The following is a 112,621-nucleotide window of genomic DNA, read 5'->3' on the forward strand; positions in this document are numbered from 1 at the left end:
TTCATTTCTGTAACCCTGGGTTCACCCAATGTTCTTCATCTGTTTCTTTTTTTTTTTTAAAAAAACTTTATTAACAAATTATTTTGTGTGTATGAATGTTTGCGCACCATGTACATGCTTGACCTGGTGTCTGCAGAGGCCAGAACACATCAGATCTCCTATAACTGGTGTTAAAGACGATTCTGAGCCACCGTGTGGGTGCTAGGAATTGAGCCTGGTCTCTGGAAGGCTCTTAGCCAGTGCTCTTAACTGCTAAGCCATCTCTCCAGTCCTGTTTTGTTTTGTTTTTAACTTTCTCAAACAGGGTCTCAAACTGTGGCCTAGGCTGGCCTAAAACTCAGGGCTATCCTGCCTCAGCCTCCCAAGTGCTTAGTTAGAGGCATGCTTATCACCCTGCCCACTGTAAATCCAGCTCTGGAACAGTGTTTCTCAGCCTTGCTACTAATGCTGCAACTTCCTGTTCTTCCTTTTGTAGTGACCCCAACCATAAAATTATTTTTGTTGATTCATCATAACTGCAATTTTGCTAGAACTATGAATTGGAATTATGAATCATAATGTAAATATTTTTGAAGATAGGATTGCCAAAGGGGTCATGGCCCACAGGTTGAGAACCTCTGCTTGAGCATGACTCTCATGTGTGCCGCTGTAACCAAGACCTTGTGCATGCTGGGCAAGTACCCTATCTCCATGCTCTATCTTCAGTCCTCAGCTCTTTTGGCCTAAGAAGTCCCTGAGAATCACCTTGAAACTTTCTTCCCGCCTGTATGTTTGCAATGCACCTCAGCTGGTCTGACTACGCCTTGGTGATTGTTCCCATTTACCTTGGTCCAACCACACTGCTGGAGAGCTCTGTGTACCGTGTCTCTCTCCATGTGCATGCAACACTGTCCAAGGGTCTACCACTAGATAGCATACTGCATACTTCTATGCTGGCCACACCCAGGCTCATGCCCTACTGGAAGCCAGGGCCAAACCATATTCCTTCCCATTAACTTGAGATTAAATTTCTTTGTATATCTACTTGCCATCTTCTCTCCTGAGTCTGGAAGAATAAGGCTTTCTTGGCTTGACCCTTAGCTTTCAGGCCAAAGAATAGTGTTAAGAACCATGTATGTCACCAATTTGAAGAGTGTGCGGCTGGACTCGCTTCTCATCTATTTTGCTATTTTCTTTCTCCCTGAAGTTTATGAAACTCCAAGAGCTATCACTTCCTGGCCTTTCTTCACATCCAGGTCTTCCTGGATGCCTTTATGGGCTGACAGTGCTTTGCCAGAGTAGAAATTCTGACTTGCTTTCTTCCACACATGCTTTCTAGACCTCCATGATTTGTCAAAAGCCTGTCCTCAGCTCACACTGTAGTACAGGACAGAGTGGAAAGCAGGCTGATACAAACAACTTAACTGGATGGTGCCCTTTGGGGCAGTAAAATGGCTATTGCCTAGCTCTTGGCCATGTCAGTTCTTTAAGTGTTTAGAAACACACCAGCAGACGACAGCAAACACAGAAACACACCAGCAGACGACAGCAAACACAGAAACACACCAACAGACGACAGCAAACACAGAAACACACCAGCGGACAACAGCAAACACAGAAACACACCAACAGACAACAGCAAACACAGAAACAAGTCAACAGACAACAGCAAACACAGAAACACACCAACAGACGACAGCAAACACAGAAACACACCAGCAGACGACAGCAAACACAGAAACACACCAGCGGACAACCGCAAACACAGAAACACACCAGCAGACAACCGCAAAAACAGACACACCAGCAGACGACAGCAAACACAGAAACACACCAACAGACGACAGCAAACACAGAAACACACCAGCGGACGACAGCAAACACAGTAACACACCAACAGACAACAGCAAACACAGAAACACACCAGCGGACGACAGCAAACACAGAAACACACCAGCAGACGACAGCAAACACAGAAACACACCAACAGACGACCACAAACACAGAAACACACCAGCGGACGACAGTAAACACAGAAACACACCAACAGACAACAGCAAACACAGAAACACACCAACAGACAACAGCAAACACAGAAACACACCAGCGGACGACAGCAAACACAGAAACACACCAGCAGACGACAGCAAACACAGAAACACACCAGCGGACGACCGCAAACACAGAAACACACCAACAGACAACAGCAAACACAGAAACACACCAGCGGACGACAGCAAACACAGAAACACACCAACAGACAACAGCAAACACAGAAACACACCAGCGGACGACCGCAAACACAGAAACATACCAACAGACGACAGCAAACACAGAAACACACCAACGGACGACAGCAAACACAGAAACACACCAGCGAACGACCGCAAACACAGAAACACACCAACAGACGACAGCAAACACAGAAACACACCAACAGACGACAGCAAACACAGAAACACACCAACAGACGACAGCAAACACAGAAACACACCAACAGACGACAGCAAACACAGAAACACACCAACAGACGACAGCAAACACAGAAACACACCAACAGACGACAGCAAACACAGAAACATACCAACAGACGATCGCAAACACAGAAACACACCAACAGACAACAGCAAACACAGAAACACACCAGCAGACGACAGCAAACACAGAAACACACCAGCGGACGACAGCAAACACAGAAACACACCAGCGGACGACAGCAAACACAGAAACACACAACAGACGACCGCAAACACAGAAACACACCAACAGACGACAGCAAACTGCTCTGCCATCACAATTCGGTGAGGAGTGCTGACTCTTGCCAAGACATTTCAGATGCCTCAAAAGAAATTAATGAGACATGATAAATACCTTTTTCCCGACAGGGTCTCACTGTATATCCCTGACTGGTCTGAAACTCACTATGCATTTCAGACTGTCCTCATACTCAGAGATCCCCCTGCCTCCGACTCTGGGACACTGGAGCTATAAAGGTCAAATACAATTCCTATCTTTGGATGGAAAATAAGGTACCCATAAAGACCACAGTTGATAGAATTAGGGAAATATCAACCCTATGTATCAAGCAACATTACCATTGTTAAAATTGAGTGTGAGCATTGTAGAGTGTTACCACTAGATTACTCCCATCACACCACACACACACACACACACACACACACACACACACAGTGGTATAGATTATATCTTATTTCAAAATCTTCTGTGTGATGTTTTATAATGTAATTCACTCTCAAATGATTCAGAAAGTGATGTAAACAGTCTCTCTCTGTCTCTGTCTCTCTCACACATACACCCCCAGAGAGAGAGAGAGAGAGAGAGAGAGAGAGAGAGAGAGAGAGAGAGAGAGAGAGAGAAACGGGTTCATGCCACAAAATATGTCTAGGTAACAGGAATATACATGTTCATTGTATTATTCCTGCATTTTCCCCCTGTACCTGTAAAATTTTTTAATAAAAAAGGCTGGCAGAAAGCAGGCAGTTGTAAGAAAAAAAATACTTTAAACTACCCAAAAATGTTCTGGGCAGAGAAACCAAGAGGACAAGGAACCCAAAAATCAGTTCTGAAACCAAACACAAATATCTGTTTATTTATGGGATATCGTTTTACATCAATTCCATTAGAACCTAAACCAGTTTGCTGTGCTCGTTAGGTGGCATAACAGTGTTTGAGTTAAGCTGGGAGTCACAGGACTTGCACTTTCATGAATGTAATGCAAATACTGACGACACAAGGCATTCACAGTTATAGGCTGGCTACTGTGCATTTCACAGCAACGCCCAAGAGAAATTATTTGATGAAAAAAAAAAGCAACCCACATTTTGGTCTCATTTACAGATACCCAACGTTATCAGTTGGTCAATGAATTCTATACAATTTTATACAACATATGAAAGGATAAACGATAAGGCTTACAGAGGTATTTTAGCAGTTGTAAAAAATAAAAACCAAGGGCACAAATTAAACTCTTAAAGCTTTCTGTATAGACTTCAAAAATATGGTTAGGTGGAGACTCAGAGGCAACAGAAATTTGTTAAACCAGATTCTAGAGGTCTAGTTAGACTTATAAATACTGAACTCAGAGTTCATGCTTCAAAGGGGGCACGTCTAAGGCTACCAGGGTACCTGGGAAATCTAGCCGGCTGACTTCTACCTAGTGCTGTGTAAACGTCTACAAGCCGTATTCCCTAGCAGAGGGCACTGCAGTGCGCTGGAACACAAGTGAAGACAGGGAAGGCGGGTGGAGCTCAGGGACTGGCGACCCCAAGGCCCCCCGACTTCTTCCAGCGCCGGCCCTAAGTGCTCTTGGTGACCGTTCAACTTGCATAACTTGGCAATTCTTCAAGAGAAGGTGTCTTATGACTTGGTCTGCCTCCCCTTAAAAACAGCTCCGCAAAATCGAGAAAACCAAGGGCAAGCAGCAGTCACAGAGGTTCGGTTCTCGCGGCAGTTCAGAGAGTATTTGGAGTTCCAAATATTGATTATCCCCTCCGGAATGCTGGCTTCCATGCCATATACCATGAGGGTTGTTACTTGAGTCTCTATCGTCAAAATGTTCACTGTGGATGAAATATAATTTTTCACCCTGGTAACAACCCTTTATTCCCAGAATCGCTGTGCTTAGTGTTTAAAACATTCTCCAGATTCTCGCGCAACATCTAAAATAATTCCATCTATGATCCGTCTTTGCACTGAGGCAATCGACAGCTGATCCAACTCAAGAGTGATTCTTTCGCCTCGGGTGCACCTGAAAAGGAATCACCCTGCACAGGGCCACGCCTGCCTTGAGCCGGCCCCCACTGTCACATACCTGCATGCACTGGAACCCTGTCACGTAGCGGTCTCAATATCTGTGGTTTCCTGTGAAGCTGACATTGTGTGCAGATACTAATTTGTGAGACTGCAGACAAGGGATGATGAAGGAAGCTAAAGCAATATTGAGTTTTTTGTTTTTTTTTTTTAAAAAACTTCTGGTTTATTTCACAGCAAACTAAGCCTCATTATTTGGTAGAAAAAGGCAAGTAGTTGCATTCTACCACATCCCGGTTTTGTATATGCACGCACACGATATATACATACAACATCTCTGTCTTTGGTGGTTCAATCGGGGAACGAACTAAGATGAAAACCGCAACACTTTGGAAAGAAACTGAAACAGTGATCGAGGGTAGCATTGTCTGTGTGCGTCGCTCATTTAACGCCATTTAAAGGTTCACATTTAATGGAGACGACTTTTTTTTTTTTTGGCCAATAATCCCAACATCTTCTGGTCATCGCTTGCCTGGGCAGGCACAGATCTTACCCCACTACACCATTCACCCGGCAAACAAGTCATTAGCTCTTTACTGGGTTAAATCTTCAGATGGGTTTTCACAAACTTCGGGGACTGAGTGAATCATAGCACCAAATAATTGGGGGAAAGCCTGTTAACTACACACTTCCTCAAGAGGGGCAAGGCAAACAAACAAAAGAAAGACATAAAATACAAACCTAGAAACACCGTTGGGATTGCTCTGGTTTTCTTATCCACATAATGGCTATCACCCTTCTGAACACGTGACTCAGGGAATGACAAGTGGCCCCTCTGGGAAAGGTCCCAGTGTGAACAGGGTTAGCGCAATGCTGGTGGTTTTGGGTCCACTGCCTGCAATGGACATGCTGCCAGGAAATGCCTAACACAGAAGAACAAAGACAGAAAACAAAACAGCTCTCACTTGTGGTCTTTAAAAAAAACAAAAACAAAAACAAACAAACAAACAAAAACAAAAACAAAAACAAAAACCCTGGAAGGTTACAGACACGGTGAAAGAGTAACAGGACACTCAAGACACAGTTAAAAGTGCTTTGCAGCTACAAACGGCTCACGGGGTGGCGAAGGACGTCTTACAGTGGCATGGAGAGCTCCAGCAGACCAAACACTGCGAGAGGAGCGCAGAGGGAGAAACAGCAAGAGGTTTAGGGAAACTTAAGCTTCAATTTGAAATTTAAAAGGAGCAATTTTAATTTGTCCACTTGTACCTATGGTCAAGCTACCAACAGTGTTAACATTTAAAAAATGAAGAAAATAATAATTTAAGAAACCCATAAACCTATAGCTTTGCTTTAGAAATGCTTTGTAGCATGTTATATGTCTGTGTGCTCAAATAGTTATAACTTTTTATCACTTTAAAATACCAAAGTTGTCATGGAAACCAAGTCAGGTTTGGCATGTGCCACTGTAAGTCATGACTCCCACTTCTTCCACAAGTTGGGCCTCTTAAGCAATGAGGTTAATTCTGGCAATATTTGCTCATGGGGACAGTTATAACATTTTCTGAAATGCTACATTTGAGACCAAATAAAGTATAATTGGCTCATTTGAAAAAAAAAAGGGGGGGGGACTAGAAATATGCCACAAAATTATTTTTACAATACGTTTTTGCAGAAATAATCTCTAGGTGAAGCTTTTCATTTTATACACATATACAAAATTGAAACAGCAAATGTACACATAATCACAGTGAGGACGTTGGCCGATTCACCAATCTGTAGTGTGAAGTGGACTGCAGAGCAGCCTCCAAGAGAACAATGCTACACAGCAAGCAGAGAGGCCCATTCAATAGCAGACACCAAACACCCCTGCAGGAGGGAGACTGTGCAAGAAAAGCAGCATGCGCTTCGATACAAACAGCAGTTTATGGCTAATGGGTGACGTAACCGTGGTAACAGTGACTCTCTCGCTGCTATGCATACAGTCCTAGGACATCTGTTTGTCTTTATACCATTCCACAAATTCGTCCAACAAAACTGGCCCTGGAGAGAGAGAAGAGGCAGCAGTGTGAGGGCTGGAGGTGTGGAGGTACAACACTTACCTAACACGCATGGGGCACCGGGTTCAACTGCAAAGGGGGGGGGAGAGGGAGAGCGGGAGGGAGGGGAAGCTCTTCCCAGGGAGGAAGGAGGGGTTGCCCAGCAGCGAGTACTCACACGCTCCATCTTCATCATAGTTGCTGAGGTCCAGACTAATGGTTCTGCTGAACTCCAGCACGTTGCACCACTGGTCTTTGTTTATCACTTTATATTTTGATTGCTGATGGGGGAAAGCAACATGGTTAACGACACAAAATGAACAAGTGGGATGGTTCCAGTATCTGTATGAACCAACATAAGAAAGGTCATGCAGGGTTAACTCAACTGAAGCAGCAGTCTAGGAAACAGTGACACAGAGCAGGAGGAGACTTTAAAGTGGCAATACCGTTATGAGGACACAACCTAAGCTAGCAGCAGCAACGCTGCGGAGATTCAATGAGAGGAGCACATAGTTGATATAAAGCACTTCATCCAGCACTTGGCACAAAGTAAGTGCTAAACGAGGCGTAGGTCCCACTGGCAACCTGACACGACAGTCCTGCCCACTGCCAAGCTGTTTACTTCAAGGGCAAGCCTCAGGCAGTCACTGCTGAGAGCTATGCACATGCCGGCTGCCGGTCTCATCATGGACGAAACTGGGATAGCCATGTAGGGGTAACTCTATCACTCCTAAACAAGAAATCTTCTACAGGGAGATTAATATAGTATCCTAAAAACTTAAAATCCAGAGCTAACATTTTAAAAATCCTTGTGGAAAAAATAAAATAAAAAGAGCAAAATAATATAAATCTTAAAAGGGCAAAGAGTCAAGTTAATGGTTTTGAGGGTGCAGGCAAGAGGAAGACTGAGATGGGAGGTTTGCTTTCACCCTCTAAAAGGAAAACACAATCTTATGTAAGAGCAAAGCACCAACTTTAACTTCTGAAGCACGAAAGTGAACATCAGTCTCAAAACAGCCAGTTAGGTTCCTGGGACTGAGTAATGTGAAACTTACTCAGAGCCACGTCTTTCAGTCAAAGGACCCTTCACCTGAAGGTTCAAATCCTACTAGACTCACTGCGTACAAGATCCACTCCTACTCCTGTTCTGACAGTGAGGGCTTAGTCTCAGCGATGGACAGAGAAGCTGGGACAGATCCCGGGGAGAGCACCCTCGCACCAATGTTACTTATATTAACGAGTCCCAGTCAGTAGTTACAAGTGGTTTCTAGTGACAGTCTTCAAAAATCACATCAGATGCTCAGCTTTCTGGACCACTACAGAAAGCAAGTTGTAAAGGGAGATTATTTCAAGAGGGAGTTGGAACTGGGCAAGACACTGGATTTTCTCAAAGATCCTACATCATTCTTAAAAGCAAAGGTCACGTTTAAGGGGCTCGCGTGGCGGGGAAGCATAAGCAGATGCCACACGGCACAGCTGGCCCGCCTAATCCAGTGTTCACAGCTACCCAAGAACTCCGCCAGTCACTTGGAGATGAAACTCATTTTAGTGAGAGGCTAGTGGCTGATATTTACTGCTGGCTTAAAACTGGAAATTCATCTGAAAGAAAGTAAATCTCAATTTCTGTTGTTACAAAGAGCTGGGAGTCTAACACTAGTGGGATCTCTACATGGGGCAGAGAGAGGAACGCTTGGCTATTCAGATACACACAACTTCACACACAGACACATGCACACGGGTGCACGCATGTATGCACACACAGATGTGCACACACGGACACACACGCATGTACGCACGCACACGTGCATACACTCCAAGACACGCAGCTGCTGACTGACAGCAATCAGCAACCTTAATTCCTATGAGCAGAAAGTTAGTACAAAGAAAAATCACATAAAATGGTCAGGAGAAACATGTGGTAGTCCTAAGAAAGCACATATACATTTCATAAAGTAATAAATTTGGTACCTCTAAGAACTGGTGAAAAACTGGAAAAAGGGGCCAGATTTTCCCTAGTAACAGTCCCAACATGCACTTGGCAGTGTTTATGTCTAGGCTGCGCTGGTCCTTTTCCTGTTTAACAAACAAAAACAAGAGTAAGCCAGATGCTTCTAAATCACAAACTCTGATAACTCAAACATGCATTTCACTCCCGTAAGAAATTGGCAAACAAACAGCTCATTTATTACACAGCATAAAACCCTGAAGGGGACTGAGGAAACAGTAGCCAAACACAATGGGAAGCCTGACATTTGAATGTCACATGTACGTTTATTTTGAGAAAGACTGATGTGAGTAACTTTACCCTAATGCCAAATCCATTATGTAGTAGTATCCACAATCATTTCCTCAGCAAATAAAACCATAGCCTGCTTGCTCTACATTATGATAATTACCAGAGTTTTAACTGCTGATCCAAAAGCCCTCAGGTGGACTCAGGGGAGTGCAAGTGAATTGTTTTTAAGAGCTTAGAAGTGACTTTCCTCAGTTTTCCTACAGCTTTACTTCACGTGGTAAATACTTTTCTTCTTCCTAAATATACTGGAACTATATTCAGCTCCTCGGAAGGGTTGGAGCCCTGGAGCATCTCTCCCAATCAGAAGCCATGCCCATGCACCTGCTCTAGGGCACCAGGGTCTGCAGTTCCACAGAACTTACCTAGCAGGGTCACATGTGACTCCTAAGACAGTGGCTAGTGACTATGGGAAGCTGGAGACAGACCGCAAGCACACACAAAGTAAGCTCACTCCACTTTTACTTCTAAGTAAAGACTCTGCTTCTCATTACATTTTTCTTACACATTTCCACTCTAAAACTTAAGCAGTCAGTTCCTACAGGGGAAAATGTGTTCTCAAACCCAGGAGGCAATCTCACACACCCACGGCGCTCCTTCATGTGGCCCATCAACTGGAGGGGAAGTCTGCAAGAGGACAGACGTGTCTACGACAGGGAGAGGTGCTTGGTTCTCCCACTGCAGCAGAAGGTCAGTGCTCACCTCACCACGTCAGGGAACCACGCTACAACCACCCTTGGCCGTGTAAGCCTTCTGACACAAGGGCTGTTTAGTACATGGTCAGTTTCCTATCCACGCCACTGATTTCCAGGGGAATTAAAGCCAAACAGCTATGCGAGGCTCAACAAGCCAACGAGGGGAAACTTGCCACTTAGGAAAGACAGTCAAGGGGACTTCTGGACACAGCCGCTAAGCACAACAGCTGTTCACGAACAAGCCAGGTCGAACAGCACTGCACCACCCTTCCCTGTTAACGGCTACACAACTTAAGCCTGGTGACGGGGAAGACATCCCAGTGGCAGCTCTTTGTGCACGGGGGTGGCATGCTCCTTTCTACAGCGCCCTCTGCCCATCCTTTGGTGAAGCAGATGGCCCACCAGGCCCTGGCAGCACTAGCTCTGTCAGGGACGAGGACAGCAGAGGTGACCTAAAGACCGGCAGTCTTCCACCGGCCCGGTAGGTGGGCTGTGTTTCTGCTTCTATGAAGCACTGCAGAAGTGAATACAAAACATCACTTAGCCTGAGAAGTGGGTGTGGCAGACAGCAACAGCGCGCTGTGCTGTGAAGTGAGCCACAAGAAAACTAGTAGATTACTGACAAACACACGTGGGACCACAAGATCTAGTCAAAGTCCATTTAGCAAAATAGTGTTCGGCACCGACTGACCACACTGGCACCGTACAAAGTTCCCTTTCGCTGAAGTTTATAACCATTCGTTTGCCCCCCGTGTCTCATCTGGCCTTGAACTACCTTGTGATTTCTTTCACCATCAATAGCCTTGTCATACAGGAGACGCACGAAAATAAAAAAGGTACAGAAGACTTGGACAGACTCTGCAACGTTGTGATCGCCTGACAAACTTTACTCAGGTAGGAAAGGGAGGCAGGAAGGCAGGAGACTCACAAGAGGGCAGCGGAACAGCACTTGCTCACTCCTGCTGTGCAGGGTGCAGCCAGCAGCTCCCAATCACTAACACCATCTTCCGCCTAGCAAACAAGAGAGAGATAGTATGGATGCGCTCACCACCTGAACAGTTCCCACTGACCACCAACAGTGCGCATGCTGGCCATGTGGCCAAATGCAGTAACCAAAGTGGTAAACACCACAAATTCCGGGGAAACGCCACGGTGAAGGGCCACAGCAAAAGCCTTCTCATGCACTGAAACAGAGACACTCCTGGGGGTCTCGTGACAGACAGCAATGATCCCTGAAGTCACACTCTGTATGGGAGCTCCTGATTCAAATGAAATGGTTCTGCCAGGATGCCACCAGGTAGTCATCAGCATAAACGGGCTTTTTCTTTTTTTCCTATTTCTTTTTTAAATCACCTTTCAAGTTCAAGGGACACAGCAGGGACATCCAAGAGCTCTTGGCAAGGGAATAAAGTACAGTAGCCATGGGTCTGCGTGACTGCTCCTGGACAGACAGAAGCAGGGCGGACAGGTCAGGACAGAGATGACAGCTCTGAGATGGCCCTCGGTCACATCCCAGGAGGCACAACAGGGCTGAAGGAGAAGGAAGCACACTCTCCTCTCTCCCCACCCACCTCCAGACCCAAATGCTTTGTGAATGCTAACTTTTTAATACAAGAGAGTAAATTTTCAAGTAACAGAAGCACAGCAGGTCTGAATGCCCCTCCCCACGCTCATACTCTAACAGGATCCCATCTTCCTCAGAGAATAAACCAGCGGCCGCACAGCGCCAAGCTCTCCAGCAGCCCTCAACCTCAGAACCTTAGTCCAAGACGCTATCTACCTGGAAGGAACGCACTCCAGAAGCCGAACACTGATGGCAGAGGCCAGGAATAATCGGGCTTTGCTGAGGTGGGATTGTTAAGTGCCTTTGATTGTGTAGAGCATCTCTGGGCAGACCCTCTTGTTAGGTGTAATAATTATTTTTTTCTCAAGTGGCACAAAGGCCTTACCACAAACTGAAACAAAGAATTTCTTAAGGAAGTAAAAGTAACTCTGATGTTACAATGTTACAAAAATCGCTTTAAAGCTCGACGCGTTCCATACTGCTTTATCAGAGGACTCCAACCGCTCCTGGCTGCCTTTTGCCAGGTTTCACATTTTAATGGCTTGAGATTTAGATGGGGGAAAAAAAAAGTCCTGGGTTATTAAACTTACAATGAAAGGATAAAAATCATCAATGGAAAAAAAAAAGTCCAAAGTTTTTTAAGAGGCTTATTGGACTCAAAAAACCATAGAAGCAGCCACGACTCCTAAGATGAGTGGCGGAAATCAGGCTACAAATTGGCATATGAAATCAAAGGCCAAAAGTAAAGACCAATCCGGTATATCCTGGCCTGAGGGCAGGGTGGGGGTAGAGGAGACAGCTCAACTTATTATACAGCCAAGAAATAAATGTAAGGTGAAGACAGAGGTCTCGGTAGACCTCAAAAACATCTTCACTAATGTGACTCAGTTTATGAAACTTGAAGATATGACAACTCAGTTTTGTTTTTGAGTGGAATGTTTTTTAAAAGGCACACACACACAAGTCACAAAACCTGAAAAAAATAAACTAAAAAGAACTTTGCTTAGAACTGAGCCAATAACATTAGCATACAGATCACAATGTTTGCAAGGCTTTAAGTAAGCTCAGCTTTCGCCTCCAGCAGGCACTACCTTCCTCCCTTACCACTGAGTTTAGTCAAACAGACCCTACTACTGTGAGCACTGCCCTCGGCAAACAATGATGCTTTCCTGAGGCCTGTGTCAGAGAAGGACCCACAGCTACTTCCACTTCTGTGAATGTATTTCCAACCTTTACAATCAAACTCATTCAACTCACGACCGCGGTCAGGATAGACACCGGGTCAGGATAGACACCGCTCTCAACCCCGAGACTCTCACCCCAGGACGGGGAGCGGCCGCTGGGGGTGGCAGAACCCGGAGGTCACACTCAAGGTCTGTCCTGGTTCCAGGCCTGAGTCCGTCACTCTTGGGTGCCTGCACTGCTTCTCGGGGCCTCACGAGGAGAGCTTGGAGTACGAAGATACTCACAAGCCAAACGGTTGGATGAGCAACTGCTGAGCAAGCTGGGTACCCAGAGAAGAGTCCAAAGCCGAAACCAACCTGGTTCTGGGGCTTACGGAGCAGAGAGTAGACAACGGTGTCGTACTATCCCCATCCTGTCTCTCACCCAGCCAGGCCTAACTTCTGTTTTCCCTGAAATTATAGTGAAGTACGAGGGAAAACTCTGGGGGTTGGGGCAGCTGTCACGTCTGTGCTGGAGTTTGTGCAGAAGCTAGGCGAATACATTGGTTAGTGAAGTCAGTGGAGATTAGAGAAGGAAATCTTCATGTTCGCAGCAGATTCTGCTTAGGGTGAACAATAACTCTGTAAAACACAAGACCTAGCGTAGCCTATGGCATCCATAATCAGCTGCAGTGTGTTCTCCTTGGAGGGAGAAGGTACTGCTGATTGTGAGGAAACTCTTCAACTTCCCAAGTCACTTGAGCAGAGCTGCTAAGCAGCACTGACTGACAGCGACTGCGAACAGGGAGCAGACACCAAGGCCCTGACCAGTCCGATCCTTTCCCATCAAACATGTATGTATCTTCTGCCCACAAAAATCCTCCATTCAAATGCTACGGCCTATGTCAAGAAGGAAAACAGACACCTCCCCACAGGCCCAGCACTCATTCCTCTGCCAGCTGGCTTGCTCTCGGCCTTCCTCATCTTGAAGGCCTACTTCTCTCCACAGACCAGCTCTGCCCCAAGCCTACTCCCTCCAAGTGTCCCCTCAGGCCCACCACTAACTCCTGGGCTCCAAGTCAGACACATTTCTTTCTTGAGGCCGTGGCTGGAGGAAGCCCTGCCTTGGGGGACGCTGAACCCCAGCCACATTGCAAACTCATGGACTCTGCTCTTACCTGGCCTTGCCACTGCTGCTAACAGCAGCCAGATTCTACTTAGTACTCACAATGCCAACCCTCCCGACTCTGATCGCAGCAGCCTGCCTCCACTGAGGGAGAACATAAAAAGAGCCAAATATACCTGGACTGACTAGTCTCACATCAAAATGAAAAATTACTCTACTTAGCTTTTTATCTCATTTTCTTCATCTGATAGCAAGTTGTTTTCACCAGGTCCTTTTCAAAAGGAACCAAAGCCATCTGCAGTGGCATAGGCAATTGCCGCTCCTTGGGAGGCTAAGGCAAGAGGACCAGTTGTTTGGGATCAGTCTGTAAGATGCCATCTTAAAAAGCCCAAGGGAACTGAGGGAGAACACTGTCAACTGGGAGGAGGCCACATGATGCCAGTTATATAAGAAACACAACTTACACCAAGGAGGAAATCTTATGCAGGAAATACTAAGAAAAAATTCCAGTTACGGAAGAGAACTGTTGCAGACTTTGTGTTTTTTATTCCTTTATTTTTCCCTTTATAAGACGTCAGAGGAGGGCTGGAAATATGGCTCAGCCGTTAAGAGCACTGACTGATCTTCCAGAGGACCCAGGTTCAAGTCCCAGCACTCTTTCAGCGGCTCACAACTGTCTGCAACTCCAGGCCCGGGGATCTGGTGTCCTCACACAGACACACAAGCAGGCAAACTTGGTCAAAGCACAGCGGGTCAGGAAAGGCAGCACGGCACTATGGGAAGGACTGGCAGGGCAAAGGCTCCCAGCTGCCCCTCTAGTCTGGCACTACTTCATCACCAAGTACTGACAAGACTGGACCAGGCGACCTCTGAAGTACCATAATTGAGTGACATCTACAAAACTACAGTAAAGTGAGACTCAGAGGGAAGTAATACAAACTTATAGCTGGATTCATTTCTAGTTGGCTGCAAATTTTTTATTTTATTTTTAAACATTTTATGTCTATTAGTGTTTGCACGCATGTACATGTGTACCACATGTGTGCAAGTGGCCTCAGAGGACAGAAGAGGACATCAGAACCCACAGAATGGGAGTCATAGGTAGCTGTGAGCTGCCGTGTGGGTTCTGGGAACCAAACCCAGATCCTGGGCAAGAATAAGCATTCTTAACAGATGGACTATCTCTTCAGAGCCAAGTTTTAAAAGTGAGAGAAATGATTCCCCTGGGACTCCAATTTTGGTGAAGAGATGTCAAAAGAACCATTTTATTATTTTCTAATATTATAGTAATGGTTTTCAACCTTCCTAACAGTGCAACCCTTTAATACAGTTCTTCATGTTGTGGTGAACCCCAACCATAAAATTATTTTTGCTGCTACTTCATAACTGTAATTTTGCTACTGTTATGAATCATAATGTAAACATTTGTGTTTTCCAATGGTCTTAGGCGACCCCTGTGAAAAGGTTGCTTGCAAATCCCAAAGAGGTCACGACCCACAGGTTGAGAGCCACCGTATTATAGTTCCTTTCTAATATATTAAAATATCACTCAGAATACTTAATGTACAGTTGTTTATCAATATTTAAGATACTATTAAAACTGTTGAGTATTTCAATTTTCATTGAAACTGCAATAAAAAAAGATCTGCTGTGTTAATTATAACTTATTACTCCTAGGAGTTATTTTTCTAGCAGGAAAAAAAAAAGATAGTAGGAGAAAGAGGTTTGCTGTTATGGGATATTAGTTTAACTAGGCAAAGATGTGTTACATTTGTTTATGCTGCATTTGTTTAATTTTATAAAATGTGTTGCCTCACCTTGCCTGACTAAGGCACCTGGTTGTTTTAACAAAAAGCTGAATGGCCAATAGCTAGGCAGGGCTGGTGGGCAGAGACTAAGTAGGAGGAAGAGACAGAGAATAAGAGAAGGGAAAAAGAGGAGGAGATGCCCAGCGCCAGCCAGTCAGACATGGAACAAGACATACAGAGTGAAAGAAAGGTTAAAAGCCCTGAGGCAAAACGTAAATGAAGAAAACCAGGTGATAAGAGCTGGTGGGACAAGCACCAAGCTAAAGTGGAACATTCATAACAAACAGCAACTATCAGTGCCGTGGCTGGGAGCTGGGGGTCTGAGGAAGCCTGCTGCAGCTTGCATTCTGCTTTCAGCCAAGACCAGACTTTACTTTCACTTAGAAACAACCCTGGTTGTTTTCTGAAACTGAAAGAAGTGCCTGCTCTCCCATTCTGAAAACAGACCCTAACCCCCCTGTGAGGAAACAAGGGAAGCCCTACACAACACCTTCACCATGGAGGTGGTTTCCAGGCCGCAGCAAAGGAAAAGGAAACTCAATCAGAGCCCAAGGGTTTTCCTGAGTTAGAGAAAAATCTGGAGGCTGAAGAGGGAAAGGAGCTGAGAGGCTCAACACAAAGCCTGGAAGTCTATGAGCCATCTCCTCTGGTCTTTGCCCACACACTTCTTGGTGCGCAGACAGAGTCTCCAGAAGGACGATGGGAACTAAGTAGAGAATGAGTGGACAGAGGAGTGAAGATGGGGGCGCGTGTTTCCACGGCCAGCCTGGGAAGTGCTCATGCTGGGGGGGGGGGGGGGGGAGGCGTGTGTTTCCATGGTCAGCCTGGGAAGTGTTCATGCTGGGTACTGAGCAGGTTCTGCCTTGACACACCAAGTCACCGCTAGGACAAAGACTGCTCTGAACCACCCCTTCGGAGCCACACCGACTCGAAGCAGAGAGGCAAGGAAAGGCAAGCCCAGCAGCCAACACAGAACTCACATCACACTCCAAGGCAACTACCAGGGCAGTGACCACACTCCACAGCAAGAGTCGTCATTAAGAGAATCGTGCCCAACACAGCACCCAGAAACGAAGACACTGGAAAAAGCAGACAAAGTTGTCAAGTGTTCCTAGTAAACAAGCTCTAGATGCTTGAGGAGGCACAAGGACGCCATCCTGAGGAAGAGAAAAATGGAAGGCTTAAAAAAAAATGGAACTTCTGAAATGAAAAGTAGTCTGCAATGAAAGATGTTAACAGGACATTGGACAATGTAAAAGGAAAGATAAACAATGGAAGACATAGCAATAAAACTTTAAAATGAGCAGAATGTGCTATCAGTGGCCACGGAACAGTATCAAGAAATAACAAACATCTTGTAGTTGAAGAAAGATACAGAACATAAAATACATTAAAGGGGTAACACTTAGAAGATTTTCAGTTTAATATAAACTATGAACCCCCATATTCAAAAAAACCCAACAAAACCCAATCAGAACAATAACCAGGAGGACCATGCCAGGAGCATCATGGACTACTTGCTGGAAAGCAGAGGAAAGAGAAAACTATCTCAGTCAACAGACAATATGCTCAAAACATAAAGATGGGAATGACACCAGAAGCTACAGTGCTGAAGATGACAGAAAGACATACAGGAAGGGCAAAGTGTCAGTCTCCGAGTCTGTACTAAGAGAAGCATGTTAGTGAAATCCTCTTCCTCTGCTTCCTCCGCAGCAGCTCTGGCCTGAAAGGACTGTTAAAAAAGTCTGGTTCGGCAAAAGGAAAATGGTATTAGAGACTGGTCTGCATAAGAGGAACGAGCTCAGAAGCAGCGTCAACCTGGGTACCGACAACAGACACACTTGCCTGTTAAAATGATAGGAAGCCTCACAGTGTGAGTCAAAGTATGGCGGGGAAAGTGAGAGTGCATCTTTGTAAGGTTCCCACAGCTTTACACACAAACAACACCGAAAACTGCAAACCTTCAAAAGCCTAAGGCAAGGCCTGGGGTGAGCAGGACTCAATAATACAACAATACAGTAGAGATATGGGTAATAAAGAATGGGAGAAATAAGACTCACAACAAACAGAAAACCCCACCTCAGTCCTAAAGGAGGCACGGGAAGAGGACAAGGTATAACAATGACAATATTTTTTCCTTTGAAGAACAGGTCAGACGAACGGTGAACAACTTTAGTAACACTCACATCAGATACAGCATCAGCATCTTTAGGGCATGCCCTGCCATACCCACATGCACACCATCTTTCAGAAACCCACTCTGAATACAAAGATGCCACAGGTTAAAGGAAGGGGAAGGACCAACTTGCCATGCAGATTGTAATCGAAGGAATGCTGGTGGGGCTGCGTTTCTCACGAAGTTAAGTTCAGAATAAGGAACAGGCACACTTCACAATGCAAAGTGGTCAGTTCATGGAGAACACAGTAATGTTTAAATCTAACATCAGAGCTTCAAAATATATGAGGGAAGAAGGGAGGGAGAGAGAGAGAAGAGGTGACAGAGTATGTTAAAATTGAGGGATTTATGGAAGCAACTGACAGCAATCAGTAAAGACCTGAACACCATCAACCAAATTGACCTAACTAACAGTCACCAGGCAATAGGGACACACGTGGCAAACACTACCAGAGCAGGTCATATACTGGACCATATATCAAACAGACTGAAACTGTACTTCTCTAACCAACAGAATTAAACTAGGTATCCATAAAACAAAGATTAGCTGGGAAACCCCAAACATCTGAAAAATAATCAACATATTTTCAAATGGTCACTGTGTCAAAAAGAAATCACAAGGGAGAGAGGCTGAGATGGAGGAGGATTACAAGATGCCAGGCTACATAACAAGAGCCCATCAAAACAGAACTTAGAAATATTCTAACCAAATGCAGATGAGAATGAAACTTCCCAAAACTCGTAGAATATAGCTAAACACAATAAAGGCTTATTAAAAAGTTCGCCTTAGTGTATATTCAGGCTGGACTGCATGGCTTTGGTTGTTAAGTGATAAAATATGAGTAGTTGGTATTCATCATCACATAAAAAGGAAAGTTTACCAGTATCTACTGAGATGTTCCTTAAAAGCAAAGAACTCTACTGAACACACATAAAATTCATGGCCCTCAATCTACTGGGAGCACGAAGAGCCTGAACCCAAACCCCAATGTCACAACAAGCAATCACTGGGGTTGTGTAAGTGACTGGGACACAAATCCTGCAGGACAAACTGGCCCAGAAGGCTGCCAAGTGGCTGGGCCGATGCCCTGGAGATGTGCAGAAATGTAAGAGCACAAACAGACTGTGAGAACGGCCCTCAGTGAGCAGACCAGCCCACCGTGAGAATGGCCCTCAGCAAGCAGACCAGCCCACCTCGAGGAAAACGGCCCACTGCGAACAGAACAGCCCACCGCAAGCAGAACGGCTGACCACAAGCAGAAGCAGAAAGCAGACAGGCTGGATGGTCAGGCAACATCACGACATCACAGCGACATCACAAGGCGAGCAGCTTGGGACATGGTTATTTGGGGCTGGAGGAAGTCACAGACTCAAGTTCTCTGTTAACTCTGTTGTTTAGTGCGATCTACTGTCTATTAACAACACAACAGAGGTTAATTTCTCCATTTCCCTCTGACTAACCTCCTGTATAACATGGATAAAACACCTGGTTGTCATGGGGCAACAGAATACACATACTAACATACACCATGTATACAGACCATGACACTGACCATGAGAGGTGGTCTGGAGGCACCAAGAAAGAGGAGACCCAAAGAGCTCCTGCAAGGTGGGTCGCAGGGACTGATCCAGAATGGACGAAGCCAGGAAGAAGAAGTGAGACATGAATCTAAAGCACAGAGGGCAGCTAAGAGAATTCTAACACCTAAGCAGGAAGCCAGAAAGAGTTAACTTGTGTGCAGAAAGTTAGGATATTCCTGAAGAGACCTTGACACGTATTATAAAAATCCAGGGGAACCAGGGGAACCGGGTGGTGGTGGTGTGCACCTTTAATCCCAGCACTCAGGTGGCAGAGGCAGGCAGATTTCTGTGAGTTCAAGACTAGCCTGGTCTACAACACTAGTTCAAGGACAATCAAGATTCCTGGCCTCCACCTCCTACATATAATTACATAAACGCAAACATTACATGTAACTCTCATCTATTTCTAGCGCCAATTCTGTGCACACGGTGACTTCATTAGATGGCAGTACCAGTATGACAAGAACTAGGGCTCCACAGAGCAGTACTAATGTACCACTGCAGACAAACTATAATTTACCGTGGAATACATTTTTGGTGCTAAACTGGTAGAGCCAAAGAGTGAAGAACAAAAAAGAGCACAGAGAAGGGAAGAAGCCCTCCTCACTCTACTAAAAAACAAACAGAACTATTAAGAAAGCAGCCGAGTGAAGTCTAGCCATCTGAACCCAACAAACACACAAACACACAGAAAACACAAGTCTGGAATAAAGCACAGTTATTAGGGATGTGGCCGGGTCTCCGGGAACATACAGCAGACTTTCCACCCCAACCCCCACCCCGGGGAACTGCCACAAACTTGGACTTGAATCACTAAAGAAACAAACAGGAAATCAGCCTTGGTTTGAATTCACATTCTTTCCAAATACAGTAACAGTTTCCAAGCGAGACTGGATTAGGTTGATCAGTACTCTAGTCCCTCAAGGGACAAGGGTCTGTCCTGTGAGAATGAACAGCCTTTCAAACCTATCTGACTGTTCTGATATCACGTGCTCCTATACAGCTGTGCCTCAGGCAGGCACAGGAGCTGGATTTTGGAACGGCTGCCACTGAAATTTTTAGCGAACACACACCTTTGCCCAGAATCAGTTTTTCAAAGCATTAGAAACCTATTCATGCCCTGGGAGTAACTTTTCAATGTCTTTGTAAAAATCAAATCTCCAAAGGCAATAAAAGAGGGGTGGGGAGGGGGGACATCTGGACAGGTTCCAGAGAACTCACCCGTGCAAAGTCAAACGCGTATCTGTAAATGAGCTTAAAGTTTGTTGTATCGTTTAATAATGATCTTAAGTAATCCAAAGTAGCTCTGAGTTTTTCTGTTGTGTCACATCTAGGAAACAGAATAAAGGCAAATTACAACCTGAGTGGGCGTTTGCTTGCTTTTTTTTCAACTGGAGTAATATAAAATCAAAAGAATAAAAACGCCAGAAGCTGGACTGTGTCCATCATGACCAGCTGCTTTCTGCGCTTTTAGTGAGTGACAAAGGCACAGGAAAGTGGATACACAGCACCCAAGCACACATGGACACACACCCTTCACATTTACGCCCCTCACATGCGTGCACCTTGTGCTGTGCCACCTGAAAGCCTCAATGCCGCTTCCCATCAACCCTCATGCCATCTCGGTGTCCTGCCAACGTTTCTCAGCTAGCAAGCACACAAGCTGGATCATCGCCAGCTGCTTGACAAAGTGCCCTTGTTGCTGCTTTAGCGACCAGTCTAGCTGTCTTTGTAGCCTGTCACTCTGTCAGGTAATTTCCCTGTGGTTATGCGTGCTGCTGATGGGAACATGGCACTGTGTTCCATGTCCTTCCAGGGCATACCATGAGGAAGCTTGCCACATCAAGCTGTTCCCTATTGCTGAATTAATTTGTATGGCTTGGGAAGGAGTAAGCACCAGATTCCCCACTTAGTATTTATTTGTGTGTTCATATGTATAAGCATGTAGGAGCCAGCGGTTGGCTTCAGACATCATTTCTCAGGTGTCCCCCTTGCTTTTGGAGACAGGGTCTCTCACTAGCCAGAAATCTACCGAGTAAGCTAGACTGACTTATCGGGGAGCCCCATGGAACCCCAGGGAACTCACTTGTCTTCATCTCCCCTGTGCCGGACTTCCAAGTACATGCCACTGTGCTTGACTTTTTATATGGGGAGTGAGGAGCAACTCAACCCTACTGCAATGTGCAGCAAATCAACCGAGCCTTCTCCCCAGCCCCCGAGTGTCCATCTCAAAGTCCTTTCTGAGCTTTGAAGTACAAAATGGTCTGTGTGATGACTCAAGACTGCTGACACCCAGTTCATCATCTTTTTTCCAACTTGCTGTTTTTCTGATGCCTCACCATCCCCATAAGTAGGCTGTAAATCCACTTCCAGATCAGAAAGACGGACTAGCGTGGTGACACTAGTGATCTAGACTGCAAATCAGTGACATTCAGGCACATCAGTGACGGTCCCCCATGCCTTCGACTGGTGCTCTCCTACAGCCCCTAATGAATGCACCTGGTAGCCACTCCAAGTTCCTCCCCTGTGCTTCACCCCTGTGCCCCACCCCAGCCTCTGTCACCTCTCAAGCCTCTCCCAGGGCAGCACGGGCAGCGGTGCTGCATGGCCACTCCACACCCCAACTCATCCACACACAGCGGTTTTATAGCCTTGCTAGGGCCACACCCAAAGGTGCAGAGCAACAGCTCCTGACCTGCGACCCTGTGAGGAGCTCTGGGCTACACCACCCTCTCTGTCTCTCTGTGGACTTAGCAGTTTCTTTTCACTGAGCAGATTCCATCTGCTGCTGTCTTATTCTCTGCAATGCACAAGCAGCCCCAGTTTGGACGGGGGGTCACTGACCCTGTCTGCATCCTCCTGACATGCCTCTACCAATCTCTGAGCACTTCTTGCTCTCTGGCACAGAATGTTCCAGCCCCAGACTTGAAAACAGCTGTTTCTCCAGGGAGCCCTGACGACAACAACGTGTTTTTACCAGTGAGCGACAGTGTTTATACTTTTGATAAGGAAGCACACTAATTAGTTATTTTTACATAATAACTAATATATAATAAGCCTTAAAGATGAGAACCAGGCCAACAAGATGGCTGGCGGGGTGTGGGGGTGGACCACTTGTGGCACAAATCTGGTGACCCAGGTCCTATCCCTAGAACTCACTTAGCACCAAGAATCGACTACAAAGTCCTCCTCTGACCTTGTGTTCTACTGGTGAGCTGTCCTGCACTGTTTGAACTCACCGAGAAGCTGGTTCTGGAAGAGGGGTTGACTGTCTTCTGGTCCCAGCCCTCACTCAAACAGACTTTATGTCAAGCGCCATGCTTGTCGGGGCATGGATGCGCCTGCCCTACCCCAACTGTGACAGGGACTAAGGAGAACAACAGAACAGGTCAAGAATAAAAATGAGGCACCCTTAAAAAGTGCCAGAAGGCAAAAAGCACATCCTTCCACCAGGGGTCACCCACGGGTTACCCTATAATATAAAAGGGCCTGAAGTGAGGGAAAGGAGGTGGCCAGGGAGAGGCTGAAAGTTCAGGACAGGACACAACTCAAGGTGGTTGGGTACTCCAGCTGACCTCCTCAGTTCTCCAATCCAGTCTGTTTCCAGAGGATCTGATGAGGTCTCTGCTTGCTCTTTTACTTGGCAGTCCACCGGAGGGACACTGCTCTGCCTGGACCACCCAATCAGGAACTCTAGCGATGCTGCTGGGTTGTCGCAAGCCCCTGACTTAACTTTCCTGCTGTTTTTGTTTATGGAAGTGTCATCCAAGGGGACTTCTCTATCAGGAATTCCGCAGGCTGCTAAAAATGGCTTTCCCAGTCAATCCCGCCGGATGGTCTGCACACCCAATTAGGTGATGTTTGTTACTATAGACTTATTTTTTTACTTAAATCTGCTATGATATACTTAATAAACTCACTCATTATTCAAAACCCAAAAGGATGGCTACCACGGCTAATTCTCCTGACCATCTAGATTAGACCTCTACATGCACAGTGACCCGTGTGCCTGCACACACCAGCTCCCTTTCTCCAGCAACACTAAAACTGTCCGATGTAGAGGGTGGCTTCTTGTGTTTCTCGGCAGAGCCTTTATTTATTTGCTAGAATAGATACTATATAATCTATTACTATCATATGAATGCTTACTTTAAAAACTATAATATAGTTCAAAATACAGCACACTACTTTGTTTTTAGTGAAATCTGCAAAAGCTCCTTTTTGGTGCAAAGTACAAATACAAGTGAGTCTTGCATCTCTCTCCTAAAATAATACTGTCTAGAATCCCAAAACTAGAGGATTTACTTCTCAAGAACTGAACAATCTAGAATGCCTTGTATTTCTTCCTGATGTCAAAAAATAAAATATTAAAATTAGATTATTTTAGAAGTGAGAAAAAAGTTTCTTCAAGGGACTAACATGAAAGCTGAGAAATACCCAAGAACTAGAGCATGTTTTTGGAGAAGTGGGGTTCTCCAGATGTCAGGGATGGCATGTGCAAAGGACCAGTGGCAAACGGAAGAGGGCAAGTCTTACAGCTTTAAAAACAATGCATCGCGGCTAGAGAAGACAAACAGAGGGAAAGTGCACACGGAGAGGAGGAGGTAGGGTCAGACCTTTAAGTCTCCCATGGCCACCACGGAGAGTCCTCCCACCATGAAGAGTCCTTTCACCACGGAGAGTCCTCCCACTATGGAGAGTCCTCCCACCATGGGAGAGGTCAGGCTTGCACTTTCCACAGCTCTGGGAACCTCTCAAGAATGTGGGGGCAGGAGGAGTCAAGATGCTGAGAGTCTAACCATAGACCTAGCGTCAGAACCCAAACGAGGATGGCAGAGATGAGAAAAACACCCAAGGCAGCATAGGGGCAGGAATGTCTGGGATGCAGGAGTGGCAGCTGGCTTAGTTGGCATTGGATATACTACTGTAGAACCAAGATCTTACTAAAGAAAAAATTAATAGCATTATTAAAAACGGCAGTGGCTTACAGAGGAGGAAGCCAGTACATCTAAAACAAGTTTGCTCTTCGCTGGAAAGGAAACCCAAGGGCCAGACTGAAATGGACTGTTTAGTTTAGTCCCAGGCGATAGCGTTTTCACAAACTCAGGCACAAGAACCAGAAAACAAAGTAGCCCTGGGTGCTCGGCAGAGCAGCAGTGAAACCAAACACAGGATCTGCGCCCAGCCTGGATGTGACCTTTGCATCCCTAAAGAAAGATGTCCCTATGTTTGAAAGACACCTAGAACTTACATCCAGTTGTGAGAAATGAACAAATCTCTTAGTTTAAATGAGATAAATATCAAATGCACATACAGAATTCCACCTCATGTATCCATGTATTCTGCCACACAGGCGCTTCCCTATAAACTCAGAACACATGCCACAAGGAGAGAAGCTCACCCTGCCTGGAACAATAGGTTGCCATCTAGTGGCCACTCAACAAGGACCCTTTCTGAGGATAAGATTATACAGGTAAGGGAGAGCGAAGAACCAGGTTTGGGATGCTCAACCCAGAGAGCTTTCTAGAAGTGGCCATATTTCCACCTTAACTTTATACAGGATAAAAGTCACAAAATTCAGGGAATGAAACACACTTCTAAGTACAGACTGCTCTCCCTACAGCCCCTCCAAACCTGAATCCCTTCACTTAGTCCAAGCTATTTTTCTAGGCCACCTTTTTAGTTTACACAAACTGGCCACTGATCTAACCCCTCCCCAAGCTCCAGGCACTTCCAGTTCTAACGCAGTCCCACTGTGGGCAATAGTCTCCCAAGAGCCCGCCATTTTTACCCAAGACATCACTACTGTCTCTCCCTGGTTTCCCCTCCTTTCCCATTCACACAGCTGTGTGCTGAATCTTAACTCCCAAGGCAATCGTATAAAAATGTGGGTCATCCTGCTCAGTGGGTGGCCTCACATCCAGGCACAAAGGGAAGAATTAATAACCAAAAAATAATAGTAAAAAGGGAGGGTGTGAAGCTAGGAGGGAGACGGGGGGAGGGCACCAAGGGACGGTGGGAACTCTAGTGGGTGGCAGTGATCAGAATATACTGAATAAATGATTCATAGGACTTTGAACAAGTAAATAAAACCATTATTTTTAAAATTTTGGAGGTGATTGAGTCATGAAGGCAAAACCTTTATGAAGGGGATTAATGTCCTTAACAAAGCAGCCTAAAGCAGCTTGTTTGGGCTAACCACCCTGTGAGCACAGAGCAGCAGTAAGGCACCCCACAATACACACAACTAGCCAAATCCAAGCTGTTGCTAGGTGCCAGAGCTGCGGGAGCCTTGGCCCGCACTTCCCTCCAGAACTGTAAGAAATAAACCTCCATTGCTTATAAGCAGCTCTGTGTCTGGTGCTCTGTTATAGGGATTTAAGTGAAGTAAAATGTGTATCACTGCATATAAGTACAGGTTTGTATCATACGTACATGAGCTGCAGTTTCAGTCTAAAGCATTTCATGGCACAGATTTAACAAAATGAAAATGACCAGCCAGGCAGTGGTGGCGCACGCCTTTAATCCCAGTACTTAGGAGGCAGAGGCAAGCAGATCTCTGAGTTCGAGACCAGCCTGGTCTACAGAGCTAGTTCTGTGACAGCTGTGGCTACACAAAGAAACCCTGTCTAGAAAAACAAACAAAGAAGAAAACGACTAAAACCAGGAGGAGAAATTTAAGACAGATTTCTTAAAAAACAATTTCTAAACAGAAATCTGAGACATGACAAAAGCGGTAACAGATAAAAGACAGACCGCGTTCCATCGGGTAATGCTGCGTTTTCCTGTGGCCTTGGTAAAGCTATGGTATAAATAGGATTTAGCTGACTCACCTAGCAGAGTGACTATTACTTCTGAACCTCTAAGTGTTATTTCCAGGCCCTGCCCCTGATGGACTTTGTCTTGGGGACGGTTCCCTTTGCGGTCACCCTGGCTGCACTTAGGATCACCCAGGAAGCATTTCAGGGCCTGGGAAGTTATTTCCAGAGTGCACTGACTCAGGGACGAACCCCCACCCCGCCCCATGTGCTGGAGTCCTGAACTGAACCAAAAGGAAGATGGACAAAGCTGAGCACCTGACACTGTGGATCAGATGTCTCTGGATGGGTTTACTAGAGGAGTGTAGAAGGGTTTACAGCCAAGGGTTAGGAAAAGTCCTAGATGCCATAGATGGCCCTTAGTGGGCAATCCTGACCCAAAGCATAGAAGACTAAAGTGCCAACAGCAAAGTCTGTACTTGCCAGCTCTTGGGGGTGGGGTGGGGGATGGACACAGACAGCTCTGGGAACTGGACTCAGGACAATCATCTATATTTGCCAAGGAAACATCCTAAAAACCCGAGTGGATGGTCTACGCTGTCTAACAGAGGAAGCGTAAAGGCAGCCTGATGTTCAAGTTGTGGCATAATTACTGTTCACTGTGTTTGCCCACATTTACAGCAAAGGGAGCAGAAAGAAAGGAGTGGGAATATGGCTAGCACTGAAGACAGAACCAAGCCAGTCTGGTCAGAAAGGAACTTGAACTCTGTTAACACTGAGGTTAACTAGAAGCAAGGCAGGGCTATAAAATCTCAAAGCTTACCCCAGTGACATATTTCCTCCAGCAAGGCCATACCTCCTAAATGTCCTTAAACAGTGCCACCAGTCTGGGGACAAAGTATTCAAATATCCAGGCTGTGGGGGCATGTTCTCATTTAAACCACCACCTGTCAGATCACGGCAATGCAATAGAGCGGTGGCCCTCAACCTTCTAGAGCTGCGGCCCTTCAGTACAGTTCCTCATATTGTGGTGACTCCAACCATAAAATTATTCTCATTGCCTCTTCATAACTGCAATTTTGCTACTGTGATAAAACCGTAGTGCAAATATCTGTGTTTTCTGATGGTCTTAGGTGACCCTTGTGAAAGGGTCACTCAACCTGCCCTCCAAAAGGACTGTGGCCCACAGGTTGAGAACCACTGAGACAGCCTCTTGCTCCTGTCCATGGCTTTCCTTTGCCCAGGATATGGGACTCGGCATGTTAGTGTCACTCAAATGTTTCCTGCATAGAAGGTTCTTAAAAACCTGAGATTGCAGTAATTCTATCCTAAATGATTACCTCCATCTTGGATAAGGAAACCAGTCCGAAATTTTAAACCACAAAAGAGAGAGAGCAGATTCCTCCACTCTCACAGTGAGTCATACCACTGAACCTGAATTTCTACGATTATGTCACCGCCACCTTCGAGAATCCACTTGTTGTCACCAAGGGCACCGCACCACGGACCAGAGCTCACAGCTAAGAGCTTTGTGGGCTCCCTGTCACCTTAGGGTGGAGACACCGGCCTCTTCCAGGAAGTCCAGCACTCAAACACACAGGCAAGGCCTGGCGTGAATAAGAATTTTTATAAAGACAAACGTCTGAGAGAATCTTATAGATATATGAGGGCATGTTATCCACCGAGTACAAGAAAAACTAGACCGGAAAGACACCTCTGCTGCCTCTGAAGCCTTGAAGCCGAATCGTGACACGGCCATGCTTTCGCATCACAGACAGCTGGGAGATAATCTTCTCAAAAGGCAGCAAGGAAAAAGACGAGCCAGCAGGCCTCAAAATCCTGCGGCGGCCTTCTCCACCGTGACAGACAGCACTACCCAGGGGATCCAGAGGCCAGCACCCCAAAACCGTAGTGCACACTGGCAAGGACTACGTATCTGTACAAGGACGCTAACTTCCGCCTAATAGTCCTCTGCCATGGGCCATGGAGAGCAAGGTTATGTGTTACGAACCAAACGTCCTGGCTTTTCTTCCCAGCTCTACCTCCACGAGTTGTACATAGTTTTCCTTAAGTCCTTGGCTTCCTCATCTGTGCCACAGTCAAAATAAAGCCAGGCATGTCTTACACTGTGAGGTTCAGAGGGGAAAACAGCAGAGAGGGCATGAGTTATGGAGGCGGAATACGCAGAGCAGGCTGGTTTCAACACAGCAGAGATAGTAAAGCCGACAAACCCACCACGGTTTAAATAAAACCATGAAATCATTTCAATTACAAGTTTAATCCAGCAAAAGTCAAGTCTATTATTCCTAGTTAGGGGGAAAGAAAAAAAAAATATTCCTGGTTCTTAGGTCAAAGCCAGCGCTTCATCTTCAACACCATCTGAATTGGGGTCCCCCACAACTCTCTCCCTCCTAGTTAGTAGAATGATGTGTCTTTTTGAATGAAACTCTAAGCAAGTGTGCACCTACACCACACACACACACACACACACACACACACACACACACCAAGTAAATACATAAAGCTACTGACTATTTTTTCTTAATCTAGACTAAGGGGTCCAACATAATTAATAAGACTGACTGGATGGACTGAAAATATAAAATACACACTAAATTTTAAAAATTTAAAGAGAAAGAAAATAGCTTAATTTTTTAAGCATGATATATATTAGAATAATAATGTTTGTGGTATCATTAATGAAATAAAAAGGTTGAAACTGTCATTATTTATTTATTTATTTTTAGGGGCAGGGTTTCTCTGTGAAAACTATCAATTTTTTAAAATTTGGCTATTATAAAATTTTATATTACATACATGGCTCACATGCATGGGGAAGGCAGACCTATCTCTTCCCAGAGATATTCCAGGAAAATACTAATGCTTGCTTTGCCACATAACCAATACACAAACACTTCAGTTACTTAAAGGCACCCATCGTTGTCCTCAGGATAGGGGTCTTCCATCTCTGGCCAAGGGGAGGCTTGCCACACTAGTAGGCTTCTCTTCTCTCAGACTCTACCACATGCTGAGTTCCCAGGGGTGAGGTAAGCACCAGAGGGGACCAGGAGAGCCCTTTCCTTTATCCCAGCCATCTTCTTACCCCCCCACTGCTAACCCCCGTGACCCGTGCAGCCCTGGGACTTACTGGAGAGCAGTCATTCCTTTCAGCCACTCCTGCAGAGTAAAATAGCCCATGTTCTGTGCATCCAATTTCCAAGCGAGGACAAGCATGACCACCTGTTAAAACACAGAGACACAGTGACAAAGCAGACCTCAGCCACTAACCACTCCAGCGTCCTACAAGAGCCTCTGCTCACAGCAGTCCAGTCACTAACGTATGAACGGTGGCTTCAAAACCGAGTTAGTCTGGGTTTGACAAACACCTACAAAATGTCAGATGATGTAGTAAGAAACTAGTGATAAAATTATCTTTATTTTAAAACATTAAATTTAAAGAAGTCAGTAGGGTTTTTTGATTTAAAGAGGTCAAAACATGATTGCTAAGTAACAGTAAAAAACAAAATGTGATTTACAGATTAGCAGGCTACTAAGAAAACATCCCTCCCAAAGGGATGTTCTTCAGATTACACATAGCAGATTTTCTCCACAGCTCAGGTGTCCTGCAATTCTGGCATGTTAACTTCAATTTCCTCAGGTGAACCAATCCATTCTTATGTAAACTACACATATTATCAAGCTAGGCCTCTATTTAGCCCAAAACTCCAGCACAAAGTAAAACAAACATGAGCAGAGCATGGATGGCACCAATGGACATGCTAACATGGATAGGGAATGAGCAGAACATGGATGGTACCAATGAACATGCTAACGCAGATAGGGAATGAGCAGAACATGGATGGCACCAATGAACATGCTAACGTGGATAACATAGATAGGAAATGAGCAGATCATGGACGACACCAATGGACATGCTAACGTGGATAGGGAATGAGCAGAACATGGATGGCACCAATGAACATGCTAATGTGGATAACACGGATCGGGCATGAGCAGATCATGGACGACAACAGTGGACATGCTAACATGTAATATAGATATAAATAATTTGCATTGGTATAAATCTTGGTTTATTGATATAAATTTAAGGTCAATCTTGTATGTATATGTATTTCTGCTCTTGATTAAGGTATTGTGATTGTGTAGTTCATTTAAAAATGTAATGTATAATTAGAAAATATAGGTTGTTAATGGATAATCATTGATAATAATCAAGTTTGTAGTCATGTTAGATTTTCTAGATAATATAGAGATATATTTCAGTTAGATAGGTATTCTTCATATCTTTCAAAGACTACAAAATATGGCATTTAATGTTTTAATAACTTAGTGTTTTTCATGATAATGAGACACATCTGCTCCTGGCAGCACCAGCTATTTCAAGAGGAAGATGGGCATTGAAGAGGCTCCTTATGGAGTTGGTTAGCCATCTGGGCAAGAAACTGTTCTTGCCTGGACTGTTGCATAAACTGAACACAGAGAACCCGCAGAGAGAGGACTGCTGAACTTGCCTAAAGGTGAGATGGTTCTTAGGGGTTCCTGATTCATGAAAGAGTCTGCGAGACATTCTGCAGGACACAGCAGATAATGACTGAACTGCCTTTGAAATTTCCTGCTTCATGGAAAAGTCTGCTGAATACTATGGGCCTGAAGGCCAAAGATGGATGCCCCAAATGGTATGGAAGAACTTTGGGTGACTATACAGGCAGAGAGGTGTCTCTGTCATTTCTAGAGTTTTGAAAGTTGTTTACTTCTCGTTTACTTAGGTAGTATTATAGCCTTCTGGAGTCTTTGATGGAGTTAAAGAATAGAAATATAGTTATAGTTTTCCTTTGTTATGATAAAAGATAAAATAGATCTAAATATTGTAACTGTAATTCTTGTTTGATAACTGTTTTGTTATATGTAATTTTACTATGTTAAAGTTAAAGCCTTCCTTTTTTTGTTTAAACAAAAAAGGGAAACTGGTGTAGGATGTGTTGCTTTCATTGGTTGAATAAAGAGACTGCCTTGGCCTTTAGATAGGGCAGAAACTTAGGTAGGCGGAAAAGACAGAACTGGATGCTGGGAGGAAGAGCAGAGTCAGAGAGAGCCGCCAGCCATAAATTTAGCATGCCAGACATGTAAATCTTTCCCAGTAAGCCATGACCTCATGGTGACATACAGATTATTAAAAATGGGTTAAATCAAGATGTGAAAGTAAGGTAAGAAGAGGCTACATATAATGGGCCAGACAGTGTTTTAATTAATACAATTTCTGTGTTGTTATTTCGGGGGCTAAGCTAGCCAGGCGGCGGGATGCGGCCACACATCCTACTACAAACATGGATACATGGATCGGGAATGAGCAGAACATGGATGGCACCAATCGACATGCTAACATGGTTAGAAAATGTACAGAAGGCCTCAACCCTATTCAAAGAACTTCAAGCAACTAAGGAATGCCAGTAAGTACCATAGAGAGTGGGAGAAATAGTCGTCCCTGCGGAAGAGTGTCTCTCACACACACACACACACAAATGTGTGCGTGAACATAACAACAACTAATGGGGAAAAAAAGGCCATGAATTTTAAAGTGTAAAGAGGAGCTATATGGATGGGTTTGGAGGAAGGAAAGAGAAGGAGGAAATGATCAATCATTTGTTTTTAACATTATACATAAAAATGTGTTTAATAAGGAGAGGGTAAAGGAACGTGAATTCACAAACATGTACACGCACACACATGCACATGAACACATACACACCAAGTTTGGCTAAACAGGCACAGGGGACAGTCACACTGGGGAAATAACCTGGCAGATGTCCTTGAGTTTTTTTGTTTGTTTGTTTGTTTTCAAAGCATGACCCACCATGTCTGGCTTGGCCCTTCTTATTATTTAAGAACTTTTTTTAAGATTTATAATTTATTATGTATAAGATGTTGTCTGCACATATGCCTGCAGGCCAGAAGAGGGCACCAGATTTTATTACAGATGGTCGTGAGCCACCATGTGGTTGCTCAGAATCAAACTCACGACCTCTGGAAGAGCAGCCAGTGCTCTTAACCTCTGAGCCATCTCTCCAGCCCGATGTCCTTGGTTTAAACCAGTAAGAAAGTTACATGTTTTTAAGGTAAAACATGTAGTAAAAGAAAGGAGACTTGAATTTTGCGGGCCTCGTAAAACTTCCTAGCTATGACTATCAGGAGATAGAGAGTTAAAATACCTTTAAAGTGCTTGCTAGTGGAGGCAAAGGGGCTACAAACATTGACCTCAACGCTTGCTTTGCGGGCTGCATCCAGGTGGTGACGGCTATTCGGCTTACTGAACACATCTTCTCTTAGGGATGTGAAACAGCACCCCTTCTGCTCTGCCGTCAGAACGGAAGCACGCTAACACATGCTTGGAAACAACCCAGTTCTGAATCTAGTCTTTTAGTTTTCGAGATAATTTCACATATCAAGACTGTCTCTATTCCTACAGAAACAGAGTTCTCAAAGGTTCCTAACCGCCAACAAGGACGGCAAGAATTGCTGCCTTTTCTTGAGAACCGCTACGGGCCAGGAGCTTTGAGCACTTTTCCTTTTCCAGTCAGAATCAGTGCCAGGACACCCCACAAAGAGACAGGCTTTCTGCCTCAGGCTAAATGTTCAGCCCATCCCTCAGAGTCCTGCAGCTTAACCCTGGCCTGCCACTCCCCTGACCTGCAGCCTGCCCCTCTTCCGTCTCTCCCTTCCACCCTTCAGCTAACACCTGGAGAAAGAACCTCCTGAATGGCAGCGGCACCATTTTACCTGTACCCGTGGATGCCAGCGCGTGAAATATCCTGTTCGTCTCTAAACTTCTACACCCAGGTGAATAATTTATCAAAATAATGGAACTAAAAAAAAAAAAAAAAAAAACCTTAATTTTGAAAAATTACAAGACAAAAACCCACATAATGGACACATCCAAAGGTACCTTAGAGCATTAACTGTTGTGTTGGTGGCACTGTGGGGGAGCAGCCAGAGGGCCACAGAAACAGCAAGGATGACAAGGGAAAAAAAGACCAAAAGGGGTAAAACCTCAATTCCTAGTTTTTACTAAAAGCACAACATTCACCGTGGGCAGCAGAAGTCTTTACACGCCTCAACAAAGGAGATGGTCCCTCGAGATCCCATCCAGACCACAGACTCCTGTAGGGTTTGCCATGCTTGTTATATTGGCAGCTACTGTAAAACTAAGCTGCACCATTTATGAAACAGGGCACATGCGTGAACCTAGTTTTTCATTTTAGTGTACTATGGTATGTGAGAACAAGAAAGAATATTTAACACTATCATGAACTCGACAAAGAACCAGGCAAAAATAGTTAAACATTTAAAAACCTCCAAATTCTAAGGGAAATATTTAGTGCTTTTAGACTAAAAATCAGTCACTTTCTGAACTAAGTTCAATTAGAAGTGAAAGACCTGTGGGAAATTTATGGTAATTACCACCTACTCAACCCTTGATGGATAATTATTTAAAATCCGGAACTCTGTATTAAGCTGAAATAGCTACTGAGGGGGATAAAGGTGCACAGCACACAGGGACTGGTGCCACTGTTCACCTGCCACTGTGGGCATGTGTACCCACACCCTTCTTACACATCGAGATTAATCACTTAACGTACTTCTTAGACACAAGAAACCAAGCCAGCAAATGACCACAATTATACCACAAGACTTAAAAGGGAAAGATTCAGGGTAGACAGTGCTGGTGAGCTGTTGTGGGATATTTGTACACTGTGTGAGGATGTGTCACTCTGATTGATTAATAAAGAGCTGAATGGCCAACAGCTGGGCAGGAAGAGGTAAGGCAGGGCTTCCAGGGACAGAGAGGACTCTGGGAGAAGGAAAGGTGGAGTTGTCACCCAGACATGCAGGAAAACAGGAGGTGCCAGATGGAAGAGAGATAACGCCATCTCTCTTGTGGCAGAATGTAGACTAATATAAATGGATTAATTTAAGTTATAAGAGCTAGTTGGAGACAAACAATCTGAAGGCCAAACTTTCATAACTAATAGGAAGTTTCCATGTCATTATTTGGGAGCTAGCAGCCACCCCCCCAAAATCTAACTATAGTGCACACCTTTAATCCCAGAACTCATGATGCAGAGGCAGGTGGATCTCTGAGTTTGAAGCCAGCCTGGTCTACACAGTGAGCGAGTTCCAGGATATCTAGGACTACACAGAGAAACTCTGCCTCAAATACACACACACACACACACACACACACACACACACACACACACACACTAAAATACAGAAACAGAAAGAAAAAGAAAAATTCACTTATGGATGGAACTAGAACCAGAATACAAGCCAACGCATAACTGCTTCTTTTATTATTGCCTTACTTGGGAAAAGACAAAGGCAAGAAAGAGCACATCACTGTCCTGGAAGGCAGACTTACATTTTCTGGTTCAACACCAATGTCTTCACAGAATTTCTCCATGCCTTCAGGACCCACCACATCATCAGTTCCTGCAGAATGCAGTGTCACATGAGTTAAATTTGGTACTGTATCAAATATAGCTGTTAACCGAAGGCCGTCACTAACTCCTTCGGGAAGAAATCAAGTACAAATTGGAAAATACTCAATTAAACCCATAAGGATTAAGTCTTTAGGGATTCTATTTTGTACTTGCAATTGAATCACCACTGTGAGGATGTCCTTTGGATAAGGCAATCAGTGCTATCTAAGGACAAGGCCATTTCAACAACTTCTTTTTATAGTAACTAAAAACTCTACATTCTTATTTGGCAATGATACCTATAATAAACATGTAAAAAAATCTTAGGATCATCACAAAGAATCACATACCAGTCTCTATAAAATGTTTTTTTCATAGAAAAAAAAAACAACCAAAATAAAGTCCCACATCTCTAAATTCAACCAATTCAAAGTATTTGAAAAGAATGTCTAATTAAATCCATACTGATTTTTTTCTTGCCATTAAATAGGACATATTATCTACTGACACAGTATATATAGCATACTGTATATTTAGTTTCATAAATAAAATCTGGAAATTATTTAAAGTAGACAGAAGATTTTTATTGGTCATATGATTCAACTACTAGCTCATTTGACTTTAGAAACCCGAGTAGTGTGGAATTTGGTTCCCTCCAGTCCTGGAGCCATGATACATGTCCCGCATGTATCATTCTGTTCTCATTTATGATTCTGTGTGTTATACACATGTGCGCATGCACGCTAGGCCCAAAGAGGGCACAGGATCCACTTGAGTTGGAATCACAGATGGTTAAGAGTAGCACAAATGGGTGCCCTGGAAACTCAGCCCATCTTTCCAGTAAGATTTTGTCCTGCTTGTCTAATGCAGATATGTACTCTTGGGGATGTTCGATCACACTGTGAGCCCTGTGACTGCATCTGCGTTGATTAAATAAAATTACAGGAGGCTGCATGAGCAACTAGCTGATAGAAGGTAATCATAGACCAACAGAGGGCATCTGGGAGAGATAGAGAGACACAGGAAGTATTAGGGCGGGGTTTGGAGGGGCTCAGCTTTTTGTGGTTTGGTGAAGCAGAAGCATGGGTTTTCCATAGATGCCAGCAAGGAGAGAGCATTAGCTAGTTGCTAGTCAGCCGCTATGAGCTCACAGATTTTCACCCCAGCCTTTGAATCCTGAGTCTTATTTATAACGAGAGATTTCGTTTAAGCTACCTTTAGCAGCAGCGAATGGTCCAGTGCCTATTGGGAGCAGAATTCTCGACAGGATGCAGCCTGAGCAGCCAGGTCATTAACTGTGGAGCTGCCATTGCTGGTTCAGATAGCAGTAGATTAAGGTGAAGCCACTGCGCCCATTAAAGAACACCCCAGCCTGCCCTGCTGCAGTTGTTTCTTTCTAGGGACTGCCTATGCATCCATTTCAGCCCATGCTTCTTCTTCAACGACTGACATTTGCTCCTTCGTACACCTATCTTTCCCTGAAATTCATGCCAGAGTCACCTCCCTCCCCAACTGTCTGATCTAATGGACACTTTCCATCTTTGTTATTTGAGCTCTGGAGGTTTGAGGCATTCATGTCAAGAAACTCTCCTCCCATGGCTTCCAGAAATATCTTCTCGTCTTTTCCTTCTTTCTCCTCTTTTGGCTTCTCTGTGGGTTCTTTTGCTCATTAAAATGGGTGCAGAGAGATCAACCTCAATTTCTAGTCTTCAGAGCAGTGGTTCTCAACCTGTGGGTCGTGACCCCCTCCGTCAAACCTCTATCCCCAGAAAGATTTACATCCACAACAGTAGCCAAATGACAGTTATGAAATAGCAATGAAAATCATTGTATGGCTGGGGTCACAACATAAGGAATTGTATTAAAGGGCTGTAGCATCAGGAAGGTTGAGAACCTCTGTTCTAGATGCTCATCCAAAATTTCCAACCACTGCAAGCTTTAGTTTTCAGCTACTACCCACCTCTCGCCCTGACCGTGGGCAGCACCCACATGACCACCCGCTCTGGATCCACAGCTGTACCTAGATAAGCCTTCTCCCCCAAGTCCACCGCCGCTACACTTCACTCTCCAGTGGCACCTCAGAGACATTGGCTCTCTCTGTGCCAAGCCTGGGAGTCACCCTTCCTTCTCCCTCTGTAGCCTACCTACTACTACAGCCCCTCCTGTACAGCCCTGGTTCAGGTACCATTCTCTGAGACCCCTGACCCAGCCTGCACACAGTCACTAAGAGATCCTCCCCAAACACCCACCCTATGCTGGCTTAGACTCCTCCAGTGGCTCTTCATTTCCTAAAGTTAAGTCTCTGGCATAACAGCTAAGACTCTCTGTGAGTTGGCAGCCTCCCTCCCACACACACACTTAATTTCAGCTTTGTATCTTCCAACTGCAAATAACGCGCCTCAGAAATACATCAAACACTAACTCTTCCTGAAGGAATTAATGTACGGAAGCTGGGGATACAGCGTAATGGCAATATTTGCCTAGCATGAGCAAGACCCTGGGTTCAATTTCTTGTAATTAACATGATGTGTACATGTGCGCGCATGCGTACACACACACACACACACACACACACACACACACACACACACAGAGTCCCATGTATGAGGGCAATATGATGGTCCAAGCCAGTAATTCCAGCACTCAGGCAGTAGTGAGGAAGATCAGGATCCTAGGGTCAGCAATACAGATGAGACCAGCATGGGTTCTGATGAGATCTCTTCTCAAAAACCAAAACAAATAGACAGATTAAATTAAGCTCCAGAAACACGTACTGGCCTGTGTGTGGCTTCACCATGCACTACATATGCTAGAAGTCATAACTTTGTGTCTTAGCCGGTCCTCCCTCTCAGTCCTTTCTTGCCCTTCCCTTTCTTTCCTGGATAACTCACTCAACCATTGAGAATAAACCAAACAATTTCTCCCAACTCCACCTGCAGGCCACAATAACCATGTCCACCATGACTCCATTCAACACTGGGAATGGTTTTCTCCACATCAGGACGCTGCATTCAAAAGTGCCAGCCATCTTTCCTTCCCGGAAGCTTGAGAGAAAGACTTATTTATCCTTCCTACAACCTCAGAGAGTTTACTCAATGAGCGAAGTAGTACTCAGGGAATCCCCACAGAATCTCCTTTTGCGCCTGGATACAGTAAGCTGCTGAGTCCAGCAGAATCTATCATCTTCCTATGTCTACGTCTGTATCAAGCAGATATTTATCAGACAAGTCACAGGATATGCACTGTGGCGATGCTTGGGACACAAAGGGGGCAGTGGTGCCTCAGCCCTGCACCTGCCAAGGCAGAACATCAGAGCAATGACTAAGCCACAGGAAAAGCACACAGTGCTGCTCTCCAAGGATGAACCTGAGCATCCGAGGAAGCACCTGCTGCAAAGTCCTCCGTCACTTCCTGCCCAAGCTCAGCCTCTTCCTCACAGTCTCAACAAAGGAAAGCATGCTCTCTGTACTGCCATCTTCTCTTTCTTCACCGATGTTCTGTTTGAAGAACAACAGATGCTCTGCTCTCCATAGTCAACTGTCATCTTCTGGGATTTTCTTTTCATTTTGTAATTAAACCTTCTCATTCATTTTACATCCTGACTCAGTTCCCCTCCCTTCCCACCACCTCCTGCCCTCCCATCCCTGAACCCACTCCTCCTCTGTTTCTGTTCAGAAAGGGGCAGGCCTCCCATGGGTGTCAACAAAGCGTGGCATAACAAGCTGGGGTAGGACTGGGCAAGGCAACCCAGTATGAGGACTAGGTTCCCAAAAGCCTGCCAAGGCGTCAGGGACAGACCCCACTTCCACAGCTGGAGTCCTATAAGTAGACCAAGCTAAACAATTGTCTCACATATATAGAGAGTCTGGGTTGGCCCCATGTGGGCTTCTTAGCTGTTAATTCAGGGTCTATGAGCTCCTATGAGTCCTCCTAGACCCAGCTATACCAATTTTGGGCATATACCCAAACGATGCTCAATTATACCACAAGGGCCCTTGCTTAGTTATGTTCATAGCAGCGTTACTCATTAATAGCCAGAACCTGGAAACAACACACATGACCCTCAGCCAAAGAATGGACAAAGAAAATACCGTATATTTACTCAGTATTTACATATGGTACATTTACTGAGTATTACTCAACTGTTAAAAACAATATCAGGAAATTTGAAGGCAAATAGATGTAATTAGAAAAAAATAATCCTGACTGAGGTAACCCAGACCCAGAAAGACAAACATGGTATGTACTCACTTATAAGTGGATATTAGATGTAAAATAAAGAATAACCGTGCTATAATCCACAGCCCCAGAGAGGCTAGGTAACAAGGAGGGCCCAAAGAAAAGAGAGCTCCTGAGTAGACTGGGGCGCAAGAAAAACTCCCATGAATCTGCAAGGATGTCCCCAGTCAAGACTCCTGGGGTCATCTTTTCTATGTTATTTTTTTCTGTATTCCTTAATTTTAACTTGACCATGAGAGAAATCAAAAGTTTAGCCAATTTGGGGAGGAGATGAGGTTATACATTAATATATAGTGCAAATATCATCTAACCATGAAGACAAAAGTTTAAAATGCAGATTTACTCTCTGTCCTCTCAACTCCCTAGACATCATCATTTATTAAAGCATTTCTCTAAGTATCCTTCCCAAATAAGTCCTTCACAAAAATGTGTATGTATGGAATATATACATACTGACATGACACTCTAACTTGGTTCAGAAAATTCTCTTTAGGCATCCAGCAATATCATAATTTACTATCATTTCACCTTTGCTGATAATCACTTGCCTATCCTTTCCAAGTAGCAACCTCCTAGCAATGTAAATAGAGCAGGGAGAATGAGCATGATTACGTCACTTGTAACTCCAACAGGAAGACATTTAGGAGTCCATGCTGACAGACCTGCAGCTCAGGCTCGAGTACACATGTCTACATGTGTGCACTCCCATAGGAATTACACATGAGTGTACTTACATGACAAAATACTCAGGTATAAAAGGTACGCAGTAAAAAACTGGAAGCTGTGTTTCCCTCTCCTTACCAGGTAGGTCATCCCCCTGGTTTTCACTGCGTGCGTGCAAATGTACAATGCAGACGATTCTAAAGCTTGTTCTCCCTTTACCTGTAACTCAGTTTTGGTCCTTGTGACCCTGACTTTATTCTTGCCAACGGAGATAGGGGCTGGAAGACTGAAGATGACCTAAGGAAACACCCATTATTCTACATTTTGCTACAAGGAACAGCTAGCTGCCTTTCTGCTATCCACAGATACTCTTGGGATCTATTGTTTCATCCTCCTCTAGTTCCTATTCTACCTGACTTTTAAAAACTTCCATTGATGCCAACCACTGAACAGACGCACCTGCCCTGTGTGTGTCTTGCTTGCTCTGGTCCTCTGGGACCTCCAAACGGACACTACCATCCACATTCTTACAAAAATGATGGTTTTCAACTTACTGCCTGCCAGCCACACTAGAAATGAGCACTGTTCAGAAATATTTGTGCAGGAGCTTATAGCTGGGTGGGGTAGCACAGGCTGGCACACTCGAGAGACAAAGGCAGGCGGCTCTATGTTGAGTTAAAGCCCACCCTGGTCTAGATAGCAAGTTCCAGGACAGCCAGGGCCAACAAAAAAGAACCCCCTACAAAAAACGTGTGCAGTGATGACATAAATGACCCCAACTCTACAAACTCTTTGCACACACGATCATTGTATTAGCTACAAACACATGTTTGTGTATTATAAACTATGATTTCATCACATAGTTTATAATGCTCTACTGTCAAAAGCATTCTAAATATTGCAAAACAGCTTCTTAATACATATTACTTAAAATATACTCATCACTCTGCCATTTCACACTACTCCTAATCTAGTTGTGAGCAGAATGCTCACTGGCAGTGTGCTGGCTAATTTTTATGTCAATTTGACGCAGCCAGGGTCATCTGGGAAATGAATGAGAAAATGTCCCCATAGGACTGGCCTAGAGGCAAGTCTACAGAACATCTTCTTTAATGAATAAATGTGTGAAAACCTATCCCCTAGGGTAAAGGTTAACAACTGAACTGTCACTTAAACCTGCTAGGAGAGGGAAAATCAGTTTTTTCCAGAGTGACACTGGGTATATGACCCACTCCACGAGAGGCCTCATGCTCAGGAGTAACTGACCAATATATAATGGACTCCACAGATTTTGGGGGTTTCTTTCTCTCTCTTTTTTTTTTTGAATGCTTTTATTTGGTTACAGTTTGGTGTTTTGTTTCTTTTGGGGTGTGGTTTTATTTTATTTTTCTTGGTTTTGAAAGATTTTGTTGTTGTATGGGTTTTTTTATTTTTGAAAAAGAACATAAAAGTTGCGGGGGTGGGGGGAAGATCTAGAAGGACTTGGGAAGGGGAAGAATATGGTCAAAATCTATTAAAATTTAAAACCTGTCTTAAATAATAAAAACTGTAATAAAGAAATATAATAAACTATATGATTAAACAAACACTAACATATTGGAATTGTACAAAACAAACAGAAGTAAAAGAGCCCAAGAAAAGGCACAAGAAATAGAGACCCACTCACTCGCAGTCAGGAACCCCATAAAAACACTAACTGGAAGCCGGAACACACACACAAAGGGTGTGGTGCAGACCCAGGCAGGCACTGTGTGCGCTACTTCAGTCTCTGTGAGCTCACATGGGCTGTCGCCATGCTGGTTTAAGAGGGCCTGGTTTTTCTGATGGTGTCCAACCCCTCTGTCTGTCTCCTCTTCCTCAGGGTTCCCTGAGACCTGAGGCCAGAGACTGGATAGACTTCCTGTTTAGGACTGGACATTCTAGGCTTCTTACTTTCTGCACATTGTCTGGCTGTGGTCTCTGCATTTGATCCTATCTACTCCAAGAGGAAACTATGAGTATAGCAGAATATCATTAGGAGCTATTTTATTGTTCCTTTAAAAAAAAAAAAAAAAACAGTAGTACTTGGTTTTACCCTAGGTGTTTAGTCTCAAGTTCTCTGGCACACCAAGCAGTGTTAGGTGCATTCCACCTCATGGAGTGGGCATTAAGTCAAATCAGATACTACTTGGTTAATCCCACAGGCCTTGTGTATCTTTACCCTAGTGTGTCTTTCAGGCAGGACATCACTGTCAGGGTATTTGTGGCTGGATGGTCTTTATGGTAACATGCAGAGTACCCTCCCATACCAAAGATGCTAGAATGTAGGAGCGAAGGCTCTATGTAGGTACCAGCTTGATTTTTCCATGTTCAACGTTAGGTGTTGTTTTGAGCAATGTGACCTTGCTACCAGTTTGTGGAAAGCAACTTAAAGTTTTGCAACAGCCTGGGTTGTTTGGGGATTTCCATGAGATCCCTGTGGCCAATAACTCAATCAGATGTAATCTAATTACTGGACTGGAAGCTTCACTTGGTGACATGAGACAGCCAATGGGGCTCTGACTCCCTCATTATTTGGCAACTTCATCTAGAGCGCCTTCATGTATGTATGTATTTTAGGAAGCGTCTCTGTGTTAGTTTCCATATTACCCCTCAAATGGCCCTGAGTCTCCATCGTTTCCCTGTGTCTCCTCCTAGCTCACTATGGGTGGTACCACTCCTGGGCAGGTAGTCCTGTGTGCGGTAAGAAAGCAGGCTGAGCAAGCTGTACTCCATGGCCTCTGCATCAGTTCCTGCCTCCAGGTTCTTGCCTTGAATGCCTAACCTGACTTCCCTCAGTGATGGAATATAACCTGGAAGTTTTAAGCTCCTCCCCAAGTTGCTTGCAGTCATGGTATGTATCAATGCAATAGAAACCCTAACAGAGGGATTTTGATGAAATTTTAGAATAAATCTATCAGTTCATTTCTAAAGTAAGGTAATAAATAACTTTTGTCAAGCAAGGTTATACCAAGAATACACCACTGGATCAGGCAGAGTACTCTGAAAGCAGAGTCTGAGGGAGACAAGACAACAAATGCATCTGTATCTGCAATAAGGAGCTATGCGGTGCCCTGGCTCACTAGGTGCAGGAGATACACTGGGAAAGACAGATTTGGAGGAAAGTCAGAAAGCTAAGTGATGCCCTGACCCTTGCCCCTTTAAACAGGGCCTCTAACTAAACATACCTAACTATTTCTGATACCCCAAGACCATCACACTGGCATTCTCATGGCCACACAGGACATACCACTGCAGCAAAAGAAGCTCTCCTTGGGTCTCTTCGGTATCTTTGAACCTATCATCCAAAACCAGATGTTAGCATTTTTATAAATGCTCATGTCTTATGTGACCATCTCTTCTGGTCTCTAATCCTGCTTTCACAGACCAAAGGACAAATACTACAGAACTTAACTCAAAATAACTTAAGGGCTTACAGTCATGGTCGACAGAAATCACATGGCCTACAAATGTGAGCTATACTGGAGTCCTGTTTAAAACAAAACAAAAACCCATGTTACTCCGACTTCTTATTTTCACACGGACTGTAATTAGAAGACACCTGATAGATTGTTGGTGTAAAATTGGCTATTTTCACTCTAATGAAAAGGTAAACATTTCCATTTTCAGATGGAATTGAAACTAAACACTGCCTCTGCCCTGGCCGATCCTATTTTGACAAAGAGAACGGTTCCAAACTAGAATGGGGAATAAACCTACAACCAGACACAGTGAAGTCCCAGAGGACAGGGCTTATTCATCCAACTTCTGGAATAGTAGCTGGGTTTACACTGGTTTGGAAAGGTGAAAACTCCACGTCAGCACGTGTTAAACCACACTGGCTTTGGGCCGTGGGTGGAACAGGGACTCTGGAAAGGACCAGAGGTCACCCCTGTGAATCGCTCTACCTGAGGCCTACCATGCTTGCCTTTACTTCAGTTCAAAGGCGGGGAGTCAGCATTTGTCCTCAGCTCAAACCCAGGCTTCTCCTACAGACCTCCCACAGCGCATACCAAAGGCCACCAGGGTGCTTCTCACAGCCTGTGCCCAACCTGCACTTCCAGTTCAGTGTTTGAGACAGTCAAAGTGAACATGGTGCCAACTGGGACTCCCGGTCATTCCCAGTCTGAAGCCATTTTTCCAACTGATAAGGCACACAAGAAGAGAACGCTAACAATGGGGAGAGAGGGCTAAGGGACTATAAATGCACACATAAACTCATCCACATGAACTCTGCAAGGATGAGTGACCCGAAGGAGCCTAAGTAAGGTGGCTTTACTTTTATTTTCAAAATGTTACCTTCTACAGTCAAAGAAAAGCAAACAAGAAGGCAATTCCATCTTGCCCTCTTAAAAAACAAAACAAAAACCAAACTCATTTGTTTTTAAAGAAAAGTACACACACACACACACACACACATCAAAATAGCTATGCTACTCTGCTAAGTTTTGTTTAAACTTCCAACTTTTATAACATATTTTCATAGAAATGAATGTTTGTTTAAACTTCCAACTTTTATAACATATTTTCATAGAAATGAATGTGAATCAATATAGGCAATCAAAAGATCTTCCTACTGTAATAAGAATGCAGAACACAAGCTGGGCGATGGTGGTGCACACCTCTAATCCCAGCAGTTGGGAGGCAGAGGCCGGCATGTGAGTTCAAGGCCAACCAGGTCTACAGAGCGAGTACCAGGACAGCCAGGGCTGTTACACAGAGACACCCTGTCTCAAAAAAAAAAAAAAACCAAACAAACAAACAAACAAACAAAAAGACACAACAGCAAAAACAAAAACAAACAAAAAGGAAATGTAGAATACCTCTTCATCTATTCAACCCTTTTCTGAGCCCATGGAAACTGTCAAATCACTTTTACATCAAATTAGACATATCTCCAAAGATTCATGTTCTAAGGAAGCTAGAAAATAGGTACGCTCCAATACCATAGCGTGTTTGCCCCAGTGTCCATGCCCTGCACACAAAATCCAGCTGGACCGAGAAAAGGAGAACTCACTACAAGTACAGAGGTACTTCATGAAGGCTCTACACAAGTGGACACTAAGAGTAGGGGCTGAAAGAATACTTTCAACCTGCCCAGTGCAGGTTCACGCCCGAAAGAAACATGCTCATCTCTCAGGGCACGTTTGTGAAGCCCAGGAGAGTCTGGTTTCCCGGGTCAATCTCTGTGGTGAGAGAAGCAGGACTCTCATGAGAGCAAGGGGAGAGCTGGAGCAAGGGACAACACAAATCCTAAATTATATACCAAAGTCCTGTGGAAGATCGTAAGGTTTTTAACATAATTCAGGAACCCCCAGCCCAGATTTCATGGTCAGCAAATATGGTAAGAAGTAAAAAGAACAGTTACTATCGGAGGGGAAAGAGAAGAACATTCCAGCAGAGGATAGCAGAGCCAGGCCTTGCATCCTGGTGGCAATGAGATTTTTTAAGCGGCAGGCAGGGGGGATAAAGTCAGAGCACAGCATACATGAGCTGATCTGCTTACTTCTAAGTAAGACAACCAGAGACACATGTCTGGAACCAAGACCCATGACGGGAAAACGGGTGAGGGCTGCTGAGACAGTCGAGGGGATCGTGCTAAAGTTCAACAGTCACGTTGGAAAGGACTAAAACATGGGGAGAAAGTTGAAAGGCCAAAAACCGTATAGCCAAAACTTTGTCTGGCCTTCTTCCTCCCCTCCGTCAGCACCAGGCAGTGACCACAAGGCCAAGGCTGCCACCGAGCTGTCCAACCGGTGACATAAACTGCAAAGAGGCAGCACGATTCGAAGACATTTTACACAGGAGCGCCAACAGTTTCTGTCAGATGATCCTTCAGAATAGAGACACTCGATGTAAGAAAATCCCAAGTTCAAAACAGCAAAGCTTACTTTAACTTCAATGCTTAAACCAAGTAATTACCCATTATCAGTATTCTAACTAGATTTTGTAGCAATCCGAAGGGTTGCTCCCAAGTGCATTTTATCTTTTCAGTTCCTATCTAGGGTTCTGAATTCTTGAGTTCAGCTGCTGGCTATAAATAGGGTATTTGGTGATTGGCTCCAACTACATCCCTTACTTCTGTTCTGCCTCGATGCCCCACCCCCACACAAAGTCTTTCTCTCTCTCTCTCTCTCTCTCTCTCTCTCTCTCTCTCTCACACACACACACACACACACACACACAATTTGAAAAGTCCATGTTCTAGAGCTCTGCAATCTCTTCTAAAACGCTTAGGTCATTACACACCTGCAGGCCATTACACACCTGCAGGCCATTACACACCTGCAGGCCATTACACACCTGCAGGCCATTACACACCTGCAGGCCATTACACACCTGCAGGCCATTACACACCTGCAGGCCATTACACACCTGCAGGCCATTACACACCTGCAGGCCATTACACACCTGCAGGCCATTACACACCTGCAGGCCATTACACACCTGCAGGCCATTACACACCTGCAGGCCATTACACACCTGCAGGCCATTACACACCTGCAGGCCATTACACACCTGCAGGCCATTACACACCTGCAGGCCATTACACACCTGCAGGTCATTACACACCTGCAGGTCATTACACACCTGCAGGCCATTACATACCTGCGTACTCATAAAACCACTCCAGACACCGCTTACTGGAGAAGGCTTCTTCGTCCGTCTTTATTCTCGTGGACTCATATTTCCTATACATGCTACAAATTGAAAAAGCAGTTTTATGTTATTGAAGACACTGAGTTTGGGTAGCAGGTACTTTCCATAGCAGATTTTGGTATAAGCCAGACGTCTACTCACCTGGGATTTTAAATACATTTTAAAGGTTCTGCTTTTTCAAGCATAAGCAGTTTCAAAACTATCTTAATATCTTAATAAAGAATTTAACAGTAAGGAATACAACTAACTTATCAACAATCAGTAAGAATTAAATATACTAGTTACTTGATAAACTTGCCTCACTAGAAGTTACTAGAGATGATTCTAGGTAAAACATGTCAAGAAATAAAGCATTCATAAGGACCCTTAAAAAAACACTAATTATTCCTATCTCTCCATTAAATTCTCCCGATTTCTGTGTCATGAAAATGGGGTTAAGCCCAGGCTCAGGCTAAGGAGGAACTTGTCAGTGGTCAGTCATTCCAGAAAACAGTAAGCAAATAAAGGTAAACATCAACTCATGTCCAAGCTTCCAGAGCAAAACTGATCCCGAGGCAAGGGAGAGGGAGAACAGCTCCCCAGCTCCTGGGGCCCCACCCTAAGCATGCTGGGCAGCCTGCGCTGGAGGCCTGGATTTCAAAGAACAGCCTTTTGCAACTCAGGAGTCCTGCATCTTGTGACAGGCCTGAGGGGAGCGTCCCACATGGAGCAGGCAGGGGCAGGAGCTTCAAGTGTGGCTACAAAACGTGTATATATTCTAACAAATCACATATATACAGATGCGTTAACATTCTTGGATAATAACTTTTATTTATATAATATAATAACATAAAGCGCATAGACAACTCTCCACTTTAGTAAATGTACTCATGAACACTGATCCGTGACCTAGACAATGACTGACTGCGGGTGCAGATCCCCGACAGGAATTCCAGCAGCTGTCAGGCTAGGATGCCATGCTGGACGGTATTGAGTTATTGAAACTACAAACCCCAAGTCTTCCTTCTCCTATGTAAATGCAGTGGATACCAACCAGGGGTTCAAAGAGAAAGGGACTGAGCATTCCTATCTTAGCTCCTAGCCTGTAATTCAACAAAAAAACTGTAGTTCTCCCGAATAGCAGCACCAGGTAAGAATTCCCTAGAAATAAAACTTACCTAAGACCATACAATGGAAAAACAATGCAGCAGCTAAAAGAAACAAAATATTGGTGCCCATTATCATACAGACGAGCCTCAGAAACATCACGCTAACTGTAAGGAGTGAAACCCAGAAGGCCCTTTAGACAAGAAGCCATCAAGGCGAATCCCATAAGGTATAAAAATGGTTGCCTGAGGCTGGGAAGGTGGAATGTCCATCACTGGATTGTACAGACAGTTTATCCAACTCCGTTAACACTAGAAACAAACTGAATTATCCACTTAAAATCTATCAACTTCATGGTATATAAACAAAGTTCTAAAAAGGTCAAGAATCAAACTCAAAAGCTTCACCTGAACTGCTGCCAGCTTTGAAACTGCTTTTTTCATAGTCCATTAGTATCATAACAAGTTATACTGAAAAAAAATTATAGCACAGAATGCTACATGAGTGTGAGAATTTATTAGTTCCCTGATGCAAGGTACTTAGCCTCCTAAACCTGAAAAGCACTGGCCAGAGACAGCTGGTGGCTGTCCTAGGACCTCCCTTCTGACAACAGTCATCCCTGCTGAGCTGGTGGCTGTCCTAGGACCTCCCTTCTGACAACAGTCATCCCTGCTGAGCTGGTGGCTGTCCTAGGACCTCCCTTCTGACAACAGCTATCCCTGCTGAGCTGGTGGCTGTCCTAGGACCTCCCTTCTGACAACAGTCATCCCTGCTGAGCTGGTGGCTGTCCTAGGACCTCCCTTCTGACAACAGTCATCCCTGCTGAGCGAGTAACCCTGGCATCGCTTTCCTTTTCACTGTTTCTGTTCCTCCAACTGAGCTGTAACAAATGAAGCGGCACAGCAAGAAAGGAAACAAAAATCATCCCAGTCCCTCTGTTTAAAGACGGAGTGCAGTCCACTCATGAAAAGATGAAATGACCCAGAGTGGGAACGGGGAAGGATTGAAAAAAGGAGAAAAGACATGTGATGTGTCATGTGATTAAAGAAAAAGTTACTTATTAAGATCAAGGCAAACAATAAAGACACCTAAGAAAAACACTGAACAGTCTTTGGCATCATCATCATGGGGAACAAGTGACTTGTCTGATGTGATTTAAGTAGCCTTGTCTTCCATTTTCATTAAATTCTCAACAATATGAGAAGAAATTCCGAGTGGCTGGTGCATTGGGTAGGTAAGGACACTCAGAATAGCTGCCTCATTCTGGTCCTGCAGCTGTGGCTAGTGAGACCCTCTCCAAAGGACAGGCTTCCCAGGCTCTGCCATCCAGGCACCAATGTAAAGAAGCTGATGCCATGCTGGTTACAGAGGATAACTGATTAAGATAAAATTAAAGGCCGCACTTTAATCCCAGCACTCAGAAGGCAGAGGCAGGCCGATCTGTGAGTTCAAGGCCAGCCTGGTCTACAGAGGCAGTTACAGGACAGTCAGGGCTACACAGAGAAATCCTGTCTTGAAAAACCAAAAAAGATGAAACTAATTTCTAAAAATTCAAATTGCCTGTTTTCTTTTTAAGTTCTACAAACCAAGACATACAATAGACACCCTTAAATAACTGCACTTTGAAGCATTACCCACAGAAGCAAAGACTACTTCGGTCTGCACTTGCATTCACTGCATGAACACCTGAAACCTCCATGCACACGGCCTGGACCTGGATCGACAGCCTCTGCACTCTACCTGTCATGCCTGCTTTTCTTGGCAGATAGGTCATCTCCAGAGGCAGGTCTTCTCTTTTTCCTTGGTGGCATCACTTTACTAAAGCAGTCTGAAGAACTGCAGGACCGCAGGCTTCCTACGGAACAAAGTCAGACAACACAAAATTAAGGCAAGACACACACTGACTCCCAAGCAATGCCACTAAGTAACAATGCCTGCCTACCCTGGGAAGTGGTTAGATGGTATCAGTCAACACCATTACAGAGAGAAAATGGCTTTTAGTCCCTCTTTGAGAAAACGTTCTATCAAGAAATAAACCTTGCCATTACATGAGTGACTACTCCCCACCACCCCAAATTGTAACAGAAATAGAAGTGAGCTTTACTGAAAAGATTGCACACAGAAGTCACCAGGCCCTGCTCACACATGTCAACGCTCCAAGACAAACTGTCTTGCCGACACATACACACACTTCATGCGGCAAGCAGACTAGCCAGCGCACCAGTACTAACACAGGCTTCAAGGGATGTTGAGATGGGGAGACTGGGAGGGTGGACAGAAATTGGACTTCAAAACAAAGTTTCATAGTAACTGGTCCTTGTTTCTGTCACTTGCAAATGACTGCCAACTTCAGAAAGGGCTTGTCAAGAAGTGTAACTGTAACTTAGAAAAAGACGTGAAAATCTGACAATATTCAGTAACAGTGGGAATATGTTCTCTCTCTCTCTCTCTCTCTCTCTCTCTCTCTCTCTCTCTCACACACACACACACACACACACACACACACACACACACGGTGCTGCTGCAGGTCCTATTTTTAACCCTTGCTTAACTCACTCCTAAAGAAAAGGACTACGAAGGAAGACATTACTGCCTCGGCAAAGAAGGAATAAGAGAAATGAAGCAAAGGGTAAAACCTGGGCAGTCTTACCACACACTGTCTTAAACCATTATTAGTTTTATTTAAATATTAAATGCCCCATTTGGGCATGAGTGCCCCCAGACATGCCAATTAGTTCTCACAAGAACCCTGTGCATGATGGGCAATTCTCTACATAACAGCTGGGAGGAACCACAGCACAGGCTTTCGGTGACTTCCCACAGTCTCTACAACGACTGTACACATTCCTCCAGCCCTCCTTCCTCACCCCTGAGTTGAAAGGCTGTGGACATCCACCTGGAAGCATGCTAGGCTTGGCAATCTGTACTCGATGGACACTCAACTGGAGTCTGGGCAAATGCTAACCTAGTTTAGGCCTCTTATTCATTCATCATTTGAAGAATGGGAAAGGTGTCCTCTCTCTTTGGCCCTCTGAGAATTTTCTTGAGAATGAAAATCCATTCAACAAACACCCGATGACACATGCTGTGTGTAGGTGTGTGCAGCTGAAGGGTAGGGAACTGGTGCTCAGTGGCACAGCCAGCTCTCAGCCACCATCAGCCTCAAGCTCTATAACTCCTAGCCCTAGGGAGTGCAGCCTTCAAAGGGCCTCTATGATGTCTCAGAAGCCAGAGCAGAGTCTGGGGTGTGCGAGTGGCTCCACAGCCACATAGGGACCATGGCGAGAGGAACAAAGGCTCAAGTATTTGGTAAAGAGCTAGGAAGATGGATCGAGGTCAGATGACAGTCAACTGGGAGGCATGAGAGACAGGGCCAGAGTGGTCAGCAGCCAAAGTCACAACCTGCTGTGAACAATGGTGGCTGGAACCAAACCTCACTTTTAGGTTTCTACCATCCCGCTACATTTCCTTGGTGATATGCTTCTAGGGTCCCAAATGGACTCAAGCCCAGAGCCGGAACTGGACAGTCTCTGGGCATCAGAGTCCACTTGCTCCCTCAGTCTAGAACCTAGGCATATCACACCCAGAATCCCTGCCTGGAACCTAACTACATCTTGTGTCCAAGAGACACAGAGTTCTCTCTACCTCTCACAATGGCAGCAGAGAAGAGGGAAAGAGCAGAGGGAGGGGTGGAGAGAGGAGTGTCTAGCACCCCACACACTCATTCACCTTCCCTACAGAGAAGTGTCCTGGTCACAAACCACACTAGTGTACTCCAGCGTTTAAACACTGCAGTGTCCTGAGCTCCTGCAGATGATCAGCATCTCTAATGATGTTATCCTAGCTCACTGATGCCTCGGGTAGGCCTGCTGAAGGAAAATGCTGGCTCTACCTAGTCATAGATCCTGAAACAGTGTCCAGAACTGAGACATGCCTGCCACTGCAAGCAGGCTTCCGCCACCCTAGATACGGACACACCAAAGAGACAGAAGGGACAGACAGTTCCTTCTAAGAGCATCTGGGCTGGCAGCAGTCTCTCCCTCCCACGGTATTTACAGAACACAGGGGAATGCACTTATCTCCTCAGTCCATGAGAAATGAGCACTTGAAAATAATGTCTCCTCCAATAAAACACAATTCACTAGCTCCTTCAGCACCGGCTTCTTTAGAAACAGCAACACAAGTCTGCTTTCACCAACAATGCATCTTGGGTAAGCACACAAACACCTTACATCAACTAATTTTCTTACCAAGGACTGCTTTCTTTCTTCTATAAGTTTCACGAATCACTATCTCCTATCTGTGTAGACCTCACTCATATTCTCAAGTCTGGAACTTTATTCAACACTGTTCTCTCCTAGTTAAGAGACAGACATGACTTTTTCCCCAATCTTTCTGTTCTAAGTATCGGCATAGTAACCACTACCGACCATTTTCCACAAATAAGCCATGTCTACCCTCTCCAATGACAATAAGTCTGCCCCTGCACAGCCGCTTCACCGCACAGGCGGGGGGTGGGGGGGACACAGACCCAGAGAGAACTTTCCAGGTTACAGGAAAAGCAGTGTTTTGCATGTTTACCTAAAAGAACAATTTCCCAACATGACCCAAGTCAGCAACATACACAGGTTTTGCTGCACACCTGCTTCCGGCCTCCTCTGCTCCTTCTCTTGCTTCTCTTGCCCGGCAGATCACAGCCAAGAGAACCTATGAGGACTTTGCAAAGCGCACAGGTACGCGTGGTCAACGCCTATCACCTCAGACTGCAACACAACACTCAGGAGGCTAAGGCAGAAAGGTTGCAAGACCAACACTAGCTATCTAAGAGAGTTCAAGGCCAATTCGAGTTGAAGATCAAGACACTGTCTCAAAACAACAACAACAACACAGGAAAGGAAAAAGGTACATCTTTCTTTGTAGTTTCTTTTTGGGTTCACTCGTATATATAATAATTTATGATAGTAAAGAGATACTTTATTGAGTTCCTCAGACAATGAAGTATTTACTGAATAAATGTGTTCCTAAATTATGCACAAATCAAGCTGCCTAAAATCAGAACTTTTCCAGACACCTGGAACACCTACAATTAAATAACGCACCATCATGTCTGATTCATCTCCCATTCGACAGCAAAGCTAACTTCACCTTTACTGGCAATACGGTGATTCTTAAAAATAAATCCTTAAGTCTAAATAAGTGGTCTACAAATCTTATTCATTTATCTCAATAAATTTAGACTCTGAAGCTTAAATATATACATCACCTCAATTTAACTACATCTTTACAGAAAAAAGTCAAAAGGAGATAATACAGTCAAGAACAATCCACCTAACAGTTCAGGTGGGGGACTCAGGGCCACAGCTCTGCGGGCTCTCACGGCCACAGAGCGCTCTGCCTGGGAGTGCTGTCTCCTGACCGCATACAAGCCAGGCAGATATTCTACTCAGACCAGCACACCAGCTCTTAAGCCTTCCAAACAGGCTCAGGTAGGCTTTGAACCCTGGATCCTTCTGCCTCAGCCTCCAGAAAGCTAAAACTACAGACACAAGTTTCTTCTAAATGGTATGGCATTAAGATAATCATTAAAGAGATAATGAAAATAAAATTGAGGGTCAGCGAGATGGTGCACCCAGCAAAGGCATCTGTCATGAAAACTCGGCAACCTGAGTCTGATTGCCCCAAATTCACACAAAGGTGGAAAACAATTTTGAACCTATTCCAGAAAGTTCTCTGGCCTCCACACATACATACACCTTACACACATACATGGACACACACACACATGGACATACTACACACCGCATATACACACCACATACATACATACACATACCACACACACACACACACACACACACACACACAAGACTTTAAAACCTAATCTTATATAAAGGTTTTTACCTGAACGTTCAGATTCATTTTGGGGGGTTTAGCATTTTAAGAGAACAAGTTATTTTTTATCTTTTCATTTAAGCCAATTAATATAGTCTTTCTTCCCGTATTAAACAGTTTAAAATACTATTGATATTTTTCAATAGGTCTATTTTAGTATTGTCCCAGAAAATCAAGTTTTAAAGGCAACTTGAAGTCACCTGGAACATCTATTCACCTTGCTGCTTTCCTAACAGTTTAAGTTGGCGTGCTGTTCAGAACTGATGCCTGAGCAGGTACTTCCCCCTTTGTGTAATCATCTTACTTGACCGGACTCAGCAAGAGTCCCTGCTAGAGTTAATCTCTTATATGATCCACCAAAGGAGGGAAAGGCTGTTTCTGACTTGTTCAAACTTAACATGTTCAAAACGCACACCTCAATCTGCCTCGTTCACGTTGGTGAGCCAGCTGTCCACGGAACTGTCTCATTTCACAACACTGCACGCAGCTCACTCTGCCCCACCAAGTGTTTCCAGGAAGTTGGCTGCACTACTCACGCAATGTTGGAGATTCCACAGTGTCAGTTGATAAATGCATAGCATTCTTAGACATCTCACCAGTACCTAGGATTTTATTTCATTTTCTTGAACATATGGGTGAATTATCTGTTCAAATAAAACTAGTAATTTTTTTTTTTTTAAGTTTTCCGAGACAGGGTTTCTCTGTAGTTTTGAAGCCTGTCCTGGAACTCGCTCTGTAGACCAGGCTAGCCTCAAACTCACAGAGATTCACACCTGCCTCTGTCTCCCAAGTGCTGGGATTAAGGGCATGTGCTCCCACTGCCTGGCAAAACTAGCAATTTTTAAAAGAACAAAATTTTCCTGCTATTTATAACAAAAGGAATTCCTTTTCTTTTATCTCTAAGGAACCCTGACTCTGGCACACAGAATCACTTTCCTGACTTGTTCCCCGCTCCGTGTTTTCCTTTTGCTAACTCAGTCCTCTGTTTTGGAGCTGCTCTTCCTCTTCCTCACCTCCCTGGCTCCCTTGTGGAGAGCAGAAGCATAGGCAGGGGATGAGGTGCCCCACCTTCTGGCAAGGTCCTGGCCCTTCCACACACCATGTTTATGGTAGGTTCTCAGACTCCTGTTGGGCCAAGACAGTCAAAGAAACAGCACACTTGCTCGTATCTGCAAGCCTCACTCATTTTCCACTGTCTAACTTTTACCATGTATGCTGGAGAGTAGGAAACACAACAGATGCCACAGCCAGATGTGGCACTGTGGCGACCGACTAGTAAACAAGCCCTGGCCCAGGGATACGGTTTGATGGGTAAAGTGCTTGTCCTACAAATATGAGGACCTGAGTTTGATTGCCAACACCCACATAAAAGATGACCATGGTGGCATGTGCCTGTAACCTTGGCCCCCGGGGAACAGATAGACAGGCAGATCTGGATGTTTGCTGGCCAACCAAGGCTAGCCCAAACCAGTGAGCTCAAGGTTCAGTGAGACACCCTATTTTAAAAAATAGAGTAGAGAGCCAGGCGGGGGTTGTGCATGCCTTTAATCCCAGCACTTGGGAGGTAGAGGCAGGAGGATCTCTGTGAGTTCGAGGTCAGCCTGGTCTACAAGAGCTAATTCCAGGGCAGGCTCCAAAACTACAAAGAAACCCTATCTCAAATAAAAAAAAAAAAAAAAAAAAAAAACAGGGTAGAGAAGCAAGTGATGACATCTTGATGTCAACCTCTGGCCCCTCCGTGCACACCCATATGGTGTACCATGTATACATCTGTACACATACATATATCATATATATACACACACTATAGCATACACATACAAGCATACACACAAACACCTATGAGTATATATATACCCCATGAGCACACATGCCCACACACAACATGAGTGTGCATGCACTCTGTGAGCACACACACATATACACATACTATGAGCACCAACCGACACTGTCCAGGTCATCAGACATTCTTTCCTCCATCGCCTTCCCCAATCAAAACCTACAGTTATTATATTGTCATTTTTAAGTTAAACGTTTAGATATGAAATTTCCATAGTAACAATTACTCATTTAAATCTAAACTCCAAAATTAACTATATAATATTCAGAAGTCAGAAATAATGTGTTGTTACCATAGCTAAGACAATCTTAGAGTCTTACTAATACAAAATCTTATTTTAAAAACTAAAACACCACCACCAACTGTTAAGTCAAAAAAATCTTCATGACCACCAACAGCTTCAAGTAGAAAGCAGTGTTTCTTTCCTTAATTATGAACTTGACCCTGGAGATATTATTCCAGTTTTACTGAAAGTAGCTGAGAGTTAAACCCAAGCACAAACGCTCATCAGGAGGCTGGAGAACATATGATACATCCATGAATTGGACAATTAAGCAGTAATTTCAAAAGAGAACATATCCTTTTATAACGTGCTACTGAAAATGTTTGCCCCTGACCACCTCAACACACCCGGCACCGTCTGTTCCCCATCCCATCCTCCCCTGCCTGGTCTAACTGGGGATGCAGAGAGAGGAAGTTGAGCAGAGAGCCCAGCTACTCTGAGATGCCCTCCTTCTCAGCAGGGCAGGAAGCCTGTCTCCATCACGGACTGGTAGCGCACAGCAGGTGTGTCAGTCTGGACCCAGGGAGGACTGAAAAGCCAGTGCATTCCAACAGACTATTTCTTCAAACTCCTTTCTATGCTTAAATTTCAATCGGCTCTGAATCAGTCTGGAAGGAGGACGTGGGTGAGGTCTACATGTCAACACTCTACCATTAAATGGAAAATTAAATACCATGGATGTTTCAAAAAACACAAACATGTATACATGCATAAAAATATCTGGGGAAAAACAACATTAAACAGAGGACTAGGGAAAGAGGTAGACTCGGAGATCAAAAGCCAACAAGTTCCACGCCATTCACTTTAGGACCACTCAAAATTTCTTCAACAAGCTCTGGCCTGAAGGTGATCCTCCAAAATTCAAATGTTGACATCCATTTCCCAGGGTACTGGGGTGGAGAGCTGGGGTCTTTGGGGCTGACTGGATCATGTGAAACCCTGACGACTGAGAATCACCTATGAGAAGGTCCTGCAAGGTGCTCTTCTCCTGAACATAGAACACAGCAAAAGGCCACCAGGGAGAACAGCGATCTGCCACCTGCCTCTACATCCTCTAGAACAGAGTCATACATGACTATGTCACTAGCTCTCCATCCTCTAGAACAGAGTCATACATGACTATAAGTCACTAGCTCTCCAGCCTCTAGAACAGAGCCATACATGACTATAAGTCACTAGCTCTCCAGCCTCTAGAACAGAGTCATACGTGACTATAAGTCACTAGCTCTCCAGCCTCTAGAACCGAGACTTATACATGACTATAAGTCACTAGCTCTCCAGTCTCTAGAACCGAGAATCACACATGACTATAAGCTCTCCAGCCTCTAGAACCAAGAGTCATAAATGATAAGTCACTAGCTCTTGGGTGTTCTGTCGCAGCAGCCTGAATCCACTAACCTAGAACTCTAGTAATTTTTCTATTTCACAATACATTTTAATCATTTTTGCCACAAATTTTGTAGCTGTAGATCAAATGCATGTTCCTGGACTTTAGAATCATGAATAGCTTAGAGAAGTGGTTCTCAGGGTGCAGGGCCCTGGTTAGTTGCATCATGGGCTGGGTGCTGATCAGATGGGCAAACACTGAGCCCATACCCTAAACTTACAGAAGAGGCTGAAGTGAGGAGAGCATGATGCTACTTCCTCCTTCAGAACCACAGGTCTAGAGAACAACTTTAAGAAGCAGGTGCTCACTTTCCCATACAGGAACCCTCAGTGTTAGGTCTCAAACCCAGGACAAAAGGCTGAGGTGCCTATTAAAGTGGCCACCGGGTTCTCCCAGCATCCCTCGGGCTCTGAATCCACTGTCTCACCCTACCCTACCCTCTCTACCCTAAACTTCTCTAGTCCAGAGGCTGGGCTGGGCTGTCCTTCCCTCAGCTGCTCTTTCCTCCACAACCTCCCTTTGTTGGCCTCTTGCCCTCTTGGCCACTGCTCCTGGTTCCCCTCTGTCCCTCTCTCCTCCCTCCTCTGCTGTTATGGCCCACTTCAGCTGGTCACTCTGGCTACGCTCTCCCTCTTATCTACAGCAAACCTTCTCCCCCACCACCCAGGAGCAGTCATTCTCTCAGGACCTCCACAGGACACAAACACCCCTGCCGAGCAACTGAAAACCTTTGGGTTTTCACGCCTTTCAGTGTGAGCAAAGGGAATGCTCCTGAAACCTACAAAAGAATCTTCAGGCCCTCTGAGGAAATGGGAGCGCTAGCACAATTCAGAGCTTCAAGACAGATTCCCTGCTGGGAAGGCACTGCTGTCACCTGGGGTCCTCAACAGTGACAACGCGTTAACCGAGGGCACTAGGTGGTCAACGCAAAGGCTCTGTGGCCACGGCTTCCCTTTCGCCATGATTCCTCCGCATCCTTACTAAAAAGTCAGTGGTGTTCGCATTTACCTGTTTGGTGATCGTCTTGGCCAACGTCTTCTGTCAGATTCTGTAAGAAACATGATCATTAACACCAAGAAACTGCATACCCTACAGCAAGCACGAAAACTCAGTATTCTCATAAGCAATTGATAGCCAGAGCGTAAATTCTTTTATCCAAAGCGTTTGCGCAAAGCGGCCACATCAAAGCTGGCAACTGTATCTGTAAAGACTGACTTACTAGCTTGTTAAGGGTATGGTAGATCTTATGAATGTTTGCCAGTGTTGAGAGATGAGAGTTCAGCTGAAAGTCTTTAAAAGAAAAGGGAGAAAAGAAATCAGTGTTAGCTGGTTCTCAGACAGTAAGAAATTTCAAAAGCTCAAAAGTAACGTAAATAGTTGTTTCGGTGCCTCAATTAGCAGGATACTTACAGGTAAACAGCAACATGCAACTACTGACTCAGTCCCCAGAACAAGCTCTGACCATATAGTCCAATCTCCAACCAAATGCTAACGGTCATGGGAGTTCATGCCAACTCTAAGGTACAAAGAAAATACTGCAGGAGCTATGAAACCCTGCCAGCTGCCAACCTGCATTTCCCTGGAAGATATAAATAATGTCAGGAACTCAAAGGAGCCATGCAAATCGAAAATGGCTCAGATCTCCAAGGAAATGGGCTCGCTTTCCCATCCTTCCCCGGATTTTTGTTATGATTAGCACACTCACAGCCAGAAAAATGACAGAATGGTGTCCCAATATTTGGCACTTTGCAACCTTACAGCATATTTCTTCTGTGGCAGATTATACAGTACTATCTATCACAGGCACCTACCCCTCCACCTCCCTTAAACACACCGATAAAAAACGGCCTTATGGGCAGGGGAGGGGGGGTGACCCAGAGCACAGGTGGTGTGCAGTGACCTGCAGGCCCTACAACAGTAGAGAACACCACAGACTGAAGTCACACTCCTGAGGAAGCATCACACACGTGCAGACAAGATTTAGAAAGTATGTCCACATAGATGCCGCCTACAGAAAGGAGCTCAAAGATTATTAATAACTTGATATTTGAAAAAGTATCAGTAAGTATTTTTATAAATAGCAGGATTAACACTAATTCCATCTTTCCAGTCACACGTGTTAGATCGAAAGTGGCCCAGAAGAGGCACTCTCAGGGTCTCACCATTCTAAGTCACTTCATCATTAGCACTGGGAACACGCACCAGCTGCACAGAGCATTCCCAGGGTCAGATGTGACCCTGTGAGCTGTCTGCTGGGTTGGACCCATGGGCTGCTACTCTCAATCTGTCAAAAAGGCTCCCTTGCCCTAGGAATCCCTTCACAGGCAGCCGGGCAGGGCTGGGAGCCTGGCAACAAGATGCCCCTGACATGCACAGGTGGGCACAGGAACAGACGACATACATGCGCACTTGCACTGCTGGAGCAGCCCCTGCCGTCTAGAACCTACAATAGATCTGAGAGACGGACTCCTAGCCGGGCACGGTGGTGCTCCCCTGAAATCCCAGTGCACTGGGGCCGGGAGGCAGGGCATGTTTGAGACCCAATCTTAGAAACACAAACAAACAAAAGCTAAGATCCCTGTTAACTGTTTGAACCTGCCAGCCATGCTTGAGGGAAATGTCACAGCGTCAATCCAGATGACCCACTTCACACACTTGCACAGGAAAGGTTCAGAAAGGCACACAGGGTAAAAACGTACATATGTGCATGTGTGTGCTCAGTACACATACCTCCTCGTGTTTATACGAAATAAAAATGGACAGGGTCTCCAAGCCGCAAACAACGGTGTTCACCTGTCCTACAAGAGGCAGTGGGGAGCTGAAATACACAACTCCCATGCCACAAGCATCTCAGCAACCTGTTTAGAAGCAGGAAAGCAGGCCTATACACTCCATTATCACTTTGCTTCCCACCCCAACTGGAAACCAAAGCTGAGACCATGGACTGTCTTGTCACTGAGGACAACAGAAGGGAAGGCAGAAAGGACATGCCAAAGGCCGGCACGCATGTAGCACACATCCCTGTGGCCACCATATGTCACCTAACTAGCCTGCTGTTCAGGCCATGCCAGATTTTGCATTAGCATACCTACACAAACTGAGGTTGTACAACCTTCCCCTTTCCTGTAGTGAAGATGGAGGCTGCATGAGAGAAGAAGCAGGTTACCCTCACAGGGAGTCCCCACTTTCATGCTAATAAACCCTGCCACGGCTTCTGAGTGTCTTTCACACCAGCCCACAAATCCTTCTCTTCCCACTTCACACCCATCTTCTCCCCTCTGCACTCAACCCAGTCCACAGGGGTGTAAGCCAAAAGCAACACTGTGCTTCATATCCTGACCATGGGATCTAGAAGTTGGTCCAAATCGCCAGTCCACCGGTTTTGGTTAAAACAAGTGACCCTGTATAGTAACAGGGTCAGGCTCCAACCACAACGCCTGGATACTCAATTAAAACTACCAGCCCCACACCAAGCCACCACAGGAAGCAGTGCCTACTTACGTAGGTAAACTCCAGAGACCTCAGAGACCCCGACGTCAGAACTCTGTGATGCGGCAAGGGGCCTGACACAGCTCAACCCTTAACAGCACTGATCCGCACAGTATAGACAATAATAGACCTACATAGCGATGTGGTGGCAGGAAATCTCCACACACTCAGAGAGACACAGGAATGCTTACAACTACAGCCTATAGAAGTGTCTCACTTCACTAAAGACAAGAAAAGGGTCCATTTCACAAGTCACGTGCCATGTCAAGTATCCATTTCCATACCCAATTCCTACCACCATCGCTAGGTTGTCACTACACTGAAAAAGGCAAAGGAAAAACAGATGTAACCAGTAACATGAACAGTCCTTTAGTCTCATAGCAGAAGTTAAGACGACATGAATTTAGCAGGAAAAAAATAGCAATAAAAGATAAATTCACAGAGGTTAAAAGATACTGGATTTATGGTTCATCTGTTCCAAGCTCAAGGCAAGTAATAGACCTTGAAATCTAAAATAGATTTCACATCCTTAAGGCAGAGATGTCAGGGTAAAGATCAAACGCTTTACAGAGAATAAATTCAGGAAAGTAGATTCATAAAAATCTCCGGCTCCTCTTTCAGTTCCAAAGGATAAATGCAAGGTTAAGTCAACTGTTCTCCGGGATCCAAAGGCTCTGCACAGTGAGCGGGATGGTCTGGCTGCAGGTGCCGGGAGCCCCTCTAGAGTCCACAGTAAGGCCACAGTCATCTCTGCACAGCACAGTCCGCCTGACTGATGAAGACCTCACCTAAATTATCTTCTGGGTATTTTCAAACCCACCAACAAACGCTGACTGGGTATAAAAATGTCGTCTGATTTAATTACTATCTGCTGTGATCTGTGCAAGATGAAAGGGAAGGGAGGGCTCAGACCACTCCACTAAACCACTGTAGATTAGAACTCTACAGCATTCGCCGACACAGCACTATCAGGGATCACGTGATTTCGGGTTAAGTTCAGACATAACCATCAAACAACACTTTAATTTCTAATATTTTATCTATCCGTAACGATGAGAAACAATTTAAATGTACAATAAACACAATCCTTCCTTTCTACCATAATGCCAATTGTAAAATAAAATTGAGATATCTCAATTATAACAGCATCAAAAAGCAATAATATACATAGGAATAAGCTTCAAAATGTGAAACAAATGCAGAAACAGTCAAGTTCAGTAAGAAACATAATTGTAGAGATGGTTATTTCTGGAAGGGAAAATGCCAACATTATGAAGCAATGGCTTCTCCCTTCAGTAAACTACAAATTAAAAGCAATCAAATTCCTATTCTGCTTGTCCTGCAGTTTTTCACCTATTCCCTCTTACCCTCTTACCCCCACAGCCATCTTTACCCCCACAGACATCCCCTACCCCCACAGTCATCCCTACCCCAACAGCCATCCCTACCCCCACAGCCATCCCTACCCCCACAGACATCCCCTACCCCCACAGCCATCTTTACCCCCACAGACATCCCCTACCCCCACCCCAACAGCCATCTTTACCCCCACAGACATCTCTACCCCCACCCCCACAACCATCTCCTACCCCTGGAAAAAAAAGTAAGTAGTAGCTAAAGGAAGACTTGGAAGCAATTCTAAGAACGAAGATGCTAGCTCTGCCAAGCAACAGCTGAAATGAACAGGGAAGAACACAAAGTCTGGAGCAGAGGCAGAGAAACTGCAGAGGTACAGATTGCATGTACCTGGGCTTTGCGGATCCCACGGGCCTGTGGTGCGAATACTCGGCCACTGCAGCTCCAAAAGAGTGAGGCTGTTTGCCAATAAAATATCATTTGTACAAACTGGGCAGTGGGTAGGACTCAGCCCTAGGTCACTGCCTGCCAATGCCTGGGGTAAAATAGCACAACAGTCACAACAGTAGACTGTGCAGGACTGCAGCAAATGGAAGGGAAGAGATAAACATGGGTCTCTATGCAGAAACATGCATATAATCAACATGATAAAAGAGCCCTTCTTTTTGATTTTTAACACCAACTTTCTACACACCATCCTAGCTGGTCTGGAGCTCACTATATAAACCAGACTGGCCTGGAACTCACAGAGATCCTCCTACCTCTGCCTCCCAAATGCTGGGATTAAAGGCACATGCTAACCAATAGAAAGAGGTTGTCTTTCAGAAGGAACAAAGAATAATCAAGGAGCATGTGGAGCAAACTAAACTCACTCCCACCTCAGCCACAGTGGAAAGGGAAGGTGTTCAAGGCCAAAGACAGCGGTTTATCTGGGCCCAGAGCACACACTCATCTTACCTGCAGCTCATCGATCCATCTCCTGACGCTCTGTGATCACACTACACCCGTCCACCAGCACGCCACACCCGTCTACAAGAATACCACATGTGCCCACCAGCACACCACACACACCCATGCACCCACAAGCACAGCACATGCATCCACAAGCACACCACAAATGTCCACGAGTATACCACACGTGCCCACCAGCACACCACACACACCCATGTGTCCACAAGCACAGCACATGCATCCATGAGCACACCACAAGTGTCCACGAGCACACCACATGCACCATGCACCCACAAGCACAGCACATGCATCTATGAGCACAGCACACACATCCATGGGCACACACGTGTCCACAAGCACAGACAGGATGTCATCTGTGCTCTGCCACCACGGACACTCTGCTCTTCCCTGCTACATGTGTCGCACATACCATACGCTGATAAACTGTCTCGACTCTACAGAGCCAGGATCTGGTCCTCTGCTGTATTCCAAATACCCAGAACACTACCTGCTCATACAAAGTGCCCAACAAAGATTCAGAACAGCAAATGAATGCAGTACAGAGTTATCAAACTGTGATATGGTTGGGGTCCTTCAAGTCATCTTCAAATGTGACAAATGACATGAGAAAGGTAAGTAATGAGCCTGTGAACCCTGCTTAAGAGTTCAGACGGAGCATCCCATGACATTGTGTTCTCAACTTTCCTGCCAGAGGGCATGCAGATGGAGCAGGTACACGTGACCTAACTCTACCCAGTGGCAACTTATCTGCCACACCTTCACATGAAAGCCAACATGAGCATGGCACAAAGCTGCACATGGTGCCACCAGGCTCCCGGCAGCTGGCATGCATGCCTACTGCACCGTCTACTGCACTCACTGTGCAGGCCAGCTGCTGCTGCGAGCTAACTCCTTCAGAGAACACACGGCCCCATGAGGCCAAAATGAAGTCTTTATTCGCCTTAGCAAGGAAATGATCTGCACATAAATCTTTTCTGGAATGCACAGGGGAAAGGGGACCACACTGAGAAGGCATTTCCTTTTAACTATCTCAAACAGTTTTAACTATCTCAGATGGTAGCACTGGCCAAGCTGGGAAGAAATCACACGTGGTTGTGGTTTGAAAGAAAATGCTCCCCAAAGGAAATGGCACTATTGGGAGGTGTGGCCTTGTTGGAGTAGGTGTGGTCTCATTGGAGAAAGTGTGCCACTGTAGAAGTGGGCTTTAAGGTCTCATGTATGCTCAAGCTACACCCAGTCAGACAGTCCACTTCCTGTTGCCTGAAAGTCAAGATATACAACACTTGACTATTTCTCCAGCACCATGCAGACATGAAGGCCTGCACGCTACCATATTACACCATGATGATAATGGACTAAATCTCTAAAAATGTAAACCAATTAAATGTTTTCCTTTAGTAGAGTTGCTGTGACCATGGTGTCTCTTCACAGCAACAGAAACCCTAAGGAAGAAGTTGGGACCAGGGACAGAGGTATTGCTGTGATAGGCTTGACTATGCTTTTGTTTGAAGGAAAATGGACCTTGGGACTGTGGGTTAGAAAAACAGCTGTATGCTTTAAGCACTGCTTAATGGGTCATATCAGTAAAAGCATGGAAGATAATGTTGTTAAGAGTGATTTGGACTGTGAGCGGCTGGCTCAAGGGGTTTCAGAGGAGACTAATTTCAGCATGCTGCCTCGAGATCATTCTTGGGATATTTTGGTGAAGGAAGTGGCTGCTGTGGCCTTGTCCGAAAAATTTGCCTGAGTGAAGAGTTTTGGATTTCCCTTAGCAGAGGAAATCTCAGAACAGCCTAGTATAGACTCTGTGGTGTGGTTATCAGTGTTAACTCTAAGGAAGATCTATAATGAAAAGGAGCAAGCTGAGCAAGGGAAAAGGAGCACCACAGAGTGGAATGGAGCCAAGGCCTGTACTCAAGGAGATAAACAGATTAGGAAACAGAATAAAGGGAGTGACAACATTAGGAGGTGTGGCTTTGTTGGAGTAGGTGTGGCCTTTTTGGAGGAAGAGTGTCACTGTGGAGGTGGGCTTCGAGGTCTCACATATGCTCAAGTCACGCCCAGAATCTCAGATAATTCCTGTTGCATGCATATCAAGACGTAGGACTCTAGGCTACAGCACCATGTCTGCCTATGCACCCCCACATCCCACCAAGATAATAAAGAACTAAACCTCTGAACTGTAAGCCAGTCCCAATTAACATTTTTCCTTTATAAGAGTAGCCACGGTCATGGTGTCTCTGCACAGCAATAGACCACTGACTAAGACTAACTGCTAGCTCAAAGCTACTTCCTCCACTCCACCTCCTTATGAAGATAAGACCACATTTCACATAAAATGTAATGCCTTAGCTATCAAGTACACAAATCATTTCAATATTAAAAATAGTAAAACTGGCTAAATCTCAAAACACTCCACCAACTTTTTAAGGGAAAAATGGACCAGAGCCATAAGAGAAAAAAAAATTTAAAAAAAAAACATAAAACAGGGGCAGGGGCGGTATCCAAGTAATCCATATGCAGACAAGAGATTTGATTGCTCAACTGATTGAACAGATAGGTCATATAGATAACTAATACCACAGTGGTTAGATCTCATAAATTCAGATGCTCCAGGGTATAAAATAGCATGCAAAGAGCAATACCTTTGTTCAACAGCAAGAACATCACTGTTCAGAAAGAACCAAGAAAGCAATAACACTTATGACAGCTACAAAGACCATAATACCTGCAAGGAAATCAACCACCATTTACACTGAAAATTACAAAATCCTGGTGAAACTGGGGAGAACATGAAACAGAAAAATACCCCACGTTCACAGGCTAGAATATTGCTAAAATATACTGCTACCCAAAGCAACCTCAAGATACAAATCAATTCCTATTAAAATATTAACACCTTTCACAAAAATAGAAGTGTTTAAAAATCTGTGTGGAATTCACAAAAGACTGAACAACAAAAAAATTCCTGAGCAAAAGGGAAAAAAAAGCTCGAGGCTCTAATACCTGACTTCAGAACATACGACAAAGCTGGGTGGTGGCACACGCCCTCCAGGCCAGTCTGGTCTACAAAGTGACCAAGGCCTCTCTCTCTCTCTCTCTCTCTCTCTCTCTCTCTGTGTGTGTGTGTGTGTGTGTGTGTGTGTGTGTGTGTGTGTGTGTGTGTCAGACAGACAGAGAGAGAGATAGAGAGAGAGAGAGTAAAAAACAAATCAAGGCCTGTGTATGCCTCCAATCCCAGTACTCTGGAGGCTGAGGGCAGTGGATCTCTGTGAGTTTGAGCTACACATGGTCTATATAATGAGTTTCAGGAGCCCAGGGCTATAAAGTGAGACCATACCTCAAAAATAAATAAATAAATGATGAACTAATTAATTAAAAATAAATTCGAAATAGGTCAAAGACTTAAACATAGACGCAAAACTATGCAACTACCATGACAGGGAAAGCGCTTCAGGGCACATGTGTGGATGTTTTTTGGTTTTGGACCCAAAAACAAACAAAAAAGGTAGCAAAAGCAAAAGTTGACAAATGGCAAATGAAAAGACAAGAAAAGGAAACAGTCAGTGGAGGAAGAAACAACCTACAGAAGAGAAGATGGTGTCTGCAAGCTTCTTCACTTGCCTGGGAATTCATTAAGACATGAACGATCTTAAACATGCCAACAGCAAAAAAAGAACAAACAAGAAAAACACTATTTAAAAATGGACAAACGACCCGCATGGAGATTGGCTCAAGAGATTTCTTAAGAGATAAGACAAATGAGTAACAAATGCATGAAAAATAAAAAAGTTCAACATCAGTAACCAGAGCAATGCCTTTCAAAGTCATAACGGGACATTAAAATGGTGTTATGGTGTAGGAGGCCCCTCTGTATTTGTGCTTTCGTTGGTTATTAAAGAAACTGCCTTGGCCTAGTTGATAGGGCAGAACTCAGGTAGGCGGGGAAGACAGATCAGAATTCTAGGAGGAAGAAAGCAGAGACAGGCAGACGCCATAGTTTTCCTGCCCGAGATGGACATAGGTTAGAATCTTTCCCGGTAAGCCACGACCTCGTGGTGCTACACAGATTATTAGAAATGGGTTAGATCAAGATGTGAGAGTTAGCCAATAAGAGGCTAGAACTAATGGGCCAGGCAGTAATTTAATTAATACAATTTGTGTGATTATTTTGGGGTTAAGCTAGCCAGGTGGCAGGACACAGCCCAGTCGCCTCATACTACAGTATTATCCAGCCAGGCAGTGGTGGTACACACCTTTAATCTTAGCACTTGGGAGGAAGAGGTAGACCCTGGTCTACAGAGTGAGTTCCAGGACAGTCAGAGCTACACAGAGAAATCATGTCTTAAAAAAAAAAAAATACTATCCAAAAGACAGCAAGCATTGCTGTGTGGGATGTGGAAAACTCTTAAATGTTCCTAGTGGAAATAAATTAGTACAGCCATTAAGAAACAGTGTGAGACTCCTCAAAAACTAGGAAATGGAGCCCCATATGATGCGCCCTCACTGCTGGGTGTACACAGAGAGGCTGAAGGGAAAAGAACACAGAGAGTCTCAGCATATTTATGGGTCACTGCTCACTAAGGCAGTCAGCCTCAGCATGCAGTACAGATGAATGCAGAAAACGTGGTGCATGTACACGGTGGTATAGTATACATCCAGGTATGCAGTGGAACACTACACAGCCACATACACGGAACACTACACAGCCACGTACACAGTGGAATACTACACAGCCATGTACCCAGTGGAACACTACACAGCCACGTACACGGTGGAACACTACACAGCCATGTACCCAGTGGAACACTACACAGCCACGTACACGGTGGAACACTACACAGCCATGTACCCAGTGGAACACTACACAGCCATGTACATGGTGGAACACTACACAGACACATACACAGTGGAACACTATACAGCCATGTATGCGGTGAAACACTGCACAGTCATGTACATGGTGGAATACTACACAGCCATGTACGCAGTGGAACAGTATACAGCCACAACAGAATGAAGCCCTGGCGTCTGCAGGAACACACAAGAAACTAGAGGGTATTTAGAGAAAAGTAAGGCACAAAGAGACAAATACTGTATTTTCACTTGGTTTTAACTGATACACAGCAACAACTGGACATGTTTTAAAGGTCCCGTATGACATCATAAAACATATACATGAATAATAATATGTGTTGATCAGATCAGGGTGACTGGTATGTCTGTCGTCTCAGACACATGCCATTTGAATGGGAATATTCATAATCTGTGTAAAAGCTAAAAATCTCTTCTCAAAGACCAAGCCAGGCATGGTGGTGTGCACCTATAATACTGGTATTTGAGGCAGAGGCAGGAGGATTGGTGGAAGTCCAGAGCCAGCCTATCCTACAGAGCACGCTCCAGGCCAGCTTAGTGAGGTATACACTGTAAGCACCAGGTCACCCGGGGCTACAGAATTAGATCCTGCTCCAAAAAGTACAGAATATTGGTTAGCAGAGCCTACCAAGGGTCTGAGGGAGGAATGAAGAGGAGATGGTTCAAGAGTCTGGGGTAGGGCCACACCGGGGGAATCATTCTTACGTTACGTAAGACACGAGGCTCAATATACTCAGCAGCAAATACATGCATATTTCAAATTACCTAGTCAAGAGGACCTTGAATAGGCCCACGGGAATGGTATGTCTGTGGTGACAGACGTGCCAATCTCTCCATGATCTGATCACCACTCAAGACACACACACACACACACACACACACACACGCGGGCGCGCACACACACATGCACTACAATGTCATGCTGGACCCTCAAAACGTACAACTACTGTGTCAGTTAAAATTAAAAATGCATTTTTAAAAACTTAATGCTTACAAATAATGTCTACTCTGTCCCCCTGTCTCTGAGAGCGCTGTCCATTATTATTCTATGCTAAGCTAGGCCAACTGTCTAGCAGGTACCTGCGGCATTTACAGGAGGAAGAGCATAACAGGAGAGGCGCACAACACCGTCGCTGACATCTCAAGTGCGCTGTGTTCTCTTGGTCGAAGACTCACAAAGGTATCTGATTGTTATCTAAACTCCAGCCTGCCAAACTGTGAGCAGTGTTCTCAGGTACAAACATTTTAAATATGCCACTGTGCTCACAATAAATGCCTTTTCTGTGACAATGAAAATCATGAGGTGACCCTGTGGGAAGGGGGAAGGGGGAGGAGCTCTGGGTAAGAGCGGAATAGCAGCCACAGTATTGCCAGAAAAGCAAAACAGAAGGAAAGTTATCAAAATCACTGCATCATAGGGACCATGCGGTGCAGGGCTGCACCTCTCCCAAGGGTTCAATGCAACACACGGAAGGACCTCCACTTTTCTAAGTGTTATGAAAGAAGGAAACTCAGTGATAGCCACTGTTAAGATTACCTGACTTCCTTCTGTCTAGAAACACAAGTCCATGCAAGACCCCATTTGACTGTCTTGTTCCTTCTGGATCATTGTTCCAACCACACTCTTCCTCGAGTACTGAAGTCATATCCTACTGCTGGGCCTTGAAATTTACTCTGCCCTCTGCCTCCCTGACCCCTGGAATTCACAGGCCCAACTGATGGGGAATCTTTGTCAACCAATTATCTTTAAGAAGTGGGACCAAGTTAGGGTGTGGCTTTCTGGGACTGGAGAAAACCGCCTCATGGACGTGGCCTAGGTGCGCTCTCTCTGTGGTTCCTGGCAGCACAGCTGAGCTTGGACTTCTCGATCCTGTTTCGTGAGTTTACTCCTTATAATAAATAAAAATACCATTGTTTTATCTTTTAGCTAGCCTGGTTATTTCTCGAATCAAGGTAATTCAACACCCAACACCTGTCTTCCCTGAGTCATCTATTAGAGCATGTCCTCCTTATATCTGACTTCCACACCCAGAGCAGACCATCCTACTGCAGGGCCATGCAATTTACTCTGCCCTCTGCCTCCCTGACACCAGAATTCACAGGCCCAGCGGATGTCCTCCCTGAGTTATCTACCGGAGCATACCCTCCTCGTATCTGACCTCCCCACCCAGAGCAGAACATCACCCTCCAGGAGGTTCAGGCATCCTCACGGGCCTCGCCACCTGTTGGGATGGTATTCTCAACAGCTCTGTTGACATGCGGTTCTCACTCCACGTCATCCACCGACAGAGGTATCCAATGCAGGGGCTTTAGCATATTCAGGGAGTTATCGGACCACAGACGAGTTTCGGGCCATTTCTAGCACACTCACCACCAGTCCTCACTTGTCCCCTCTCCCTTCAACATGAGGCCACCACCCATGTCCTTCCTGCCTCTACAGACCCGCTTATTCTGAACATCTTAGTCCACAGCCAACAGCGTCAGACAGCAGTGACAGCGGAGAGGCCAGCACCCAGCAGGCTGAGGAAGGCAGAGGCGAGCAGCGCATTCAAGATGCACAGCTCTGAAGGCAAAGCAGGCATGTATGTGGCTGAGGGTGAGGCTTGTTTAAAATGCTGCTCCCTCTCAGAACTCAGGAGGCAGAGGCAAGAGGATCCCAAGATCAAGACCAGTCTGAGCTGGCAGAAGGCAGGTCGAATCAAAAGTCATTACTGACTGGAACTTGAGCTCAGGGATACACAGGACACAGGATTTGGAAAGTACACTATGTAATTTTTTTTAAAAAAAAAAAAAAACAACAGTAAAATAAATTCATTCCAAAATGGCTTGGGATACAGTGTCTTCCAAAAATGAAGCCTATACTCTTGTGAAAGCAAAACACAAAATGTTTTAAGAGATCTAATTCCAACTTATAACTTCACACATAAATTAAGTTATTGGCTGTATGAGATGGCACAGGTCTTCCATGTTTGTATTTGAACATTCTTACTTTTAAGGCAAAATTATTAAAACACAGTAATGTGTTAGCCAGGCAGTGGCGGTGCATGTCTTTAATCCCATCACTCAAGAGGCAGAGGCAGGCAGATCTCTGTAAATTCAAGGGCAGCCTGTTCTACAGAGCAAGTTCCAGGACAGCCGGGCTACAAAGAAGGAAAAAAGGAGGGAAGGAGGGAGGGAGGGAGGGAAGGAGGGAGGGAGGGAGGGAGGGAGGGAGGGAGGGAGGAGGGAGGGAAGGAGGGAGGGAAAAATCCAGTGCTGTGAAAGGCTTTCTCACAGTGTAGAACTAGGTAGGAGACCCCAAAAGCCAGGTTACAGTCAGTTCCGCACGGCATGGCCTTCATTGCCAGAAGTGGACATTTCTTCTACCAAATGGCTAGTGGATGTTGCAACAATTAAAATGCTTGGAGAGCAGTGCATGGGGCACAGTAGGTGACAACTAGGTGCTGGCTACAAGTCAGAGGGGCAGCACCTTTTAAACCTTCTCCCATCAGAGTCAAACCAACCCCAGCTTGCTATCCACACAAGTAACACTCAAGCAGCCCAGAGGAGCAGGGTCTGACACCCAGGGAAGCAGGGTCTGACCCAGTCAATGAATGAAAATGGGAGAGTGGATTTTAATACCCAGAACCTCAACTCAGCCATCACCTGCCGGCAGCCAACACCTCTCCACTGACTAGGACTCTGCAGAGGAGACTAACCCAGCGCCCTGCGGAGAAGGGTCAAGACCCAGGGCAGGCAAACCAGGCAAGCGAGGAAAGTGTTAACTTCATCCTACCCGGCGCACACTCGCTACTGGACAAAAAGCCAAAGGAGGGGAGCTACAGAAGGAAACTGACGAGCAGTCACTGTGGGGTGTGACGCGGCATTTGCAGAGTACAAGATCCAAAATTAAATCCAGCCAAGCATCCAGTAGGCGGGCGCCTTCCCCCTCGCTCTCACAGAACCCAGGGAAGAGACTGGTAGAAGCAACCAGCCACCCCAAGAGGAGGCGTGCCACCCAGCACCCAGTGTCTGCACACGCCACTGCCATCTCAAAGGATCCGGTCACTTCAGGACATACTAGCTGGCTGTGTTCCCAATGTGGCAAGGTACAAAGGACTCCAGATTCTGTCTCCTCACCCTGCCTACCATTGAGAACACAGTTCCACGGGGTCATTCAGAGACAAAGTACCCTTCAATCTTGATAATGTTGCAGGAGCCAGGTTTAGAGGAAAGAATGTCAGGTCTGGTACACTCCAGGCCAGACTCCCAACTCCGCTGGGTCCCAGCTGAGACACCTCATATATCACCAACCTAACTCACAGTACCTCAGTGCCCCCATCTGTTGAGCCAGATTGGCAGGATCCTCTACATAGGCTCCTGGAGACATCAGTGAGCTGCTGTGAATGCACAATGGCAAAGCACTGCCCACACCGCACACCAGTTCCACTGCCCACGCCAGCTCCACTGCCCACACCGCACACCAGCTCCACTGCCCACATCAGCTCCACTGCCCACACTGCACATCAGCTCCACTGCCCACACTGCACACCAGCTCTACTGCCCACGCCAGCTCCACTGCCCACACCGCACACCAGATCCACTGCCCACACTGCACACCAGCTCCACTGCCCACACCAGCTCCACTGCCCACATCGCACACCAGCTCCACTGCCCACACCAGCTCCACTGCCCACATCGCACACCAGCTCCACTGCCCACACCAGCTCCACTGCCCACACCAGCTCCACTGCCCACACCGCACACCAGCTCCACTGCCCACACCAGCTCCACTGCCCACATCGCACACCAGCTCCACTGCCCACACCAGCTCCACTGCCCACACCAGCTCCACTGCCCACACTGCACACCAGCTCCACTGCCCACGCCAGCTCCACTGCCCACACCGCACACCAGATCCACTGCCCACACTGCACACCAGCTCCACTGCCCACACCACACACCAGCTCCACTGCCCACGCCAGCTCCACTGCCCACACCGCACACCAGATCCACTGCCCACACCAGCTCCACCTCCCCTTATCGTGATCCGGAAGAGCCCTGGCCTGGACCTGGAACGGTCAGAAAGACAAGTCAGAGGGGATAACCAGGGGATGGGTCCTTAAGGCCATTAGTAAAATATGACAACCACCCTGTCCCATTTCATTGCTCAGGACAAGAAGTCTAGGGAACGGTTTGGGGAACGGCACCTTAGAGATGTTAAAGATAAACACTTAACCAGGACCTAAGGTGAAAAGTGGGGGTGGAGCTAACTTAACTATAAAAGCTACTGGATGGCTCTGGTTTTCTGCACAGATGTTAGGTATCACCTATATTCTAAAACTCGCAAGCATATTTCCACATACACCTATTTAAGATGAAATCTCAGCAACCGAGACTGTTTCCACAGCAATTGAGAGAGTACAGAGTACTTTTCTGGGCCACAGTTCTCCAACAGGGTTCAGTTCCTGTTGCCACTTCAAGTGGCCTTGCCAAGGAAGGGGTGTAGAGGAGCTGCAAGGCCTCAGGCACCTACCCACTAAGTCACTCCAAGAGGAAGAATCTGAGGTACAGGAGGCAGGGCCAACAGGCTCTGACCTGGTCAGTCAACGGCCAGGACAGCATGCTCCCTCAGAGGTGTAACTGAAAAGCAAACAGGCGATGCTGGGGCCCACCCACCTGAGGTGTGCAGCATCCCGACCCTGGAGCCGGAAGGCCCAGCTAAAATAAGCATGCGATGCTGAGATCCGTGAACCTGCAGTGTGGAGCACCCCTGACCTGGAGCCAGAACACCCAGCTAAAGCTCAAGCCACTGTATAAAAGCTTCACGACCTTGAGGTTACCTTTCCTGTACTCTAGCTTCCTCACCTGTGAAATGTGGGCGCAGCAGATCCGCTCTGAGTGGGAGTGGAGAACACAGGAGTAAGAGACCTTAGCCCCACCCCCAAGTCCCTTTATATCTTTCCCAGTGTCCTGTCTCCCCTCCCCTCTCTTGCTTCCCGTCCACTCAGGCAATCCACAGGTCCCACTCTGCAACCTCATCTTCTGTACTCAGCTCCCGACACCCCCACCTGGCTGCCACAGGCCTGCCCGCTCCCTCTGTCCTCCCAAGCCCAGTCACTCATGAACTGATTTCCCAATGAAATCCCAAAGGCTAAGCTGACAAGGCAACTCCTCCCCTTCCTGCCCTGCTAGGAAGTCCAGCTGTGAGCCTCCTCCTGGTCCCACTAACCCAGCAGTTGCCATTCATCCCTCACCTGCCCACTGCCTCTGTCCCCTGCACACTCTCTGGAGAAGCAGGCTCCAGGGGACCTTGTCTGTTACAGCAGGGTCTGGGGACAGCTGACTGACATATCAGTCGCCCAAATAACAGAATGTCTCTTTTCCTCCTTGGTTTCTCTGATGCCACGCCTACAGAGGAAGCCAGCATCAGGAGTCAACAGCCACAGAAACACCTCAGGGGGTGCAGCTCACAGATTCCCCGGGAAGGTTTCTCTCATTCTTCTCCCTGCTTCCCAGTCTCTGTGCTGTTCCTCAGACAGGCCTGCCACACACGGAGAGCCTGTGTGCTGTGTCCCTCCCCTTCCCACTGCCCCACCCCCACACATGCTTCCTTTGCTTTATTGTTCTCTACAGAACTTAGCGCCACGCCACAAAACAGACCTGTTTTCTATCTGCCCCTCACCCACACCAGAATGAAAACTTCCAGACAAATGAAGACCTGGTGCAGAGTAGGTACCTGATATTCACACCTGGTGAACGCACCTGGTGAACACTCTGGTGACAACAGCACCAAGCCCTTGTGCAGAGTAGGTACCCGACATTCACACCTGGTGAACGCACCTGGTGAACACACCTGGTGACAACAGTGCCATGCCCTTGTGCAGAGTAGGTACTCGATATTCACACCTGGTGAATGCACCTGGTGAACACACCGGTGACAACAGTGCCAGGCCCTTGTGCAGAGTAGGTACTCGATATTCACACCTGGTGAATGCACCTAGTGAACACACCGGTGACAACAGTGCCATGCCCTTGTGCAGAGTAGGTACTCGATATTCACACCTGGTGAATGCACCTGGTGAACACACCTGGTGACAACAGTGCCATGCCCTTGTGCAGAGTAGGTACCCGATATTCACACCTGGTGAATGCACCTGGTGAACACACCGGTGACAACAGTGCCATGCCCTTGTGTAGAGTAGGTACTCGATATTCACACCTGGTGAATGCACCTGGTGAACACACCTGGTGACAACAGTGCCATGCCCTTGTGCAGAGTAGGTACCCGATATTCACACCTGGTGAATGCACCTGGTGAACACACCGGTGACAACAGTGCCATGCCCTTGTGTAGAGTAGGTACCCGATATTCACACCTGGTGAACGCACCTGGTGACAACAGCACCAAGCCCTTGTGCAGAGTAGGTACCCGATATTCACACCTGGTGAACGCACCTGGTGACAACAGCACCAAGCCCTTGTGCAGAGTAGGTACCCGATATTCACACCTGGTGAACGCACCTGGTGAACACACCTGGTGACAACAGTGCCATGCCCTTGTGCAGAGTAGGTACTCGATATTCACACCTGGTGAATGCACCTGGTGAACACACCGGTGACAACAGTGCCATGCCCTTGTATAGAGTAGGTACTCGATATTCACACCTGGTGAATGCACCTGGTAAACACACCTGACGACAACAGCGCCATGCCCCCAAGAAGGCTTTTTTTTTAGGTTTTTAAGACAGGGTTTCTCTCTGTAGCTTTGGCTGTTCTGGAACTCACTCTGTACACAAGGTTAGTCTTGAGCTCAGTTCTGGCACTCTGTGCACAAGGCTAGTCTTGCACTCACAGATATCCTCCTGCCTCTGCCTCCTGAGTGTTGGGCTTAAAGGCGTGCACCACCGCCGCCTCGATGGGAAGGCAGTTTCTAAGTGTGAACTCTCTGAGCACAAAGAGCGGGGTAACTCGCCCACAAACTTACAAATAGTAAGTGCCACAGCAAGAGCGTGAGTCCAGAGAGTCTGACTTGAGGGTTGGCACCTGCCAAGCCCTTCCCCACTTCCCAGACTGCCTTCCGCAAAGCAACGGGAAGACACCAAGACATCCAAGAGGGAACAGTGGCGTGGCATGGCATGGCATGACATGTCACTGGGCTACAGAAAAGTAACCCGCTGGGCAACCTTTGGAGGAGTCATTCCTGCGGTAAAAGCACCAATCCTGACCCTCATGGTTCACACAGCATGCACACTTTCCTTTAACTCGGAGTGTGTGATGCTGTAATATGTCCATGAAAAGAAAAATAACTAAGCATCAACATGAAGGAGACCACAGACACATTTGAAGGGCCAAGTATCTGGGGTGGGGTCTAGGTGAAGTGCTGACTGGTCGGCGCGACATAGAGAGGCTCTTGGAGTGATGAATATGTTCTGTATCTTGGTTTACTAGTTGCTCTGCCAGAGTCTTTGTTTACTTGTCTACCCAACTATATACTTACATAGCTGTAATTTAATAATATGCAAATTATAACCTCAATAAAGTTGACCAGGAACACTTCAGAACTACTAGATTATTTCTGACTAAACAAAATACCACACCCAAGAAAAACCCACAAATAGTACCAGTTAGAATTCTCGAATCAGAACATGCACAAGGAATTAAGGGCCAGCTTCTGCGTGTCCCACCTTCTGAACTGGTTTTCTCAGAGACAAAAGTGGCTGGCCGTCATTGGGGACAGAAGTACACAGCTCCAGATGACACTCAGAGATTTGAACACCGCAATGCTGGCTCCCACACCTACAACTGACATTACATGAACCCTTCGGTCAGTCTTTGGTCATCTCTAAGTAGAGCTTGCGGGTCGATCCACTGAAAGGAGACCACCGCTCTTCTTCAGAGCCTCTGCCAGATTAACTGACCAGCAACAGGGCTATGTCTGAGTTCTTAGTTGCCAGCATTGGAAATCAACTGTGGAGAGTTTAAACAGAAAAGTGTTCATTTTGTTTGGATTCGGGCTTTAAATATAGCACTAGATTCACTAGAAAAACTAGAAAGCCAGGCTTGCCAACCAACCACACAACCAAAAGAACCCACACAGGCACATGGCGAGATTCCTCAGGCAGGCCCAGGGCTGGGCCCAGCCTCTGAAACCAACAGAGCCCTTGGTGGAGCACCCACCACAATGGTTCTCCCCAGGCTACAACTTCCTTTCCTTTGCTGACCACCGCCTTCAGGTTGTAGAGAGGAGGGAGGGGTACTTCCATCAGTTCACAGCTAAGGTAAGGCTCCCTCACCAGAGCCAGAGTCCTCTAGAAGAGACAGTGCTGTCCCTGTCAGGATGCATGGCTCCCTGCCCTGCAAGCCTTGCAGATATAAGCAGCAGGTAGGGAAAGCTTTGCTAGACACTCTTGAAAAAAAGAATCCACAAAGAACAACCCACCTCCCTCACCACACATCAAGAAGTAGTGCTACCCAGTAGTGCCACCCAGGGGGAGGGGTCTTTTTCTTATCATCTTGTGTTTTATTCTAAACAGTCACTAGTTTCAAAAACAACTTTCTAAGTGACAATACTCGTTTCTAATTAAAAGAAAAGCAATCCAAACCTCTGGCACTCTGCAGAACCATGGACACTCCAGAAACAAACAAACAAACAAGCAAACAAATAAATAAATAAGAAGTCCTTGGTTCTAAAACTGCCATGTGGCAGACACTAAAGCACACAATCCCATTTAAAATTCATTTCAGTGGTTTTCTTCCTAAGACACATTTTTTTTAAATGCATTCTTAAAATAATAATTCTCAAGAGTACTTGTAACCTGAATTTCACAGTAAGAACAAACTGCAGGAAGCGATTAACACCAACTCAGGCCCTCGAGCGGAGTCCTTGCCTGTCACCTCTAGCTTTAGTCTACACGCTGGACCACAGGAAGGGAGAATGTACTGACAATCTCACCGCACTGTTCTGTTTTTATGTGCATGTGTGTGCCTGATGTCCTCAGAAGCCAAAGAGGGTGTCAGATCCTCTGGAACTGGAATTACAGACTGTGATTAGCCACTATGAGGGTGCTGGGAACCAAACCCAGGTCCTCTGTAAGAGCAGCCAGTGCTCTTAACCACTGAGCCCTCCAGCCCCTGGCTCACTATTTCGCGTTATTTCATGAAGAAATAAAGCCTTAATACCAGGGTATGGTCATAAGACAGAAAAAAAGAAAATCAAAATAACACCAACCTATCTCCCAAACAAACCTGGTGACAGTTCCAACCTTCTGTCCCAAACAGACTTTCCCTAGTCCCTTACACATACCAACATGTCAATCTCTCCAGACTAGACACTCTTCAATCAAAATTAAGTGTTACATATAGCTGTATTATGGTTTGAATATGAAATGCCCCCAAAAGGTTCATATTGCAAATGCTTGGTGCCCAGGTAATGGTACTGTTTGGTAAGTTGTAAAACCTATGGAACCCCTGGAGGAAGTAGGTCATTAGCAATGGTCTCAGGGACTTTAATACTGTCCCGGCCCATTACTGTCATGGCTCTGAGGGCAGGCAGGGAGGAGGAGCCAGACTTCAACTGCAAAAGCCACGTTATACCACTAGGCACCTTTCAATCACATTGTGCTGTTTTCGAGACAGGGTTTCTCTGTGTAGCCCCAGCTGTCCTGACACTCACTCTATAGACCAGGCTAGCCTTGAACTCAGAGAGATTCATCTGCCTTTCCTGAACTCTCCTGAGTTCTTGTTCTGAGGAGGCCATACTTAACTGAGTACCTGGAAGCCCTCGAAGTTTTTGAGCAGGAAAGCAAAATTAAAAGTCAAGATGATTCATGCTTGCTTCTGCAGCACATATACTAAAAGCCAAGATGATTCAACTGGTGAGAGACCAATGTAGCACAGGCTAAGTCTTACACAGGACCACTGGGTACCAGAAAAAAAGACTGGATCAGACCCAAGACATTGGTAAAGAGTTGAGAAGAGAGGACAACTGTAGAGGATAGAAAGAGATACCGCCCATGGCCATTTATCTTCTCGCCAGCTTCCCTGTATTTGACATCACCTAAGGGACACACTGTGGAATCTCTGTGAGGGCATTTTCAGAGGGTTTAACAGAAGAAGGAAGACCCACTATGATTGCGGGCAGCACCTTCCCATAGGCTGGGTCCATGAATGAACTGCAAAAAAAAAGAAGAAAAGTGACCACTGTAATGGCTATCATCTCTCCTCGCTATAGATAACAATGGCGAGTCATCTCTCCTCCCTATAGATACAATGGCGAGTCATCTCTCCTCCCTATAGATACAATAGTGAGCCATCTCTCCTCGCTATAGATACAATGGCGAGTCATCTCTCCTCCCTATAGATACAATGGCGAGTCATCTCTCCTCCCTATAGATACAATGGTGAGCCATCTCTCCTCCCTATAGATACAATGGAGAGTCATCTCTCCTCGCTATAGATACAATGGCAAGTCATCTCTCCTCGCTATAGATACAATGGTGAGCCATCTCTCCTCCCTATAGATACAATGACGAGTCATCTCTCCTCCCTATAGATACAATGGTGAGCCATCTCTCCTCCCTATAGATAAAATGGTGAGCCATCTCTCCTCTCTATAGATACAATGGTGAGCCATCTCTCCTCGCTATAGATACAATGGTGAGCCATCTCTCCTCGCTATAGATACAATGGCGAGTCATCTCTCCTCCCTATAGATACAATGGTGAGCCATCTCTCCTCGCTATAGATACAATCAAACCGTGAGCCAGAAAAAAACCTTCCTTCCTCAAGTTGCTTTTCTCAAAAATGTGGTCACAGCAACAAAATCAGTATTGAAAACACAGACTCTCCCTTCTACTACCAAACAGGAAAAAAGATGAGAAGTATCTAAGGCTCCAACTAGGGTGGCTAAAATTACTGTGGCTTCATGAACCAAATGTACAAAATCAACCGGTGCTGGTTTCCTCCTGCCTGGCCTAACTACAGAACTAGGCCAAATAAACAGCCTCTATCTGATATATGGATGCACCTTGGCCCAACTCGAAGTCTAGATGTCCCTGGAGTCAGTGCTTATCGAAGGCACACTGACAGGCCAGCAAGAACCAGGTTACTGACAGACAGCGGTTTGCTGCTGTGTCAGCAGGATTACTGGCTATTAATTATTAGCTACAATTATAAAGATGCCCATGATGGTGACTAAGATGAAACTAAAAAACAAGAAGAAGGAAGTAAGTTACAGTAGCTCAAGATAACAACAAAGGAGATATGGTAAGTTTGAAGAAAAATCAGATGCTATCAAGCACCAAGTAGGGCCCCTCTGTGAGCCAGGAATGGAGAAAGAAGCGGCAATGTCCACAAAAGGATGGGAGAGCTTTGTTCTTTGCCACAGTGGTAGAAAGACTGCTGGGATGGCTACTCTTGGTTGTCAACTTGACGGCATCTGGAATTAACTAAAATCCAAAATGGAGGGGCACGCCTATGAGGGATTTTGCTTAATTTGAAGTGGGAAGATCCACATCTAATCTGGATCTTTGAAGTGGGAAGACACTTCTGGGCTGAAGATTTCATCTGGGCATGACTTCTGCTGGAAGCCTATATAAGGATATAGAAGGAAGAAACTTTGTGGCCTTCATCTGCTTTTTCTTGCCCCACTAGAAAGTCCGTTCCTTCACCATCATTAGCGCCTACTTCTTCAGGACTCCGGTAGATACCGAAGACCAGCTGAGACTTCCAGCCTCAGCGACTGAGCAGTTACTAGATTCTGGGACCTTCTGCACATAAAGAGTCCTGTTGTTGGATTAGCTGGACCACAGCCTGTAAGTCACTCTAATAAATTTCCTTGAGATTTATTCTGTAAGTTCTGTTACTCTAGAACCCCGATTAAAACAACTACCTCCCCCTCCCCAACCCCCAAAAAATCCTTTCTGATACAAAAGACAAAAAAAAAAATTGATAAAACATTTTTAACTGTTTTAAAGCATAGCAAAATCCAAAAGAAAAATTAGGACCCAGCCAAGGGCCAAAAACCAAAGGTCCCCCAAAACTAGAGTGGACAGTGCAGGCTCGATACTGCCTAGGGCTTTGGGCTTGTGGACTGGATGAAGAAAATGTGTGGAAAGAGCGTTTGTCTTTCAGGATACGATGGAACAAACGAAAATAAAAGAAATGCAGACTAATACTTTCTTTAAATTTTGAAGACGGTTATAGACCTCATGTATTTTTTTTTTTTTTTGGCCTTATGATTTGGCAAGAGCAAATCCCAGGATTAAATACTTTTTGGAAAAAATTTCCATACACATACATATTACAAGAATTTTCTGAGAGATTTTTGCCAATATAATCAAAACGGGAGAGACTTAAATTGCTTCCTCAAAGCATCACACACTAACCAGTCTCTCAGACTTTATTTTAAAAGCCATCCTGGAAGGGCTGGAGAGACAGCTCAGCGGTAAGGAGTGCTTACTGCCCTTGCAGAGGGCCTGAGTTCCGTTCCCAGCACTCATGCTGGGCAGCTCACAACCGCCTGGAGCTCCAGTTCTAAAGAATCGCACGTCCTCTTTTGATCTCCATTGCATCTGCATCCACATGCACACATACCCACACACATAAACATAGTTTAAAATAATAACAACAAAATTTTACAAACATTGTGAAATACATAGCAAGTTTAGGACTGTCTTAACCATGTTTAGTAACCATGTTAAGTGATTTCTAAATCTTAAAACTTGTCTGCAAGATGTATATCATTCGGTCATTTAAAAGACCCCTTTGTTAACTATTATCAATAGTTTCATAATATCTGATTCACCATACAAAAATAAGTGGTTACTTTTGAGCCAATCTTATAGCCCCTACATTAGATTTGGGAGTGATCACTAAAAAGAACTGGCAAAAAATGTGATGTGGGATGTCCTTCCATACTTGTGTTGCTTTTATTGGTTAATGAATAAAGTTGCTTTGGTCTATGGCAGGGTAGAATATAGCCAGGCTGGAAGAGATACAGAGAGAAAGTAGGCGGAGTCGGAGAGGTGCCATATAGCTGTCAGAGAAGACAGACGCCAGAACAGAACCTTACCCAGAAAGCCACAGCGTTGTGGCGATAGACAGATTAATGGAAATGGGTTAATTTAAGATGTAAGAGCTAGCTAGAAATACGCCTGAGTCATCAGTCAAACAATGTTGTGATTATTATAGTCTCTGTGGGATTACTTGGGTCTGGGCAGTCAGGAATGAGTAGTCTCCTTTTACAAGGATGCGGTGGCTTTAAGTCCACAAACTCAGAGACCTGTAACAGTCAAGAGGTAAAGTCTTTACAATCTGGCAGTTAAGAAGCAAACAATTGCCTCATTTGCTTTGCACTTACATAAAAGCGGAAGACATCATACTTTCCCTTTGTTCACCTTTGGGAGTTCATTTCAGGTTCGGGCATGAGACTATTTCAACCCCAAATTCCATTAAGCTGTTCTTCTCAATTCACTTTAAAAAAAAAAAAAAAAACAAAAAAAAACACTCCTAATTCTTGGGCAAACCAAACAGCCCACGAAATACCAGTACAGTTTTCGGTATTTTCTTCTCAAAGGATATACATGTCTCTACTTAGTTCCCATACTTATGTAAGGCTGGACACTTCACCCTAGGCTTCCATACGCTGAATCCACTCTAAATGCTCCACGCTAAACCCTGCGTTAGAACGAAGTGTGTGCAGGATGGTTCAAGACTAAGCACTCACTCCGCAAGGCTACCAGATGCAGGGAAAAATAATTAACTCAGAAAAGGGCCAGGGTCTGGCCTAGGTTCTCCCTCTGCGACGGACACTGTCCCAAGGAACCCCGGAGAGAACGCATAGGATCTCCGCGGCACAAAGCACGAGTTAGCCAAGCAGGGAGGCTCCAAGGGACGCGCTGCATTCTGGGACTCGTTTCCACAGTTACCCACGTGCACCCAACCCAACCGCGGCCCGGCGCGGCTGGGACTACAAGTCCCAGAATTCCGCGAGCCTGCCTTTCCTTCACACCGGCTCCAGGAGCCAGACCCTAAAGGAAACCCCTAAAGCGCCCTCCAGGTGCTTCGGGTCGAGGTGGCTTCCTGCAGGCTTGGTGTTGTGCCTCCGAAGCCGCCCTTCGTACAGGGTAGCGGGTCCTGACTCATCAGCCTCCACACCTGATGGCCAGAAATTAAACAACTGCGTCACATACTGCCAAACCTACGGACCGCCGGGGACCCAGACACCCCCTTATGCTCATCCCTCCACCACCACGCCTCCAGGACCCCACCGGGCTGGGTCAGCTTGCAGACGGCGTCCCTGCCCCGCCTCCCGGTCCCGCAACCCCAGCCCGCGCTGACCTCGCTCGCCGCCGCTTCTCAAGCGCGGTGGCCACTGCCAGCCTCGGGACACCTCCCGGGTACCCGGCCCCGCCCCCTCCCCTCCGCGCACCCCCAGGCTCAGGGCGGTCCCCTCCTAAGCAGGACCTGGCCCCTCCCGGGAGGAAGCACCTCCCCCAGTGCACAGTCCAACGCCCCCCACTCCGCCCCGTGAGCACCGAACCCGGAATGACAGCCCTCCTAGTCCCCGCTACCCCCTCCCCGCACCCCACCTCCTTTTCCTCCTAACTCACTCCACACACCTCCCTGCCCCCGGTTCCAGTCCCTAAACTGCATGGCAACGCTATCCGCCATCCTCTTCTCCAGGGACCCCAATGTCCCAACACCTGCCCCCAAGCCCTCTCGCCACCCCCGGCCGCCGTTCGGTGTACGGGACTCCTCAACTATCCCATCCCACCGTGGTGCCTCCACTCCGTGCCCCCCCTCCCCGTTACATGAGCTTGCAGCCCCTCACCGGCCTGGCCGCGGCCCCCGCTCCCCACCCATTGTTCCCGCCCCCGCCCCCAGCCCTCCTTCCCATTGTCCCCGCCCCCGCTCCCCTCGCACTCCCCCGCCTTCCCCGGCCGACCGCACCGCTTGGGCCCCGCAAGCCTCACCCTGCACCCAGACCATAGGCCCGCTCCCTACCCGCCCGTGCCACCCCCGGCCCCAGCTGCCAGCGCCGCCACCGTCTCCACCTCCATGCACCACAGACTCTCGGCCCCCGGCCTTCAGAGCATGTCCCCCCCCCCTTCCCCCACCGCGGAAAGCCAGCCAATCCCCACCCCCTCCCCGCCGCCCCTGCCCCCGCCCCAGCCGCCCGCGGCGTCACGGCCCTCGGGCTCCAGGAGGGAATCAGCCCGCTCCTGGACCAGGGACTCAGCGCGATCGGGACCCAAGAAGCGGAGAGGGGAGGACGGGAGCGGACGGGGTATGCGGGCCCGCATCCGGCCCGCTGGCGCTGCGCTACTCACTGACAGCTGCAGCATCCGAGTGCATTTTCGGGCAGCTCACACCCGCTCGCCGCCCGGGCTCCCGCGCTCCACTCGCGGTCCCCCCACCGACTCTCCAAACCTTAGCTCGCAGCAGAGGACCGGCGGCTGCCACTCCGGCCCGCCCATCCCGCCTTCCTCATTGGCTGGACCCCAACCGGGGGGCCGCCCCTCTTCGGTTCTCATTTGACCGAAGGAGTGCTGGTTGCGCCCGCCTGGAGCTGGCAAGAAGGCCCCGCCCCCTAGTCTGCAACGCGATTGGCCCCGGCGCCTCGTCTCCGACCGCCCCTGGCGGAGACCACGCTTTGGAGTCACTGGTTGGACCCAGAAGCTGTCAGTCATCCCGGGGTCCGAAAGCGCGTGGAGGGGCGAGGCTGGGGAATTGGTCCACCTTGACCCTGAAGCCCCGCCCTGTGGCGGGCGGATCCTTGGAGCGGGAGACCAACCGAGAGCCCTGTAAAGAGTCCGAAACAAAGCAGGCGGAGTGACCTGGAGCCACACTTGGGACCACCGGGACCTGTTCTCCCTAGAAGACCGGCCAGATCCTGCTACTGCCAGCGTCCAGCTAGCACCGGTTCTCATCAATCATTTCCCATTGTAGGAAATTAGAAAAAAGAAAAATCTCCGCTTCTTCATTTCGAACTAAATCCTCCCTTTTATTCCACAAGCTTTCTATCCCCCAACTTTGGAAATAACGCTTCTTTTTTAGAGTCACGCGTTGCTTGCGCCAAAGGTTTGGTGCTCCAGGCATTGTCCGTCAGACACCTCTGCGGTCCCCCACAGAGAGAAAAACCCAGTGCCACATTAGGCTCTGGGATCAGCCTGGCACCCGGGCAAGCCAGGTTCCCAGATTGTTAGTCTAAGAAACCTAAGTCGAGCCTGGCCGGAAAGTGAACCGCTGTTGTTTGGCAGAAGGAAGCGTTAATGGGGTTCTAATCCTTAAGAGTCCTAAAGCAAAATTCTGTATATTTTTTTTTAAGTTCCGTTCTGCGTGTTTCAGTACTTGAAAATCAGTTCTTCACAATCACTATGGTAATGTAATAACGTTTAGATATGTCCATGGAAGGCTGCCCCACCCCTACCCTAAACACTCCACTTTCACACCTTCCATAACCCTTACCCCACCATAGCCTAGACATTCTGTAGATCGAGCCACGGAGACTGGTTGACATGACCAAGGATAACAAAGGGGTCGGGCGTTAGGATTCGGAATTCTACAACCTAGACTTTTGAGCTGCAGAGTTCTGAAATCAGGACAGACCTTACAAGGGCAAGTCAGCTGGGACTCCTTGTCCTCCTCATCACTCTAGTTGTGACAAACTCCATCTTCATCCCCAACTTCTTTGTAATAGATGGAATTCCTATAATCTTATCTCTCATATTTATCACTCAATGCATAAAAGCCACTTCATCAAATTGCCGAATCTCAGAACTACAGAATCCTTCATAGAGCATCCTTTAGGGTCCCGTTAACAAGACAGCCTCACAGACAAAGGAAAGTGTCTGTGGAGCCCTATGTAGGGGACCTCTGTAATAAAAAAAAAAAAAAGTACTGACTCTCAGCGATGTTCCTGTGTCGTTATTCCATTTCTGACTTCAACCTAATCTGGAGAATCAAGAATTAGAGTTTACTCAGGCTTCTGAAATTTTGTGTGTATAATATTTGTACGCATTTGAGTTTTGTTTCCCATATTATTTCGCACAGAAGAGGGTTTGCTTCCTGGTACTTCTAAATTAAAATAGGCCCTTGACTTATTTTAGCTATTAATTTTCTATCTTGATTTATCTGCAGCAAACTTTATTGTGTGATCAGCTCTAAAAGGTCTACCAGTTTGCTTTCTCCCTAGCTCTCAGCTCTTCCCTGACTCATGCATATGATCCAGGGGGAGAAAAACGTGTAGGACTCACAACCTTTGTTGTTTTTCAGCTTTCATTCTAGTAGGGTTAGTCTAATTATTTTCAAGTATAATGCAGATTTAATTTACTCAGATGACGGTAGTGAGTCAGCTAGAGCCTGAGAACTGAGAAGCAACACTCTTAGTCAGCTGGGCCTCACTGCTCCGTAAGACTCACGAATAATACAACTACATGGCGCTCTGTGACATATGCCCCAGACAATTCAACCACCCACAAGGTGATAACTCTCCACGGTCAGGGAGCTTGTTAGAGCTACGTTTGCAGTTCTCCCACACTTAGTTCAGTAGCTTCCAAGACTGGACACTACTCGCTGTCCCTACGAGTTAAGTAGATGGCGACAAATGAGGAAATTGATATCAGAACTGTGGAGATTACCAAGTCCAACTTCCTCTTTATAAGAATATGAGACTTGAATTTGAAAGGGATTAAGTATCTAATCCTAGTCATCTCGTCCGGCTGGACAAGAACAAAGCAGTATTTAAAAGTTTCCTGGCCGGGCAGTGGCGGCACATGCCTTTAATCCCAGCGCTCGGGAAGCAGAGGCAGGTAGATCTCTGTGAGTTTGGAGGCCAGCCTGGTCTACAAGAGCTAGTTCCAGGACAGGCTCCAAAGCTACAGAGAAACCCTGTCTCAAAAACAAAACAAAAACCAAACAAAAACAAAACAAAAAAACCTCAAGCTTCCAGCTCCTTGTCTACCTACTGCTCCAAAGAGAGAACGTCTCAGATTTCCAAGAGGTTACTGTCCCCTCTTACTTGAAAGTTCTACCAGGCTAATCCAAACTCTATTCTTCATATTTGGAATATGACCTTCTCATGATATCCAGTGAGGAATCTTTCAATATAGTATGTTATTTTAATTTTTTCTCATTCAGTAACATTCCCAAATAACAAGGTCCCTGTAGAGATGTTTACTGAAATAATATCTTTTAAATTCAAATCCCAGGGGAAAATAATTGAGTGTCTTGGGGACTGGGATAGAAAGACTTGGGAGTGCAACATGTCACTTCATTGCGCTTGGTTACAGATTTAAAACAATATGAACAAGTTACTGAGTGTTTAATCGGCAACTTCCTATTTTGTTAGTTTATATAACTATATGCATTGATTTCCATAATATCCATTTGGATCTGAAGCCTAGATGAGAATTTGACATGGAGGTCCAGCGAGAGCAAGAATAGCACAAGTTTTTGGCTTTAAACTTTGCTCTCAGTATCACAAATCCCAATAGATATGCTTGTCCCATGTGTGCTAGGTTTGGGCTATGGGATGGAAAACAGCTTAGCCCTGGAGACGGGAATAGAATGGGGCCTGCTCAGATTAGTCGGTAGACAAATGTGTCCCTGGTAAGGTTTGGAGGAAGAAAGGAAGCATAGCATGCAGGAATTAATGTAACCTTTGATTCCAGAGAAAGTATGCGAACTCCGCAAGTTATCAAAAATAGGTTAAGTGAGTATTAAAGATATGGAAATGAAACTGAATAAAAACTTAAATGTATTCATAGAGGACAGGATACTTGATTTCCTCAAAGTCACAAGTAGGTAACACATAGAACTGATGTTTGCGGAACACCAGCTTAAAATACGCTTTAATTGATGCTTCCCTTTTTCTCATGAGCCACCATTGTATCTATAATACATCATCACAATGAAATGCTGGAGAGGTGCCTCGGTGGTTAAGAAAGAGTATTATTTTGCAAAAAAACTAAGTTCAGTTCCTAGCACTCATGTCAGGCCGCTCATAATAGCCTCTTAACTCAGATCTGGGGATCCTCTGCCCCTCCCAGGGGTGGGAGCATGCATACACACAGTCACACACAGACACAGAATAAAAATAAAAGGTAAGTATTTATAACATATTTTCTAAAGACTTTTTTAAAATTAACACACAGAATTGTTAAGACCCCTCTTGAATCCGCTCCTCACTAGATATTTTTGCCTGGGGATCACTTTTGTCATTTTCTCCAGATAGTGCAAACACGCCGGACGGTGGTGGTGCTCGCCTTTAATCCCGACACTTGGGGAGCAGAGACAGGCAGATGTCTGTGAATTCAAGGCCAGCCTGGCCTGCAGAGTGAGTTCCAGGACAGGCTCCAAAGATAACCAGAGAAACCATCTCAAAAAACAAAACGGTGAAAATAATTGACTTTGTAGTGGTTTAGAAGACTTGGCAAAGCGTGGTCCAATCTTGTAATAATGGTTGACACTTTAAGTTTGACTCTGGGTCTTAGAACACATGTCCAGTGAAGGTCCCCTAAGAAATGGTGAGGTTGCTGATACGGCGGCAACACCCGTCACATTCTGTCACATGCTGATTCTCTCGCCGTCTTTTTCTTTCCCCCTTAGCTAGACAGTCCCTCGCTGGGTAGTCACTATATTTAATTATTTGCTGTGGTGGTTGGTTTTTGGCAACATGACACACACTAAAGTTACTTGAGAAAGGGGAAATGTCTTTGAGGGCTTACCTCCATCAGATTGGCCTATGGACATGTCTTTGGGCATCTTCTTGATTAATGATTGATGAAGCAGAACCCAGCCCACTGGGGTGATGCCATTCCTGGAACCATGTTTTTGGGTTGTATAAGAATGCAAGCTTGCTCCTTGGGGAGGATGCCAGTAATCATCATGACTCTAAGATATCTGGGTTCAGAGCCCACCTCAAAGTTCCTGCCTTGCGTTTCCTAGATGATAGGCTGAAATATGAACGCCAAATAAACCTTTTTCTTCCCAAGATGTTTTTGGTCCGTTCTTTATGACAGCAACAAAAACTTAACTGGGATACTTGCTTCTTTACTCTCTAGCTTCTAAACTGCACAGTGAAGGTAGAGATGGGGACGCAAGAGTATGCTCACTGAGACAAGTCACCAGCACAGCCTACTGTGACAGAAGATGCAAAAGTTTGCCTAATCAAGAAAAAGTTGGGTTCATATTGGGAATTCACACAAAAGTATAGAAAGTAGGCATCCAAAAAACCCAATTGTAATACATTCTAGAAAATTTTCTTTGACTAGAGACTCATATTGTGTTCCCATAATTTCTCTTCTTTGTACTTTGAAATAATTACTCTTCCTTGAGAGCCACCATTACTAACATCACTCTGTGTGTGTGTGTGTGTGTGTGTGTGTGTGTGTGTGTGTAAAAGCATGCGCTTGACTGCACATGTGTAGAAACCAGAGGGTGCTATCAAGTGCCTTCCTTAACTGTTCTTCACAATATTTTTTTTTTGAAATAGTATGTCATACTGAACCTGTTGGTCACCTAGAAAGGCTGAGTCACAGGGATTCACCTGACTCCACCTTCCCAGTGTGGAGATTACAACCACACACTAAAGCATGTAGCTTTTTCCTGGCCTTGGGCATCCTCCCCCGTCCTGCTTTAGACCCCCATAATTGGTAAGCTGGAAGTGGAAGCAGACGATTTTGAGTACTGCCCACGAGCCAAGCTGGATTTAGACAGACCCTACCATTTACTAGCATCAAATGACCACATTCAGCTTAGCTGAGAGCCAAGTACGATGGCAGTCAGAACACTGAGGCAGGAGGATGATAAGGCCAGCATGGGCTACATAACAAGGGCTTGTCTAAAAGGAAAATCAATATGCCAGATTGGCTGGGTTTCAGTTCCTTCGTCTATAAAAGCAGGACTATTTTCATCAAGGAGTAGTTAAGGGTAACAGGGTCATGCCTATAAAATTAACTTCCAGGACTAGGAGAGTGAAGCAAAAAGAAGGATATGAGCTCCCACTGCTTGGGACCTCTTTCTGTGGCTTCCTGCTAACCCAAGAGCATGGCTAGGAGGTACAGTCGGCTACTTCCCAGCTCAAGGATAATTCCAACTAAAATCTTTCTAGATGAAGCAGGCATTTCAAGGATCCTTTAACAGCACTAAGAACCTTCCAATTAGACTGAACATCCAGGTTCCATTGGGTTTCATTTAGCAATGAATTTGTTTTAGCAATAAAGGGATTTTCATTTATTTTTTTAAAAATATTTCTAACTTCCAAGATTTCTTGTCACACAGCTATCGGGTTGCATTCATAGACCTTTTTAACTAACTGGCTTTTTTTTTCTAAAGCAGATATGAGGTGCTTAAGCTGGCTGCTTCCTTTCTACCCAGGGCCTTTTACTTTGAGGAGATTACACCTGCCTAGGGAATTAACAGGGTTTGAATAAAAAACGTATTCATTCCTTACCACATAGTCTCTGAATTGGATTTTCTCTCCTTATTCCACATCGAGCTAATCAAGTCCTAATGATGTTGCATTTAATTCAATCTCAGAAGGAATAATTTTCCAATTCAGTCTAAACAATGCCTGACCCTTGTGGTGACTTCCATGAATATAGCATGTCTTCAATTACTGCAGCTAGCAGGAGATGGGCAGAAAGAATAACCATTTTCCTTGGACAATGGCTTCTGTGTGCTGTCAGAATCCCCATCCCTCTGCCTCCTCGAGCCTGCTTTCATGAATACAATGTCTTTTTAATATCCCTCTCAGGGCAGTACAGGGGACCCCATCCATCTCCAGATCTCAGTGGCTGTGCGGCAGCCGAGCATCTCATTATGGCAGAGTGAAGCATTCTGGGAGACTGGACGGAGAAGGCAGACTGCAGGAGGAAAGGGGGGAGGTAGAGAGGAGGGCAGGAGCTTTGAAAATTACTGCTCACTCTACGGGGTAAGAACTTCCTGTTCTAGAAAGCTCTGGCAAGCAGGATGCCCAACCCCTGACTCAGCAGATTCCAATCTCACAGACAACCAGGATGAAGCTGCCTTAGTCTCTTCGCACCTCCAACCACACACGCCCCCACAATGGATGCTGCTACCTACAAACCACCATGGGGGCCATGTTGCGAGGAGGAAAACCAAGTTTCTATACTCCAGAAAAATTAGTGGTTCCAAACTTGGAACAGAACCCACAAACATGCCTGTGTAGTACAAATGCAGGCCTGCTCACCTACAACAGAACTCATTGATCTCCCTGAAGGCTATTTCCTTCAATGAGCCCAGATATTTACCTGCTACTTTATTTTCTTGCCTTAGCCAAGATAGGTTGGGGCAATGTCCTTAGCATTTGGGGATTCTCAGGCCCTTTTCAGAATCATTGATAATTCTCTATCAAAGGTATAAAACCCAGCCATAATCACCCCATCACCCTCTTCCATTTAGAATACCTACATCACTAGAAAACATTATTTTGAGTGAGGTAACCCAGACACAGAAAGACAATTATCACATGTACTCACTCATAGGTGGTTTTTAAACATAAACCAAAGAAAGCTAGCCTACAAACCACAATCCCAGAGAACTTAGACAACAATGTGGACACTAAGAGAGACTTACATAGATCTAATCTACATGGGAAGTAGAAAGTATAAAAAGACAATATCTCCTGAGTAAATCGAGAGCATGGGGACCTTGGGGGAGGATTGAAGTGGGGAGGGGAGCAGAGAAAAACGTAGAGCTCAATAAATACCAATAAAAAAATTTTAAAAAGAATAGCTATATCAAGCAAAGCATAGTGGTGCACACTTTCAATTCCAGCACCAGGGAGGCAGAGGTGGGTGGATCTCTTTGAGTTCAAGGCCAGCTTGGTCGGCAGAAGGAATTCAAGAACAACCAGAGGGAGACAACATCTCAGGAAGAAGAAGAAAAAGAAGAAGAAGAGAATGCCTAGATTAGACATTTGTTCCGGCTGGCAGGTGTTACCTTCTTGAAGTCCAGGAGCTTCAGGCTATCTGTAATTTTGTCAGGGTGGGGTTAATTCCTTTCTGTTACCTTTCCTCCTGAGCACTGCAGACACTGATTCCTGTGCTCGAGGAAAAAGAATTTTGCTGGGGAGTCAGTAGGTAAAGGCAGCAGCTTGCAGACTGGGGAGCAAGGCTGAGGAACAAGGCTGGGGAGCAAGGCTGAAGAACAAGGCTGGGGACAAGGCTGGGGGGCAAGGCTGGGGGCAAGGGTAGGGAGCAAGGCTGGGAGACAAGGCTGAAGGCAAGGGTGAAGGGCTCTTGCTAGCACCTTCAGTGGGAAGATCCTGGGCACCGGGTAAGAGGAGACTTGCTCTTTGAGACAGAAATGCCAAGAATAGACTTCATCTCATTCCAGCTCTTTCTTGATGTGGGATTCCCCTCTGTATGCCGTGAATATCATTGGTTAATAAAGGAATTGCGTTGGGCCCCAGCCAGTGTTACTTTGTCTGAAGCCACCTTGCCCAGGCTCTGTGTCCTCCATCTACAGTTCTCTTGCCTTCTGTGGCTTCCGATGGCTTCTTCTCCGCCTGTTGGCTCCGGGACCCCAGGTCAACTCCTGGCCCCTCCCGCAAAGCCAGTAGCACAAGAACGCCTCGTTGGCCCGTCCCTACCAGTGATAGCCATTTGCCCTGAATCCAGCCCTGAGCCCACATGGGTCCATGTTGTCACTGTATCCTTCCACCACCTCATTACTTGTTCTGACTCCGAAGCTCTAACACCACAAACTCTACCTTCTATAACTTCAGCTTTGCAGAGCTTCCCAAGATGCCACAGATAACAGATAACAGGTTTGGGGACAGCAATATTACTAAACAGCTCACTGCTCACTTTGTGCCAGGTGCTGTTCTGAACCCCCCCCTCCCAACCCCGTGTTGACTCGATGACTCCCGCAAACAGTCCTAACAAGGAAGTCCTTTCCTACAAGCCATTTCACAAACGAGGAGACTAAAGCACAGAGAGGTAAAGTAACTTGCCCAAAGGCACACAGCAAGGCAGTGTGGTGCTGGGAGAAGCAAACTCAGCAGGCTTGCCTCTGGTGATCTTTTTCCACCACCATTACTGTATCTTTTCTCTCCACAATATTTTAGGTAGGGAATGCTTGTTCACCCTTAAAACCTACTCTGTGCCCTGGAATATGGATGTGGTGTGAGATTCCCCTCTGTATGCTATAAATATGCTTTATTTTTTTTTTTACCATTGATTAGTAAAGAAGCTGTGTCAGCCTGTAGCAGGGCAGAATATAGCCAGGCTGAAAGAGATAGAGAGAGAGTAGGCGGAGTCAGAGAGATACCATGTAGCTGCTGAAGGAGAAGGACCTGGAAACTTTTCAGTAAGCCCCAGCCTTGTGGCAATACAAAGATTAATAGAAATGGGTTAATTTAAGATATTAGAGTTAGTTAATAAGAAACCTGAGCTAATAGGTCAAGTAGTGTTGTAACTAATATAGTTTCTGTGTGATTATTCGGGTCTGAGCAGTTGGTCTCTTTCTACAAAATGGATAGATCTGAGTCTGTTCTTCTAGCCCTGGTAGACAGACACACTGAGCACAGTCCTTGGGGGAAAACCCATTCTCTGCCCCCAATCAAGTGTTGACAAGAATCACAGATACATCTCTGGTCCAGGACAGAAGCCTTTCCTACCATCCTTGTCAAGCAGTTGAGCAGATCTAAAGTGGGACCCAAAGCAGTACTGTTGTCTCAGCAGGGGCATGGGCAGACCTGTGCCCCATCCTCCTACCTGTGAGCTTCTGCCCTTCCCAGGTCCCTTTTCAGGTGCCCAGGGTACCTGGCGAATGGCTTTCCCAGCCGTATTGCTGATCCACCCTCAGTGAGTGAAGGCAAGCTTCAGGGTTCCCTATCATTACCTCATTACAATGAGCTTGAACAACAGCCTGGAGGAGAGTCAAGGAGGGGGGTGGAGAATTGGAACATGATCAGACAAGATCCAAGGCGGTCCAATTTTAATGATTCTAGGAAGATGCTGGGGCTGGTTACAGGAGCAAAGAGTCTCTTGCAGCTTAACATCGCAAGGAGGAGACACTTCCTTTCCGCTACCCTCCTCCCCCTGCTTTTCCTCTGAATCTGGAATGCATCTCTACCCCCAAAGCCAATGATGTAAAGGCTAAGTCCTCAGTTTGGGTCCTGGAGGGGCTGGCATGGCCTTGAAAAGGGCTGTGGGACTCCATTTCCTCCTTTACTTCGTGTGTTCCCTGCAATGTGAGTGTTTGCGACTAGCTAGGAGCTCCTACCATGGTGTGCAGCCTTACCACAGGCCAGCCAAAACAAGCCAACCAATCGCGGACCAGAACTGAGGGGCCAGGCATCAAATAAACCTTGACTCTTCATTCTCTCTGCTATTTCACTTCCGATTAGAAGGCTTCCTCACACAGAACCTGGGTTCCGGCTACTTTAACGCCATCCACTCCCAGCAGAGTACAGATCTACAGCGAGTCAGTTAGATTGAGCACTGAAGGGGCAATGGATGGATGTTTCCACCAACTAACGCCTGTCAGACCTTACCTTTCCAATGTCTCATTTCCTCAGCCCCTTGTGGATGACAGGCTTGCTGTTCTTGGGTAAACTGGGTTGGGGGGAAAGCAGGGATCAGGTAAGAAATCTGTACTTCCTCCCGCACTGCCCTCTCCACACGCACACCCCTTGTTGTTCTTCTCCCTGCTCTCACCTCCATTAAGCCTCGCTTGACCAACGCTGCCCACAGTCATGATTATATCCACGGATCGCCTATAAACACTGGAACAGAATGTTGCCTCAGAACAGAACCAGGACAAAGGGGATGGAACGAGGGGCCTGAGTCACGTTGGACTTGAGCTCAGACAGCTCTCTTCCCCACCACGTGCGGGTGGAAACAAGGACCCAGAAGCTTCCAGTGCCGCCTGCAGAGGCGTAGATGGGGGGACACCAGCAGCTGCTGTATAGAACACCCCATCTTTCACTCGGAAGGACTCTTCTTTGCAGGAATTGCAGCACTCTAAACAAAGCCACGGAGGGGGGGTGGGGGTCAAACCAAGAAGCCCCGCCCCAACTCCAGGGAGCTTGTGACCTCAGCTGGGCCAATCAGCTTTCTTCCCTGGGATTTTAAAAATAGGCGAAGCATTAATTCCTTCTGTGGGCTCCCAGCAACCAACCACTAGAACTCCAGCTTTAGGGAAAGACCACCACTCTCTGAGTGCTGGGATTGAAGGTATGAGCCACTAACTCTACTAACTCTAGCAGATCTACCCCCCCCCCCCCCGCCCCACCTTTAAAAAAAAAAATCTGGACATTTGTTCTAGAAAAGCAATTATGACTCTCCTCCTTTTTTTTTTCTTTTTCCACTTATGTATTCCAAAACAGGTTCCCGTGAGCAACTTGTTTCCTGCATTTACTAGGATTAAGAAGGAAGGAATTACAGGGGCTGGAGAGCGGGCTTAGTGAGTAAGAGTGCTGGCTGCTCTTCTGGGTTCAATTCCGAGCACCCACATGGCAGCTCACAACTGTCTATAACTCCAGTTCCAGGGGATTTGGCACCTTCACACAGACACATGCAGGCAAAACACCAGCACACATAAAAAAAAATTTTAAAGGAGGAAATTATAACTTCAGCCAGTTCGTCCACCAGAATGTGCAGCTATGATCAGAATGCATTGCCCGTGTGTATGAAATTCTCAAAGAACAGACAGATACAGTTAAATTGAACAAATAACAAAGAATATCAGAATGCAACAGAGTGAGTCTGTTGATAGAATAAGGATGATTTTAAATCTATCTAAAATAATTAGAATGACTCACAGATTGAATGAAAATATATACAGATCATATCTGTCAAAGGCCTGGCATCCAGACTATTTAAAGACTCTTATATCAGGCCTGGTGCAACAGCTGGCCTGTAATCAGGCTACTGGGGAGGCTGAAGCAGAAGGAACACAAATTCAAGGACAGCCTGGACACTAATATTGAGTTCCTGTAGTGAGGAGGCAAGCAGGCCTGCTTTTTGTTCTACCCGGCTCCCACACGGCTAGCTTTACACCCGAAATAACAACACACAAATTGTATTCATTTAAACACTGCCTGGCCCATTAGCTCTAGCCTCTTACTGGCTAACTCTCACATCATTTTATTTATTTATTTATTAAAATTTTTCACCTCCTCCCCGCCTCCCTTTTCCCACCCCTTCCCCACCTCCCCCTCCCTCTCTAGTCCTTGATTAACCCATTTCTATTAATGTGTGTAGCACCACAAGGTGGTGGCTTACCAGGAAGATTCTAACCTACGTCCATCTTGGTCTGGAGGCAAGATGGCGTCTGCCTGCCTCTTCTTTCTTTCTCCCACAATTCTGTTCTGTCTTCCCCGCCTACTATGTTCTGACCTATCAGGCCAAGCAGTTTTCTTTATTAATTAACCAATGAAAGCAACAGATAGATAGAAGACGCTCCTACATCAAGCTCCTACTTCAAAATTAAAAGGAGAGAGAAAGAATGTACTCAATGCTTCTATCCACAGCAACACCACACACACACACACACACACAACTTTTGCAACGGAACCACATCAAAACAAAACCCACACATTTTAAAATGGACAAAAGTCTCAAATAAACATTTCCCCAAATAATATATACAAATTATCAACAAGCAAATAAAATACTGGCCATTAGCTTTTAGGGAGAGGTAAATCAAAACCACAAGGAACTGCACATTCCTCAGAGGATGACTGTAGCTAAAAGCTAATAAATAACAGCTGTCAGGTGTGGGAAAATTTAAATCTTCCTCTACTTCCGAGATAGCATAAAATGTTTCAGCCACTCTGGGAAATAATTTGACATTTCTTTTAAAAAAAAAATTATACACAGACTTACCATCAGACCCAGCAACTCTAGCCTGAGGTATACTCAAAAAAAAAAAAAGAAAGAAAGAAAAAAGAAAAAGGAAAAAACTCTCAACAGGTACTTGCACACAAACAACACACAGTTCAAAATAGCCAAAAAGTCCCAAAAGTTTTCAGATGGGTAAATAAAAACAAACAAACAAACAAATCAATCAATCAATTTTAAAAAAGGGTCTGCCATTAAATAGGACATCACTAGCATAAAAGGGAATGAATTGTGCATGGGTCCATGCTGGACTGAGGAAAACCTCGGAAACACCTGCTAAGTGAAAGAAGCCAGGCAGACAAGCTCACACGTGGTATAATGGACCTCTGGGGAGATATTCAGAATGGGAAACCCATGGAGGCAGAGGCTGTGGTGGCTGGAAGGACCCACAGAGAGAAAGTACTGGAAGGAGCTGTTTTCATCACAGTGCTGAAATACTTCTGAGCTAGAAGTTGGTGGTAACGGCACAACCTCAGGGAACACCTAATGTTTGTTTTAAAACAGCTTGTTTAGTGTTATGTGAATTTCACCTCAATAAAAATACTTGATAAAGCAGTCCAATTTAGAATATACTGACAGCATTTGCTGTGACCAGATGCAATCCAGAGTGTCTTCCTATGACAATATTGCTTCAGTTTCTTTCCCTCCGTTCTCCCCTTTACCCGCACACGCTCACAACTGTGCTCTGTGGGCAGATGCATGGTTTGCCGAGTGGTCATGCACTCTGAGATACACAATTCATTCTGCTTTCTTCCCGTCAGTCAGTTTGATGTAAAGGAGATGGCGCTCTTAGATCACCTGGGATCATTTATCAAGCCTTTCTCTCCAAGCGTTAAAAGATAGTTCTGAGGTCTTGTCTTTTCCCTCATAGCAACACTGAAAGTCTTTGTGTGTGTGAGGGGCGGTAGGGTTTCAAGACAGGGTTTCTTTGTGTAACCCTGTCTGGAACTCATTCTGTAGACCAGGGTGGCCTTGAACTCAGAAATCTACCTGCGTCTGCCTTCCTCCCAAGTGCTGGGATTAGAGGTATGTGCCACTACCATTCAACAACACTAAAGTACATGCTTCTCGGGCTGGAGAGATGGCTCAGTGGTTAAGAGCATTGCCTGTTCTTCCAAAGGTCCTGAGTTCACTTCCCAGCAACCACATGCGCGCGTGTGTATGTATGTGTGTGTGTGTCTTTGTTTTATGTTTGTCTATATCTCCCTTTTTAAGTAATAAATGTCTAGCTTTATGTATAGCCTTATGTCCATTTACTCTGCCGTTCACCATATCCAGCCACCTGACTCTGCCGCTCGCCCAGGGACCCTGTACTGCTCCGGCGGCAGCTTCTGCCTGGCTTGCAGGCTGCCTGGGCCATTATATCATATTCTTTTTAAAAGAACAAAATTGGTGCCGCGGACTCGAGAGATTCACCCACCAAAGGCCAGAGTTCCACGGGACCCTGACCACCAACTTCCGGGACTGAATCGAAACCGAGGTCTCAACACCGACCCACCTGCTACAACCAACACCGTCTTCACTTGGTGAGTCGTTCCTCATTCTGCTACAGAAGGTTGCTTTCCTTTGCTGGAATAGTGTTTGGACGACCCCGGGGGTTGGTCCGCCTGCGTTAGCACTGCATTCCCGTGCTGTGCATTCGACATTCGTCTGGGGACCGGGTCCTCAGTTTCTCTATCTTTTTTCATTTTCACTTCTTTTCTTTACTTTTTCTCTCCTCTCGTTGTACTGCCGCTCCAGGAGCGGCCTGGCCTCTGGTTTATCCAGCTAGGCCCATAGCTCCCCACCTGTGAATCAAGGACGCTTGTTCACGTGGTCTTGGGCACGTTCGTTGCGCGGGTTTTCACGATTCAGACTCTGGATAACAATCGTCCATGGCAGACAGTCGCGGGCTTTTCCATCCCAGCCGTGACCTGGTGCAGTTTTTTTTTTTTCGGTTCTAGACTTTTGCTCCCCTCTGCGGCTTATGGTTGGCTCAACAACAAACTGTAACTTTTCCCTTGCAACATGTGGCCGCCACCATGTTCATTGGAGTCAGGTGACTTTATCGCTAGATTCACTGAGAGCCAGATCATGCGACCAGGCCCTCCCACTGTTATGTATGTCCCGCTTTCCCCTCCCCCTCCTCAGTGTTCACTGAAATCTCTCCTTAGCTGTAATTACAGGTGTTTTGCATAGTGACGTGCTTTCTGATAGGGCCCATCAGGAACATACACTTTGCCTAATTCCTGTTCTCTGTGTATAATGATTGTTCGTTTCATCTCGTTTCAGACTACAAAATCATAAACTGGTCTGGACTTTTAAGCTGTTTTCTACCATTGTCAGTTCTGCCACTACAAACAGGTTTTTTTTTTCTTTCTGCCTGTCTTTTTACAAATATGGATCTCACCTATTACTCAAACCCAATCTTCCAGACAGATTCTATACTACAATATACCTAATAATCAGCCCTCAACTGCTCAGAGATCTGGGGAATGCGATATTTAAATGTTTAATTATTTAAAAAACTTTTCATAACCAAAAGAGACAGGTTGGCTCCTAGTAAGCACTCTGTTTCCTCCAAGAAGACAAAAGACAGACGGTCACGTCACTGACCAGCATCCATCTGCAGTTTGCTTCGACTGCCAAGCGCTGACCATTGGGCAAAAACTGCCTATCACCTAAACTGGAGACCTCCAAACGTGGACAGGACCACTGGAATCGACAGTCTAGCTGCGCAGGTAAGGTAGACCTGTCTTCCTAAAAATTTCTTGGTCCACAGAGTCTTCAAAAGCCTGGCAGCTCTACATTAAACAACAAAGGTCAAATGCAACCGTCAGCGACCAGGGAGGACCAAAGAGTAGCTCTGGGTGCCAACCAGGTAAGTTCTCTGTCATTTTTTAATCAGTAACTCAAGTAAAATCTTATCCTTCTCAAAGATCTCTGACAGTCTGATAGCTGAGAGGTTTTGCCAGGTTGTCTCACCAAATAAAAATACTTTTCATTATAATTTCTGTTTTTACAAACCCAAGGAGTTCTTAATACAATGTATATGTCTAAAACTTCTGTTTTTCTTATGAGTTCCAGGGAGCCAAATTTAAAAAACCACCGTAAACAGGTCAGATACAAACCTCTCAATTCCCTGGTCCTAAAATTTTTTCTCAATTTAACTTTGTCCTCTGTTCTGCCAACACCCTAACCAGGTCCAAGGGACACCAGACATTTCCATGCCACAGACACCTGTCCTGTCGGGAACAGAGACCAGCTATGCGAAGACGTGACCAGCACCCAGCTTCTCTCGGATCTTTCTCACCCCCACACCCCCCCAAAGACGACGCCCACAAATCAGCTGGACGCAGTCTTGAGAATTCGCCGCCCCAATTCCTTCAACCTGTAATGTCTAACCTTCTACTTTTTATTATAAAAAGGATCCAGGAATGTTATTCTTTGCTATCACTTTAAGAACTAACCACGCCCACCTCAGCCACTTCGGCCCTCCCTCGCCGCTATCTTCTCTCTCTCTCTCTCTCTTTCTCGCGCGCGCACATGCGCGCGCGTATGTGTATGTGTGTGTGTGTGTCTTTGTTTTATGTTTGTCTATATCTCCCTTTTTAAGTAATAAATGTCTAGCTTTATGTATAGCCTTATGTCCATTTACTCTGCCGTTCACCGTATCCAGCCGCCTGACTCTGCCGCTCGCCCAGGGACCCTGTACTGCTCCGGCGGCAGCTTCTGCCTGGCTTGCAGGCTGCCCGGGCCATCATAACATATTCATTTTAAAAGAACAAAAGCCACAGCCCTACTCTTACAAGTGCAGGCATGTGAGACTCCTTGTTTCTCTGTAATAGCTAACTTACTACTAGTTCAGTTCAGTGTCTATGGAGTACCCACACAAACACTGCGTGTGCTACAGGCTGCAATGGGAACATAAGTGGAAGCCATAATTTGTAAACAAGCTTTGCAGAACAGACAAATCCCATCAGGCCACGTTATGCAACATAAACTGCCTAAACTTGCATAATTTTAATAACAACTCATTCAAACCCATCCACTCTAGTCTAAAACCTCCTTGAATTGGGGGTGTAGCTCAGTTGGTAGGGTGAACAAAAGTGCTTGTCTGGCTTGCATGATGCTCTGAGTTTGATTTACGGAGCCCCATAAACCAGGTAGGGCAGCACGCACTTAGAAGGAACAGAAATTCAAGGTTATGGGGGAGTTACACAGGGACGTTCCAGGCCGGTCACTTATCAGTTTTACAAACTCTGTCAGTCTTTGCCCTCAAACTACCCTCTGACTGTCTCTCACACTCCAGACCCCACGAGCGCCCTTTCCTAGCTTCCTTTTTAGAGACCCTACTAGATCCTGACAAGGTGAGAGTTCTCCTTAATAAGGACTTCCACCAAGACACTTGCGTAAGCGTCAGGCTTCCCTGGTCTCCTTTCTGTGGGACACATGGAAAAGAGTTATTTCCTCCATGAATTATTATTTGCCCCACTTGTTATTATTTTGTACTCTGTTATGCCTGGTGGTATGCCTCGAATCTAAATGGGTTATTTTTGTGAGTATTTCCCTCTTGAGGCATATCAATCAAGCTGCTATCATCGGCTAGTTGAGTACAGGCATCGCTCTTGCAAGCAGTAAGGTCTGAACAAATACCTCACAAACTCATATTCCTGAGCTCTCTCTCTCTGGATCCCGCAACAAGAAGAGCTGTCATTTCTAAGATGCCTCAATGGTGTCTGTGTCTCAGTGAAGATATTGTCTCCTTCATCCTGTCCAGGGTTGGAAAGTGTCTTTGCCCTCATGTTAGTATTTTTAATGTGTCTGTGTCTGAGCGACTATCCGGCACATGTGTATGAACAAGTGCCCATGGAGGCCAGAGGTGGGCATCAGATCTTCTAAGACTGGAGCTCCAGGCAGTTGTGAGTCAACTGATGTGGGTACTTGGAACCCACCTCACATCTTTGGGAAGCGTAGCCAGAGCTCTTACACTGAGCCGCCTCTCCAACCTCCCTGCCCCCACTTGCTGCTCCTCCACTTTCATTGTCTGCTTCTACCCAAACATGGAAACTCCTGAATCTCCACTCTTTATCTCACCTGCATTTCTCCTTCCCTGATTTTGTTTCACTTCTGCTAACTTCTAGGAAGACTTCTTGGTTTGCTCTTCCAACGCATTTATGAAATCATCAGCGATGTGATATTTAAAACAACACATGTTGCGGCAGTTCCCATTTGTTTAATGAATCTGTCCTCAGAGTCCCTGAGTCAAAGTCAGCGTGCCCTGATGACTTATTACACCCGTGATGTTTATAACACTCCCCACCCCTGCTACTGATGCCCCCCCATTCATGTGCTGAATTCCTAACTCTCAAGAGGATGACATCAAAACATAGGTTCTCTGACAGGTGATTGTGGTCAGCCTCTTCCTCATGAGCGGAATTAATGTCCTTGTAAAAAGAGATCTTTATAAGGAACTTTGTTTCTTCTACCACATGAGGGGACAGCCATAGGTGACACCTGTGAACCAGGAAGTCAGCCCTCATCAGATTCTAAGTACCTGATGCCTGGATCTTGGATTTCTGGTCTCTAGAGCAGTGAGAAACCTATTTCAGTTGCTCATAAGCCCCCATCTATGGTATTTTGCTATAACAGTCAATCAAATTAACACAAAAACTCATTCCATGTATATGGTAATAGGGCCTTTGAATAGGAATTAAATTTATATGAAGTGATAAGGTTGGCCTCCACATGGAATTACTGTCCCTGCAGAAAGAGAGACTATGTTGTCTGGGTTTCTGTCCTGCCTGGTTTCTGTCCTCCCACCAGGTCCCACAGTCATTTAGCCCTAAAGAAATCACACAGAGATTTATATTAATGATAAACTGATTGGCCCATTAGCTCAGGCTTCTTATTAACTCTTATAACATATTAACCCATTATTCTTATCTATGGCTCAGTACCTTTTTCAGTGGGGCAATCACATCTTCCTTCTTCTGAGATTGGGACAAGACTGGGGAGGAACAGGCTTCCTCCTTCCCAGAATTCTCCTGTTCTTATTGGCCCGCCTCTACTTCCTGTCTGGTTGTCCCACCTATACTTCCTGCCTGGCTACTGGCCAATCAGCATTTATTTAAAACATAATTGACAGAATATAGACAATTGTCCCACACCAAGACTACATGGCTGTCTCATGCAAGGACATAAAGAGAAGGTAACCACTTGCAAGCCAGAACTAGAAGGTCTTTCCCAGAAGCCAGAGATAGGCCAATGTCTTGATCTTGAACTTGGTGCAGAACTACAGAAATAAACATCTGTGGTTTAAGCCATTCAGTTTGTAATTCCCTGCTATAACATGGGAGTTAAAGACACCTTACTTCCAGTTAAGTTTCTCATGAGAGGTGGTATTAAACAGTAGAGAATTGAGTAAAATACACTGAAAAGTCGTATCTATGATTCAGTATGCAGTTAACTGCTGTTCATATTGTGGATGCTTATCTCCTGATTTTTCTGAGTCTTGTAGCTTTGCCAAACCTGAATAAGTTTGTGAGAAAGTGCCATAGGTTTATCTTAATGACAATCATTTTCACTCTTAAGAAGAGGGGAAAAAATAGTTAAGATATCTTACACGGAATAAACTCCAAAGGGGTTATCAGTTCTAAAATGTCCACAATTCAGGGCCGAGAAATTCTTTTGTGTGTTTGACCACTTGCAGTGTGCGCCACTCACTTGGAAAATCTGATAACAATAAAGAACTAGAGGTCCATTTTCTACTGAGAGAATAAAGATCTCTGGGGGTGAGGCAGGAGCTCCCCAGGTGATTCTTCTGCACAGCAAAGGTTAAGAGCGCTTTCCTGGGGGTCTTTAGTGGAAAACTTCGGTCCAACTTGTCCTCATCATGCATGCGCTGACCCAGCTTTGTCCAGCTGTGAGGTTGAAGCATTCCCGGCAGGAAATCAGAACTTGTGGTACTTGTTCTTCAGGGTAACCATCCCTGCAGCTTCACTGGCTGTTCCTTGCAATGATATGATGTCGGACTGCCGCCGTTGGCAGCAGCTGGGTTTACTGATATTTCTTGCGGCTTGAAATTTCAATGGGAAATCACATGTGACTTTCAAATAAACGCCGAGCAACCTTGCTCACTGCCCTTCCCATCAGCCTTTCATTGTCAAGGCTTCCGAACAGATAAATACACCAGGTTACTTTTGGGCTTCTGTATTGCACACATTCTGATGAGCTCAGGGACTAATTATTTACCCCAGCAGGCTGAAGGACAAAAACCACTGCCACCGTGGGGTCCCCAGCTACACAGCAACAGAGGAGCTGAGCATCTGCTTTGTACTCGAGCTCACTTAGTTCTCACAATGGCAGAGGCCTGGTGACGTCTTGCTGGAGGACGGGGAGGAAACCCTGAGGGACTGAAGTCCTGGGTGAATGTGTGCTGTCACTATGGGCGCAGTCATCTCAAGGACCCAGGGAAAAAAGAGCAAAGCCTTTGCCCTAAGGTGAGACTCGGGGGATGGTGAAGTCTTCCAAGGGCAGATGTTCATGATATGGGTAGAAAATGTCCATAGCTTTCTCCCTCTCGTTATATTTATGACCTGAAGACTGTCTATAGAGCCAACTGCTGAGATTGAACCTGTCCCCTTGGTGCAGCTATGTGCTGTGAGCCTGCCTCCTTGTTTATCTGTATGTAATAGCCCCTCCTCCTTGTTTATCTGTATGTAATAGCCCCGCCTCCTTGTTTATCTCTATGCAATAACCCCACCTCCTTGTCTATTTTTATGTAATAACCCTGCCTCCTTGTTTATCCGTATGTAATAACAGATAAACGCTGACTCCTTGTCCAGCTGTATACAGTAGTTCCTCCCTTCTGCTCAATTGTATATAATAAACAACACTGAGCTTCCAGGATTCTGCAGCTTCTCCATCAGAGGGTCCAGTTCACACCCAGCTCTTCTGTATGTATTGTTTTTCTTCATTCTCTCACTGCCCCAGTCAGGTCAAGTCCCCCAATACCCCGGATCCCCTCGAGGATGTGGCATCCCATATTCTTCTCCAGAGGAGTTAAATAATTCACCTAAGTTCACCCACGAAGTAAAATAGTCCGGATGACACCCACCCCATCCCAGGGTGATCTGCTAAGATAAGGAAATAAGGGGACTTGGCAAAAATCTACAAGAGTCATAAAGAGCTGTAAAATAATCATCTAATCGTGAACAGCAGTTTATGAAGAATGAAGCATAGATAAGATTTGTCAGTGTGGTTTACTTGCTTTTTAATTTAATACCACCTCTCTCTGTGGCTTCCACTATAGCGTCATCTTCAGACACGATTATTTTGGGGAGTCTTTCATTGATAGACTATAAGTGTGGATAAGTGAGTCCACAAGAGCCCAAAATAAAGGGAAGTATCAAATATTTATTGGGGAAACACTCACGAACAACAAGGTAGAGAGCCAGTGCGGCCCTCTGCTCTGCGGCTCTAGCTGCAAACAGAACTCCTGACCACCACCGGAGAGAGCAAAGCGAGAAAGCCCCTTCCTTTCTCTTAAAAGCTCACATCAGCAGGCAGAAGACCATGCCCCTCTAGTCCAGTACCCCAAAAAACTATTGGTTGAATGAATTCCCACAGCAGTAAACTCTCCAGGACACCTCATATATGTTCACTTATTGATATGTCTGTTCTATACATTGGAAACCCATTCGCTCTGCAAACGGTCAGGGATACCAAAGTCAGATGAAGCTAGTGAAACACAGATCTCCCAAATTCTCAGCCTGGAGTAAGGATCACTGAGATGTGGTGTAGGAGGTCCTTCTGTTCATGTGTTGTTTTCATTGGTTAATGAATAAAGAAACTGCCTCGGCCTTTTGATAGGGCAGAACTTAGGTAGGCAGAAATAACAGAACTGGATGCTGGGAGGAAGAAAGCAGAGTCAGAGAGCTGCCATGAAGCCTCCAGAGTCAGACATGCTGAATCTTTCCCGGTAAGCCACTGCCACATGGCGATATACAGATTAATAGAAATGGGTTAAATCAAGATGTGAGAGTTAGCCAATAAGAGGCTAGAGCAAATGGGCCAAGCAGTGTTTTAATTAATATAATTTCTGTGTGGTTATTTCAGGGCTAAGCTAGCCAGGAGGCCAGGAGGAACAAGTGGGCCCTCACCCTGCAACAGAGATGTGACCCAAGAATTTGCATTTTTAACAGATATCCAGGAAATACTAACTCTGCCAGTGATGGCTGTTGTTTTTACTATGCTTGTTGGTCACACCAGAATCTACTGATATTTCACCTATCCCTCTGCCTCAAGGCCCCTCAGTCAGCCCCCAGCTTCTCAGACCATTGCCTGGTGGGATTTCCGATCCCACAGCACTGGCTACGGCCAAGGCCACCAAATGGTGGTTTTAACTAAGTCTCTATCATTCTATTTACCAATAAAAGACTCAGAGGTCAGATGTTGTGATGAAAACCTGCTAGATCAGAGAAGCCGAGAAGTAAAGAGCTGACCTTCCCTTTTGGCTGGAGACCCAACCAGAGAAGCATCTCTCCACTCACTCATCCCAATCAAAAATGACTATGCATCTCTCAGTCCCTTCCTTCTCCTTCTGGGGCATCTATCCATAGTCCTGGCTCCTCTGTCCTCTCTGTGGCTAATTCTTGTCAACTAGTTGCTGACTGATTCAAGGCTAATTTAATGAACATGGTTTCAGAGTTTCATAGTCCAATCAACTATCCTGCAACAGATCTCCTTTGAGGCACTACTGTAACCATTGCCTAAAAGTAAAGAATTCATAATATTAGAAGACAATGAGATATAATGAGGAGATGACTCAATTGGTTCAATGCTTGCTGAGAACTTGAGTTTGGTCCCCAGCACCCATGTAAGAAAGCTGCACACAAGCCTATCATCCGAGTGAGCTCTGGGAAGGTGGAGGCAGGGTCTTTGGGATTTGCTGGCCAGTCAAATTTAGCTGAATCAGTGAGCTCAAGGTTCAAGAAGAGTCTGTGTCTCAAAAACTGAGGTGGAGAGGAAGACAGGAAGATACCTGACTCAACTCCTGACTGCGTATGCACATATACATATAAACATGCTCTCTCTCTCTCAACGAAATCAGCTCCTAATTCTAACAAATGTATTTTCTGCACTGCAGGGAATTGTCTCAGGCAGATTAGAAGGAAGATTGTTAGAGGACCCGTTGCAGTAACCTGAGGCACAAACCCACAGGAGTCGTCCAGGCCTCCCACACTGCTGAGAAAAGAGAAGAGGAGGCGGCTGCAGCCAGCAGGGCTCTGGTTCCCACCCATCCTCCCCCACGGTGCTAGGGCACTGGCTTTTCTCTTTCACCTTACTGCTCCTGTCATCTCTCCTTGGCCTTCATTTTCCTCCCTCTCTGAGAACAGCGAGTCACGTTTAAGTGACGCAATCCTGCAGCCCGCTGTTCCTTTCATGGAAATTCTAGCTTCCGTAAGTACACATGCTACTCGACAGCCACAACGCAAAATGTTCCCAATGAATAATGCTTTGATTTGAACTTGAATGTGTTGTTCCTTTGAAGTCCTGGCTCTGCGTGAGTGATGTGCTGTGCAGTGTAGCTACAGCCAGCAGTGCCTGGAGGGATACCCCACCCCCTCTTTGTATGGTCCAGCTTTCCCAGATCCTCTTCAGCATCTTTGTCATTTGGCGGAAAAGGAAGAAGGTCTCTAGACAGTCAAGAAGGCAAATCCCAGAGCTTTGAAGGAAGTGTTTGCAAAGATTTAAACCTCCAGGATGGTCTGAAAGAGATTCCACTTTAAACAAGAACCTAGGGAAGGGCTGGTGCTTGACTCTGCTTCAGCCGAAGATAGGAAGTTTCTTCTGATAGTCTGAGATAAAGGAGGGTGGAAAGGGCTTATCAGTAAAGACAAAAGGTCTTCCGTCAGATTAACTGCAGGACTTCCTACAGCAGAGCAGACCAGCAAAAGCCAAGCACAAAAAGCCATCCTGTCCAGTGTGGTGGCTCCCTGTACTCCTGCCCTCCCTGGAGGCAGGAGGATTTTGGTGAATTTGAAGTCAACCTGAGCTGTGTAACAAGCTCCTCACTAGGCTGTGAAACCCTGCCTCAAGAGCGAGAAAATGGTCATTTGTATCAGGCAAGAAAGTTGCAGCAAAATGTGCTTTTCTTTTCTGAGGACAACAACTCAGTTTAAGGACCAGATTCCAGAGGACTGATTAGTACCGTCAACAAACGCCTCACCCAAACAGTCGTTTCTCTCCTACAACCCACCCTCACTCATCTAGATCAACAGTACTCTTAGACACAGACCGAGGGTCTCGTCAGTTACTAGGAAGGTCAGACAAATTGAACAAGGTAGCAGACACTAAAAGCAGAATCCACCCTGTTGTCCCAACCCCCTTCTCTTAACAGAAAATGGCTCCTTGCTGCCCCTAGCTGTCCCAGCTCAGAAAAGCCTATGATGAACAGGAAGAGAGAGCACTGGGTGGGCACCAGCAGAGATATAGATGGACAAGCATCCCCAAAGGTTCTCAACCCTATTCCCAATAGCTTACTTCAAAAGAGAAGAGCAATAAGAAAGCCCTAGCAATGCACCATGTTGTTCTTTGGGGCAGTAACGTGTCTAGCAATGTATACATACCTGCAGGGCAAACAACTGACTGGCCTTGGACTCAGTGGTCTGTTTCCCCATTTACACAATGTGCCACGTGGCGAGTCTCCTCCAAAGACAACCTCCTGAAATCTGTTAAGGATGCCGCACATCTCAGGAAAGAGTTTAGGAGACCCACACTCCTGACAAGACTATTCATAAGGTGAAAGTTTGAAACTCAAAATGCATTTTCCCAATGGAGTCATGCCACGTGGTAAGATGTCAAGACACCAAGTCAACAGATTCCAAATGTGCCATGATTGTTTACCAGGTTACATTTTAGGTGAGAGAAAAAAAAACTCATAACCAATGTCAGGCAGCCACTTAAAAAACATCATAAAATAAATTCACTCAGATAAACTGGATTAATCAGATCTGGGGAGCCCACAGGTTATCAGAGACTGAAAATCAGTTTTAATGTGGCTATTCCCTGCGTTGGTGCGAGCCTAGCATGAGGAAACACTCAGCAAATGTTTGCAGTCCAGACCTGAGGAAGTGCGGCTCCATGACACATGCTCCGGGTCAGAGGGACTCACTTTGCCCGCCCTTTCTCTTTTCAGAGCCAACTGGGAGCAAAGCCCAGCCTCAGCTTCTTCAATGATAGAATCACGCTGCAGGGTATTTGATCATGCTGCGAAACTCCAATAAGTGAGTTCCAGGACAGCCAGGCAATTACACAGAGAAACTCTGTCTCAGATAGATAGATAGATAGATAGATAGATAGATAGATAGATAGATAGATAGATAGATAGATAGATAAAAATTTAAAAATTAACCTTGGATCAGGAGTCAGAGCCGGTCACTAGTTGACAAGAACTAGCCATAGAGAGTACAGAGGACCTAGCAATGTGGATAGAGACACAGGAAGTAGCAGGAAGGGACTTAGAGATCCTTGGAATTTTTCGTTTAGGAAAGAGTGGAGAGGCTCACTCTCATACTGGGTCTCCTGCCAAAGAGAAAGGTCAGCTGGTTACTTCTCGGCTTCTCTGATCTATCAGGTTTTCACCCCAACATCTGACTCCTCTGAGTCTTTATTGGTAAATAGAATAACTTAGATAAAAATCAACACTTGGTGTCTGTACCCAAGTCAGTGCCTTTGGGGCAGAAATCCTGCCAGACTGCAGTCTGGGCGGTGGGGTGCTGACTGCCAGTCATAGGGGCGGACAGTAGTCAAAATATCAAGCAAGAAAGGAGCTTCAGGTACAATCGCTAAGTCAACTGAAAAACAACAGAATGGTAGCCTCAGTGTTATCACAGGGAGGACCTGTGGAGATTGGATGGCTTTTGTATTTTATGGAAAGATCAGCTCTACAGTAAGAACTCTAAATGCGGTGATGATGGCACTTTACCCAAACCTGTCCCGTGAGTGGCTGCCAGGTCATGCACCTGACCTCATTCAGCAGGCAAAGGCAGGTAGAGATAGGAAGTACAAGAAGAAACTACTGCAATTTCTATTTCTTTTTTGCACAAAAATATTAGAGAAAAAAATAACTATATATATCGTGGATTTATAATCATACGAATGGCAAGAGTGTCTGCTTATTTTTTTAAAAAATAAAAGAGCTTCCACATCAAAATGTTTGAAGAGCATTGAGTTATTCTTTAAGAGGGAGGTAAATTTTCCATAGAACACTAGAACTCATAAAACAAAAGAAAATAAAGTCAAAAAGGCTGCTGAGCAATGGGTGTTCCTGAGTTTAAGATACGGGTTTGTGCTAGCACCTGGGGCAAGAAGGAAGGAGTAAGGAATGGGATGCAGGTACAGGGCAAGCTCCTATTCCTGCAGGATGAAGAGCTCAGGAACGGGTGCACTCCGTGTTTGTGACGCATGCGTGTGCCAGACTCAACCCCAAAGCTAACCTCTCTACATACCAGGGACTTTGGATAGTGACTAGAATTGGTTCTTAGAAATGACACATTTCATGGTGTACAAGTTTGAACTATCTCTCCAACCCTCAAAGTTATCCTGAAAACATTTTCTCTGTTAGCCTTGCAAGAGACAACATGATGGGGGAGGGCGGTGGCGGGGGGGGGGGGGGGGGGGCCGGGGGGGCGGGGATGGAATGCTGGGCCGGACTTCCAGCAGCTGCCACTCTGTCTAACTTCTGTGATCAGCCTTGTCTCTGCGTAAATTGCCTCAGACCTCAAAATTCTGTTTTCTCACCTGGAAAAAGAAAGGAAGGAAGGAAGGAAGGAAGGAAGGAAGGAAGGAAGGAAGGAAGGAAGGGTGAGAGTGTGGTGTGTGTGTGTGTGTGTGTGTGTGTGTGTGTGTGTGAGAGAGAGAGAGAGAGAGAAGAGAGAGAGAGAGAGAGAGAGAGAGAGAGAGAGAGAGAGAGAGAGAGAACTAAAGCAGAATTCTAAGGCTTTAGTTTCTCATCCAGCCCTGTGAGGGCTGATGTGGGGATATTCTTCAATGATTTGCTCGTACACCTAGAGTCTGATGCAAAGGAAGTGTAGTAAGCCTGTCTGACTGTATCATCAGTCAATGCTTGACTAAGCACCTCCCATTCTTTCTTTTTTTTTAAATTGTATTTATTGAGCTATATATTTTTCTCTGCTCCCCTCCCCGCCTCCCCTTCCTCTTCTCTCCCACGATCCCCACACTCCTAATTTACTCAGGAGATCTTGTCTTTTTCTACATCTCATGTAGATTTGACCCATGTCTTAGGGTTCTCTTTGTTGTCTAGGTTCTCTGGAATTGTGAATTGTAGGCTGCTTTTTCTTTGCTTTATGTCTAAAAGCCACTTATGAGTGAGTACATATTATATTTGTCTTTCTGGGTCTGGGTTACTTCACTCAATATGATGTTTTCTAGATCCATTCATTTGCCTGCAAATTTCAAGATGTCATTATTTTTTTCTGCTGTGTAGTACTCCATTGTGTAAATGTACCACATTTTCTTTATTCATTCTTAAGTCGAGGGACATTTAGGTTGTTTCAGGTTCTGGCTATGACAAATAATACTTCTATGAACATAGTTGAGCACATGTCCTTGTGGTATGTATGATTGAGCATCCTTTGGATATACACCCAAAACTGGCATTGCTAGGCGAAGAGGACAACCTTCCCTGAATAGAGGAAGATTGGTCTTCAGTCAAGGGTATACAAGTAGCTGCACTCTGTTGATAGAAACTCCAAACAAGCTCTCAAAGCCTCCCATTCTTTTTTGATTATTCTTTTCTGTTTGTTTGTTTGTTTGTTTGTTTGATACAGGTTTCTCTGTGTAACAGCCCTGGCTGTCCTTGAACTCACTCTGTAGACCAAGCTGGCCTTAAACTCATAGAGATCACCCTGCCTCTGCCTCCCAAGTGCTGGAATTAAAGGCGTACACCACCACTGCCTGACTAATTATTTCATTTTTTCTTTGGTGGTTATTTTGAGATTGCATTTCACTATCTAGCCCAAAACAGAGGCTAACCTGGAACTCACTCTGTAATGCATGTTAACCCCAAATTCAAAATTCTCTTGCTGCGGACTCTGTGGTGCTAGTTTTCAGGTGTAGACCCCACAGCTGGCTCCACATCTGCTTCGGTGTCTTGATTTCGCCATTACTTAATTATTTGGAAGCTCATATACTGAAGGGAACTCAAGGCATTCACTCTTCAAAAGCTCCTTAATACAGATGAGTTTTGTAAGGGAGAGAGTAAGCGCGTGAAATCTCATTGATGTTTGAGCGTAGGAAGCTGGAGTCATGGGAATCAAATGCTTTCCTAATCCACAAGAATCAAAATAGGTATCACGGCCCCACCCTTATCCCTTACTGTAAAGATATATCCCAAACTTTCAATAAATGCTGGAACCCCAGATTGTACCAAATTCTGCGTGTCTATCTCTGTTATCTATCATCTATCCAACTGTCATCTATCAATCTTAAGTATATTCTCTATATAGGTCTTATTCTATACCTACATACCTATTATAAAGATTAATTTCTAAGTCAGGCATAGTAATTTCACAAAAATAACCAAAACTAAAGCAGAGTAATTGTTGTACACAGTACAGGCTAACAAGTTAAACATATGCAGTCTCTTTGAAAATATCTTATGGCACCTTCTGTACCCTTTTCCCTTAAGGGGAGCACCTCATGGCTTCTCTTTAGCATATCCAAGTTGCCAGCAACCCTACTCTTGTACCTGGGTAACAACAGGAGAACAGAATAGAGATTACTTCGGTCACTGAGATGGGTCAGTGGGAAGGTGACAACAGTGGGTCGATGCACTTGTCACCAAATCTGATGACCTGACCTTGATTCCCAGTATCTACAAAGTAGAAGATAAGAACCCACACACACTGCCCTTGACCACCACGTGTGAGCCACGGCATGTGTGTGTCCTCACACAAATAAATGCTTTTTCCATTTTTATTATTTTATTTATCTGTATATTTATTATTATATTTCATTACATTTTTTTTCAGGTAGAGATTACCCAAACACACCGTGTTTCTCTAACAGTGGATCTGATGATCAAGACAACTGCCGACTACCAGGTGAGCAGCACGCACAGCAGGGATAATGCTGGACAGAGAGGCGCTTGCAGGACTACACCAAACTACTCAGAACACTGTCCAATTTTCAACCTATGTTTAGTTCTGGGGTTTTCCGTTGAATATTTCCAGACACAGCTAAACTTAAGGAACTGAAGGCACAGAAAGGAAAAAAACAAAACAACCTATGGACAAGGAAGGCTACTGTACTGTCCCAAATGATTAAAATAAAGCAAATTCAATATTCAATACATCAATATACTGAAGATAAGTACCTTCCATTTTTAATTGCCTCTTTCTTTGTCCCCAGATTCTATGTGATCATCTAAAAGGCATCTAGCATTTAAAGATAAATGAAAAAAATCGGAGACAAACAAGCAGTATTCATTGAGTTGCCAGATTCATTAAAGACATTCCTTTAAAGAAGAAGTTGGAAGGATTCAAGA

General features: G+C 45.5%; 1 protein-coding gene across 7 annotated transcripts; it reads right to left on the reverse strand.

Annotated features, from left to right (window-relative positions):
- Positions 1-3,556: 3,556 nt before the first annotated feature.
- On the reverse strand, positions 3,557-93,967 carry Dcun1d4 (defective in cullin neddylation 1 domain containing 4). 7 transcript variants are annotated; one of them, XM_048414875.3, is made up of 12 exons: positions 93,883-93,967; positions 93,720-93,780; positions 57,738-57,808; positions 57,527-57,566; positions 48,857-48,971; positions 45,980-46,071; positions 34,390-34,460; positions 29,101-29,192; positions 20,416-20,524; positions 8,757-8,861; positions 6,967-7,069; positions 3,557-6,792 (listed from the first exon to the last, which is right to left on the reverse strand). In XM_048414875.3, exons 1-12 carry the CDS (start codon positions 93,886-93,888, stop codon positions 6,737-6,739), a joined length of 921 nt encoding a protein of 306 aa, XP_048270832.2. In that variant the 5' UTR covers positions 93,889-93,967; the 3' UTR covers positions 3,557-6,736. The 7 variants fall into 7 exon arrangements, with proteins under 7 accessions (XP_048270832.2, XP_085547902.1, XP_085547903.1 ...); XM_085691776.2 differs by lacking the exons at positions 93,720-93,780; positions 93,883-93,967 and adding an exon at positions 84,662-84,680; XM_085691777.2 differs by lacking the exons at positions 93,720-93,780; positions 93,883-93,967 and adding an exon at positions 83,524-83,678.
- Between the last annotated feature and the right edge of the window lie 18,654 nt (positions 93,968-112,621).

The sequence above is a fragment of the Myodes glareolus genome, chromosome 8 (genome assembly GCF_982192425.1).
Source record: "Myodes glareolus chromosome 8, mMyoGla1.1, whole genome shotgun sequence".
Lineage (NCBI taxonomy): Eukaryota > Metazoa > Chordata > Mammalia > Rodentia > Cricetidae > Myodes > Myodes glareolus.

Coding starts and splice junctions, on each gene's coding strand:
- Dcun1d4 (XM_048414875.3), bottom strand. Junction 29,193..34,389: donor TTGGTGTTGAACCAGAAAAT/GTAAGTCTGCCT, acceptor GTGTTTTAACAG/GTGGTCATGCTTGTCCTCGC. Junction 6,793..6,966: donor CTATGATGAAGATGGAGCGT/GTGAGTACTCGC, acceptor CTCTCTCTCCAG/GGCCAGTTTTGTTGGACGAA.